This window comes from Podospora anserina, chromosome 1 (assembly GCF_000226545.1).
Source record: "Podospora anserina S mat+ genomic DNA chromosome 1, supercontig 4".
Lineage (NCBI taxonomy): Eukaryota > Fungi > Ascomycota > Sordariomycetes > Sordariales > Podosporaceae > Podospora > Podospora anserina.
Genome location: NW_001914853.1, coordinates 1,208,881 through 1,332,725, shown reverse-complemented (window position 1 = coordinate 1,332,725; position 123,845 = coordinate 1,208,881). Strand labels below are relative to the sequence as shown.

Here is a 123,845-nt window from a genome sequence, read left to right as displayed (position 1 = left end):
TGGTTCGGTGCAGCTACAGTGGACCACTAGATGTCTCGATGTAAACACAAGATGCCGTGAATACAAGCTTGAATTGCATACTGCGGAACTGTCTATCTACACCAGCCAGTTCCTCCGTATATATAGTCCTTGTGCCAAGCCGTGATCAGTCTCCCAAGGCCACTGATCACCTCGGCTCAGTCTGCTCAGTGCCCTGATCACACTGATCACCTCTGCTCAGTCTGCTCAGTGCCCTGATCACACTAATCACTCTACTCAGTCTGCTCAGTGCCCTGATCACACTGATCACTCTGCCTTCACTGTGATTGGCTCCCCTATACGTTCTCCCGATTGGCCCCTTATTCCCGTGGCCCCACAACCGTCCTGTACCAGGGTTGTGACACTATACTTAAGTGTATTTTATAAGATGGAAGAGTCCTTCCCTCCGGAATTATCTTTAAAGGTAAAGACTTTTAAAAGTAATGGTTTAAGGACTAATTAAATAAAGACTAGTATATAGCTATATTAAAAAATAACTAAATTAGTAATAACTTTACTATTGGTTAGCTTAAAGAAGTTTTTATATTAAAGATTAAACCTAAGGATCTATTAGAACCCCGTCTTTTTATTTATAATAGCTATAGCTTATATACTACTAACGACTTTATAATCCGGTACTATAGGAGTAATATTTACCTTCTTTTCCTACCCCCCCGCTGCTCTTACGTCCTTCAACCCCTTAATATTAATTACTTTTCTAGCGTAAAAAAGGCGTATAAGAGGCTTATAGCTGTGAACGACGCCCTTACTAACTATACGCCTAACGGTAAAGTCGACTTAGTCCGGCTATATAACTTTGCCCGTAAGTAGGGCTTTAAGAAAGAAAATATTACCGGCGGCTGGCGTGGGACAGGATTATGGCCCATACGTAGGCGCAAACCGCTTTTTTCAAGCCAGGTAGTAGTCCCTGTGGTGCCGTTGGATCTCTCTTCAAAAACACCTACTTTCTATACCGTGGGGGATTCCCAGGTGGCCAAGAAGGTCAGGGACCTACTTAAGAACTATACGCCGGCCGGAAAACGGCTTGCGGCAAGGACTCTCACCAGTACTATACTCACACTGAGATCTGAGGCATCCATCCACAAAGCTGATACGGCAAGGCACCAACAGAACGCCCAGAAGGCCCAGGAAGCAAGAAAAGGCGCAAGTTGAATAGAGAAGACTCGAATTCCAAGTTTGTGAGACTCTGTGAACTGGAAGAGGCCCGCATTGAAGGGAGGGTGGTGGAGGAAGAAGTGGTAGCTAAGGAGGATGTGGAGCAGCTAGAGCCAGCCCAGCCTGTGCGGCGCAGCGCACGTCATCGGGTTCAAACCAGGCGCAAGCGAGAAGCAGATGCAATGTCTGACTCTGACAGTGATTGAGCTACATTTTGGTATAACTCCCATAGAAATTGACCCAATATTAGTCTTGTTGTGGCCAGTGTGATCATTCAGGGGTAATCTCAACAAGGTTGTGTGGCTGGTGTGGTGGTGGTGGACCAGATCCACATGTGGTCCATTTCCTGGTCATCCAACCTACGAGTCTTGCAGGTCTTTCTTGTTCTCCCGGCATTCTTGGCGCCCCCAGTGTTGTCAGTGGAGGTGGCCAGAGTCTCGTGGCCACCTGTTGGGTTGACAGCTGCAAAAGTCTTTGGAGCGTTATCAATCGTGCTGTCCGTCTGCCCAGCGATGATCTCGCTTGCCAAGTCTCCCTCGAGAGACAATTCTTTGGCCTGAGTCAAGATGCCCCGGGGCTCGGTGACAGCTTCAGGTTCTGTGACATACTCGGACTCGGCGAAAAGCTCAGCTCTGTCTTTGAATGTGTGAACTCCGCTGCATTCAATAAGATTATTGAAGGCAACGTGCATGTTGATAATGATGGTGAACATCCTGGCGAGTCGAGTAGAGCTGCTAGAATACACTGGTATTGTGAGAGGGTTAGATCTCGGTGCGATGTCGTTACCAAGTGATAATTGGTATTCTGTAGCTTGATGGAAAGGAAGAAGAGAAGAGTTCGAGATCTGGGTTTGATTCCGAGAAGAGATATTTTATAAGTTTATGTCAGGGACTCAGGAGCAAGTTGGCTGACTGTCAGAATAAAGCAATGAGCTATTCACCCAACTAGACCGATAGTAATGCTATCATAGTGGATATCCAAGGTATCTGGTGAAGGTTTGAGACAGTCCCAATATGCTAATGTCAAGTGAACATGTTGGTGACTTGCTGTCGACGCATTGCTCCTGCTCAGAGTCACTTACGTAAACGACACAAGTAACTCTTCAGTATTCACTGAGAGCAATAAGGTAGGATAGTTATTTCATAATCCGGGCATCTTCGAACCCGAACCTGAACTCGGAGCAATGGCGCATTCATATTCCACTATGGGGCGTTGCTTGAATTGGAGTGGCCTGGCAGGGAGCAACTCAGAAAGACTTAGGTGTCTTGATTTTGTTGGCTGAAGAGGAAGTGTAAATATACACAAAAGACTATGGCTTTAATTCGAGAGTCATTTGTCGATTTTGCGTCAGTCGGGTGAATTCCGGTCTAGAAACTTGTGGAACACAAACCAGGGCATCAAACAGATGAGAGCTAAGGTAGATTCTGTGAGTGATACCATAGTACTGCATTTTGCTCTTCAAACTCCAGAGATGGCAGCTAAACACCATCAGTTTGCTCCCACAATGACCTCATCAATCACGCCCACCAGCTGCTTTGTGGCCGTGACGTTGGGACAATGACCAGTTTCCAAAACAAACGTCTTTACTTCCCTCCCTTCCTTCTCGATATTCGCCACCAACGACTTCTGGTATTCAAATGGCACCATGTTGTCTTTCGTGCAATAGACATAGGCAACCGGGTTTTCTTTCCAAGCAGCCGGACCTGTAACGGTATCCCTCGTACAAAGTCCATTCCAAACCGACACTAGTGAGTCGAGATACGCTTGCACCTCTTCCTCGTTTGACTCGCCGAGATCATCCCCAATAAGTGGTCCCTTCGCATCCCGGAAACTGAGCCCGCCATCCTCGTCGATATTAAATACAACAGGCATCGACTCTTTGTGCCCGAACTCTGCAATAAGCGCTGCCATGGATTGCCCCTCAGCCAGCGCAAAAGCACAGACATAGATCAGTTGAACAATGCCGCCTCCAAGTCCCTTCTTTGAGCGGGCTTCACGGCTGAGCCCATGCAGAGCGTTGGTGCCTACTTTGCCTCCATATGAGTGCATAATGATGACGACTTCGCGACCTGCCTCAACAAGGCTGGAGACGTACGACCGAAGAAGCTCTGAGTCAGTAGCTAGGCTAGAATTGGGAGGCCGTGCGCCGTTCACCGACGTCAGGCGAGGACAATGGACTTCGTAGTCGAGGGCTCGAAGGGAAGTGATGAGTTTAGTCATTGATGACGGTGTGTGCCAAGCGCCATTGACATGCACAATGGTTGGCTTTTGAGTTGAAGCCATGTTGGTGTTGAGAGCGTTGACTGAAATAGGCAGGGACTGTGTATGTCGTTTGAGGTGTCGAGGTCGGTGTCTTCATTTTTTGAAGGGGACAAGCCTCGACTTATATGAGTTTCACGGTTCTATCTGACTCGCATATACCCAGGATCATCGTTTAATGGCCAATGATGACTACTTGAGTGAGCAAGGCCCAACCGTATTTTCTCGAATAACAGTGTTGTATTGCGAGGCGTAAGGTAGGGCGTGGGAAAGGAACAATATTGTATGACAAGAGCGAGATTGAACGCCAAAGACCGAGAAGACCGGACGCATAACCCCACTGGAACTCTTTTCTACAGATGTTGACAATTCCTTGGTCAGCCCTACAGCCCTATGAGGTCTGGCGGACTGTGACATGTCAAGCCAGATTCCGGGCACTCGGACTGAGACAGAAGACTGTTTGTAAGATAGCCGCTTGGCAACATGGTTAAGAGGTGCAGAGTTGTCTTCCGCACATTAATTGGCCACGCACAATCGCGGTGTTGTCAATCGAGGAATGGCCACCCGCCACTGATTTGGATGCTCGACTACAGAGTAGGTGTGGGCAATTCCGAGTATTGGATCGCTATGCACATGTTAACCGGCGGATTGGGACGTTGTTGGGCTGTTGGCCGTTGGAGGAACCATGATGAAACCGAGTGTCGTTTGTGGTCAGCCCTGTCATGTTGCATGAATCTGTCTCCGTGTCGACAACGTGGCTCACGATGTCGCACTGTTTGATAAGATGGATAAGATAACGGCTGATGCAGGGGTCCGTGCACGGCAGGTTAGCAGTCCATGACGTGAAGTCGACGGAAAAACAAATTGTTCCGACTACCAATGTCTCGATATGCACCTCTAACGGGCGACAACCTATCGCTGACGTCGAAACATTTTCCAGAGCGAAGAGGAGAGCCCCATGGTGACACTTACACCGAGCCGTGCAGTGATACTCAGGAACCGCCAATTCGACAGCCTTCTGCGACCATTCAGGCTTTGACTCTATGCGGAAATGATCTTCATCGAAGAAAGCACCCCAGCTGTCGAGTCCCCGAGGGTGTGGGAGGAGCCGCAGTCAAGCGGGGCGGCATGGATCCCTTTCAACCCTTGGACATACACAGACACATAGCACGACCAGCGAGGCTCGATCCCAAGTTATCTCCGACACGGTTACCTCAGCCAAGCAGCTATCATCTTTTCACGGCGGACAGCGCAACCGGTCATCGCTGCTCAAGGGTCGATGTATCTCGATGTCGATGGTGGCTGACCGCATGGGATGAACGCCTGTCTCAGTTGAGATGGTGATGGAGGGACGAGCAGAAGAAAACCTTGACTGAACGGCCAACGGAACTGCTTGGCACCTTTGCACACACCCTGCCCGATGACGTAGCGTCCTGCCGGTTCCAAGGCCCTGCGCATGCGACTTTTTCGGGCCCTCCCAAAGAGGTGTCGCTTCGGAAAACTCTCCAGCCCCCTCTGAAGACTCCATCTTCCATGACCCCCGGGCCAATCCCACGCCCTCTCTTCCTACCTCTTTGCTCTACCTGGATACCGTGGATGTCGCCGAAGGGCCCCGTACGGAATCCTTGCCCTAGATGCTACACCTTTCCACGTCGTGTCCAAAACTGTCTCCGTCTCCCCCTCCCCCTCCCGCTCCTGTCATAACCTCAACTATTGCTGCGAGCCAAAAGACCGGCTGGCCACTCACATCACGAGTCTTTGCTGGAGCCGAAAAATATAACTCCCGTGCCCAGAATCAGTCTCCGTTCCACCCCCATCTTACCGTTTCATGCGCTGTGTTTGGTACCTCCCGTCTTCTGCTCCGTCTTTTGCTCCGTCATCGCTGAACCCTCCAAGCCCTAGTCCGCAAGACAAGGTGGGGGACGGGAAATGGTTGATGCGAGTCCTGTCCACCAAGCCAGCTTTGGGCTGACGGGGCCATACGCCGCCAATACGGCCTCGTCGGTGTTGGTTGGGCATAGCTATCGTCGACCCATCCCCGCTTCCGCTGCCGGCCTGCTTCCATGTGTCAGCACCCCAGAGACCAAACCAACATATTTGACCGATCACCGGGCATCCTGGATTGACCGTAGTGTCCGAGGCCGGCTTGGATCGCGGTCAGCCCTTCTTTAAAGAAGATGGGCGACCCTCCAGCGACACCGACATCAGCCACCGTCGATGCCAGCCCCTCGATAGCATCCTCATCCAGTTCCAATATCAGAAAGGAGAGAGGCGCCATCGCCGCACAGGTTCGGACCCTCATCCCCCCTATCACTGGCCAGTGTATGTTCTCTGACCTTGTCTTCAGGCATGCGATACCTGCCGCAGTCGAAAGCAACGATGCGATGAACAGCGTCCCAAATGTGGCACCTGTCAAAAGTTCAGGCTCGAATGCAACTATCGAGAGCCCGTTCCCACCAAGTAGGCTCGGCATTTCCCCTGCCCCTTTCTTCTTTGCCCTGTCCTGCTTCCTGTGTCGGTGAGCAACTAACGCGTGGTACAGGAAAGACAAGACTCTAGTGGAGATTCTCGAACGGTTGAAGGGCCTCGATGATCGGTTGCTGAACTTGGAAACGAAAGTGGACGATTTAGGCCATCGGGGAAGCGCCGGCCCTTCCGCCCTTGGCTTCCCCCATCTTCAGGCACCCGACTATGCCAGTCAGGCTGGAGCTGCGATGATTGACCCAGCGCTGACAGCAGCACCATTTAACTTGCAGCACGATTTGTCTCGAAACGCACCGGTGGGTCAGGACCAGTACAAATATGTTTCCTCTGTTCACCAGATGCTAGGCTGGCCAGCGGTACAGCAACTGTTTGCTTCGATCCAGGCGCGGTTGCCACACGTCAACTTCTCCTCGTTGGAGCGCGATGGAGTCTCGCACATGCTAGGAGTCCATCGCCCAGAGTCACAAGGGCTGCCTTCCGAAGGCACCATGCGCACTGAGCGTTCGCCTGGGCTTCTTACGACCTTGACCTGGGAAAACGTTCGGATGTGGAGCCAGGCTTACTTCGACACTATGAACCTCTTCTACCCTATTCTAGATCGCCAGTCCTTCATGCAGGAGACTTTGCCATCCCTTTACAGGAGCGGCTTCAGCAACTCGATATCCTCGACCATCGCCCTGCTGGTATTCGCTCTCGGGGAGGTATCGCTAGAAGGAAGAGAAGGGGCACCTGTGCACGTTTACAACGGACGAGCGAGTGGGGTGAAAGGAGGCTCGAAAGCGCACCCCCCTGGACTTTCTTTGTTCAACGAGGCGAGAAGCAGAATGGGGTTTGATCTCACGGAGTGCAGTCTGGAAAACGTTCAGATATTCGCCCTCGCAAGGTAGGACACCCTGCTCCATGTCGTGTGTAAGCATTCCAGCCAGTTCTTAACAATAGTTTAGTGCATATTATGGGAGCTGCTTCTATCCGATGGTGTGTCTCTCCTAAACTGCAATCTGTTGGAAGGCAAATTGCTAATCGGCGCACAGGACTTTTGGAGAATGACTGCCTCCACCTCTTTGGCACTTCAGGCTCTCATAACCAGGTACGGTTCCCTAGTTTTGGGTCAATTGATGGAATCGCTGCTAAAGTGGGTAGCAACCCCGGAGAGCTATCCTCACCGAGGGTGGACATGATCAGGAGAGCATTTTGGCATTGCTCTATCTTGGAGACGTAAGTAGCCTGGTGTCTGTAAAGCTCAAAATGGTTCACTGACAAGAGCCCGTCTAGTTCTCTCAATCTCGAGCTGGGGTTCCCGCTCACAGGTCTTGAGAGGATGGAGAACAATGTAGGACTTCCGACTTTTAGCGGTCCTTTCTGTGAAGACGATGTCATTAGCAACCAACAGTCTCATTTCCAAGAGCATTTCGCCTCTCAGATTGTCCTGAGGCGGCTACTGGTGGGATTTCACCACGCCCTCAGCAACAGTACTTCCCTCTGCCCGATCCTTTTCCGTGGCCTTTGCTAACTTACGACAGCAGCACCAATGTCCGCCCAGTTAGGCGGTGTTCCCACCCCCTTTACTTCGGCAAACAACAGCCCTAGCCTTAGCCAGATTACGATCCAGCAGCTGGGCCTTCAACTGGAACAATGGCGCGGCATGCTCCCTCCTCACCTTCGCTGGCAAGAGGATTGCCCAGGAGCCTTCCCCAGCACTACTACCGACATGTTCGGCGGCAGCACCCACACCCCAGCCAGCACGCCCATCTCCCCGTCCATGTCTCACACCAGTCAACCATCATCACTACCAGCGGTATCGACACCAGCACCACCACTGATGTTCTCCACCGATCTCGACTCCCCTCCGGCTCAATACCCCTACGTCCTCGACATCCAAGTCGCGCTTCTCCGCTCTCGTTATTACTACGCCAAATACCTCCTCCACCGTCCCTTCCTCTACAAAGCTCTCCACTACCCCGACAGCGTGACCCAAGACGACGCCCTGGGCGCAGCCGAGTGCCTCAAGGCCTCGCTGAAATGGCCAGTGGCAATGTCCCCCACATGCAAGCACAAGCGGCTCGTGCCCTGTATGTTCTTCTTCACCCAGAACTTCTTTGGTATCTTGCTGTTATTACATCTGAGCACGACGGTGCCGCTGTTGAGGAGGATAAGAAGCACGCTTTGCGGCGAGAGGTTTGAGATGGACGCCAGGGAGACGGTGGGTTTGTATCTCGACTGGTTGAGGGACTTGAAGCCTATCGACGGGGGGACGGCGTGGCACTGGGAGGTGGTGAGGGCCATTTATGGTCTGGAGGGGGGTTAGCCGGTTAGCTAAGTAAGTACCGCGAAAAGGGGGGGGGGGGGGACCGATGACTTATTGTGGAATGGACTCCAAAGTAGAGGATGAATTGGATATTTATTACATCACCTTCACGTTGTTTGAGTGATGGGATCAAGTGACAGCTGTATAGTATAAAGACAAGTAATCAACCCCCTCCTGTCTTGACACTACCCTTTTCCTGTCCTTCACCAAACAGCTTGTTTGGATCACGCTTATAAGTGCCAAGGAGCCCCATGCGCCATTACCCAATCATCTTCCCCGGACACCCCCCGAAACCTCCCCCCACCTTGCCAGGAAAATGCTGACTAACCGCCTTGTTATTCAAACCCCTTTTCGGACCCCTTTCCGCCTCCCCTAGCCGGTTGTTGTTTTGTTGTCGGAAAACCACGTCCACTTTTTTTTTTGTTTTTTTTTTTGGCGCTTTCGGAGCAGCCACCTCCGAACTGCTCTTTTCATAAACCGACACTCGTACTCAACTCCACATCAAGCAAGAGGCCTCATGGCGCAACGGTAGCGCGTTCGACTCCAGATCGAAAGGTTATCCGTTCAAATCGGGTTGGGGTCATACAACTTGGATTCAGATCCTTTTTTGCAATCCTCAACACCCCCACCATCACCATCATGGTGATGGCTTCACGAATTATTGGAAATGCGTTGACAAATCAGGGTCTTTTTCTCTTAAGTAATAGCGTCAAAGACGTGCAGGGAGAGGCGAGGTGCTGCATATTCGGAACGGGTATGCAATGCACAAATGTCTGGGGTGCATAGGGGTTGCTGAGGAAGCGACGAGGTATTCTGCGTCTTCGAAATGTCTTCATTTTTGGTCAAAGATACTATCCAACAAATACACTTCCTTCAATTTCCCTTGTCATTAATTCAATCATCTAGCTGATCCGAAATATCCACCGCCAATCTATCCTCTACACGCCTGTCAGCCATACTCGCTACCTCTGGTATCCCCAATGAAATACCACCATCAGAAGCTAAGCACATGAGATATCACGAAACATGGGAAAGCAGGACAGTCAAGCATCAAAAATGAATGATCAATAAAACTTGTGCTTTTCTTCCTTGCTCGACACAGGACCCCATGAGACTCCTAAACTCCATTGCTCTTCAACAAGGATCATGCACGAATCCCGGTTCGACCAGTTCACCAACAAAAAAAACAGCCAACATCAAAAAGCCACGAAACCCCATGGTCACCAACGTTGCTACCTCGCCGACGACGCAGACGAAGAGCCAGGCTTCTCCTCATCACCCTTCTCGGTCATGGCCGCACTCGAAGGCGTCGAAATGCTCGCCGGTGTCATCGTGATCTCTCCACCCTTGCCAGTAACAGCCGCAGCTCTCTCCTTCTCCGATGGCTCCCGGGTGTTTCTGAAGTAATGATGCACCTCATCTGTCCACTCATCGTCACTCAAATCATCCATCCCAGTCGCATCACCACCCGCCTCCTTCTGGGCACGAGCTCTTTCCTTGCCCTCCCACTCCTCACGAATGTCCTCAATCTTCTGCCTGCGGTCCAGCTCAGGGTTGTAGTTCTTGCCTACACCTCTCAACCGCTCCCAGAGAGACAAGTGCTTGGGGTGAACGGCAATGCCATGGTAATCCTGGTCGCGACCGGCGCGGATGTAGGCCCAGCGACGCTCTTGCTCCTTAAGATCGAGGCCGGTGGTGTCAGGAAGGAAAAGCGAGGTAAGAAGCATACCCGCGAGACCGAACCATGGGACGACATAGAACTTTGTCTGAGTGTCAATGTAGTTGTACAGAACTGAAGCAAGCAAAGCACCAGCCTTGCCGATGCAAGCGCTGAAGCCGTGGGCAGAGGCGCGGATGGGCGTAGGGAAGACCTCGCCAGCCACGAGGAAAGTAACGCTGTTGGGACCGAATTGGTTGAAGAAACTCGAGAGGAAGTACATGGCCTGAAACGCCTTGATACCGGCCGGAGAGGTATAATATTCGTAGTTGAAGGCGGGGACGACGAACATGATGAAGCACATCAAGAAACCGACCTGCTGCATCATCTTGCGGCCATAGAACTTGTTGTCGATGAGGATAGAGGCGAGATAGTACCCAACAAGCGATACAATGACGTTGTACAAGTTCCAAATCCATCCAGTCATGACGGACTCAGTCGGCCCGCTCAAGACAGCGATAAACTGAGCCTGGAAAAGCTTGTTGCCGTAGAAGAAGACGTCGTTGCAGAACCATGTGCCAGCCGTGGCAAGCAAACGACCGCCAAAGATGTTACAGGCAAGGCGGAGGGAATCCACATCGTAACCTGTGACGTTGCTCTTCTTCTTGACAGCTGCGAGCTGGCGGCCCGCGTGCGGCATCTTGTAGGCACGGTGGTACACAAGCCATAGCGTACCGACAGCAGGGATGGCAAACGACACGCGCCAAAGCCATTGGGTGGTCGTTGTGCCGTAGGGCGGGTTGCCGTCGCCGTGGTGGAAAATCAGGAGGAGAATGATCAGCAAAGCCTGGTTGAAAAACTGACCCCAACCTTGCATCAAAAAGGCCATGGTGACCTTGCGTCCGCGGTGAAGACGGTCCTCTCTCGTAGATAGCTTGCCGGCGGAAACCGCGTTTTCCATCGATGAAGTAGCAGTAATAGGATATTCACCACCAACACCGAAACCTGTGATCACTCGTTAGCCAATGTCCAAACTCCCACCGGTTCTCTTCCCAAACTCACCATAGAAAAACAAACTCCAAGCATAGCAGATAACCCAGCCATTGAGATCCAGGCCCCAACTCGCCGTGATCATCAGCAAACCCACAAACATGATCGCAGCATCCTGAATCAACCCCCATCGTCTGCCAATCCAATCTCCAATAACCCCCACAGCCATCTGGCCAACCATAATACCAATAACCTCCAAATACGTCACCGAAGCAACCCAGTTGGCGCTGCACTCGGTCGCGTTCTTCCCCCAGCACTGCGGCCAGGTAGATCTGAACAGCGGCTCCAAATTCCCAATACTGAACAACACATAACCCTCCAATCCCAGCCCGGCACCAGGCAGCACCGCATTCGTCCAGTACCACGACACCGGGCTCAGCGGATCTTCCTTCATCATCCTGCCTATCGCCTTGACTTCCTCCCAGGCCTCCTTGTTCTGCACATTGTTCACAAACTTGACCCGCTCCTTGAGTGGGAGGTCGGCCCAGTACGTCCCCTCGGGGGTGTAGCAGTCGTCCGGGTGGGTGAGGTACGAGAAGATGGCATGTTGCTGGTCCATGCTGACGGATTTGGGGTAGTGTTCGTGCTCGTCGCCGGTGGAGGGGCCGTGGGGGACAGGGATCTCTCCCGCCCCGGGGGCGTGGTGACGATGGTGACGGAGGAGGTCGGCCATCTGCCGATTCTGTACGTAAAAATCCCCCCGCGCTTTGGCAAACAAACCAGATGCTCAGGTTCGAGCTGGTGATAAAAAGGAAGAGATACCGAGGATATGGGTAGTTTTAGGGGAGGGTGTAGAAGAAAAAATAAGGGAAGTGGGAAGGGGGAGAAAAGGTAAAGTTTAAAACCGAGCCAGTGTCCCGGCTAGTCCACTAGTCGTTCGTTGAGACTTGCGGGAGGAAGAGGGAAAGAAGGGGAAGAAGGGGAAAAGGTCAAAACGTTTTCAACTTCCTTTTAAGTAAAGTAATCTGTGGGTAGGTGTGGGTGTTGTGTACTTTGTAGAGGGGAAGGTGTGATGGAGCACGGGAGGCGGGAGAGGGGTCTTGATGGATAAAACGTCCACTCCCTCGGGGCCAGTAGCGACGATGGCCGATGTGAGGAGGGGTGGGGATGTGGTTTTTTTTTTTTTCCCTCTTCTCACGACAGGAAGCTTATCGCAGGACAGGGTTTGTCTTGTCACGGGAATCTACGCAGCGGGCAGTGGCACAGCGCCATGGAGTCTAAAGAGAGGGGCGTTTGGTCACTTTTTTGGCGAGTTTGGAGGCGTGGTATCGCCCTCTCAGCAATTTCTACAACTTCCTCGACTGCCGGCCACCTTGCCACTCCCCCCATATTTTGTGCTCTGCCCCATACGGAAAGTGGTCGCGTGGGCCGCTTTTCAACGAGCAGCCGGGCGGCAGCTGCCAGTTCGCTACTGATGTGAAGCTCCAAAGCTTTCAAAAAGCTTTGCTTTCAGGCCTCGGCACCAACACTTCTCTCGGCGGTGACTCAATCCATCTTTATCAGTCTTTACCGCCCGATCTGCTGCAAACTGATAGTCAAGGCCATCATCGTCCAATCTTCCCATTCAGGGGTCCGCACCCTTTGAAGAGCCTGCTTTGGTCTGCCACCGAGCTTCGCCTAAGCACCGGCCCCTACCTTCGCCTCCAAGAGTCAGAGCTTTAGACAAACTCGCATGGAATATTGCTGACTCTTGCTCGGCCTGCGCTCCTGTGGTGTTCGAGGCGGTCGAGGCAAGTCCCGTGCACGTGGACACTTCTTGACACTGGTGGGGGCTCGCGGGGTCAAGGATGGTCCTAGGACTGAACCCGTAGCTAGGACAGTCAAGCCACCCCCAAGAGCTCCCAAGACAACAACAAGCAATGTCGCCAATGCTTTGCCAATGCAATGCCAATGATGCCAATACAGCCAAGTGAGCTTGTTTGTGCTTGGCTTTCTGTGCTACTCAGGTTGTTCTCATAGGGCAGACTGTGCAATGCTGATCCGGATGTTGAGCACGCGACACAGGAATATGCTGTCCGCCAGCTCCCATGAATGCGGCCGAATGTACAGCATGTTCGGGGTCACATCCCTACCATCCGTAAACTCAACAGCGGGCACCCTCGGGGCTATTCTGATCCAATAGTTTACACACGTGGGTGGACTTCGAGAAGGTGGATAATATATGGTTGTTGGCCTGTGGGGAAGACGAAAAGGCGGAAAAACTTCAACGGAAGTCGGCACACACTTCACAGCAGAGGCCCTGTGTGATGTCATGTTGTGTTGCAGTCAAAAAATGTCTCGGCTGCTGCAAGCCACAAGGACCCCGAGCCGCATACGGAGAAGCCCGGCCGGCTAGTCACAGCTCACCTCACGCTACCCAGCCCTCAAGGAGAGCGCCCCCTATCCTCCTGTCTTAACCCTACACTAACTCGCCAGCTTCTCGTGGACAAGCCATCTCAGTGCACAGATATATCACCATCACGAGAACAGCCGCTTTGCAATCTAGTATCTTATATTATCACTCTCACCCCCCAAGCCCTGTGACCTAATCCCACAAAAGGTTACATCCTCTGCAAAAGCGTGCTTACTATCATCCCACAAATAACTCTGCAAAGCACGCTCAAAAAAACGGGGGGTATGCGACATACAACATTCAAGAAGCACACAACAAAACCCGCAAAAGCTCAACTCATCTCAAATCAATTTGTTCAAACGAACCATCTTCATCGCCAAAATATCACATTCCAAAATGTATCTGCTGTGCAATACAACGTTCAGTCCCTCCTTCCTTCTCGGGCAACACATGTACCGAAGTCAGCTTGCAAAAAAAATAAAAAATTAAAAAAAAATCACATATCTGAAACAACACTACCATCTTCCTCATCCCAACTTCACTTCTTGATGCTCGACTAATCAACTCGTACACACTATGCCAAAAAAATAACAAATGAAAGAGCAAAAGCAAAGAGTTGGTTCGTGATGCAGTCTTCAGCTTCCATCAAGCTTCCTTCCCGCCAGTAAAACGCCGCGCTGACTCAAAATGAAATATTGAGCGATGATATGTTGACAAGACAATGAAAGGAAATCTTGGGTTCGTGTATGTGTTATGTGTATGTGTGTGTTTGTGGTTGGGGCTTGTAGCGGCAATTTAAATCCCAGAAAAAGGCAAGACGTTGTCTCTATCGGTTACCCGCGCAGGGGGGCGAGGAGTCGGGTCTTCGTCAATGGACGCCATGAATGCCAAGGTCGAATTGGGACGGGGAGTCTCATCTACGTCGATATCTGCCTTGTCGACGCTTTCTCCCTCAGCAGCCGGTGGCGTCTCTACTCCCTCGTTGAGATCCTCCACCACCTTGGAAAGCGGCGTGATAGGAGTTGGGGCAATCTCCGGCCCGATACTCTCGGGGAATTCAAGCTGACCTTCATGATTCGGCGTGGCTACTTGTGTCTGAGGCTCTAGCATGCTGTCGTGGCTGTTTGCCCTCATCATCTCGATGCCAAGCTTGGACGAGGGCAGCTGTTGCTTAGCGCGCGAGTGTTTAGCAGATGGAGAGGCCGGGGTACGGCCAGTCCCCCCCGCATCCAACTCGTCGTCTTCGTCATCAGCCGAATCAACATTGCCCTCGAACCTCCGTTTTTCGAGCGACTCGCGCCTCGCCTTTAACTTCTCAAAGGAACGCTGAGGCATCGGTCCTTTCTTTTGGAGCGGCGAGTGTTCCATCTGGCTTGGTGCTGATTGCTGAGTCACCAGATGAGGGAGCGTGGGAGACCTCATCGGCTCGCCTTGGCCCGACAATATCTCCTCGGCACCTGAGATGCCAAGTCCGCCGCCCTCTTCCCAGTCACCAGTGGCTTTCCTGCTGATCAGAACCGGAATGTCGTCTGTCATGACGGACTCCGAGTCTCCATATAGACTAGATGCGATTGAGTCCTCCCGGAAGCTGCTGCTCGAACGATTGGCATATCCAGACGAATTAGAGGTGGGGCTGTCCTCAAGTCGAAAGGTTTCCTGTTGTCGGAGACTCGAAGGAACAGGATGCGGCAGCGGCAACGATGTTTGAGTTGTGTTGACCAGCTGGCCGGGCATGGGCGCTTTCCACTGACAAAGCGAACAAAGAACCTCGGTTAGCTTTGATGAGCTGATCGGTTTCTCGATGAGCGAGTCAAAGAGATAAGGCCCGTTCAGATCCTTCAAGTAGGCTGTGATCGCAACAATGGGAGTATGGGTGTTTGCATGCTTGGTCTCGCGTATCATACGGGCAACGTCCCAACCTGAAATCTGCGGCAACCTAAACTCCAGGAAAATGATGTCGAACTTGATGTCGCTCATGGCGTATCGAATGGCCTCAGGACCTGTTGATACGGCAACGGTACGGCACCGCAGCTTCTCCAGGAGTTTTTCCATCACCATGCGGGAGATGGGATGATCATCGCATATCAAAACGTCGAGGGCACGGAAAATAGGAATGCCCTCATTTGCCGCGATATATGACATGCGTCTCGAGCTTTGACGCCGTCGTTGAACTCTGAGCAGCGCATTGGCCTTGTCGCCCTCGTTGTCCGAGGATGATGGTGACATGTCAAATACTTGGCTGCGACGATTCTTATGAGCAGCCGCCAAGAAGAGATCTGCTGCCACCGGGCTACCTTCTTGCGAGCCCACCGTCAACGAACGGGAACGTCCGCCGACGGAGCTTCCGCTGTGCCTGGGAGTAGACATCAGGTGATTCGGCATTGGCTTTGACGGTGACGAGAGCGGCAGCGGAGGCAACCCTCCCCCACGACTTTTCACCGGGGACGGTGAAGCAGCAACACTAGTGGCCGCTTTCTGCAGACTAGGCGGAACGCGGGGTAGATCGAAGAAATTTCCCGGCTGCAGTGAACTTGTCGTTGTTGAGGGCTGCGATGTATTCGAGTTCGCAGAGGCCTTGCGTCTATTCTCGCCTTGGCCTGCCACAAAAGAGACCAATAGGGGCGACGAAGGCTGGGAAGCACGACTGGGAGACGAGTTGGCGTGGCTCAGACCAGAGGGCGACTGGGGCCGTTGAGTAGCTTTGGCATTGGATAGCGTCCGCTGAACCGGATTGGCAATGATGGGACTACCCTCAAGGCCTGTTCCGGTAGAAGTAATGCTGTTGTTGCTCGCTCCGCCGGGACTGATGGGTTTGTTTGAGCCCGCGAGAGCTTCTGCGCGCAGTTTCTGGATCACATCCTTGTTCGCCTTTTCGAGAACAGGCAGGTTCTTGAAAGTGAAATTCCCAAAGTCATCAGCGGCCACAGGTTCACTGAGCCTCCGGCTACTCTTGTGGTCTCTAACGTGCGGAGGAATGTGCAGAGGCATCAAACCACGCTTCATGGAGTTGACCTGGGATCTAACCCGAGACAGGGCATCGTGCGGTCGGTCAAAATTGTCGGAAAGGGGGCCACCGGGAGGGGGCGAGCTCTGATCCTCCATCTCTTCCACAAAAGACTGGAGCGTGGCGCCACGGGAGTCAAAGTACTCGGTATCCTCAGGGTCTTCCGGCTGGGGCACAAACTCGGCCTCATCCTGAAGCAACGTGTCCCAGTTCACACCATTGAACCAAGGATGATGACGGATTTCCTCGCCTCCGCTCTGGAACTTATCGTCCTTGTTAGCACCCAGGCGTTGGCTGGGATCCATACAAAGCAGCTTGTTGATGATATCTTTGGCCTCGGGTGATATCTCTGGGTCCATCTCAGGAAACGTCATTCTCCGGGCAAGAATGTTCTCAAATACCTGCTCGGCCTCACTGGCGTGGAACGGCGGGATGCCGTAGAGGAACTCGTACAAGATGCATCCAACGGACCACCAATCACTGGTTTCGTCTTGAGGTTCGCCTTTGATTGTTTCCGGAGCAAGATAATCCGGAGTGCCAACGAAGCGGCGGGTGGTATCTTCGGGGTCAAACAGAGCCCAATTTGGCGGCGCCATTGATGGCTGCGGAGGAGTGCCCCTGTGGGACTCGAGACCGTTGTGTGAAGTGACGTGGGAAAGGGAGGCAAAGTCTGGGGATGCGCCAGGCTCAACTTCACTCCCCTCGGCAGGGGAAAGAATGGCCGATGATGAGTAGCTCACTTGAGGATCAGCCAAAGATAGATTCCCAATCATCTGCGACAGTGCTTCACTACCGCCACTGTCGCTGCGCTGAGTGGACACACGACGTGGTTCCTGCGACAATGTGCCAAGGTTGAAGTAGGAGGGTGGTCCTAGGCTCACGGCGCAATCGCTAGGAGTCATTTGCGGCGTGGAACCAGGCGAGTGGCTGCGGCCTTGAAGGTCCATGGAAGTCGACCTGGATGATGCGATGGATGTCGACCGAGCGAACGGTCCTTGCTTGAGCAAGTCGGGGGCAGCATCAGTGCCGCTGTTCAGTGCCCGCTTCTGCCTACCAATCAAACCCATCCGTGAAAGACCGAAGTCGGTCAACTTCAAGTGGCCCTTCTGATCAATCAGCAGGTTATCAGGCTTGAGATCTCGGTGAACGATTCCGCGGCTGTGCAAGTGCTCAACACCGAGAACAACCTCGCCCAGATACTTCTTTGCCCATTCCTCAGATAGACCGCCCAGAATCTTGATGAGTGCCGCACAATCCCCTCCGTTGAGGTACTCCATTACGAGGTACAGGTAGTCTTTGCTCGAAAAGGTCCAGTATAGCTTGGCAACAAAGTCGCTTTCACCTTGCCACATCATGATGGCCCGTTCCGCTTTAACGTTGGTGACCTGATTCTTGGCGACCATGTCAGCTTTCTTGAGTACTTTGATGGCAAAGTACTCGCCTGTCGACTTCTTTTTGGACAAATAGACGCTACCAAACGCGCCTTTGCTGATGGGCTTGATGATCTCGAAGTCTCTGATCGACGGAGGCACGGCCTTGGCTTGAGGCGCTAGTCGTGGCGATACAGGCGGTTTGATGCTCAGGGGCAAGTCCCCGGTGGATGCCGAGACAGCAGCCGAGGATTGTCTTCTGTGGTGAACATGATGGGGAACGCTCGGCGAAGTGAACTCGCTATGTGTGAGCAACGGGGACGCCTCAGGAGACACAAGAGCGTCTGAGGAGAAGGGAAAGCTACGGGGCTTGTGAATCCGAAGGGGGGACGACGGCGGACCCATACGTGATGGCGATTCCTGCCGCCGCGGAGACACGGCTCCGGGGAGAATCAGGCTTCTGCGATGATGTTGTCGCGAACTTGCCTGCCGGCGGAGATCACTGAACTCGGACATGGGCGAGTCTGTCCGCGGCGGCGGCCTTGACGCCACGGATGCTGATCGCAAGCTTCCATCGCTGTCCGCACCCGCATCGCTCTCAAAAATCATTGATTCTCGTCGAGACTGATTCGCACCCGAAAAGTTGGCTGTGGCACCTCGGTGAGATCGCGGCGTTGGGCACTCTCGGGGACTGCTTGATCTCGTAGAGTGGACAGCAGACGAACGCCGTCTTTCAGGATCTTCATCAATATCTGCATTTTCTAATGCCAAAGCCAAACCAGAAGGGTGCTCATCAAAACTTCCCACAAAGATATCCTCCTCCCCCCGAGATGGCGCAATGACGGCAGCCTCGTCTTCATCCTCGGTCGTGTCACTGAGGGGATGTCCAGAGGCAATCCTAGCCGCACTACGCAAGGCTTTATCGATACAGTTTTGAACGATAATGGCAAACTCGACGCGAATTCGCTCGGCATACTCCAAGATTCGTCGGTGACGGAATACGGCCTCCACCTTGTCCCGAGCTACTTTTTCTGTATCACTGCAAAGCAGGGCAAGCCCCTGCTCCTGTTCCAGTGTGTTGGTTCCTGGGGTCTCCCACTGTAAAACCTGCGTGATATGTCCTTCCGACTGAGGGGACTGCGTGCGAATTTCACCGTCTGGCTGGGGCGACTCCTTGATGGCCGGCGTGCTGATTTCAATGGCTGTATCGCAAAGATCCAGTAAGAGCTCAACAATCCGGACCTGCGGCCTGCGCACGGCGAAGGACCGCGCTCGCGCATGTCCAAATCCAGACGATCGTTCTCGCGACCGACCTGCGCCAAGGATTGGCGATGATGTGCCCGGGGAAGAAGTAGCCGAGGTAGGCGCCCTAATAAGCAACCCTTTGTATTCAGCAGCCAATGGCGGCGATGGCTCTCCTACCAAGGAGCGACTTCGTCGAGTGTCTCCTAACGCGTCGAGAACCTTGACAATCGCGCTCCTGTGCTCAGTCAGATTTTCTTGCGCCATCTGAACATCCATCTCAGCTCGATGTTCCTGCAAGCAGAGGTCTGTGTGCTTCTCAAACCACCACGGGGAAATCTGACGTTCGCAAATTCGGCAAAGAACCGGAAGGGGCGGGGGATGGAGGGCTGGATCGTCAAGTCCGGATTCTGCGAGTTGGGTCAGGTAACTCGCCAACACTTCAGCGCCGGACCCGAGAGAATCAACGATAACCGGTGGTAAATCAATCTTGATCTCTCGTGGGGCTACCCAGGGTCTGATCATCCACATGCTCTGAAGAGAAAGCATTAGCGCCTGGGTCGAGAAATGGCATTCATCTGATGCAACTCACATGGCTTTCTCCCTCAGACGCACCACTATACACCATGATACCCTGGGCCTCTAGCTCAACAGTAGGGAGGGGCATTTCCTCAGCAGGCTCTCCAATCATCTCGACCGGGTAAAGCTTTGCCATGGGCCCCAGCTTGACAGCAAATCGTATAAACTGGCTGCGCCGGTCATCGTCTTTCATGTCCTGCACAACCTTGGAGAAGATAGTCGGGTCTTCGCTGACAACAAGGTCGGCAATTGGTGTTCCAATGACGGATTCTGGTGGTGTCCCAATCACATCAACCCAGGATGGGCTCACCCATCGAATCGTCCCATTGAGGTTAAGATCCAGAAGGACATTGAGAGTCTGCTCGGCAGCCTCTCGGAGCTCCTCTCTCTCCTCACGAATGTTCTCGCTGAACGATCTCTCCATGCCGCCGGCCCGGAGCGAGTTCAAGGCCGGCGGGGCCAGCATGTTGGGTGGGGTAGGCTCTTCTTCCATTGCAGTAAAGTGGCTATTCTGGCGGCTCCTTATTCATTCGACAACATTGACAATTGTAGACTGGGTGATATCCCTCGACAAGTTAATCTGAAGGGCTGGTGGTGGATGTAGATGTATACGACAGGCGAGAGGATGGACTCAAGGGTATCCCCTGGCGGTTGGGAGGTTGAGCATCGAGGGACTTTCCGTTGTAACCTGTCTCTTTTTCTGGCCGGCAAAGAACGTTGTTTGTCTGTCAAGCAGACGGTGAAATTGGTCGTCGAAGGTTTCTCGGCGTGTGGCTGGTAACTGGAGAGCAGCCAAATGCTCGCAGGTGGGGCCGGAGCAGGGCAGTAGAGGCCCAAGATGCCAAAAGCTAGAACCCAGCACAAGCCTGAGACATGCTGTTCTTGACGTGAAGGTATCGCCGCCGTGGATTGGGAGTAGGTGGTCGTTATTTCGCGCTGGCTTGGAAGTGCTCACTCTGGGGGCATGGGCAACAGCAAAGAACCACTCGCTTTGCCCGAGAAGACAGGCTGGGCTCAATGGCGGCTCTAGGGCGGGCAACTGTGGAGCAGAACGACCGCGGGACCTCGTTATCGATAGCAGCTAGAGCACGTACAGCACGCACGCCGCTCGCACGCCCTCGGTCACGGTGCGCTGTGGGCACAGGCCCAAGGGACTGTCGGGAAAACGACTCGATCGCGGGGCTGTGATTCGGCTCGACGCGACAATTCTCAGACAAGGCGGGCAGCAAGACACGAAACAGCTGCGGGAGGAGTCGCTCGGCAAGGATACGGCCTGGCTGTGCTGGCTGTGTTGTCCAGAGGTGTCGTCGTCGTTGACTCGGGCTCAGGTGGGTTTTGTTGTCCCAGCCAAAGTTTAAGTGGGGAGGTCCTTTGTTTCCTTGGCCCTTGGCAGGTTTGTCTGTGGGTGATTGGCGAGTTGATGGGTGCGCGTGGTCAGCGAAAAAAAGCAACCTTACCGACCTGTCCGGCACCGGTGCTGTCTGTGTCTGGGTCTGTCTAGGTACCAGGTGTCTGTCTGTGCCACTCGCTTCTCACTTCAATCTGTGGCTCAGGAAATTCTATCAGATTATCCCCATCCAGAATGTTTGTCCCCGGCTTTGCTTGCCATCTTCTTTCCAAGAGATAGGAAAGAAGCAGTTCCTGACGAAGCGAGTTGGACTGACTGGCTCTCTTGCTCTTCCTGCGTATGCGTGGGGTACCGTTGAAAGCGGGGAAGAAGCCGGTCTTGTCCAATCAGCAGTGCGTCAGCTGCTGCTTCCAGGATGTTCCCTGGCAGTATCAGTACCAATTATGTGCTAGCGGGTGTTCCGCGAACCAAGGTAGTGCTACAATTTGGCAGCTTCAGTCTCAAGAAACAAAACAACAATGCCAATTCAGCCCGTTGCCGTGGTCTGAAGGAGGAGCTCAAGATAGCCATAACACGGCTGTTTTTTCAGGTTGTCTCGAACCCCTTTTTGCTGTCATGCTTTCCATGCCCAGGGTCTGGCTGTCGGATTGGAGTGGTCATTCAGTTTGGCACTTGGCGGGGTAAAGTCCCCCAAACCCGAATGTGGATTTGGTCATGATCTGGATCTTCCACCACAACAGGAGCACTGACCACACGTGTGGTCAGCAATTGGGGCCACTTCAGACAGACTCGGAGTTCTGAGAAATCGTTTTCTTGTGTCTTTGAAACGTTCAACATGTCATCGCTCAGTTTTTGATTACCCTCTCCTGGGGTTTGCCGAATTGCTGTGGGCCGATCAAAAGAAACGACACGGTTGAGGAAACAGATCTACCATCACAACAAACGTCACCCCCTCCATCAAGCCATTCGTTGGCTGATTCTCTTTATCCTGCATGACTTTTAGTCGCACGAGACAACCAAATGACACAGGATCAGACCCAGTCAACGTCTATCCAGCCCATGACTTGGTTTCTTTACCATTTCCGCTGGCAATAACCATATCTCGGCCGATTGAACAAGCTCCCGTCACTTGCTCCTCTAGATTGGCTCTGCTACCCGAAGACCCCTCCTTTTTCCCCAGAACTTCATCTAGACCGCCTCGATCATCGCTCGATCCTCAGACAAACGCATCCACAGATGACTTCATAGGCGTTCCTCAAGCTGGGTCGAACTCGAAGTTAGCCCACAGACGGACCCCTCCGCGTTGCCAATGGAAGAAGTTCAGGGTGGAATGTCTTGGGACGCACAATGGCCAGTAGGGAGGGGTTGGAGAGCATCCCGATCTGGAGCCAAGAACTTATCACTGCTGATGCAGCATGCTTGATGTAGCAGCAAAGTTGAGTGCATTGTTGGGATGAAAGGTCGGTTACCGCTCCTGTGGGTGGCATTACCCTGCAGCAATGCAAGCACGCCAGGTGATAGTCTGATGCGGAGTTTCCAGCGGTGCCCGCAGCAAGCAACAAAGAGTCATCGTCGTTTTGTTGCAGCGTCCCCCTCCTGAGGCTATTGAGCTGCGTTGCCATCATACTATTGAGGCGGCTTGATGGTGTGTCTCGGTGGAACGAGTCTGCATACACAATGCAACCCAACACATGGCATACGAAGGGCCCTCTCGTCCATCCCACCACGGTCTCATCCGCTCGATGCCTTTTCAATTTGGATTGTCGCTACCCAAGCACAGCACAGACGGCTGTGTCAAACTTTGGGGACGACTCGGCTGTCTATGAGCATTGGATGGGTGACCCTCACCCGGTTCCGTCGTCACGGCTTTGCTCTGCCGGAAGCCGTTGGAGATTCGAGACTTCAGCCGACATCTTTCTTCCTATCTCTTCCTCTATTTTGGCCTCCCTGTCTCCGACGATATGACGACAGACATCTGAACAGTCGATTTTTCAAAAGGACTGCATATCCCTTAGCGCCACCAGCCCTCTTTCAATGTCGCTCAAAATGAAGTGCAGAACTTCCACAACTACTAATAATCACCACCACGTGACGGTGCAATTGACTCCTATTCCCCGTAGTTTACCCCTCTTCCCCCTCAACCCTGATCTCGATCGCCCGCTTGCGCTGGGCTCTTCCCCGTAGTTGGTCCGCGGACAACCTAAGCGGACTGGGCTTTGTCGCAACCCCAAAGGTTCCAGACCCCTTTCCCGACTAACCGTCACTCTTTGACGATCATTGCGGGATAAAAGGTGATAGGCGTTGCTGCACATACGCTTGTCAGACACTCAAACAACTTTGATTCCCCTTGTCTCTACCTGTTACACACCTGACAAGCCACAAGCGAAGACCCTGTGTAGGTAATAGCAAGACATCTGATCCCCATCGACGGCCTCCCCTCGTGATCCCCCACTCCTGTTTGCTCAACTTCAGCTATTGGAAGCTGCAGTGCCACCATACCTCGAATGCCCACCCCAAGCTCGGACGACTCTTCTTGCCTATTAGCCACCTCTACTGGGCCAAGCAAAGCTGTGGTCCCGGTGGCCTTTTTCACAGCAGAATCAGCTATCTGGTTAGCTTTGCTGTTTGGTGCTGTTGTGGGACATCAGGATGCTATAAATGTCTCAAGATTGCTGTAAACTTTGGGCTTCCCCGTTTGACGATGGCTTCAGCTTCGTGTCCTGGCAAATGAAAAGCCATGGACACACGGTAGTCAGGCTTCAGGCCACCACAAGACGGAAAGGTTTCCCGGGAGTTGCTGGATCACAACGGTCTCTAGGGGCCCTAATGCCATCCAAAAAGACATATCACATCTCCCATTGCATAGCTCACCGGACAGTTTTCCCCGCTCAAGGACGTTGGGCTCGCAGTTGGGGGCGTCATGATCAATAACGTACCGTACCACAGCATACCTTCGTTGAACCCCAAGTCACCCCATCATCACATTCACCACGTTCACATGCTCATCTCATAGCTGGTCTCAGTCCATCTTGCAAACTGGTAGCAATGGTTGTGATGATACAGCTTGTAGGCTACACCAATCAAAAGTGAACCAACACCTTCCATAATCCATGACAGTCAAGAATTCCCCACGCTCACGTTCGAGAGTCCTCATCCACCACCCTCCCCATCCCCCCAAAAATCCCGTCAGTCTTCCTCAGCACATCCACACTCGCCCACCTCAACCTCCTCGCCTCAAGCCACCTCCCCTTTTCCACCCACCTCTGCTCCAACCACTTCGCCAGCCCGGCCGCATCCCCCGGCAACTCCTCAATGGGGAACCTCCTCACATGTACATGAAATCGATACCCCACCCCCCCTTGCTCCCTAGTCAGACTCAATTTCGGGACTGCAATCGTCTCCCACATCGTCGGCGCCTTTTGAAACTCCTCCCCACACTGATACGCCAACGTCAAATCATACACCGCCTTGACATGCGGCGCCTTCCTCAAATGCTGCACCGTAGCAATAAATCCCCTCGTCCTCGGATAGAGCAGATACTCTGGTTGGGGTTTGCCATTCTGCCTGCACCAGAGCCGTGACTGGAGGTATTTCTCCGGTGTAAACCGTGACCCTTCCGAAAAAGATACCAGCCCTACAGACATATCATTAGCCCCTCATCATCATCAACTTTCCCCCCAAAGAAACCTCACAAGTCTTCCACCCTTCTTCCTTCACCCCCCTGAAAACCCTCTCCAACTCCCTCTTATCCCTCGTCCACTCCCTCGTAACAGTAGGCATACCCATCCCCCATAATCCCTAACCCAAGAACGGAACCCACTTCAACCCCGCCTTTGCAAAATATCTCGTGTGGCCTCCCATGTTTGCTTTATCAGCAGCAGCTTGGACAAGGTAAAAGTCTGACCAGGCGACGTGGTTTGATATGACGATGGCGGACTCGTTTGGCAAGGGGGTGTCGCCGGAAAAGGTGATTTCGGCGCTGTTGATCGCAGTGAAGATGTGCTGGATGAAGCGGTAGACTAGCGTGCCGGCGATGAGGGAGCAGAGGGTGTGGATTAAGGAGGAGGGGAGGAGGAGTTTGGCGAAGGGGAGCAGGAACAGGGTTAGGTTGGCGAGGCCGGTGGAGAGGAGAAAGGGGGTGACGAGGAGGAGGCCACGGAGGGGATGGGGGAAGAGGTTGGTGAGGCAGGTCATGGTGTTGGGTTGTTGGCTGTATGGATGCTAACAATGAATGATGCGAGGTTATTGTAAAGGTAAGATGGCTGTCACCAGGATTGAGACCAGCTGGCTGGATGAAGGGAGAGGGTTTGGCGATGCTCGGAGCACCTTTGTTTTCATCATGGTGAAGTGTTCGACCATGGGCGGGAAGAGCACACCTCAGGAAGGCACGGCTAAGTTGCGTGTGTTTTCCAAGGGCAGGAACTCCCAAGTGGTAGGTGGTTGACCTTCCAGGCATCCAAGGTAAAATAATGAAGTTCGTCAAGGAAGAAGTGTAGATCCACTAGGTTATTTACGACGCATCATGCACGCGCACCAAAAGGCAGCCGTCATGACTCTAGCTGGAGTCTACAAGGCCGCCGCTTCATCAATCAAAATGAGATGACGTCCGTCGAGACTCAGGAATACCCTGGCCGGTCGTTAGCTTTGAGACGGCGATATCTTGGCCGTGGGTTAGGTGACAAGCTTGGTGTTTGATCGTTGCGGGAGCGCCACCAGACATAACCCCTGTCCGACTCCACGATTGACCTCGTGTGATCTGCTCAAGGCTCCCATGCCATCTGCTCCATTCTCTACAGCAGAATTGCTTCCAAACCTTGAGTAGAAAACCTATTATATACCAACACATCAATACCAAACTCACCGTACTGCCTTCCCTTTCGAAACACCGGTGTTCTCCTTGTGCATGCTTCCAGCGATAAGACGCGATGCCAAGGAGATACGCAACCCTCATCGCCAAGCTTTCTAGTGCTTCGTGGGGGTCGCCTCTCTGGCTTCCAGAACAATAATCTTGTGATTCACATCATGTTGCTTTTCGAACACAAAAAGACGATGCCTTCTTCAGAATTGTATGGATTCGAGCTCGGCCTCGCCTACAGAAACAACCAAACTCCACATTTCATTTGGCCTGGGAATCCCTGCCTCAGCGAGGAATCCGCCAGCCTTGCCCACAGTGGGATCTTAACTCCGCCAAACTCAGGTCCTCTTCAGCTTGGAGACTGGACAGTGATACCTCCCCGCAGCTCGGTTGGAAGTCAGCTTCGGCCTCTTGTCCAAAACCATCCAATCGTCTCATCATCTACTAGGAGGAGACTTACCGAGGACTTGTCTGTGTCGCAAGTCATGTATTCTTTCTGAAGGCCTTGATCGAGGCTAATCAGGTTGATTTTTTTGGCCTCTAACATCGTTCCCTCGGCACCAGTTTCATGATTACTTAGATGCAGATAAACTGCACCCCCAAATTGACTGCCAAGCTCAGGCACGCCAGCTCGCCATTCCAAATGGACCCCCCATGAAGTAGGCGCAGCAATCATCACCAGGCGCCTCCCACCGTCGTTGACGACGGAAACAAGTTCGCAGAATTGTTTACCACCATACTTCCCGTTGCGTCGATTCCTCTGCATGACTTCCCGAGGCTTTTCCAACACAAAATACGTGCGTGTCTTGTTTTCCCAAATAGCCCCCGTCCTCCTAAAACTCGACGGCGTTCAAGTCGGCGCATGAGCTTGCCTCGGGCCCCCCCACATCTTCGTCTAGACCAGATCGCATATCTGTATTGTCAATCTTCCTACTGCCGGCGCGCTTCCGGCGCACCAAAAAGTACCAGTTCCGAAGGGCCACGAATAGCATTTCCCCGTCTTCCACACCAACAGTTACGACAGTAACAACATGTCTTCATCGTTGTCGCCAGACGACTACAATCTCGATGCGGGACCCTCGGATCAGGACACAGGCCCGCTGTCTTCACTGAACCTCGAATTTCTGAAAAATATCACCGACAAGAAGTCGACAACGAAGGCTGGGCAGCCTCCAAAGCGTCGAGGACCCAAGCCCGACAGCAAGCCTGCGCTGACCAGAAGACAAGAGCTGAACCGACAAGCGCAAAGGTAGGTGTACCTTAGAATCCATGGTTAGCAACACAGTCTCTGACCGCTGTCAAATTATAGAACACACCGAGAGCGCAAAGAACGATATATCAAGGCCCTCGAAGACGAAGTCCTTCGGCTCAAAGAGGCATTCACTCATGCCTCCCAGGATAAAGACCAGCTGGCTGAGGAAAATCGCCAGCTCAAGGCGCTCCTAAGCCAAGGGGTGGCTGTGGGTGGTCCCAGTTTGTTGGACGATTCTTTGAGCAACCCAAGTCTAGGCTACGAGTCCGGTCCCGCCAGCATCACCGGGAGCTACGCGCCAATATCGAGCAATACAAGCAACTTCACTGCGTCGCCCCTCCCAACCGGCGGAATGGGACACCAGAGCGGCCCGTCACCAAACAATGGGGGTATGAGAGGGTTCGAGAACCAACCGAATCCGAATCCGAATCCGAACCTCGATTACGAGCAACTTGGGATCGATTTTGTGTTAACGTAAGATATCCCTTTCATGTTGTAACCATGTGTGCTTGCCTGTTTAACATCGCTTTTCTGTTCCTTGTGCTGCCCCCACTTACCTTGCCATATGGCTTTGCGACCAGTGGGAGGGCGGAGGCTCAAGGATGATGGCGTGAAGATATGGTAGCGGAGAAGAACGTCAAGCTAACCACTCCGCCACACCTTCTCGGCAGAAGAAAATAGGCTCGAGAGACCTTGCATGGAACACCTACCATGGCTACTTGACCGAACTGTCGAATCGGGCGGAGTCGAACCCTGCGGACATGCTCTCATGGCATCGTGCCCACCCGAGTCGTTTGCCCAGATGGCCCCTGAGGTCCCGTTTGGACACAACGACAGTGGAGAAACCAAGACACACAATCATGGTGTCACCGATCGTGGCCGTACTGGAGAGCAGCCGCGTACATGGGATTTGGCAAAGCCCGACTTGGCAACGTTGATGGACCTCAGCCAGAAACTGAATCTTGAGGGGGAGATCACACCTGTAATGGCGTGGGGGATGGTGATGACGCACCCGGGTGTTAATATGTTGAGGATGGAAGATTTTAGAAAGCTGGCTGATGAGTTGGCTGGGAAGGTTAGGTGTTATGGGTATGTTGATTCTCGAGTACTTCTTGGTCGCTTGCCTTCGGCTAGTTACGGTGCTGTTAGAGTATGTTTGCTGACATTTACGCAGGTTTGGTTCTGTGATGGAGGAGTTCGAGGTTCGAGATGCGTTGGAGAATGTTTTCTCGACGAAATCGGAGCTTGTACTGGGATATTGACATTGGTTGGGATCTACAGAGCTTTGATGTTTATTTCTCGGGTGTTATTGAGCAACTTGGACGGCGCACTGTATTAGATGTCCCTATTGTCACTTTTGAAGGTATCTGAGTCCGTAGAAAAGTAAATAGTGCTTTGGGGACATGGTTCCAGTGTTTGTCCTTGTGGGAGTGGTTAGTATTGTCTCCTGACTTGCTATGGACAGAATAATAGGATTGCTTTACCGCTACGACGTATCGGATGACAGCCCATAGGCCTTTCACGGCATATTATAAGATCTGTGAGCTTTCAACAGAAGCTATTAGACATCAGAGGGTGTAGAAGATGCTTCTGGATGTACTTGACCTCTAGAAAACCATGTTCTAGACGTGTGTGGTACCTGCTTTTCTGTCACCGACCTTCCTGCCCCTCCGCACTGTGCTACCGCAAGCGGTTGCCCCACACCCACAACACCCCACCACGAGAATTTCACTTTTGAAAAATAGCCCTCTGTCAAACTGCTGCAACTCCGCATTCACGTCGCAACCGCCACAGCACCGGATCTCGGCTCACTCTACGATCACTACTTATTGGACATCATCCGGAGCATACCTTCAGCAGCCCAACTCTTATCCCACATCAACACAACCCAATATGGCTGTCCCACCACCAGGCGAGTCGGCCCTGGTCGACCTGATCAACTCGTTGCCCGAGCATGAGGGCACTTGGGGCCCCCCGATTACCACCGAGACCACCCTCAACGGCGTTCCCTACGCCCCATTCTCCAAGAGCGACAAGCTCGGTCGCATGGCTGACTGGACCGACAACAAGGATGGCAGAGACGGCCGTGGTGGCAGACAGCAATTCAACAGGAACTTTAGAGGTGGGTGCTGGATGGACCTGTCGCAAGGGCTCATCACTCGCATACGTGCGATTTGTATCTGCTATGCGTACTAACATCTGCTCTCTCCAGACCAACAAGTCTATGGTGCCGGTTCCGCTTCTCTGTTCACTCCTCCTGTCGCCGAGGACGAGGCTTCCTTCTCCGTTGTCTCCAACGTTCGCGACTCAACCAAGACCCGCTTCGGCCGTGGTGCCGTTTTCACCCGTGGCCGCGGTGGCCAGCGCGGTGGAAGGGGAGATTCCAGAGCCGCCGGTGGTCGTCAACAGTTCCAGCGTGCCGGTCGCGGTGGGCAATATGGCGGAGGCTATGACAACCGGGGCGGTGCCCGCGGTGGCGGCAATGCTCGCGGCGGTCGTCGCTTTGGCTGGAAGGATTACGACAAGCCTGCTCGCAACCGTGATGCTTCGATCAACATCAAGCCCAACTGGACCTTGCTTGAGGAGATTGACTACAACCGTCTTAGCAAGCTGAACCTCGAGACGGACGAGGGTGAGGATATCGACAGCTACGGTTTCGTAAATGCCTACGACCGCTCCTACGACAAGCCACCAGTCAAGAACTCGGAGCGCAAGCTTCTTGCGCTTGACCGTGCTGCCTACAACGTCACGACCTCTGTGGATCCTATCATCCAGGAGCTCGCTGACAAGGAGGAGGCCACCATCTTTGCCACTGATAGCATTCTCTCGATGCTGATGTGCGCCCCCCGTTCCGTCTACTCTTGGGATATCGTCATTGTCAGACAGGGCAACAAGGTCTTCTTTGACAAGCGCGACAACGCCGCTCTTGACATGGTCACCGTCAACGAGAACGCCGCCGATGCGCCGCTCGAGGCTTCCGAGGGATCCAAGGATTCTATCAACCAGCCCACCGCGCTCGCGGAGGAGGCTACCTATATCAACCACAACTTTGCCAACCAGGTTGTGCTTGAGCAGCACAAGGTCAGCATGGCTCACGAGAACCCCTTCTACTCCCCCGAGGAGTCCGTGCCCCCTGCGTCCAAGGCCTACAAGTACAGACGGTTCGATCTTTCCACCACCGAGGAGAGCCCCACTTATCTTATCGTCCGCACCGAGTTGGATGCGGTGCAAAAGAGCGCTCTCAACAACGAGAACCAGTTCGTCACTGTCCACGCTCTCAACGAGTTTGACAGCAAGGCTCAAGGCAGCGGTGGTGGCCTTGACTGGAGGACCAAGCTTGTGTCTCAGCGTGGTGCTGTAGTCGCCACTGAGATGAAGAACAACAGCTGCAAGCTCGCCAGATGGACTGTTCAGTCTATTCTTGCCAAGGCTGATGTCATGAAGATTGGGTATGTTTTTGTCCTGTTCTGTGTATCTGTTGGAACATGTGGTGGCTAACTTTGCTTTCACCAGTTTCGTGTCTCGCGCGAACCCCAAGACCAATGACAAGCACGTCATTATTGGCGTTGTTGGCTGGAAGCCTAAGGACTTTGCCAACCAGATGAACCTCCAGCTGTCCAACGGCTGGGGTATCGTTCGTACCATCGCCGACATGGTTCTTCAGCAGCCAGAGGGCAAGTACATCTTGGTCAAGGACCCCAACAAGAACATCCTCCGACTCTACCAGGTCCCTGCTGGGAGCTTGGATGACGAGGAGGAGGAGGTCGCCGAGCCGGTTCAGGAGGCGGAGGAGTAGAGTACCTCTAGGGAGTGTAGAGCACCGTCGGTGGCGAGAAGGAGGACAAGAAGGAGGACTATGTGATGACACCGGGTATTATACCGCTCAAGAGCAATATTACTGAAACGGAAGCGGATACGGGATACCTCTGTGGTTATGAAAAGCCAGCGTTTTTCCGGATCAGCATTCAATAAAGGGGTTAAAAAGCGGGACCATAGCGTCAAATGCAATACCAATGAACTTTTCTACCAAATGTCTGTAATTGCGTACCGGACGTCGGTCCCAAATATGAATATGCAAAAGAGTGATGTGCCGTTGGAGTTGTTGAGAGTCTCTGCCACCTCTCATCGGCTTACGACAATGTTTTGAGGCCTGTGAGCCATACCTAGAAGCCCCTATTTCTGACGCGAATAGGATGAGACTACTTCGGCACCTCGGGTCTAGAACGAGGAAAGTTTGGCCCTGGCGGGACGACTAGCTGAGCTTCCCGCCTCTTGAACCAGCTGTATCCAATAGCACAGGACAAATCAATATTCTCTTTGTTCTCATGTCTCCTTTGCCCTGACCCCCTTGGCTCGTTCTCTAAGTGCAGAGCACGTGACACCGCGCAGACCTAGCGTTTTGCTCCCCTCCCGGTGGCGGACATTTTACGCCACCCCTCCAACACTCGTCGCGTTCTCAACGTGTTGCACTTTTGCCAACTCCGATCGGCTTGCCTTCTCCCCCCTCCCCACGCCCCAGTCGACAAAATGGCTCCCGCAAGAATATCAAAAGCCAAGCCAAAGACGGCGGCGACACCGAAGCCGAAATTGAAGCAAAAAACGATCACACCGAATCAACCGCCTGGGGCGCGGATGAAGGTGCAGCCTGTGACGAAAGGGCCGAAGGTGAAGACGAAGCCGAATGCGAGCATTTTGAGTTATTTTAAGAAGACGGAGGATGAGGACTTGTTTATTGGGGGGGTTGAAGGTGGGGTTGAAGGGGGGGTTGAAGGGGGGGTAGGGGAGGGGGGAGAAGAGGACGAGGAAGATATGTACGGGGCAGATGATTACGTCAAGAGGCCCGTGGAGGAGGAGGGGGGAGGGGAGAGATATAATGAGAATGGGGGGTCGGTTAAGAAGAGGAGGTTGAGTTTCGGTTTGCAGGAGGGTGGGGAGGAATCGAGGGCGGTTTCAGTAGATGCCGAGTCGACGACAGTCAAAAAGGAGCAGAACGAGCCGAGGAAGCCACCTGCGAAGAAGAAGGTTCCAAATCCATTTTTGGACGACTCCTCTTCTGACGAGGACGGGGATGAAAACGAAACGAGCAATGATGACGACTCGACGACTCCATCAAGGGTGAGACCTACCCTTGCGTCTGCAGACCCCGCAGAAAATGTTTGCGAGTCTACTACCGGCGACAGACTTACCAACGGGACCAGGATAACAGATAGGGATGACGAAGATCAAGATCAAGAAGTAAAGGGCAAGGTGCCGCTGCTGCGACATGAGACCTCCGGAGCGAATTTGACATCGAATGAAGGACCTGCAGAAGAGGAGCCAATCGATGAGTTAGGCGAAGAGGAATTCGACGAGGATTTCACCGGCGAAGAACTCCAAGCTATGCGGGACATGGAAGAGCAAGCCATGTTGGAGGGTTATGAAGAGTTTGGTATGGACAGACGTACTGATGAAGAGATGATGGAAGCATGTCCAATATGCGGGGGCAGTTTGGCGGGTGCGTCAGAGCAGGTGGCTTCGGAGCATGTCAATGCCTGTCTGGATGGGAATCCGACGCCGCTACCGCAGCCCAAGCCACCAGCGGCACTCGAAGAGAATAAAGAGATCGATGGTGCTGAGGTGGGAAAGAGGTTTGCGAAAGCGGCTGTGCCTAGACCAGGACAGGCGAATCCTATCAGTTTCGGTGAGAAGACTTCAGCTGGCAGCTCGGGCTCAGCATTTGCTAAGCTCATGTCTGGACATGCTGAGGATACCGCTTGGGCAGCGGCTGCTGCGGCAGAGAACGCCTCGAGAGGAATGCCGGCGTATAAGCGGACTTGTCCGTTTTACAAGATTATGCCTGGGTTCTCGATTTGTGTTGATGCCTTCAGGTATGGTGCTGTGGAGGGCTGCAAGGCCTACTTTCTCAGTCACTTTCACAGTGATCACTACATTGGCCTCACGGCGAACTGGACTCACGGCCCGATTTATTGCAGCAAAGTAACGGGGTCACTCGTCAAGACACAGCTAAAGACAGCGGCTAAATATGTCGTTGAGCTTGAGTTTGACAAAACCGTTCCAGTCCCGCACACAAAGGGGGTCACAGTAACAATGATCCCCGCCAACCATTGCCCCGGTAGCTCTCTATTCTTGTTTGAGAAGGCCATGGGAGGAGGCAAGACACATCGGATCTTGCACTGTGGGGATTTCCGAGCCTGTCAAGCTCACCTTGAGCACCCTCACCTCCGCCCAGAGACAATTGACGCCGTAACAGGCAAGACAAAGCACCAGAAAATTGACGTCTGTTATCTAGACACCACCTATCTCAACCCAAAATACTCCTTCCCTCCGCAAAAAGACGTCATCGCCACCTGCGCAGAGATGTCGTCCCTCCTCAACCAAGCCCTCATCTCCAACGACGACAAAGAATGGGACTCCCTCCTCCGTCGTCGAGAAGGCGGCGCCCCATCCACCTCAGTCAGCAAGTTCTTCACCACCACCACAAATGACCCCCCGCCACCACCTTCTAAACCACCTACTCCCACTGCCCCCCTGAACGCATTCACCGCCCTCTCAGGCAACCCCCAACCCTCCCAGAGAAACCGCCTCCTCATCCTTTGCGGCACCTACTCCATAGGCAAAGAGCGCATCTGCGTCGGCATCGCCCTCGCTCTCGAATCCAAAATCTACGCCTCGCCTTACAAACTCAAAATCGTGAACCAACTCGACGACCCAGAGCTCATCTCCCTCCTTACTCCCAACCCCCAAGAGGCGCAAGTCCATCTCGCCTCGCTGTCTGACCTCAACAAGGAGAATCTCATCTCTTACCTCGAGGAAAATCGCCGGTTTGGATTCTCCCGGATTGTAGGGTTCAAGCCCTCGGGGTGGAACTACCGCCCCCCGAGTTTGAAGAGCCTAAATATCAAGGCGGATATGGCCCCGGGTAGCGTACCGATGGAACAGCTCTTGTATGGAAAGGCGTGGAGGAGTAGGTTTCGCAAGGCGGATTTGATACCCATGAGGGGAAGCACCAAAGAGGGAGTGTTATTGGGGGTGCCGTATAGCGAGCATTCTAGCTTTAGGGAGTTGGCGATTTTTGTGATGGGTTTGAAGATCGGGAGGGTGGTGCCGACAGTGAATGTGGGGGGCGAACAGAGCAGGAAACGGATGAAGGGGTGGATTGATCGGTGGATTGTGGAGAGGGGGAGGTTGAAGGGCGGACGGCTGGAGGTGAAGGAGGGTGTAGATGGGAGAGAGGAGGAGGAGGAGGAGGAGGAGGAGGAGGGGGTGGTGTATTGGTGATTGTTTTGATTGGGATATAAAGAGGTCGGGATATAGGGGGATGGGTGAAGAGTCCAGCGTAGTTTAGTCATAACATTATGTAACAGTTGAAACAAAATATGAAGACTTACGATGTAATAAAATAGTGTTAAGTAAAAAGAAGGCCAAGCCGGTGGGGGAGCAGGCTCAAAAAGCAAAAGAAGATGGGAACTGTGAGGCTCGAACTCACGACCTCAGGATAACTCTGGTGTTAAGACAGCCAGATCATACTTGTAATCGTATGAGACCTGCGCTCTTCCAACTGAGCCAAGCTCCCTGTTGATGTGTTGAAATAAGTTGGTGGATAAGCGGCTAATATGCAAGTCTTTCTTGACCCCACACATGACTCAACCTCATGCGATCGAAAGTCTTGGATTTGGCTTTGTGGTGAGGGGAAGACAATAGTAACTTCACAATTGAGAGCACGATTGTTGATGAATGGGTAAAGAAAACATGGGCGCACAGTGCTGGCTTTGTTGAAGAGGTGACAATGGGGAATGACATGCAAAGGTTGCGAAGATACACACACGCTTCAAAGTTATGGGGAATTAAACGCACTTATTTTATTCCACATTCTGCATGACCCTTTATCCTCCTCTCGGTGTCAATGTTTTTACCACCAAGATACTCTTGACCCATTTGCAATAATAATAATAGCCTGGGCAATTTCCACCTCTCCTCTTCTTCCCGCGCATAAGATCCAAACCCTCTCTGAGATGCAAGGACAACAAATACACCAGTTGTCTTTTGCGGACCTCCCCTTTCGTCATGGCTGTTAGTGCCATACTTCTTATGCCACGAGTAGCTTTGGCTTTTCTACCTCCTTCTTCGTTTCACCTCCCCGCGCCGTTTCTAGCAGTCTCCTCACTTCGCCTTCACAGCTTGGTTTGCCGCCTCTGTTTTTTTTTTTCGATCATCAGCACCCTTATCGTCAGGCAGAAGCCGGGCAAGATGTAGCATACCTCTCCTCGTAGCATCCTCCAGCAAGTCAATATCCACCGACTGAGAAGGCAGATGGACATATCTCACGACCGAGCCTCTGATAAAGACATTCTTGACAGCGCTCTACATCTCCTTTGTCAGCTGACTCTCCATTGCAAGAGATAACTGGTATGACGGGCGCCGTACCAAGTGAGGATACTTGAGCTCATCCACCACCTGGATGTTGTCGAGCTTGATGTTGAGGTATTGGTCGACGCTCTTGAGGACGCCGCGGATGCGGATGTCGTTTTTGAGCTCGACGGTCACCTCGTGGTCGATAAGGGTTTTGAAGAAACTTTTCAGGTAAATGTTAGCATTCGGGTAATCGGGTATGGGATGAGAATGGTGTGGTGGTAGGGAATGAGGGGAGGGCCTGTGTTTGTGATGCCTTATTGCTGCATTTGTCTGGGTCATGATGGTGACTCTCTTGATGGATGAGAGTTTCGATGCGGTGTTGTGATTTCCCCCCCTCCCTTCCCGCCATTCACACTTCACTTCCCTCCCCAAATTCATGAAAACACACCCCAGAACGTCGATGTCTGAAAGCCAAGAGGGGCAAATGCATACCTGAAGAAGAGCATGTTTCTTGATAGTTATGTCTCGTCGAATAATTCGCGCGATATGCAAGTCTTTCGTCGTTGAAGCTGTCGTTTAATTTCCCGGTTTGTGCCTCCTGTCGTCTCTCTTGCGTTGGGACTGATGGTGAATGAGCAGCAACAGCGAGGTGTGGCTCCCAAGCTGGCAGTTTTGCCCCACATTTCTCTTTTTCCCGGTGATGGGTGTTGTTGCTGCCTGATAGGTTAGGCGCACAATTGGCAAGAGGCAGTGGGTAGGTTGCTCACCAGCGCTCAGCCAACCCAGCACCACCATCTGACAACCGATCTAATCTAATCTTCTCGAAGCAATCCCATATCTTCTGTGGCCCTCTACCATGTGGACAAGGGTAGACCAAAAACCTCCGACCGACCACTCACCTTCCTCTCTTCCCCCTTGAAATGCATATCCATCAAATCGGCTGACCGCCCACTCCACCCCGGGGGACCCAATCCACAACACGATCAAACCCCCTTCAAATCACGACGCCATGCAGGAGGATATATCACTCTCTGATCCAATAAGGAGGCACATGCAATATATCTCTTAAATCTTATAGATCGGAGCTAGCAAAAATAAGCTTCTCTGCACAATTTGCTTGGTTCACTGTTTCTTTTACGAGAGTCAAGATCCGACCCTAGCCAGAGGATTGGCTGTTGGTACATTGTCTACAGCATCAAAGGTAAAGACGGCATAAACGCATCGCGATTCCGAACCAAAACAGGCCCGAAACTGAGCTAACTGTGCCATACTCTTAAATTCCGTTCCTCTTTCGAAAGACTCCATGTGTACGTACTCGTCAAGTTTTTTTGATCACCCCAGGCTTCTCTGGGTAACCCGACCCGCAAACCCACAAACCTCTAATCGAGGCAAAAGAAAACGAAAAGGTATCCGCTTCAAGTGATATGATGAAATCAAAACAACACAAAGTAAATCACAGACATAGAGTACGCTGAAAAGAAGGTATAAGTGTGTGTGTATGTGTTGCGAACATAAAGTAACAAAAAGGCGCGGGCGCAATGTTGCGAAGAAAAAAAAAAAAAAAAAAAAAAAAAGGGGGGTATCCCGTCGTGACCCATTTCACAAAATATTTGTGCAATCTTTCCTTTCCATTCCAGATGATTTCAGAGAATAGGAAAAAAGTGAAAACACCGGTATTCCCATTCTCCTGTCCTGCCTCTCCCCGACCCGTCCCACACCCCGTGAGTTTCCCACCGACCGAGACCGAACGCTATGCTTTGGTTTGCTGCTGTGAGGCGAAGTGTATTCGAAGAGTAAAAAGAGGAAACAGGAAGGACTAAAAGGCCCCATCGGTGTGTCGATGCAAAAGCGCTTATAAAACACCCCAATAAGAAAAATAAAATAAAAAGGAAGTATCGTTGCCCAATCTGAAGAAGGATCAAGTGTAAAACACACGACATCACCACCCCTTCCCCCCCAAGACTCCTACTCCTCGCCAAAAACAGAACCAGTCCGGTTGTTTGCTCACGCAATCCCAATATTTCGAGTAAACAAGAGTAGGTTGGCTGTCATAACATCATGACCTTTCTTTCAACATAAGAAAATACTGGGTATAGAGTGGGAAACGCATCCCGTCTTTTTTTCTCTTTCGCCCACGCCAAATAAAAACGCCACCACTCCCCTATCACTCCTCGTCTTCTTCATCTTCGGGAGTCAAGTTGGCTCTTTTCGCTTTTTTGGCCGCAGGCGCAGAGCCTCCGTCTGATTTTCTTTTCGAGGCACCCGTGGATGTCTTTGTCGCCGTGTCCTCGAACTTGGTCTCGACACCATTTGCCTTGTCCTTTTCCATCTGGGCCACTTCGTCGGCTGTCAGGAACCGCCCACCGGGTCCACGGGGCCTCCGCATGGCATGATTGTGCCTAGACTCGTGGAGGTAAGGTCTACGGCCCTTGCTGGTAAGACGCAGCGCTTCCTCTAACCTTTGCCGGGCTACTCTGCGCTTCAGGATCCGGTGGAATTGCTTAGCATTGACATACAATGGCGACTCCTCAACGGCTCCGGAAGCGATTTCGGGGGACTGTGGCGGGGGCATCTGCTGCGCCGCAGTCATCGGGGGCGGGATGGTAGAGCGTGGGCCGGCATGGTTGAGCATGGCTGGCGCATTGGGAACACCCGGGCTGTTAACCTGGCTGAGTCGTCTTTGCTGCGGCATGCTATTCATCTGCTGAGGCGAACGAGGGCCTGTCCTGCCATCCTTCTTGGGGTTAACACCAGACATCCTTGGCGACTGCTGCAGACTTGGGTCCGAGGACATGTAGGGATATGACGATCCAGAAGCAGCAGCAGTGGCGGCCATGGCAGCTGCTTGGATCCCCGGCACAGCATATTGCATGTTGTGCTGGGGCATGGCATACTGAGTTTGATACATGTTGTGGGTTTGCGTGGGCGAGGGCTGTTGATGCTGAGAAGGGAGTATCGGGGATGTTTGAACTCCGTGAGCTGGAGAGGTGATGCTGTTGCCGCCTGCAGAGCTCGGGTAACCTGTCTGAATATGTGGTTGCGAATGCGCGCTTTGTGGTTGTTGTTGATATTGTGCGTATTCCATCATCCTGTGAGTATGTGCCGACGAGAAGCCGAGACGAATCGCAACAAATCGCGATAATCAGTAGCGCAGGGACAGAAGGAACCCGATTATAGTGGGGCGGTATGAGAGCGTAGAGGTGTCGGTCGCGCTGTGAAAGGTTGGTTTACCACTCGGGTTGATGCCAAAAGTCGTTCAAGGCCGGTGATAGAGAAGCCAGGTCCTTGATCTATTTGGGCTCACTGTGTGGGTTAAAGCTCCAAAGTCACTCTGTACCTGTGGATTGGGCTGGATGTGCACCCAATCTATTGGGAGTGATGCGTTGGCACTCGATTAAAAGGTAGGGGTGCCGTGCAATTGGTCGCACCACAGCATATGCAGGCTGATGTAGTCGCGGGGCAAAACTTGGGTGGCTCAGTCCAAGGCCTCTCGGGAGATGGCGTGGGTGAGCGCAGCCACGTGAGAGCGCTTTCTGCGATGCTGTGACGGCGAGCCTGGGGAAATTCCCGACTCGCGCGGCCCAACGGTCTGAACAACAAGAGACGGGTAGCTTGTCAACGGGAGCACGACGCAGCGTTGGCGCAGGCTCTCTCAGTCTACCAAATCGAAAATGTTAGTGCTGGGGGTCTTTGCTAGAAGGCATATAAGTGAGAGGCCAGGATGATTCGACGGGAGGAGGGCGCCTGAGTGGTGGTCAAGTCTCGCTTTTTGGCGCCTTGGGCCAGTGCCAGTCTGATGCGCTGGCATGCATGACGGAATATGCACGACCCAAGGGCCCACCTTGCCAACCAACTCAGCGCGCTCCCAAAGCCCAGCAAGGGTTATCAGCGCCAGAGAGGAAGGGGTGAAGGAACGGTAGGGGAATCCCAGGCAGGAGAGATAGATGCTGCAAGCCTTTGGGTTGGGAAGCAGAGGGCTGGTGGTAAAGGGAAGGCTAACCCCCATGTCATTACCCCTCTCCAAACACCCTCCATCTCCTGAACTTCGATCTACCTCTTCTGTCCAGGGCGGTGGTGTGTTTCCAAAAGAGTTGACAAGGAAGGCAAACAGGTAACATCAATGAAGATATTGACCGGCTGTCTAAACTTAGACAGGTCTTTGACCCTACCGAGCTACGGTGATTACGTGTGTATGTGTGTGTGTGTGCCAGAATTTGAGGGGTTCCGGCGTGCCGTCCGTTGCCAGCCAGACCGGATCGATCATGAGTGACACTGGGATAAGACAGTGAAGAAAGAGGCGTGTACATACCGGTCAAATCCAACGATTTCGTTGGGTGTCGGATGAGCAAGCTACTGTGTCGGCTGTCCGAACTGGCAAATGTGTCAGTTTTCAGAGTTTCATTTTGAAGCAAAGAGAAAGAAAAGTGCGAGAGACAGGAGCAGCTCTGGGGTCACGCGAAGGTAAAGAATGAAGCACCTTGCTGCCCTGCCAGGAGAGATATCGACGGTGTGGTATGCAGCTGCGGGAAACCAAAGCGCCGTCCGACGGGAAGAAAGGGAAGCCCCGCGAACTAACACACTGAAACCGCATCGTGGTAGGTCCAAGATGAACTTACAGTTGCTTGATAGGTAGTTTCACAGGCTGCACTCCGCTTCGGCAGCAACCAAGATTGCAGCTGTCGCAGCTAGTGGTAAGAGCCGCGATGGACCTGAAGGGGAGCGTCGTTGATTGAACGCCTGGGGGATCCGGGTTAATTGGGCTCCGCAGATAGGAATTATCACGGGACTTCGCGACGGCCAATGGTGGGCGTGATCGCGACGACGACGACGGTGATAGGTCTCCTGTGGCAGATGGTGTTGATTTCAGTTCCTGGGCTCACGGGGGCGCAAGCTGATTTGCTCGTGTTAGTTGCTAGGTCCTGGGTGCCTTTTTGCGCTCGATCGATGACTGGCTGCAAAACAGAGAACTAAGAAACTGGGCTGGGAACTCTGGGTGGGGACCAGACGATCTTGCGTTCCCCAAAACAAAAAAAAAATCGATCCCGAGCGATGGCCTGTGGCAAGTGTGCGAGTGGGCTTTTGCCTCTTCTAAGCAGGGGGGACAGGGCCGGTTCCGATGACCCGCCATCCTCATCCTGTTCTCCCGGGGGGTCTGATGCGTGCAAGACTCGCTTGACTGCCTTGACGGGGGGGCTGGGCTGCGCATTGCATCACAACCTAACAGGACGATCTTCTGACAGCCAGGACCAGGGGAAGCCATTGTGCACCAGCTTGGCACTACAATGCGGGATGGGAAGGGAAAGGATGGGATTGGGCCATGAGTATGGGATATTGTGGTGGAAATGCACACTGCTTTTCCATGGTAGCGACACGAGCCGATGAAGGCCATGAAACAACCTCAGAAAGAATGACAAAACGTACTGTGGGAGGTCAGTTGCAGGGCTGAGCTGCGCCTCTTGACTCTTTGCGCGCAAGGCAATGGGCACGGGATATATGTAGAGACGTGGAGGAATCGGCAGGCTGCAAAGCGCCGGCTTTCTGGCGGGCGACCGGGCGGTCACCGGCGGGTTGGTGCTTGGTGGCCCCGGGGGCGTTTGCACCACGGGCGGTGCGCGGGGTATCCGTACGGGAAGGGAACGCGATTAGACTTTGGGAGCCAGGTTGCGGCTCTCTCTTCTTTGACAGCTTATTGGGCTGTCTCCGTATTGGCTTTTGCGGTCGAGGGTGGCCGTTGATTTGATGGAAATTTTGGGTTCGTCGGATTGGCTTGGATTGGCTTTTCCCACCCTCACTGGAACGCTTGACAAGTGGAGAGGATGATTGGGTGGTTGATTGGTTGTGCGAGGGAAAGGAAGGAGAGACGAGGGAGAGCCGAAAGATGATTTGAGGGCGCGGTCAGAGTTCTTTAACTGCAGGATTTGGTTGGATGAATCAGCTCGCAAAGTGGGGCGGCCCGCAGCCCATTTTGCTGTGGCTGGCGGGGTGCTCCTCACTTAAAAGAGGGGTCCAGCTCCGAACGGGGAAGAGGGGTGTTGAAGCAGGAAGATACCTCGTAACTTTGCGGGGCTGCCTTGCGAGCTTGGATGTTGTTGTATTGTTCCATTGTCCCGTACAAAAAAACAAAAATCAACGAAGGATTGGGCGCGACCGCCGACGCGTCGATTCCATGAGACCACCGTACTTCGACGTGTACTGTGTAGAGCCTTGCCTGGCTGGCCTTGCACGACAGCGGTTGAACCCGACGAGGTACGGACGGCGCAGTATCAAGGTCCCAAACATCAAGCAGCAATCCGGTCCGTTTCGACTTCACTCGACTCTTGCTCTGCTGCTCTCTTTGAACTGCGGATGACGTGACGCAAGCGGTGGGCGGCCCGTCAAGCGAGACACCACTGTCGGCCACAGCAGGCCAGCTGTGGACACAGAGCGATGCCGCGGAACTGTTCTTCGAATATTAATCTGCAGTACCTTATTTCCCCAGGCTGAGAGCTTCAAGAGAGGGTCCTCGGCTTCGGATACGATACACCAGCATATTCGGATAACGGGCCAGCCGGACTATCACAGGGAAAAGCACTTCTTTAATGCGTGTCCTCGTCATCGGCAGCTGGCGAGGCAGACCGGTGACGGCACCCAAAGTCGACAAATGTCTTGTGAGGTTCAAGACAGCTCGGAACTGGCCAAGCTATACCGGGCTGGGACCAGCAGGTGATGGGTGTTTTGGGCTCTGACCAGCGATCGGCATGACGGAGATTCACTCACTCGTAAGACCTAGACGCTGTGAACCTGTAAGTCAACTCTTCCAGCTTCGATTGTACACACACTGCTGTGTTGTTCGACAAGACTATATTTAGTCCAAGCAACGTCACATAAGAAATTCGGTCTTTCTCCAGGCCTTGCGGGAGCACGGAGGGGGCCTAGCTGGACAGGCTGTCAATTGTTGTCAACCATCGACTAATAAATACCCGTCAGTCCGTGCGCGAGATGCCAATGTCTTATCTCGATCCAAGCGAGAGGCTTCATGGAAAACAACAGAGGCTCCAGACTTCATGATGGCACGCTCCCACGCACTTGGGAACTGACAGCACCGGATTAGGCAAACATGCAGTCAAGATGGGAAAGCTTGGCCCGCAGCGAAAGGCGCCAGCCCAAGGAGCCGGGGATGCAGGGAGCGGCGCCAGATGGAGGCGTGACGAGGCCACTGGCGGCCAACGCATCGCGGGTTGAGAAAAAGGCAAGACGCTCGGCGCTCCAACCACCAAGCCCAAAAGTCGGTGTGGGCCAGTGATGGATATGGCTTTGTCACGGCTCCACTTTGCCTGCCGTCTTCGCATCTCGGTGCTGGAACAAACAGCCCGGCACCCACCGACATCAACGTCAAAGTTCCATGAAACGAGAATGAGCGGTCCGAAGCCAACCGGGAAGTGGTTTGTCATGACATTGAAGATCGAGCCCCTCCATCAGATCACCATCACACATCCACGGAATTCCCATGCGGGTTTTTGCAGCTTCTCATGATATTCTCTCATCAGTTTTCATCGTGGCTTCCTACACTACCCCTCCCCCCGCAGTGCCGGGTGGAACGCAACGCTGCGCCGTAGGTTCGGTATAGTTCCGCTGCGAAAAGGTTGACCGAGCCCTTCCCACCCCAGGCCTGGCAAATCACTGGGCCGTGAACGAAGAGAACATGGTTTTCTGCACTTACTCGATGGTCTTATTAATAACGTCGGCAATGAGGGTTGCTCTCACAGAATAAGAAAAGAGGCCATATATCGCAAACACGAAGGGATCGTATACTCGATGCAGGGCTCCCACACCCAATCTTCCGCATGAATCCTTAAACCGAATCCGATCAGGTGACGACACAATGTATCATCAAACGCAAGATGTGTTGTCTCTTCTGGCTGGATGTGGTGTGGGAGCCTTCTCTTGCTTGTTCTTGTTGAAAACTTGAGGAGAGCCTGCAGCTGCGCCACTTTCTCGCAGCTCTCTCTCGGCTGCTGGCGGATCTTTCTCTTGCGCGTCACGGAAGTGAGCAGACACGCTGGCTTGGCGTGGGCAAAAGAGGCGGTGCATGCGACCAGACACAGCCTCTCACAACAGAGAGTAGATGAGTCGGTTGGACAAGAATGGCTCACAAAGTTGTGTGCTGACTGGTTAGAAATCACCCGTAACGGGCGATTTTCCCTCGTGTTTCAGGAATTTCACTGGGCTTCTTCGTTTCTGAGGGACGAATTGCGGAACTTCTTGGTGAACATGAACAACAAATCACGCGAAAGCTGTCACTCCCCTCCATCTTCTTCGGTCATGTCCACCTCCCCCTCCATCTATCCCGTGCCCCCAACCACCTACCACTGTTCCGGGATACGAAGGCGCTCTCGCTCGCTTCTATCCAGCTGTACCGTGTTTCAAGAAAAAAGGAATGATGAAAGACCAGCATCATGGAAGTTCCAATCTGTAGGTCTGTCAGCATTCTCCCAAAAGTTCCTTTTCCATTTGGCGGTTGAGTGAATTTTCTCACTCTCTCTCCGAGCCCTATCGGTTTCATCCTACAGTACCAGTCACACACTCACACCAGCGGGTCATTCTCAAGTTCATAGAAGAGTTCTTGGAAGACGACCACGCCACAACCCCCCGGTCAAATTTTGTAAATGTGTAATGTCGCGCTTGACCAGATTCACAACCCCCGTGGGCAAGCCTGTTTCTCATCTCCCACAGGGCGCGTAGAAATTACCACCATGATGATGATATCGCTTCTTCTTCTCTGCCGCGATAACTCGAAACACACAGACGCTGTGATGCTGGTAATGCAATTTCGCTTTTCACATCTTGATAATGTTTTCTGCTTGCACCCCTTCAATCTGATACCGCGCCTTGGTCTTGATATGGGTCGGGTTGCGTGGCGTATCGCGAGGAGAAGTTCCTTGAGCGCAACGGAATGAGGGACCTTTGAGAACACACTCGACTGATGGACGGACCTTCAAGGTCGGGAGCAGGTTGCACAAAGGCAACGGGGTGATTACCCCGGATTTCTTACACCCCTCGGAACTACTTTCATGTCTCGCTTGCTACGTAGGCTTTAATACTTTGCTTCTTCTCGACTGCTGAAACAATACCGGAACTCTACCCGATGGGGATGGTGGTGATGCCGATGGAGGGTGGGTAACATCTTTGGAGGGCTGCGGTTTTTGTGTGTGTGTGTGTGTGTGTGTTGCGTGATATCTGATTACTTCTTTTCTTATCTTGCTCTTTTTGGCATACCACAACATATAGAATGTGGCTTGGCGGAGTCTGTATGTAATGTATGTACGACGCCGGAGCTGAGGACGAAGAGCTCGGAGGCTGGCATAGCATGGCATCACTTGACTCTTTCTGTGCAGCTGTTGCCATGGGTTTGTGTTGGCCGGCTTGTCGGTATGGCTCCGGTTCTATCCATTTCTGCCTGTCCATCAGTCGACCCGTGACTCTAGGTCTTGGGCTTCACAAGAACCTTACATCACGAATGTTGATAACCCAACGTCAAGCCTCACTCTCATCGTCAAAAGGAAAGCCTTTCCACATCCAGTAATAAGCTCCCTCCATTATGGTTCCCCGCAACGGGGGGCGTCTGAAAAGCTGCTGCTTTCCGTGTAGCGAATAGAAGTGTAGAGGATGATCGTTGGGCTCTCATTCGACAGTGAGAGCGGGGAGATATCTTGGTTTCCACGTTTTAAGGTGCCTTTTGTAACCGTAAACACGGGGAGGGACTCCGGGGGATTGGCAATGTCAGATGTTTGTTATTTGAAGAGGGGGTACTGGGGAGATTATTGGTTGGAGTGTCAGAGTGGGTTTTCAGATTGGTCCTGGCACCTCCTGACAATATCGACAGTTTGGGATTTTTTACGTCCTTGACGACGAAAAGACAAGGAAACGGGGAGGTTGGGGTCAAACATGGGAGGTATTGTGAAGAGCCAGATCTATCCTCTTACATCTTCCCGATAGAGCTTACCTGGAAGCCTTGTGGTGGTGTTGGCTTGTCGTATTGGTTGGACAGGATGAGTCCAGCAGGGCCAGCCATTGATGAGCTGTGGAAATCCATTTTGTTCCAGAACATGACTATCGTTCTTGGGCTCAGATGAGGCTGAAGGGAATTCTTGCGCGGTCCATTCCATGGTTCACAACTGTGAAGGGCAATGAAGGTTGACGGTGGCAACGACGATGTCGGCTTCATTTCGGGCTGATGATGAGATGATCCTGCTTGGCTTGTTCTTACCTGGTGTACTACTTCCGCCCAGTTCAGTTACCAAACTGCTACGGCATCACCGGGTGATATGCTCGTTCTACCTCCACTGTGACTTGAGCGTAGCTTGTGATGATCCGATGTCATGGGATGGAGAGATGATCGAGGCCCGGCGGCTGAGCTGCCACCGAGTCTAACATCGCAGCGTGCTGTCTCCTCCGCATGACGAGGCGGAGACGGCAGAGCAAGATGAACAGCTGGAATTGCAAGCCCCAAGTGGCAAGTCTGCTTCTGGCTTCGCGCCCATAATGACACAAATGGATAGGTCCTGATTGTGAGCCCCTGTTGTGGAATCGTCATTCAACGGATGTTCACCCTCCATGACATGGATGCCAACTACCTGAGTTGCTGTCCACGCAATGCCCTGTTGTGGAATTGGAGAGTTTTACCAGGCTATGAGCTTTGGTGTTGATGTGGTTTGACTGCCGATCAGAGCTCTGTGACGATTGGGCATCATTGCCTTGCTGCCCAATCAACTCACACAGCGGAAATGCATTGAGAACACAAGATGGGGCATGATAGGGTCTGTTCAAACGCCACTTCGAACTGGTTTTGTCGAGGGTAAGGCTGGCAGGCATCCTTCAAGGTCGACTGAGTGGTCCCTCAAAAGATGAGTAGGAATGGGGTGGTCGGTGGGCTTTGTCAGCGAATAGCTGCCATCACGTTATGATATACTGGGCAATGAGAGGAGGTAGAATTGCTAGACACACGAAGCTCGATCAGAATCATGTAATCATCCATAGCTCCCGTCTCTACGCATGGAGATACGGTTCTGTGGGCACGTAGCTCCTGCTTGGTAAGGGAAAGGGCTCGGGTCGGTGCTGCGCTTGATCTGGAAGGTAGAGCAAAAGAAAATCCTGCACTGCAAGAGTCAGGGCCTTCCAATGTTAATGATGAAAGAGCGACCTGTCAAAGTGCAAGCTCGAGGCTTTACCAACACCTTTTGGAAACTTGACTGAGGAACGCGCTCCTCTCTCGTGCCTGACCTTCTTTGCCTGGATTCTTCCCAAACTCAATGAGGGCAGGAACCGCTTACTATATTCACGCTCGATTTGTTTACTTGTCTTTTGGTCGGCTTGTCGGCAGTTATCGAGACTTCTCGGCCAGGAGTTGTTAAACCAGCCGCTGCTGCAAACAGGCATGTACGCTCAAGTTCACAATATTGCGCCTCCTGGGAAGCCATTTCTAACTTCAAGAGATACTGCTCGAGCAACCGAGCCGCCGCTTCAAGTTCTCCTCGATGCCAGCCCGTACCACGACATCGACTTAACCGATCTGTTCCTACAAACTCCTTGTTCCTCGCGGTGACCCAGCCGATAATATTGGATGTCACAACACCGGCCAAGTCCGACACTACCTTACGCCCCTTTGTCTTTCAGACAACAGGTCTGACCCTCGCCGAGGGTGTCGTACAACCAGCAGTGCTCCTCCTGAGTCAAGAATGGAATCAAGCAGGCATACACACAACTAGCAGGGACCAATCCTGCCCGGGACGACCGGGGTCTGAAGTGATACTGCGCCTTGTGCATGAACTACTGCCAGGTTACCTTATGGCAAGGCCTCTGGAGGCATATGTCAAAGGCACAGGACAAGCGGTCAGGGTCATTGTGATGCTGGGCTGCATCATGTTGGGTTCACCTCCGCTCAAAACAGTCATGAGCACCCATCACCATGGGTCAAATGTGAGGTTAAACCGCAGAGTTCTCGGCCGATGAGCGGACGGTGTCGCTCACCTACATAGCAAAGGGTATCAGGTGGGCCTGGTCATTCTGATGGTCCCCTTCGAGAGGAAAGTGAGGTTACAGATCCTTCGGACGCGCTCGTAACGCCAACAGGATCCAGCAACATACAGGCTTGCACAGAGAAGGAGCGAGCGCACGTAAGTGGCGTGTGTCGAGCATAGTCGTTGGCCGAAGCCATGAATGTTGGGAAACCATAGTTGTTCACAAGCGAAGAGGATCGCAACCCTAGTCTAAATTGTAACCGAGTCTCGATAACAGGTGTTTCTGTCCAAGGAGAGCGGTGTATCTTGCGTAGCTGGCTCCTGTTTCAAGAGCGTCAACTACTTGACGGGGTATATCAAGCACTTGGTGTGAGTCCCATGCTTTTTCCTGCTCACACTCAACTCAATGTTCGAAGGTCACATCAGCAAAGACGGATGGAAATGCACCGAGCGTCATGACACAGGCCTACAATGGAGACCTTCTCGGAGAAAAATACCGGCACCATCGGTATCACTGGCATGGCGTGACCACCTGGTCAGCGATGTCGAACAGGGTGGTTCACGCGGCTACCCGCATCCTCCTTGAACTTGGAAAGCTGTTGGAAAGTCAATAGCGGCTACGCTTTCGATCTAACAGGGAAACCAACAGTGTCCATTACATCCTGCCAACCGATTCTAGTTCAAGTTCGGTGTTTGGACTCGCCATGCCCCCCATCTTCTCAGTCCATGAGCGGGAGTAATGGTGTGCCCGAAGCATACCCTCAAGAAAAAGAAGGACGACGAGAGCCGCTGGCACCAGAAACCGCTTCAAGGATCCAAAGGTTGTCCAGACCCTCCATGAGGCCCAGTTGCCAAAGGGTTGCCGGAGGAGCAGGCGCGCGCTCTGTCGAGGTTATATTCGCAGGGACAAGGTAGCACCAAGACCTTTGACTGCTGATCCAATAGCTTCACTAGAGTCAAGGGCGAAGGATACGTACCAGCTCGCAGTCTCTGATACACCAACCAACAGACATATTCTAGACAGCTTTTGCGACTGTAAGCGCGTTTACAGCCGCGCGCCGCCGGTTGGCCTGGAGAAAGGCAGGTCCACAAGGTGGTCAGAGAAGGATTAAGCGCGGCTTCTATATCGAAATCTCAGAAGAGCCGCCAGTTGGCCATCGGGAAATGGTGAATCATGACGGGAAACCTCGTGGCGCGCGCTCCATCGAGCATACAGGACGTAGCATTCTCAGATGGGGGACGTAGTTCTACTAGGCGGCTATTGGAAAACAAAGGCTGATTCGCGCATACATATACGGATTTGGCTCCCGCTACATCCAAAGATGAGTCCTTGTGTTCCTGTCCAACATACTTAGCATATGCCTCCGTACCCTTCACAAACAAACGATACCACCTTTGGAGCATCGATACATCAGACCTCGGCGCCATCAGGACCATATTCCACCCCTCACAGTAGATCTGCTGATCTGGCGCTTCACTCTATCGAATAGTTGTCGTAATCGGTCCGGTACTACTTAGAGGAAGAGGCTCACGATAACTGTCGTCGGGATACCCATTGCCGTTGCTGTGGTTGACGTCGTTCTGGTAAGCGGCAAGTTCTGACCAATCACAAACGTCTGGGCTAAGAATACAACTTTAGCGCCCATCCCTGCTGCAGGTTCCAGTTGTTTTGACCAATCACACGCGGTCTTTCGAACCTCCAGGCGGTTGAGTCCCGACGCCATCACGATCTTCTTCTGGTGCTTCTTCTTTTCCCTCCGCAGACGCTCACCTGCCAAGTGGATTTTGGGGGCTCGGGCTGATCAGACGAGCTGTTTCTGTGAGTTTTACCCAGCTGTTGCTTCCAGTGCCCGTAAAGCAACAAATTAGCCCCCCAAAAGGAGTAACCGCTGACTGCCTTTGGCCCCCTTCAAGTAGATAGTTTTCCGACCCAAAGACGCATCACATATTGCCCTCTCCTGCTTTCCAGTTTCAGTTCGTGTCTGCCTAGGCACCTTTCAGCCGCACTCAGAAGGTAAGCAGAGTTTTCCTTCCTAGATATCTCTCTCTCTCTCTTTCCATCGTCGAGGCGCGGACGAGAAACACAGCACACAGAGGGCACACGGACATTCACCTGCAACCCTGTCACACCAAAGCATATCCCACATTTCAGCACATCACTGCCGCCCCGGCCCCTGTCCAACTCGTCGCTTCTCGCTTGTCAAGGGAAGCCCCACTCTGACCGGCCCCTAATTTGGCGCTGCTTTAAGCAACTATCACATTGGGCTGGTCCAACAGCAGTGCTTGTTCGCTCACCTCACCTTTTTTCCCATTCTCTGAGCTTTTGCCTTCTGTCCTGGTGCTTTACACCACGATTCTGCCGGAAGGATACACAAGACGACAACTTCCCGGATCATCACTGGCTAACACGTTGTGTCTTGTTTGTTATTCAGACCAATCCAATCAACCCTACTCTCAACACGCACCCCACCAGGCCTCATCGCGGGCCGGCCTACCTGAACAAACGAATAACAGTGGCTCTTGCTTAGCTCCCGCCGACCTGTGAGCCGGGAAGCCCAAAAGACAGCCCCCCGAGTCCCCAGACCACTGCTCTGGGATTCAAAGATACAGGGGTACAACTCCTAAACACCTGCGCGGGGGGAGCTGCTCTTAGCGCCTGCTGTTTCGAGGGCGGACCCTCATCCGTTTGACCCTCCCCCGGCTCGCCTCACCGTCTTCATATACTTAGGCATTTGCCTGCCCACCCTCCTGCACCCTTTCTGCACCTCCGATTTCCCTTCACCATTGCCGGAGTTCTCTCTCACCTTTGGTCCTCGAGGTGAGTTGACGGGTCGCCAAACACACAACATCCCACCCGGAGCCAGATCATCTACCATCGCCATCATGTCGTCCAAACCCACCCTCACGATATCGACGCCCAAGACGGCAAACTTCCCACACATCCCGCCTCCGCCTCATGAGCTTCGGTCTGCCACCTCTCTTCCCTCAGCTACTCCTCTGTCGGCCGTCTCCAGGACATCGGCTTTCCGGGACCCAATTCCTTCCTCTGCGCTCCCATCGGCCGGTTTGCCTTCCGCCGGACCCTTTAGCGCTCTTTTTTCTGCTGGTCCGTATAGCGCTGCTCCGTTTAGCGCCACCATCAAGCTTGAGCATGACCTCCAAAAGACGCCCATCACACCTCCGGTAGCATATACCGACTTTCTCAGAGGAATGGCCATGGTCTCACCAGCTCTCGCCTCACCACCACAGACAGGAAAGTCCGCTCTGAACCGAACCAGCACTGTCAGCACCGCCAGCAGCAATCTCAGCACCAGCAGCACAAGCAGCAGCGAAACAGCCGATTCTGATGACTCAGAGAAGGACAAGGGCGAACAGATCGACAGTGGCCCATCAACAGCACGCTCAGATCTCAGCTGCGGGTGTGACGAGAAAGTCAAGGTGAAAGAGGAGGAGGTGGAAAAGACAAAAACTCCCAGACCTGCTCCCATCGATATCAAGCTGTCCAACGCCCCACGAGGTTCTTCGAACTGCCCGCTTTCTGCTCCCGCCGCTGGGGCGAACGCAACAGTATTCCCAAGCATGAAGCTCCCTGCTTCTCCGGCCATTTCCACCGCAGGCCTTTACTCGCCAAGATCACCACTGAGCACTGCCTCAGTCAGGTCACCAGCGTTTGACTGGGAGGCGGCGCTCAAATCTCGACGGTTGGCGCTATCTCCTGGCTTGAAGCGCCCCGCAGAACCAGAAACGCCCACCACTGCCGCTAGCGCACCTGCTGGTGGTGCCGCGAGTACGAGCAGCCCACATAAACACGCAAAGAAGGATTCGAGATCGAGCGTACGACATATTCGTGAGGTCGTGACAAGGACAGTGACATACACACCAAGAATGGCGCCAGCGCCAAAAGGCAAGAGGAGAAAGATCGACCCAGAAGCCAGCATCACCGCCGCCAAGTCATGAAGTCCCAAGAGCGAAACTTTATGGAAACCAACCACATGATGTTACCGCCACAAGGAACCGGGACCATGTTAGAATAATACCACGGATGCTGCGCACAAGCCAGCCATTAGCACCATCGCCGCCATCTCTTTTGTTTTACACAACTACCGCACACCACAACATAACAGCGCTTTGCGGAGGCTTCATCATCTCACGAATGGACGAACACAGCTACAAAAACTTCCTTTTTTTTTTTTCTTTTACTGGCGTCAAGGAGGACAACACACTATTGGTACTACTATCTAGTCGGAGTTACTGGACAGGACAAGACTTCTTTATGATGGAAAGGGGTCACCGGGCGCAAAGAAAGGGAGACGGGGGGCGGACAATCTGGCGTTGCAGGGCGGCGTCATTTTTTTATCGATACCAATACCTGTTGGGAGAAGGAGGAAGATATATGGATTGGGAGGGGTAGGAATTTTCCGGGATTGTCCTTTGGACTGGACTGGATGGATGTAGCTTAGGCTTTAGGTCTAGCTTTTCTCGAGTATGACACACGGGTTTGTCAGAAAGAGAATTGGGAATGAAGTTAGGATTCCTAGTAAATACTTTGTACCTGCTGTTTCCATTTTCTTTTTTTCTTTCTTTCGTGTGAGAAGTGTGTTATCGATCATGGGCGGGCGTCGACAGCACTGCCTGTAGCAAAAGCTGTTTGGTCCATTTCTCCATCCGCCCCTTTTTCACAAATTAATTTTTCCCAGGAGCTTCGATACAAACAAACCCTAAAATTACACTGATTCGAGATTTTTATGCTGGTCCCTGGCGGTGTTGGTGGTGATGATCTCCAAGGCCGGCCAAATCCCACGACCAGGTGTGTATTGCGCACATGTGCATCATCTACCTACCTTTAAACTTGCGGGATCTAATCTCTCTACTAATGTCTAGGCGAAAATCTTGAACTTTCTTAGACATGCAATGCCCAGATTTCAACATGTTGGTTTGCTTGCTTGTTGAGGAGGAGGCAGACAAGCAAAAGTGACAGGCAGGTGACAAGCTGGATGCTACGTATGGTGTTATTAAGTGGTTGGTGTCATTTTGGAGCTTTTTTGAGGTTTAATGAGGGGCAGCAGCAGCAAGGCGGTTATAGTACGCAAGGTGTAGTTTCTGCTTTTGATCATCTTCATTCAAGAGTCCTTCTCCTTCGTCAAACACAAAACTATTCTTAGGACTTTTATGATCTTCTCTTGAAAATGATGAGAACAAAACTGCGGTACCAAGTGCTCGGCAGCGAGCATCCCAAGCTGCCTCCTCCCTCCCCCCCAACCCAAATTCTTAAAGCAGCAACACCCCTACCTATCCCAGAACAGCCTAGCCTTGCCCCCCTAGCGCAAAATCCCCATAAAAATCCGCCCGCATGGTCATGCCCCACGGGCCGCCGTGACTGGTCCGCTCCCCAGTAACTACCAGGGTAGCTAAGCGCTCAACTCAACAGTCAGAGTGGGGCGGCATCTTTGCCCTCCTCTCTTTCTCTCTCTCTCCAAAATTTGTTCCTCTTTCCGTGTGTGTCGTCACTGCATTTGCAGCTTATCCCCCCTGGCGCGGACGCCGTGATTGGCTGGATTTGGGGGGGAGTTAAGCGCCCGGCGGGACTGCGTCCGGACCGCATCTTTGAAGCTGGCTGTTTGAGATGGACTTTTTTTCTTTTCGCTAGGATGAAAGGGCTGGAACGCTGATGATCATCGGGATAGGGGGTTATCAAGAATGATTAGATTCTAGGTGTTCGTTTGCTGCTATGAGCTTCCTGTTCGCTGTCCCGGTGATCTGGCTCATATCGAGATATCACAGAGCTTGCTGTTGCGTAGCAAGCACCCTCCTCCCCGAAGCCCTGCTCCGTAGGTAGGCATCTTTTTCCTCCTGCAAGAGAGCGGTTGACGGCATCTCTTGCATCGGAATTCGGCTGAGGAAGCTAGCCCAGAGACAGACAATCTCCCGCAACGGCTCTGATTTTGAAAAGGACACCACCTTGGAGAAAAGCCAGGGTGAGCAGATGCGGTCTCTCGGTGTGCGCAGCGCGCGTCAGCAAAGCACTCCGGAAATTCCCAGCTACCGCATCTCATTGGCCCTTCCCCCCAAATTGACCGTGCAGAAGATGATCTGGGGAGTCTGCCCTCGAGAGAGCCCACCCAAGCGAAAGAGATTAGATTGTATCTTTTTGCGTATTTTACCTAAGGACAAAGTCCAATCTCGAGAGAATGTGACGAAGCCGTAGCCGAGTGGAAGGGCAAGAGGGATAATTCGACTGAAACGGAACCCACAATCTGAAACTGAAACGAATCCGGGGGTCTCTCACGTCGAATCAATCCCCTGAATCCTGACGCCGACGGGATCTCTGCATCTGCATGTTTCGAAGGCGGGTAGAACGTTTTGAAACGAACCGTCGTGATGAACTTCCTATATTTGGGACTCTGTGATCTTGTGTTTCCTAGGCCTCCACGTGTGCTACCATGCATCCCAACTCTAACCCGGCGATGGTCTCTCCGCCAGAACCCTTGAAGCTGTGCCGCATGGAGTGCTTGAGGTTAGTAGCCATATGATATTGCTCGGTATCTCCGTGACGAACCCAGGACCAAGGAACGCATGTTGCTATTTCCATCTTGTCACACTTCGACGGAGGAGCGTGATGTCCTCCAGTAGGGCCGAGAAACAATGTGATGTGATGTTTCCATCACAGCAATGTTCGCACCTCTCGTGCCACGGCATTGCACAGCGCAACCCTCACTCCTGCGCCTGTGAGTACGTGGATCCATAGTCGTTGTGTATCACTGAGGCGGTCGTTTGCACTCTTGACTTCGGCAAACATGACCTCTCCTTTTCGGTCAATGTTGTTGTTGATGATGCCATCTCGATTGGTTTGGGCTTCGTCTCCGGCTGTCCTCCACAGCACGAGATCTGGCACACCGCCTCCGCGTGCCCTATAGTCTTCTGACATGACTTTGCATACGGCAGCAAGGGCAGCCCTGTTGAAACAGGAGACCAACTCTACCAAGTCCTCGATTTCAAAGTCCCAGTTCAAACCTACCACGCAGGTTTGCCTCTCATGCTCCCGCTCGTAAACCTCCCGCAAAATCTTCTCGCCACCACCGTTGGCAATCTCGACAAGCCGATGGTTGATCAGACTGGCCCGGGCTGGGTAGAATGCATCCGTGTGGAGATCGAGGGGGCATGTTTGGAAAGCCGTTTGGAAAACATTGGGAACATAGACGAATAAGATGTCGAAGAACAAGTAAGCAAACAATGTTCGGAGAATTCCACCTTCACTGTGGTAGCCTTTCCAGCCCTCGTGGCGATAGTATGATAGGCACATCTCCTCAACACTGACATGAGCTGGTTCTCCATCCTCGTCAAGCTTGCCTAGTTCGTCGAGCCACGTCGTCTTGGTGCTCAGGCCGCGGCCGTTCTTGCCTTTGGGATCCGGATCATCTCGGACCAACTGGATGCCCTGAACGTTATGCTCTTCCGGTTCCCGTAGCTTTACATGACCAAAGTCATGCTGCAGACGACGTGGCACCCGTAATCTCTTTTCAAGCTTGAGAAGGCGCTTTTGGAGGTCGTAGTGATAGATCAGGTGGCAGTCTCTATCCTCCAGTCCCGTCTCGCAGGTGATGAGGGCAATCTGTTGCCAGTGCTTCTTCTGAGTTTCGGGACTGGTTGACACAGGGTCTGGATCCACTTCCCACATGTACCGTTCCTCCAGTAAGGCCTTGCGTTGATACCACGATCCGCGGCGGGCTGGATGGAAGAGATGCTGACTGAGCAATTCGGTGAGAAGTGCGTGTTCTTCCCGATATCGGTGTAGACGGCCAAGGACGTAGGCAGCTTTGTGAGCGACCCGAGTGAAGGCGTGAGCTGCGTTGAATCGACGAAGGTAACTCCCTTCGCCAAACTCGTATACATGATTTTCGCGGTGCTGTTCCTGCCTGAGAAGTTCTCTCCATCGTTCAGCTATGCCCTCAAAGATATCGAGGACCTTGAGGAACCCTGCTTCACCTGGTGGGCCATTGAACTCGAGAACCTTGTCCACCTCGAAGTCTTTGCGCATCGAGAGCTCGAATTCCAGGAGGCTCTGGCGGGAGTCGAATATGTTGGAGGATCTGCAGACGATATAGTCTGGGTAGTTCCTTCGTGCAATCTTAGCCAGGATGATCGCCGTCAGTGAGTTCTCGGTCCATTCGGTTGACCGGTAGAAGACCAGATGAACACGCTCGAAGAGTTTGAAGATGGACTCGGAGAGCCTGATGAGTGGCCCTGTGGTAGCAAGTATCTTCCTGAGAAAGTGAGAATCCCTGTTTACTTCCGTTTTTTCTTGACTGTCTTCTGGCTCCTGGTCTCTCGAGGCTATCGATTCATTAGTATTTTGTCGACTTAGACCCAAGGACAGCAAGCCGGCCTGTCGAGCACTTGTGTGACAGAGCGCCTTGACTAGATCGGTTTTGTTCTTCCCCTTAACCTTGGCATCCTTTGCAAGTGCCTTGAGTTCGTCAAGACTCAACAAAGGAGTGGCGTCTGCCATAGTTTTGATGTATTCTTGAGAGTCATCCGCAAAGGTAAAAGTGTCGCCCAATGACCACACTTCGAGACCCTCAGATCGTGTCTCTTCTGGAGAATTACTGCTGTCACCTGGCAACTCCCGGGGCTCCAAAAGGTTCTCAATAGCAAGATCAACATCGGTGATATCGTTGCTGTAAGAAGACTGCAGTCGTTCCACGCGATGCCAAGAGGCAGTCTTGCGCAGAAAGAGACGTACATACCTGTACCTTGTCAGAAAGTGGTATGGATGATGGATTGAAATTGCACGCACAAATACTGAGTCTCATAGCTCAAGCCTCGCCATTGCTCAAAGACATGCTTCTCTTTGATATCAAACAAAGGCGATTCATCCTCCAAGACGGTCTCCAATGCAAGGTTGAAGGCATCGACATAGATGGAGCTCTTTCCTGGGACCCATTGCCGCTTTTCGAACCTGGTAGTGGTATTGTCTTCATCGATCTGTGGTTGAGAGGAGCGCATGGCCTCATACTGCTCTATCGCTTCTTTATCTATCGGGACAGCCGGCAAAGAGCTCTCAATTGCTGTTTGGCGTGGTGGCATTTTGGGGGCTTCATCCTCGCTGTCCCTGATACTCTTGGTCAAGGTTGGCAAGTCAAATTCATCGTCTTCATCACCGCTCTCCTTCAGCTCGGCAACCCTTCTCCGTTTCGTTGGAGTAGTCCGTTGCGCAGCTCCCTCAGGCCTCTTGTTGGAATTTCCGGATCCAGTGGCAAGCGGTGACCGGCTCGTGTTAGACTTGGATCGCTGCACAAAACGATCCATTGCGTATAAGAGAAGAAACAGAACCAAGGCTCTGTGGTATCATGGTGGATACAAAGAGAAAGAAGGTTGCATGTCCTCACTCCAGCCGTGCCTTTTCGGTAGCCATTCCACCAAAAAATGCAAACCAGGCAGAAGGACGAAAAGCGCGACCCCCCTTGTCCAAATCATTGAGCCAAAAAGCCAAACTAACACCAAATCCCGTGACTGCGTGTCAACAAAGGTGGGGCAATTTGCGCAAAGCACGAACCGAAGCTGGAGCTTCCAGACTGAGAGCTCCTCCACCAAAATCGCAAATCGCAATCGCATCATGACAAGCTACCTTGTCGCCGAGACTTGTCACCGCCAACCCTCACTCTGTTTGTTCAAGACCTATATACACCCGCCCCACAAATCTCAACAATGGCAGATCACCAACAACCTCCTCTCCCAGAAGCCACAAATAGCCTTGTCAACCCATCAATCGACACCCCCATGACCGATGCGCCATCAGCCCCAGTACGTCTCCCTTCCCACCCCCTTACAGCAACAAATCTCTAACAATGCCTCTCCCTCGCAATCAGCAGCAGCAGCAACAGCAACAACAACAACCCCCTCCGCTTCCCCACAGCAGCACCCCAACACCCCGAACAACCACCCCAATCCCTCTCCCCCACATCCCAGGCTTCACCGCGCCAGCAACAGCCTCCAACTCGCGCGCAACCTCCGTTCACCCACCAGAACAACAAGCTACTGTCCCCCCTCCAACCAACACCACCGCTCAAACAACTACCATCCCGATGCCCTCTGAACCCCCTCTCCACGGCGCGCCAGTTAGGCAGTACATCAACTCCAAGATCACGGGTGTTTTGCTGGAGGGTATGAAGCTCGTTGCCAGGGAGCAGTAAGTCCTCTTGTCCCACTGAGTGTATGGCAGGCGAGAAGGGCGAAGTGACTGATAGTACAATGACAGACCAAAAGACCCATTGAGAGTCCTGGGGGAGTATCTCCTCCAGAGAAGCAACGAGATTGAGCAGCAGGGAGGGCAAAAGGGGGAGTAGAATTTCTTCGCGATGTCACCGACCGCGCTGTAAGAAATGCGAAAATAAGAGGCGACTGCGGGAAATGGACAAGGTTCAACTTCATGAAGAGGAAAAGGCGGCTATGGACGGGAAATATGGCGTTCGGGCGAATGGTCATTGCAATTTCGAACATAGGAGACACCGAATTGGCATTTGGACTGCAGCAATGAAAAGCAAAGCATTGCGACGTGTTATCATCAAGGTTGACTTCGGCATGGCACATGCAATTCAGAGACCACACTTGACATAATATGAACTTGGATACCCTCCTGTGCAATTCGCAGTTTGTATAAAAAGATCTAGCCGTGAAATGCAAGTTTCCTTTCCATTCCCCGTGACTCCCCGACTCCGTATGGCCGTGTGGTTTACCAAACCTGCAAAAGATACACAAGGGGTATTTGTTATTTTCCCAGCCAAGAGATCCATATCACCACCCAATACCACCTCACCGAGAGGTTCAACTGTCCTCGGCTCGGCCGTAATCACCGTCTCATCGCTTAACCGACGAGGGTGCTGGCAGTAGAGGACTCGTACTTCCAGGTGGGGGGGAGGACACCGACGGTCTTGTAGTAACGGGCCAAACGGTGGATACGGGACTCGATGAGAATAAGGCGGAACTTGCCGTCCTTGTCCTTGCGGTTGCGCTCAAGGTGCTTGCGGACAGCGACAGCCTTCTTGATCAGGGACTGAGGGGGAGAGTCAGCAAAATCTATACATATTAGGGATTGGGGGGGTTCTTACGAAGAGATCCTCAGGAAGAGCGGGGGCAAGGCCTGCAATTCCATCACTCTGTCAGCACATGACCAAACAGAGGCATAATATATTTCCATCTCTTGTAGTCTTTTATCCACCTGGCGTCAACCGAGGCCGCTGCTCGTCTCGATCGAACGGACGGGGAAGCCGAGGACGACGTCTCGAGCAGACCGGTGTCTCGTTGCGCTTTCGTCTAGAGGTATTCCTGGGAGGGGTGAGTGCTGTTCACGACATACCGTTGCTCTTGAGGATACGGAGGATCTTGTTGCCTATGGTCTCAAAGTCAGCACCATATTCTACACTCGCTTCTCCAGTATTTCCCATCGTTCAAAAACATACCAGTAACGACCTTGGTCTGGGCAACGCCGTGGGAGTCACGGAGGATGACACCGATCTGGGAGGGGGTAGCACCCTTCTTGGCGAGCTTGCAAATCTGATCAACGACCTGCTCGGGGGTGGTCTTGAGCCAGGCGGGGGGGTTGCGGGAGTAGGGGATGGCGGAGGCAGAAATGCCCTTTCCCTTGGAGTGAAGACGACCCATTTTGGCTGGTGGTTTTTGAGGTGGTGATCGACTGTTGACGGATCGTTCGTTGGGCGGATTTGGCGCTGGCTGGTCGGTCTCGAAAATCAAGCAGAGGTTTCAACAGACGTTCGTGAAATTTACCCCAGGCCGAAGGGATATTCCGGACTCTGTGGGCGGAAAAATTGGGACCGCCAAGCTTAGGGTCATACTGTGATTGGCCAGACAGCTGACGCTGGGTCACGTGAAATGAATGTCCCACCGAACTCTTGGCGGAGCTTCGGAGCTGGTGGAGACTGGAGCTTCGATGTTTAAATCTAGAAATTTTTCGCAGCTCTTTCACTTCCTCTTGTTCTGCACCACACGACAACCACTGCGGCTCGGTCTTCTCGAGAAAGCATGCGTCGTTCCTCCCAACTGCGACGTGATACTTGCGGCAGAATGTACGGGGATAAGGCATGATTTTTTGGGGTCGACACAGGGACTGGTCCTGCATGGAACTCACAACAGCAGTCGACTCGACACACTTTTCATCATGGTACGTTTTATCACTGCGCAATCTGCACCTCCCCCCAGCCTTACATGATGATCAAACACATTACAATTATATTCTGGTACCTCTTATGCTAGAGTCCTTCGGGGCTCGATGATTTAACAGGACTTCTGATTTTGGCTCTCATCATATCATGTTCTTATCACCTGTCTCTGAACATGGCTAACATGACAATAGATCTTATGACTTGGCGTTTGCGAAATAGATGATTAGAGCCTTCATGGCTGTTTAGCATAATAACATGTAATAATTCATTTGTCCACTACTTCTTGATGCCTGAATCAATGCCTGATGTCTCTCTTATGATATTCCCTCCAGATCATAGCTTGGGGGTATTTAGGATCAATCCACAATCTCATCGAACACATCCAGCTCTTGGTAGGCGGAACGGTCATCACAAATCCTGCACAGAGCATCGTATTATCGGTGTCCAAATGCAACAAGATGATTACCGTACTGTATCACCGACTCTAACCGACTCAAATGCATTGCACTCCTTCCCAGACCTCGCTAGATAATTGTACATTGCATCTCTACCGTGATTAGAGAACTGCTGAACCTTTGAGTGACCGCTTTACCCTCCCGCCAGTTGGCAATCTACAACCATACCAATCCTCCCCTTCCGTGCCTTCTTACCACGCATTAACATCGAAGTTCTCCTGTGGTCATTGTTAGCATTCATACTCGATGGGCTCAGTAAGTTGGTAGGACATGCCTCGGGGAAATATGTCGTCACCACAGTCCGGTCAGCGAACTTCCGCCCGGCCAAAGCCCGAAGAGCCTTGTTGGCAGCTTCATGGTTCTCGAACTTGATGAAGATCTTGCCCACGCCGGCTGACTGTCGGCTGCCACCGACCGGCCGAGGAATCTTGAGGGAGAGGATCTTGCCAAACTTCTCGCACTCCTCTTGTACATCATCACGAATTTCTGGTTCATGACGTTAGCAACCCACAAAGTAATGATACAAAGCAGAAGAAGCGACAAACCTTCGTAATCATCGTTATCCATGAGCTCATCCGCAGTGACCATATTTAGGAGCTGGAGGACTCTACCGGCGTCATTGTCCGAGGGAGTAGTACCAGCAAGCATAGACATGGCGTTGACACTGAGTTCACCAGCAACCTGGGTGATGCCAATGCTGGCCTTCTGAACCTTGAGCGCCTTCTCTCCAAGCATCATGTTGTTGAGACCACTGATTGCAACATCCGTGACGCTGGAATCGGCGTACTCCAAGAACGCAATGCCCTATGCTATGTTAGAGTAGAACATTCAACTGACATGTCCAGAATGCTTACCCTTGGCTCTTGTGTGCCATTATCCTTCACAAACACAAACGACTTAAGCTTGCCAAAGCTAACGAGAAGCTCCATAACCTGATCTTCGGTGAGATAAGGAGGGATGTTGGTAACACTGATCTTGTTCGGGCCATCAACAACATTGGTTGATGGCACACTGGAGTCGGGGTCATAGTTGGGGTCCTCCACGATCGCAGGGACAATGTAATCCTTCGGCCGACGGATCTTCAACCCTGTGGCCGCAGCACCGTTTCCGTTCGCCTGGTGATCATCAGCATCCATCGTGATGCCGTCGAGAGCCAGCGCCACCGTCGCATCTGTATTGTTGCGGAACTCAAGCATAGCAAACGACCGGTCTGGGGAGATGTTGCAGAGAAGGCATGGGTCCGTCTGCTCAATGACGTTCAAGCCGTTGAGCTGTAGGTTAAAGAAGTTGACGATGCTGTCGTCGGTTGCTGAGGCGGGGATATTTGACAGAATCAAGCGCTTGGCCTGGCGGGAGTTCGTGGGCTTGAGAGCAGCGCTATTGACCGCTCCACCTGGCTGGCTCATGAAGGCCTGCAACTTCGTTGGATCCATGGCCTGCTGTCTGGGGGCTCCTGGAAGCGGGAACATGCCCGAAAGCTTGGCTTGTTCGGCCGTGACATTGTCGTATCCGGGTGGTTTGATATCCCATTGTGTAAGACGTCGTCTGCGTTCGAGGATCGGCACGATATCGGTCAAGTCGGGAGTGGGTTCGCGCTTCTTGGGGGGCGGCGATGCACTGCGACGGCGTTCCCTTTCCTTCTCTCTGTCGGCGTCCCTATCGCCACCACCGCGTCTTCCACCACCCCGGCGATCGTCGATAACATCCCGATCAGGGCGCTCCCCGCGGCGCTCGCGTCTCCCATCGTCGTCGTCACGCCTGCTTCTGCCACCTCTGTCCCGGTCCCATTCCCTATCACCGCCACGGTCCCCTCCTCGGCGATCCCGTCCTCCAGTGTATCGGTCCTCGCGCTCTCTATCACGATGGCTTCGGCTGGAAGAATATGCGTCGACATCTCCGCCGCCAGCACCTTCGTCGCGACGAGATCTACCGCCGCTACGATAATCTGGTGGGGATCTGGACCGTCTCCTGCTACCTCTGCTGTCGCGGGGGTCACCACGGTCGCGTCTATCGTCGCGATCACGTCTGGAGGACTATAAATTGTAAGCACTATCGCCGAGAAGAATTGTGATGCATGTAGCCAACTCACCTGATGATCGCGAGATGAGCCGTAACGACCACTGTCTATTGCGCGTCGGTTAGCTGCGGAGCTGCCCAATTGGACAGCAGAAAAAAAACAAACCTCTGGAGGAGTAGTTATCTCCGTTCATCTCTGCTGCCAGTCCCGGTAAACCAGAATTGATGTTTGGGTGCAGGACTTTCGGTAAAAATGGTTGCCGAAAAAAGCTGTGATGCGAGTCGTCAAGTCAGTCTCAAAGGTTGTCGCGAGGCTGGAACTTTTTTGGGATGGCGAACCTGGACCATGCGGATGCTTGGCACACTCCCCAGCTACACTAAGCCGAGTGGGGCCTAGCTCCAATTGCAGTTGCCCCTGGTTCCTCAGCCAGCAACATCTCCAGGCAGGCAGTGCGAGCTTGGTATATCTCTATTCAAAGCTCACTCCTGAGGTTCTTTGAATATTCCTCACTTTTCAGTCCAAAACTCTCATTCATCCCTTCCTGTAGCTCAGCGGAGCAATCTACCATCTCACAATGGCCTCCGAATGGCGAAAATTACCCCTGAGCCTAGCCGAGCTCTGTATCGACACAACCCTTCGCTGTGGACGTATGTATCACCGCTCTCATCCATCCACTTCATCACCACCATACTCATACCCCCTTTAGAATCCTTCCGCTGGCGTAAAATAAACAATGAATGGCACTGCGTCCTCTCCAACCGCCTCATCACCCTGACCCAATCTCCAACTCATCTCTCATACAAATCCACCCTCCCCGCCATCAACCCACCCCCACATGAAACCACCCTCCCCCTCTTACAATCCTACCTCTCCCTCGGCGTTCCACTCACCCAGCTCTACACCCAATGGTCCATCACCGACCCCAACTTCGCTCGGCGCTGCTCCTCCTTCACCGGCATCCGCATTTTAAACCAAGACGCCTGGGAAACCCTCATCTCCTTCATCTGCAGCTCCAACAACAACATCTCCCGAATCACCTCCATGGTGAACAACCTCTGCCTCCACTACGGCCCTTACATCACCACTATATCAGGGGAACCCTTCCATGACTTCCCCTCACCAGAAGCCCTCTCCGGACCAGAGGTTGAATCCCACCTCCGCTCTCTCGGATTTGGCTACCGCGCCAAATACATCGCCGATACCGCGCAAATCATCTCTCAGCAACGACCAAAAGGGTGGTTGGATCAAATTCGCAACCCGGCCGTACCACCAGCGGATAACCCCAAGTTTCAACCTGGGGAGAAGCCCACTTATCGCAAGGCACATGAGGCATTGCTTGAACTAACAGGTGTTGGACCCAAAGTGTCTGATTGTGTTTGTTTGATGGGGTTGGGGTGGTGGGAATCTGTTCCAATCGATACGCACGTCTGGCAGATCGCACAGCGAGATTACAATTTCGGTGGAAAGTCCAAAAGCAAAACTTTTACAAAGGGGATGTATGAGAGTGTAGGGGATCATTTCAGGAACATCTGGGGGGAGTACGCGGGTTGGGCGCAGAGTGTTCTTTTCACTGCTAACCTCAAGTCGTTTGCTGAGCAGGCGAAGACAGGAAAGAAGGGGAAGAAAGAAGAAGAGGACAAGGAAAATGCCGACGTGGTTGTGAAGAAGGAGAAGGTGGTAAAGCAAGAAGTGGCAAGAGTGGTGAAAAATGAGGAGTTGACGGTTTCGAGCACGAGAAAAAGAAAGGCTGTCAAGGAGGAGGAGTCGCAGCAAAGGGATGAAGATGTCAAAATGGAGGATGTAATGGATGGATTGACGCTTAGCTCGCAGGTGTCGCAGGTTTCGACGACGAGTATGACGACCAGAAGGGTGAGTAAGAGGATAAAGGCGAGGGAAAGTCAATGATGAGGGGGGAGTGGTGTACGATACAACGGGATGTAGGATGGTATCTTCAGCAACTTCTCCTGCTCGTTTAACTTGGAATAGAACACGCAGGAGCGTCCGGGTGTAGTTACATAATATTTGGATGACACACAATGCGGCACACCTGGGAATACAGTTGCTGAGTGTTTTGAGGAGCTTTCAACTGGTGGCATGGCGTAATGGTATAACGGGGCGCTCTTTTTCGTTTGCTAATGATCCATCAAATCATCTCGTCAACAACCCCACCCTCCACTCCCTAAACACCCTTTCCTTCTCCGGTAACAACCAGTTACTCTCATCCAAATGCTCGACCACCTTCTCAATAGCGATCGCCGGTAGGTTGATCTCCTGCGCCTCACACGTCACCGCTTCCAACATCTTGTCCGCTTCCTCTCGCGGTATCTTCTGATACAACAGCTTGATAGCTGGTCTTCCCAACGCCCCATTACTCGATGAGTACACAATATTAGCGTTGAGCACCCACGCGTAAATCACCGTCTGTTTGACTTCTGATTCTGTCTCATTAATGGGCATGATGAGCGACTTTGACGAGGCAGATCGCGAGATGGTGGAGATGATAGTCGCGGCCAGGCACTCAGTGATGCCTGGTGCTGAACCAGATGCGGACTTGCAAGACATCTGCCACTTCAGAAGGGTGACAGCTGCTGTCCGAAAGACGTAGAAGCCGAGTTGAGAGTGGCAGGAAGAGCAAAAAACATTCAAGCTGCGGTTGTTGGTCAATGGCAGATCTTGTCTATTTAATGACCCTTGCTCAAAGGCTGAGTTTGAGTACTAGATACATGTGTGTCAGCTACTGGCCGACTGGCTATGAACGAAACGAGAATGGGAATGGCATGTCCCTCGTGGTATCCCGGGATATTCTCGACTTATGAATCACCCGGTGAAATGCAGAGGTTCGTTCACCACCAGAAAGAAACAATCCGTCCTGTTAAGGAGGTTCGTAAACAATCCAGTGGTTTCTGTTGAACAGGTTGAACGATAGTTGCTTCATCTAGGGCACTTGTATCGGTAACCACGCCATTGGGAGGCAAAGCCGGCCGGGTTACCTTCTTCATACCCACACAAACACATACTCATGCTGTCATGTCAAGAACTTACCGTGATATTCGGGCAATCGCGTTCGGTAAAGAGGATCGTTGTCAAGTCAACAAAACCGACACCTGGTTGAGCTGAGATGATGGACGAAGCCCCATAGCCTCGAGCAGCCAGGCTCTTTTCATCTGCCTTGCCAAAGTGCTCATCACGGGAATGCCCGTGCTCGTGTCCATCCTCATGATGGTGATCCGGCTTGTGACAATGCCAGAATTCCATCATCTCGGCCCAGTTCTCACTTGGCAAGTCTTTCCAGACCTTTACTGTACCCTCCTCCACAACGACGGTATTGCAATTCCTGCAAGCGACCTGGACGCCGACGTCGAAGTCTGTCGCTGACCAGGCGGGGGTATCAGAAGAGAGATGCGGTTGGGGAACCGTGCCACCAAGTGGCAATCGCCATGACAGAGCCGTGGTCCCGTTTTGCCTCTGATCGATGGGAAGGAGTGTACTGCCAAGAGGTATCTTGGCAGGCAAACTGATTTTGTGAACCTCGCCATGATGTGTCAACTCGATGGTGCTTCCGTCAGCAGCCACAGCAACTCTGGTGGAGGCATCACTGGGCGATGTGAGAGAAGCGACCAGTGAAATTTGGCGGATATTGGCTAGCAGCTCTGCGTAAAGCGAGCAGCGACTGGAAGATGACATCGTAGGTACGAAGAGAACGAAACGAAAACGAAAAGAAGAAAAAGAATTCAAGTCGAACAAATCTCCATCGCTTTAGTTGTAACACAATGGGCCACAGCACCCAGCACTTGTAAAGAAATCAAGTCGCGGCTGATGAATTGGAGCTCCAATGCCCCAGTGAAGTAAAGTGAGGTTGTGAGCCTAGACCAGCTTATGTAACAGCGATCTGCTGCCAAGATCTTAGCGCGGCTCGCTCTTGGCCTGCGGCTGCGGTTGCCGCCAAAATTTCAACAAGGCAAAGTGCTTGCTCCATCCACGATCCAGTCTCACCCGCACGTCCACGTCCACGTCCTGACCCACGTTCAACGTCCATCCAACAACGACCACCATCGCGATACTCCCTCCCCATCGCCCCAAGAACGAACGAGCCATCCACTACCGATCGCGTCGTCACTTACTTCCTCACTTCAACAACAACCTACCCGAATGGGATGAGCACAGTGCCGTGTGGGCAGCAGTACCATGTCGGACGCGGAATTTGATCAGATTCGCAAGCTCCAGGCCGAGCGAAACGCGGCTGCCGCTGCGAAAAAAGGTTCAAAGACCTTCGACCCGGCCAATCAGCGTGCTGACTCGTCAACCAAGGCCAGCCTTAATGAGGCCTGGGATACCGACCTCTACGATCGAAGTGCCAACGGCGCCGACAAGTTTGCAGGCTATCACACCTCCCTCCCCGCTCAAGATGGCGACGACGATGAGGACATGGCCGACGCCGATAGCTCGCGCCGCCTCGTCGGACAGTACACTGCTACCCGTGCCCAGATAGATGAGTTTGCGCGTGGAAATGGAGTGGAAGAAGACGACATTCTCGCCGGTCGTGGCGAGAAAAGCAACCGCATCACAGATCGCGAGACCGATTACCAGAAGCGTCGATTTGATCGCGTTCTGACCCCTACCCGCGCCGACCCCTTCGCCGCCAATCGCCAGGCTGCCGCTGCTGAGGATGGAATGAGCTATCGCGAGATTATGGAGAGTCGCGAGATTGAGCGTGAGGAGGAGCGCGTGCGCCGAGCTATTGAACAGAAGATGAAGGACGGTCCCACTGAAGAACATAAGCCTACACTCCAGATTGAGGAGGCCGGAAACAAGGAGAACGGTGATGCCGGTTCGACCGAGGCAGCAGCCGCTGGCCGCAAGCGCAAAAAGAGATGGGATGTTGCTACTACAGACGCCGAGGCTGCCCCAGCAGCCGCAGAGCCCAAGAAGCGCTCGCGCTGGGATCAGGCACCTTCTGTGCCCGTTCTTGGCGCTGATGGAACTGTAGTAGAAGCAAAGAAGAAGTCAAGATGGGATCAAGCGCCGTCTGCCACCCCCGTTGGAAACATTGGTCTCGCCACTCCGATGCACCCTACACAAACTGCTGTTCTGCCCCCCACTGCGTTCGGCCCCGATGCCGGCCGGTACATGCCACTCAGCGATGAGGAGCTCGACGCTATGCTTCCTGGTCCTGACGAGGGATACAAGATTCTTGAGCCTCCCCCGGGATATGCCCCTACACGGGCGCCCACGCACAAGCTGGCAGTGCCACCAACACCACAGACAGGCTTCATGATGCAGGATCCTGAGAGCACACGTCTCTCTGGGCAAGCAGTTCCAAGGGAAATCCCCGGTGTTGGTGATCTTCAGTTTTTCAAGCCTGAGGACATGGCGTACTTTGGCAAGCTCACAGACGGGTCCAATGAAGACGATCTGACTGTCGAAGAGCTGAAGGAGAGGAAGATCATGCGCCTGTTGTTGAAGGTCAAGAACGGTACTCCCCCGATGAGGAAGACTGCACTCAGGCAGCTTACAGATAATGCTCGAAACTTCGGTGCCGGACCCCTCTTCAACCAGATTCTCCCGCTACTCATGGAGAAGACCCTTGAGGATCAGGAACGCCATCTTCTTGTCAAGGTTATTGACCGTATCCTTTACAAGCTGGATGATATGGTTCGGCCCTATGTCCACAAGATCTTGGTCGTCATTGAGCCATTGCTCATTGACCAGGACTATTATGCACGAGTCGAAGGTCGCGAGATTATTTCTAACCTCAGCAAAGCCGCTGGTCTCGCGACCATGATCAGTGTCATGCGGCCTGATATCGATCACGTAGATGAATACGTACGAAACACAACTGCCAGAGCGTTTGCTGTGGTGGCCTCGGCCTTGGGTATTCCGGCCCTGCTGCCATTCTTGGGAGCCGTGTGCCGCAGCAAGAAGTCGTGGCAGGCGCGCCATACCGGTGTGAAGATTGTCCAGCAGATTCCCATCTTGATGGGCTGTGCAGTGTTGCCACACCTGAAGCAGCTCGTAGACTGCATTGGGCCCAACCTCAACGATGAGCAGACCAAGGTACGGACAGTCACCAGTTTGGCCATTGCTGCTCTTGCCGAAGCCTCCAACCCATATGGTATTGAGAGCTTCGATGATATCCTCAATCCCCTGTGGACGGGAGCTCGCAAGCAACGAGGCAAGGGCCTGGCGGGGTTCCTCAAGGCCGTCGGCTACATCATCCCCCTCATGGACGAGGACTACGCAAACTACTACACAAGTCAGATTATGGAGATTCTCTTGCGAGAGTTTGCCTCGCCAGATGAGGAGATGAAGAAGGTCGTGCTCAAGGTCATCTCTCAGTGCGCCGCGACGGATGGTGTCACAGCTGGTTATCTCAAGGAACATGTGTTGGACGACTTCTTTAAGAGCTTCTGGGTACGGCGCATGGCTTTGGATAAGCGCAACTACCGTCAAGTGGTTGAGACCACGGTCGATATCGGCCAAAAGGTCGGTGTCAGTGAGATTCTCGAGAGAATCGTGGTCAACCTCAAGGACGAAAGCGAAGCCTACCGGAAAATGACTGTTGAGACAGTGGAGAAGATAGTGGCCTCTCTGGGTGCGGCAGACATTGGCGAGCGGTTGGAAGAGAGACTTGTCGATGGTATCCTGCACGCCTTCCAAGAGCAAAGCGTTGAAGACATTATCATGCTCAACGGTTTTGGCTCCGTGGTCAATGCTCTGGGCACTCGCTGCAAGCCATACCTCCCCCAGATCGTCAGCACAATTCTCTGGCGTCTCAACAACAAGTCTGCCACAGTTCGCCAGCAAGCTGCTGATCTTGTTTCCAGAATTGCCATGGTGATGAAGCAATGCGGCGAAGACGCTTTGATGGGCAAGCTCGGTGTTGTTCTTTACGAATACCTCGGTGAAGAATATCCTGAAGTTCTCGGCTCCATCCTTGGTGCTCTGAGGTCCATTGTGACTGTGGTGGGCATCAGCCAAATGCAGCCACCCATCAAGGACCTTTTGCCACGCCTCACACCCATCCTGCGCAACCGACATGAGAAAGTCCAGGAAAATACCATTGACCTGGTCGGCCGTATCGCCGACCGCGGACCGGAAAGTGTCAACGCTCGCGAGTGGATGAGAATCTGCTTTGAGCTGTTAGATATGCTCAAAGCCCACAAAAAGGGCATCCGTCGCGCGGCCAACAACACGTTCGGCTTCATCGCCAAAGCCATCGGCCCCCAGGATGTGTTGGCCACCCTTCTTAACAACCTCAGAGTGCAGGAGCGTCAGTCACGTGTCAATACCGCCGTTGCCATTGGTATCGTTGCCGAGACTTGCGCTCCTTTCACTGTCCTCCCCGCCTTGATGAACGAGTACCGGGTGCCGGAACTCAACGTCCAGAACGGTGTTCTCAAGTCGCTCTCTTTCCTCTTTGAGTATATCGGCGAAATGGCCAAGGACTACGTCTACGCTGTTACACCCCTCTTGGAGGATGCCCTCATCGACCGTGACCAAGTCCATCGGCAAACTGCCGCTTCAGTCGTCAAGCATATTGCGCTGGGCGTGGTAGGGTTGGGGTGTGAAGATGCCATGGTTCACTTGCTGAACTTGCTGTATCCTAATCTGTTTGAGACGAGCCCGCACGTCATTGACAGGATTGTCGAAGCGATTGAAGCGGTGAGGATGGCGGTGGGGCCGGGGTTGGTGCTGAATTATGTTTGGGCTGGGCTTTTCCATCCAGCGAGGAAGGTGAGGACGCCGTATTGGAGGTTGTATAATGATGCGTATGTGCAGGCTGCGGATGCGATGGTGCCGTATTATCCTAATTTGGCGGAGGAGGGGGTTGATAGGGGGGAGTTGGCGATTGTTTTGTAAAGGGATGACGGGGTGGTAGTGGTGTTGGGGTTGGTAGTTGAAGGTGGTGGTTGGCTTTGCTTTCTTGACATGTGATATTTAGAGGATGGGAGTAGGGAAACAAAAGCAAGCGAGTGGAAGAAATGGAAAGAAGTAAATATTATGATGATGGGGGTTTCTGTTGGCTATGGTGGGTGTTGAAGGCGTATTTACAGATGTAATGATACAAGTTTTGTGTTCATGTGTTGGGATTGAAGTCATGGTCGTTTACAGTCTCGTGACTGCCTGATGTTGTGTCCATCAAGGTGACTACTATCAAACTTCTGCTCTTCAACTGTCCTAGGTGAATGGCCATATGCTGCTATGGGCCGCTATCCATTCAGGGGTTGAGTCCTCTCCGATTGTCATCAATAAACAAACAAGCCACGGGATAGAGCACAACACAGCAGGCCAACTTGCTGATTAAACTAGACATCTACCACTACCGACAGTCAGGCTTCATTGGCTTTCTCCGACTGCACCATCTCAGAATTGCTCACTTCCACCAAGCCGGACCCTTTACCTGAGCCCATTTGCCTGACCAGCAAACAGTCCACCACGGAGCATAAGCACCCAGGCACATATCATTTGCAGTCACACAGCATACGTTCCACCATTTCTTCTTCGAAAATTCCCATCATCTATCCCACTTAACCTCCTTCCCCCACTGTCTCTTCAAGAGCAGTCCCCTCCCCAATTCTAACACCGCCACTTCCCATTTTGCGGTCTTCCAACAGTAAGGTATTATGACAATACACAGCCAGCCCGTCCGTCCACCTCGGACTCGGTGAATTTCCGCCGACCACACTCACATCCCGCTCCCTTTCAACTCCAACTCCCGAGCTTGCCGGCAGCTCCGGTAGTTGTAGGTGTGACAGCAGAAGCATACGATCATCCACAAGCAACAGCGATCAATAGGCAGACATTACGGGAGGGGCTTACGGGTAGGGCTGACGCCACCTATCTACTGGACCGAACACCAATCAAAAACATAAAACATACGACGATCGGGCTCTTTGGACTCGCTCCAAACAAGGTACCCACTAAGACCGAGCGACGGAGATGGGGAAAACGGGGGCTCTGTGATACAGCACTTTACCACTACAGACATCAGGTATACTGTGTTAGGACAAGTGGTAGTTACTGCTAGGTACACTTCGGTACAGTCCGGATGTTGTGCAATGTTCCCATTCCAGGGCGCTGTTGTTTGTAGGACGAGATATAGGCGGGCCGGAGTGTTTTTGTTTTGTTGGATTACTTCTACGAACTCGGGAACGGGCTTCGGGGCTACACAACAGACGAGGGAGAAAAGTGGCTGTTTTGGGACGGTGTGACGCGTCTTTTTTTTTCTTTTTTTTTTTTTGGAATGTATTTACCCAGGGGATTTGTTCATGTTATTTTTGGTCACCGACGTCAACAGCTTGTTGATGGGAAGAGATCATGGGGAGGTGTGTTGTGTTGTGTTGTGTTGTGGGCTTGGCATTCAGGGGCAAATACACACAGTGGTCAAGACAGCTTCATCGCTCAGGACAGCTCTCGCTAGAGTTGGCGGGAAAGACTGTTAGTCATGCTCTCAATCTTCAGCTCTTCTTGTTTCTACAACATGTTCTTGTTGTTTTCCTCACCTTTGCGGTGTCAGCACCACCACGTGGCCCTGTATCACAACCTCTCTCCCCTTTTATGCATCACCCCGTCCGTCCAAGCCCACAACCGCCCGGTCCGACGTGATGTTGCCATCCGGAACTGTACCTGTCCGGTCTCAGGGGTTGAGCCCCAATCCCTCAACCATAATCTAACATCAATACCGTTAAACAGTCACACAAAACCAACCGTCATGATTTCCAGCCCCTATTTCTGACAAGCCCTATCTGCTCCCTTCCTCGCTCCCTCACTCCCTACTGGGTCTCTTTGTGTGGCCCGTTCCCAAGTCCCTGGCCACTGGATTCTTGACTTCGGGAATTTCGGGCGAGTGTCTCCCGGGGCCTGTTTGCGTATGATACCACTGTTCTCCCGCTCACATCAGGCAGGCAAGTAAGACCGCCACAACCTCCCCAAAAGAAGAAAGCAAGAAAAAAGAAAAGAACAGACGAACGGCCTCAACGGCCGACGGGTATATTTCCCGAAGCTCAGCAGCCATCAAATGTAGCCTGTAACTGCCTCTTCGGGCGCGGTGGCTTGCTCTCTGTAAGTGTCCATAACCATGTAGCTGCATTCCACCTGCAGAAAAACAGCCTTGATCGATCAGAGTTTTCACCTCAAAAACCCTCCATTGATAGCATCCAAGTGCAGCATGCACCTCACGGCCCGGCCCTCGACCTCTTTACTCCTTGTCCCCTTCTCGAAGCTGTGGATGTGTATTCATCCCCTTTATCCACACAGCCACCATCCCCAAGACCCTACCATTGCATGTCTCAAGTTGACAACGCACGCCATCGCTACAACCGTTACCTTCACCCACATTCTTCAACAAACACAGCCCGGGATACCACTCACAGGCGAGGCTAGATCCTGTAGGTATGTAGGCCCGAAGGGAAAGTATGCCAATTGCACATTCCCTACCCGGCACAGCCGACAGGACATGACTTGCCCTTGACGCCGCCGCCAATGAAAGAAATGAAAGGGGGTCATCAACAACCATGGTACCCCCCTCCATCTGTCCCCCACATAGGCAAGGTGCTCCCTTATCCTCACCCAAGGACCGAAAGCTTCGGTCTTCGGTCCTTCAGTGATTATTCCCTTCGACAGTTCCCTCACACCAGACATTGGTCCGGTAAGTCGGTTGGTAAATGCAGTCGGTGCTCTCTCTACCGAGCATGGCCTCCCGCCCCCCTTTCTGACCCATCATCTGCGACCCTCGGAGGATATGCTTATGCCCGTTTTCCCTTCCCCGAGGCCCCGAAAGCAAGCTTCGGTTTGTACATGTCAGCGAAAAGTGATAGCCCCGTCCAAAAACCCCCAACGGCAGTAGATCGCCTCCGCGAACAACGCCGGAGTATACTCCGGCCTTCGCCTCCTTGTCCCCAGTCTCTCTACCCTGACTCGCTTGAATCCTCTGCCTGTTCTCTCAGCGTCCCCCAACTCCGTACCTCAATATCGCCCTCCCCGAACAAAAAATGTCACGAGTCCCCACGTGCCATTGACAGCGGATACCCAGCAAACCCCCCCCCCCCCCAAGATGGTGTGGGTAGCTCGCGCGGTCCACCAAATAGGCAAAAGATCGATCATCTCTGTGTTTCAGCTTTGATCAACAGAAAGCAGTAAGATCGATGATCTTTTCCTCCTTTTGTTCCCCCTACCCTCTCATCCTTTCTGGCCCCCAATCGCACACTCTTCATATACTAGCACTACTACACTAGTGTAGATAAACTTTCATTAACCACGATGCAAGATAAGATTGGATAGACAAGCCCTTTGCAATGTCAAGTCCCTTCTCTCAAGCTCTTGATGATTGTTGGTAAATGACACCATGTTGCACTTCACCATCGCTCGATGATGATCGGCTCTCACTTTCATGCTACCGACGAGGCTACCGACGAGACTACCGCCTGCAGCAGCGAGCAATGGCATAAAGGGGGCAGCATTGAAGCTGACAACCGGACAAGGGGACCATCTTCTTCCCTTCCTCAACATCCATCCATCTGTTGATCTGCTCCCTGTCTGCCCACCCAGTCCGGTTGGTTCAGCACTGCTGTATAAAAATCCCAAACAGGAAGGTATCCCAAGCCCAGTCCGTCCACGTCCACAGCCTACGCAGTCGCGACAGAAAAGGGGGGGGAAAGGGGCGGTCTGGATTTGTGTAAATGTACAGCAGTGCAATGCGTAGGTAGTGTAGTGTAGCCTCGCATCTCAGCCAGCCAGCCAGCCAGCGGCGTTAGGCGTTAGGTGTAGACACAGCAGACTGCTGAACGGGAACCATGATGAGGGGGTTGTATTCGGCCATTTGGGCTCAGGAGGGAAGGACGGGACAAGTTTGTTCGCCACTTCCTACCCTGAGGCGCTGAGGCTGGATGAGGAACTACACAGTTTTTGTGAACACGTGCGTGACACCGACCTCCATTAGGTAGATAACCCTCGACACCGCCCATCTGCCGCCCCAGAATGGAGCTGAGTTTGGTAAGGTGTGGTGGTGCCGGTGGTGTGCATGTTGTGTGTGAATGGGGCATAACGGGAGACCGGGTGTGTTTGACGTGGGTGAGGCCCGTCGAATGAGAGGTGCAGGCAACGAAAAGTGCGAATCTTGTACCTGTCTACTGTTCGGTTGTACAAGTCGTGGGTGAAAAAGGCAAAACGAGGTAAGCGGACTGTGTAGAGTGTAGGTACCGAGGTACCTCTCGGACTCAGCAGTGTAGTCAGTTACCATCGTGGTAGCATCATGAAATGTAAACGCGGGATTCAGAACTGTCAACACGAGATAAATAATATCCGGTGTGCTAAAGTCCAGGAATAAAGTCATGTCGGTTCTGCACGATATGAAATTCAGGGTCTCTCATGCACAGATCCGCTGAGCTGACATTGATTGACAAGACGAAAGATGGGATTTTGAGCCAGCAGCTATGGCAATTTGAAAAACCGGTTCTCGAGGTGGCGGCGGAAAAGAGGCTGAAAATACACTGTGTAGACGACGAGGGAGAGAAAAAAAAAATCACGACAGTGTCGTTAGCAAAGCCCAATATGCTCAGTTGGACGAATCCCCTTCCAGTACTCAGCCGTAGGGATAAGAGGCACAGTCATGTCGTGGCAGCGTACCCCGGGAAATGCAACAAAATGGCACGCAGGCCTGTCCTTGCCGGGTGTTTAACAGCATGTGCGGTAAATTGCAATGATGCTGGCCTTGGTTCTGGTGAGATCATCAGCTGTTTCAGATTCTGCCTGGGTCACTCTGGGCGCTGCGCCTCGGTGGATCAGAAAGCAACGGTGTGATGGAACCGTGGTGTTTGTTGGGCTCTTTTGACGTAAAAAGACCATGTAGAAAAAAGTATGTGTTGCTGGCTTTTTTGGTGCTTTAGCCGTGAGCGGGCGCTGCGATGCGACTGCGTTCTTTTCGATAACTCTCCCGTGGATGTTGTTGCTGTGGTCAAGCATGCACAGACAACTTGGCGTGCAGAATCTCTCAGGAACAACGTTACCAGAAGCTGTTGCTGAGGTGAAAGGTGTCCCCGTGGAGAGCATCCAAGTGTCATCTGAATTCTTCAAAACTCTCAGAGCCAAGGACCCTGGATGTGAATAGCGGGGCCGGCCAAACTCGCAGGGACATGGCCTCCGGAATGAGGGGGATACTGGGATACAGGCACACTAAGACAGTCTCTCCCTGCTAGCGAGGGAATTTTCGATTTGGAACTGTTCCCACGGGTCCATCAAACTCCAAGCGCATTTGCTTATCTGAAGCGGTAACAGTGGTTAAAGTCAAACTGTTGACAACGACAGGACGAACCGAACTGCCCGACATGACTCGAGAAAGCGTTTCGTGGAGTCTTTGTCATCCCTCAAAAACGGTGCAGTCCACCGTTGGTTAGTTGACGGCCCAAGTGGGGCCGCCCCCCATTAGTGGACCAAAAGTAAGCATTAATGACGTCATAATATACCGGCATTGAATCAACGTCAAGTCTTCCCTGTGATTTTTGCCCAGTGCTGTTTGGGAGTGGTTTTTTTGCTGTTTACAGTATTCTCGCGGCGTAAGGTGGCGCCATCATGTCATGTTGGCCGAGGACCTTATTGCATCCAGGTTTTTTCTTTCTTTTCTTTTTTTTCAGCTGCAAGGTCATGACGAAGAGGGTACATATTTTGGTTGGATGAGGGGGAACAGGTGGGAGTCGGCGAACACATCTGCCTCTCCACAGTGACGGGGACCCTCTTTTCACGCAACTGCATTAGACTGCATTGAATTTGGTTGCTGGCTCGCCAGCTCAAACAGACCGTCTTGTCCCGGTGGGCATGGGTAGGTGGTGTTATGCAATGTGATTCTGTGATTCCGGATTTGATAATGAGCCTAGTGGGCCTTCCTTCGTGTTGTCCAAAAGTTGAGGTAGCTGAAAAAAGGCTAACGGCACAGTGGGAGGCATCTGGTGCCTGTGCCGCTCGAGATCAAGCACTCATTGGACACGCCTCGGCAGCTTTTCCAGCTTTTTTTTTTTTGTGAACAAAATGGAGGAGGACCCTGAAGATCCGTCGTTGTTAGCGGGGCCGTTCTGATTGGCGGGGAATAATGCCGCGGGGAAAACTGTCGCCATCTTGCAGCCCACCATCAACATAGGTAGAAAGGCGGGCATAGCTCTTTGCTGCGTGCCCTTCGGCGAATAATGCTACTGGAAACCGGGTCGCAGCCTGAGGAGGCAATAGATCAATCAGAGATAATAGTCCAATGGCTCAACTCATGAAAATGTGAGTGCGGAATCCTTCCCAAGCCTCAATTGGGTCGCCAGGGCCAAGCCTTGCACGCCGACGTCATTTGTGGGGCCACTCCACAAATTGACCACACACAAGCATCCATTCGACACCACGTCGTGACGTTTGACGATGATATCAACCACAGCTTTGCCAACACAACATTTTGGTCCAAGCAGGAAATCATGCTGTACCTACCTCTCTCATAATCCCTTTATTGATGTCAGTCTCCAGCCTCCTACAAAAGCTGAATGCCGAAAGAAGGCGCAGTTTTGACAGTAGCCGTTACCGTTCGGCCCTCTACGCCATCTGACACCAAAAGCCCACATCCCAATGTCTCACCCTGTGTTGCGTTCCTCCGAGTTCCAGGTTCCCATCTGCCCGACCTCGCCATGTGTCTGGGTCTCGTCTGTTTTTCTTTCCGTGTGTTCCCACTGCCGAAACAACGTTGATGGTTGTGGGGGCCGGGCGGCTTGAGGAACTCTGCATTCGCAGGCAGGTCTTCCCGACTGCGTCATTTTGTCGAATAGGAACCCATCCTGTTCCCAGTTTTTCTTCTTATGCTTCATCATCTTGCAGCCCCATCGTGTCCCCCTTCATTGTCCTGGTTTGAATTGTATGTACATAGATGAGAAGAGCGATCAGGAGGTGTCCATTGTGGCTGTGAAGGGAAGGGACCCGGTTGGGAAAAGCGATGGCGAACGGTAGGGACTTGCAATATCATCACCATCAACAACCCCACCCTCATCCCCGTTCCAGACATAGTGTGCTAGATGAAGGCCGTGTTCACATGTCCTCGGTGGTAGACGAGTAAGATGGTCTCCATCTATATGTTAGACGAGAGCGCGCGTAGAGGGTGTCATGTTCAGATTTTCTTGGTTCTCTGGTGGTTATACCCCCGCTTTCTAGCCCCGGATCAGCACTGCTTCAGCAAATTCAAGCTTCCACAGGGCGATGGCCGTGTGATTGGAACTTACCATTGAGGGCAATGATCAGAGCCATCTCCTCAGCAGCCCTGGGCTTGGAGCCGAAGAGACTGATTTGCAGATTTGAAACATAGCGTAGCCCTCAAGGTTCCTCGACAAGGTTGGCTATCTTCCTCTTTGGTCAAGAGAGGAAAGTTTTGTCGCCGAAGTATCCTATTCGCCTCCTCCTTGTTGTCCCACCCCCTTTTGAGGTGTTCGTCCCAAGGTAAGGCGTCAATATAGGGCTCCACGTCTTTGCCTTGTGGCCTTGTTGGGGTTCTTGGGCATCAGTCCCAGTTGGCGAAGGCTGTGGAAGGGCCGACCGGGTTGGCGCCACGCCGGGGGGAGGGCGATGATCTCCTTCCGGTTCCGGGCTTCCTTCTTCCCTCCGTGGTCCACCTTGCCGCCGTCTCGCCTCGAGGTGTCCCGAGGGGCGGGCGGTCTGGGATGACACGTGTATGTGCTGATGTCTGGTTGATTGTTCAGTGCGTGTCGTCGACGGGACAGAAACGAGGTGTATGTACCAAGAAAACACCGCTTGTTGTTGGAAGGTGCGCAGGACAAGGCGGCGAGTAACTAATCTGAAGCGGTACAAGATAGAGTGGATCGTCGGTACTGCAGTGCGAACGTTTGTCGTGACGGCAGGCGTGATGACCAGGCAGCATGTCTCTTGTCGATCGCGCGCCCCAAGTCAACCAACCAAGGTGGCTCCAAGGAAGACACTTGCTTCCTCATCCTGCTCGCGTACATCTATCTCTCTTTGGTGTGTCATTGGTGTGGAAACTTTGTTCGTGCGAGTGCACGCAGAGAACCATGCTGACATGCTTTTTGCATGGTTGCGTGTATCGGGTGCGGGGCGTCGCAGTCGTTCCGGGTCAGACAGAATCTGCGGTGCTTGTCGGGTAGGCTTGTCGATTGGGGAGACAATTGTCCTGAAACTGCGTCTAGATGAAGTGTGGGTAATGGGACTTGCGAAATGGTGCCGAGGGAATGATGATCCTGTCAATGGTTAATTGGAAGCATTTAAACTGAGTGCGGAGAATAAAGCTATTTTTTTTTTTCAGGGCCATTGTGTTCGGGTTACGTTGGCAGATTAGGGACTATTGGAATAAGAACACATGGAATATGGGGTCGAAGCTTCGGGAGGATGAATGGCAAGGTTGGTTGATGGTTCATCGATTTTTTGTTGCCACGTCGTACAGCGAACTGGTTCGAGCGAGGCAGGGTCTAGAGAGACCACGTGGTGTGCTAATAGTACATGATTATGTTTAGGTAGGTGTGTAGGTATGTAATGTGTGAAATGTGCTCCCCTCTCCCCGCCTTTCCACAGACCGTCCACCCAAAATACAACAAGGCCAGGGAGAGGAGGAGTGATGGTGATGCCGCCCCTGCTCTGCTTTCGTTCCTCATCGCTAGAAAATATCTACCATGTCGTGCCAGGGTACATCTCGTGTATGTTGTGTCCCAAACTCTGGAGACCTAACCTCCGAAAACCCCCGCCGTCCGCTCCAAATCCGTTTTGTGACAATGAAAATCCGTATAGTGTGACACGCAAGCGACAGTACAGAAGGGCAAATGCAGCTTGCTGCATGCCTTGAACAAAAAAAAAACACAACCGGTAACGCCGATGCCATGAGGGTATCGTCCAAGGGAGACATCTCCTGCCTCATTTCCTGTTGGAAGATGCCGCTCTTCGCTCTTTCGACCAATGACAGATTAAGAAAAAAAGGATTAAAAGCGATAGATGTTGACTCGTCCGTAGATGAAGAAGTATGGCGTTCGATGTGGTGGATGTGATCCCCTGAATGCTCATATGTGTATGGTGTGGTATGTGTGTTGTGTGTAAGTGACGATAAATTACAAGGTTGTAGTTCTATTGTTGAATGATTGTGGCGAGGTCGTGATGACGGACATGATGAGAATAGGGGATCGGACAGTGAGGTGATTCATATTTATTCGTCTGATTGGTGATCCTCGGAACCAGTTTCTGATGGTGTCTGGGGCTCTCCTTGGTTCTTGTGAACCTTTCTATGCCGACGAAGATTGGAGACGACGGAGAAGTTGCGACCGCATCCTTCAACCTCACATTGGAATGCTGCGGGAAAAGCTGTTAGAGCGGATAGACAACTATGTGGAAAGAACGACAAGACTCACGCTTCTCTCCTGTGTGGCTGTACATGTGCGTTTGCAACGAACTTGGTCTCGTGAATCGCTTGTCACAGACCTTGCACTTGTGCTTCTTTTGTGTGCTGGAGGAGACCTTGGAGCTGAATGATCCCATCATCGACTGTGGCGCTGGTGGCTGGCTCGACATGAGACCCTGGGGCCTTGGGAGCGTGCGCCCGGACAGCGACTCGATGTCGGAACCAGTCGTCGAGTAGTCGCTTACCGACCCGTCCACAGAACCACCATAGTAAGGGCTGAAGCCGGTCGAGGACACGCTCGAGGTCGCTGAGTGGGTGGATGGAAACCCATAAGACTCGGTCGACCCTCGTTGCCGAGCACGAACATCGTAGATGTTGCGGGGTGTGTCCTGGCTGAGAGACATCATGCCATGGCTTGCCTCGAGGGCATCTTGAAAGCTTCTCCGGTCGTCCGGTTGAAGTCCCCTGAAATCATAGTCAGATTCTGAAGTATGCTGGTACTGGCCTTCTGGGCCGCCAGACGAGTGGAGGCTCATGAGGCTGGAAGCGACTGACTGCTGAGAGTACCTCCTGGAGCTGTCTTCGGGCGCGAGCGCAGCATATGTCCCCCTGATAGGCGCTGGCGCGTAGCCAAGCTGATCATAAGCTGTTGGTGATGTGGCGTAGGATGCCGTGACAGGAGACGCCGATGTTGTGTAGGCCGAGGTGTCGTAAGGGGCAGCCGATGTGGTTGGGTGTTGTAACCGGTTGATGCTGAGGAGATCTTGGGACATGGGCATCATATCGTGTTGTCTGCTGTAGACATCTCCGGCTGATGACGCTGAGACGGGAAGGGGGGCATATGGCGCCATCGACGTGCTGCCGCTGGGCCTGTTGGAATGTTGGTGTTTTGAGAGGCCGTTGAGGTTGAGGTGAGGTAGGCTGGTGCCGTCCTGGCTGCTCACGTAGAGGCTCTGACTCCCACCCTGAGGTCCGGGGCCAGCAGGGGCCGACGTCGAAACCCAAGGGTTGGTGAAGTGCGGGTGGCTCGAGTAGGAAGACATGTGGTCGAAGTTTAAGGATCCGAAGCGGTGTTGGTTGTGTGTGTCTATGGTCATAGTCATGATGAGATGGGACGGCGTGTTGGTGTAAGTAATCCCCTTTCCGAAGCGTTGTTGGAAGTGAGATGCTAGTGGTGCTGATCAGGTGTGTGATTCCTTTAAGCTGGGTCGGACTCGAGAAGAAGATCGGACCACGGGCAGTCGAGAAGGACGGATCAGCGTCCTTAAGTGTCTTTGAAGGTGTCTGGGTGGGTATGGGGTTCGGGGGAGGGGAGGGGGGGGGGGGGGGTCTGAGTGTGACAAGAGATGAGCACAGATGGCATGCGCAAGCAAGCAGCCCTGCGCCTGCGAGGATGGAGTTCCCAGACTGCACGCTAAGCCAATCGCTTCACAAGTCGTCTGAACGTTATTGCCCTCTCTGGTCAGCGGGACAGGTGGAGACGCAGCAACAAGTGACGACTTTCCGGCAGAAGGGATCTGCGCACGAAATATCCCTATGGTCCCCCAAGGGCCCTGCCAGGGCGGGTTCAATTGGGATGAAACGAGTGGGATGGATGCCGCAAGAGGGTCTCCTCTGAACGGCCGTGGTCCTGGTTAGGCGTGGGGAGCAGGTGCTTGGTTTGAATCGGGCAAAACGAGCACTTGGGCGGGCAGGATCAGCAGCCGGTGGTGGTGTTCGAAGCTGGTACCTGAGGGCGTGGGATAATGGGCAAAATCACGCCTGAGCTAGAAAGGCTAGGTGAGCGTGGGCTGCGAGACAGTCCAGAAGCGGGCCGTGACGGTGACGATCCGGTCTAATAACGGTCAAATTTTTGAAGGGTAGAATTGCGTGAAGATGTGGCGGCGGTGATGGCTGCACGATAATGCTTAATGCTCTCTCTCCAACAGACCGTCTGTCAGTGCCGGCACCGGTCTTATAGAAGGGCAGGGTATGGGACAGAGGAGTCAAGACGAAAGAAGGGTATGCCAAGCACAAAACAAGCAACCCCTCCCACACTTATCCACAGGGGGAAAGCAATGAAGTCAATGGACAGGCCGGACGGCAGCTCGCTGTGCGTGTGTGGTGCAGCGGAGGGTGAGCCGGTGGAGGTTGCAAGGAATACGGAATCGAGGATGACCTGGCAGCAGGGGTCCAGAGGCAAAAAAGAATGGGACCGTCTCTGCCACGACTGGGGCTGCGGTGAAACGGGGGACGGGGGCTGCCGGGGGACGGGGGGTTGGAGAAATGTTGTCTCTCTTGCTCCCCCTGCTGCTGGCGGGGACGCAAGATATTAGACTCCAGAATTACTTCTTTCAAGGTGTCCGTCTGTCCCGGCTTGGTCAAGCAGGGCTGCTTTGTTGCCAGGAATGACTTTTGGCGCTGCGAGGAAGGCCACGATGAAAAGCTGCGAATGAGGCGGGAAGCGGCATGGCATCAATGGCTTTCAAGGTGAAGGATGACGTTCAGGTTTCGGGGACGGGTTCGGTCGGTGAACAGTTGGTTCAAGCTCACCCTTCAGCGAGCGGCCTGTTCAAGATGCAAAGTACAGTTGCTTTCAGGTACAGGTAGTGCTGCCCTGGCGTTCCGGCTAACAAACGCCACCGATGTTTTCTGTGCTTTTTGTGGAGGACGACTTGCGATGGGGGGCCTTCGTTATGCAGGGACTGTTAAAAGCCCAATCCAAGTATACTCCATTCTGACCTGCTAATTTGCTCGGTCAAATCGATTTCCTCTGCTCGCTAGTCACCTGTAAGCTACGCTATTCGAATTCATACGCTCTCTGTTGACGCCCATATCAGCACCCATCACAAACAATGGCCAAACAGGTGACGGTAGGTACTCAGAGAGGGGCAAATCATGCTTTTGTTGTATGTATTGTGACGGGATGGGCTGTATGCCAGGGTGTGAATGAGGTGTGTGGCACCTTGCTTGACCAGGCACGGAGTTGGTGGGATCGAATTCTGCGGAATTGCATGCCAGCCAGCAAAGCACAATTGGGGGCTCCACCCACTCACCGCTGACGCTGGACAGACTGTGTATTAGCCAAAAGAGGCAATACCTGCAGATTCCAGTTGTTCGCAGTTAACTAGGCAGACTAGGACTGTCCTAGCACTGCCTAGCCAACCCCACGCACTGTGGATTCAGGAACCAAACGTTCAATCTACATCGAGATCCTGCAGTAGTAGTAGCAGTAATATGTGGTGTAGAAAAAGCGAGGCACTGAGGGTATCATGGTTTAGGTCAGGTCGTAGCTGAAGTCGAGCGAGAAGATTTCAGCGCACCTCTTCAGCGGTATAACCGCAAACTACCCCTCGTACCCCTCAAGTCGGTGACATTGAAGTGGAATTGATGACGCTGGGGAACCATTCCGCCATTTCAGTGGTGGTGTGGTGGTGTGGCGGCGGAAGGTGCGGAGCCAGCAAGGAGGTTAAAGTGGGGCACCAAACTGCCGCCGTCTTGTGCCTTTGCCTTTCTCTTTCATCGAAGGATCGCGGGTCATTTTTAGGCCCAGTGACGTCTCTTGTCCAACCCTCGCCTGTCTTTATGATCAATCTCTTCGGAATGGGGTAATGGAAGATATCAAGACCCTGTGTTTCAGTGCTAAACACAGCGATTTTAGGGGTCGCTATCGCATCCTGGGGGGGCGTGACATCACTGAGCCCCGCCGTTTTCCAGTTGCTCAAGGGATGAGGCTCGCACTGGGTCAGAGGTTACATGCTTCTGCTTTGTATGACGCTGTTCATCTAACTGATGACAGCGCGGAGAAACGGTCCCAGAGACGGATGGCGTATCCCTACACCACCCTAAACTCTACACGACACCGAGCGAGATACCTGGGCCACTACCCTGGTCCATTCATTATCCTTAACCTCCTACCCTTTCCTCAACTGACGTGCCGACCATGATATCAAAGCCATTGTTCTTGCCAAAACGGAACAAGTAAACAATAACAGCCAGGCAACATAGAGCATCTCATCGAATTCCGAGATATCAACACTCCGCCTTTGACACAGCCAGGACTTCGTCACCAGCAACTGTACACTGGACTCTTCCTAGAACTATCACCGCACCAGTCGACATGCTTGGCTCGCGCTTGTAGCGGTAGATGAGCTGTTGCTGCCCTCTTCTCTTTCCTTGCTTTGAGGATGATGGCTTCCACTCTCCGCCAGTTGGGCTGCGTTCCCGGCGACCATCTTAGGATACAACCCCACCACCAGCACTGGACATCGGCCACTCACCGCAAAGAGGACCGGGAATAAACCCCCCCAAGCAAGAAGCCACCATCCATCACTGCTCCTACTAAGCGGGGTTAGCAGGGGGGGTAAAGCTCAACAGGCTGCTCTTTCTCTTCTCCCCTGCAAGTCAGCGGCAGCCGCAGCCAATGGCGGCACATCGGATGGGGCTTGAAGCCTTCATGCTCCCCCATGAACAGTCAGCAGGCCCTAATCCCCTCACACCCGTTCTGACACCGCAAGTTGGGCATCGGGAGAGAGGTTCGGGATGGCGAAATCGAGAGTCTGGAGAGACGGTCAGCTGCTGTAGGTTTCAGCCTTGGAGAGTGGCATTTTCCTCTCACCACAGCGCGACAATTCTACCGGAGGCTGCAGAAGGTTTTGACGGGACGACGCTGGATATATTACAATCCTACTTGAGACGACCTTCAGCCTCCTCTGTCCGCCGACCTCTACATATCCACATAGCAAACATTCTGGACCAGCTGAGCTGGCCCGATGCAACACCGGCTGGGTTTGCATCTCAAAAATTTGTGCGTGTGCTGCTCTTTGCCATTCTGGGCTGCCCGGAGCCTCTGTCGAGTGCTTTGGTCGGTCCACCCGCACAGAACCATGGTTTATGCCAGGCTCGAGAGACACCACGCACCTGTTGGATCTATCAACCCAACCACAGCAGCAGCAAGGTTCATTTTGATTAGAAAAACTCATTGTCCTAACCAGTCTCTTGGCGTCGATCGACTCAAGTGGCTTGCATAGAAGGATTGGCAGGCCTGTGTACCTTTATCGCTCGAGAAAGTTGGTTCCCCCACGATACCACGATACCGTTCTGCTAACCGAGGGTTAAGGGCTAAACATGCAGCTCTGAGTTACCCACGAGTTGGCCCTGCCGTTTCCATCAAGCATTTGTGCTGTTTCTGGTACAGTTGAGGCGATCATATTCGCTTCCAGGTGCTCACATATGAACATTCAACTTACCCTGTACATGTAAAGTGAGCGATCGCTTAAACTAAACCGTTCTGGGCCACACGAAACACAACTTCCCCGGAAACCCCTGTTGTATAAGTGGTTAGGTCGGCGATGTCAACTATGAAAGTTGTGGTGGTGAGAACATCAAATTTCTGGTTGACAGTTGCGTCAAATTAGCAGGCTGCAGACGGAGATGTCTCGGAGCTTTCCAGGACGACTCAACCCAACAATACGAGAACAAGATGCTCACATGACTTTTGCAAAAGCCTACACTGAAGAGTCGAAGTCTGTTCGGCTTCACATGGCGGATGATAGTCAGGAACCCAGATGCGGATCAGGAACGAAAGGTCGCCACAATATGCAACGGTTTTGATCGTCGGTCGAACGGTACATGAAGATGCACATCCAGCCTCTACATCGACAGTGTTTCCCTATGCTGAAGATCATCGCCATCACGTGGCATGGCTGGCATCTCTTTGTAGCCCTGCTTCCCTGGCGTCTGAGATTACCTATGCCTGGGTACGAGAGATGACAAGGTTGCAGTTGTCGTCAAGAGCCGACAACGGGAGGGAGACCCGAGTCGTGGTTGACTTGACTTGACTTGTTGTTTGACGCTGACTACGGGTGCCGTCGGGGACAAGAGGGTCACATTCGGGGACTTCGACTCCACGATTTTAGTTATTCTCCCCGCGGAGAAGGGAGAAACGCACAACGGTGCAAGCAGGGTGAAAAGGTCCGCATACGAGAAACTCATAAAAATGAGTGCCGAAACAAAATTGGCAGGAGCTTGCGTGGAGGTTTGGGAGAGCAAGTGACTTCTGACGGGAAGACACACGGACCAGGATCTACAAGCAAGGGGCCGTTACAGATTTGACAGGGGCTTCCTCAAAACGGACACCAGCTACCACACCCGTAGATAAACCCGACTCGGATGCTGAACCGCAGCCCAAGGGTGGTGGTCGGCACTGATAGCCTCGCCGTCGAGAGTGCAGCTGGCTGAGTGAAATTACAGCGAGGAAGAGCCGTCTGGCACACAAACAAACAAAGCATCACGAGGTTCGGTGCGCTTGTTCCAGTCTTGGCATCCTCCTTCACTCCAATGAGACTCGAAGCCACACAGCACAACTACCGCTATTCAAAGCCATTATCTCCACCGTGAGCTGGACCCGCTAGTCCAGGTCTGTACACCGGAGCTTTTCAGATGGCGCACAATGATCCGCCGCCGTTGAAGCCCGAGCGAGACATGGGGAAATCATCGATGCTGAGATGCGATACAACACGAACAAGATTATGGCATTTATGCTTTACGGCTTCAAGGTTTTAATCTTTTGAGGCAATGCTGTCAAGCAACACACACACAGGATCGACAAAATCTTTATCGTGCTGTTGCTGACCTGCCCCTCGGCGACACCACTTCGACAACTTTGGGCTTTTAGTTAACCTTGGCGGTGCCGCTTTGATGATTATTCCCCCATCATGTACTCCGCATAACGGCGCTCTGGAACGGGCCGCGGACATCAATTGCGCTTGCGGGGTTGCACAAGCACTCACCCGTGATGATTTAGACGCTTGATGGGTGGATATTTATCGAGGCCGTAATACGGGGCGGAGGGCATTTGTTGAGGTTAGGTAAAAGGACAGCGGAGGACAGGCGCGGCTCCGAACCGCGCTCGGCTTGAGACTTCGGGTATGTTCAACAGTGTCGTTGGCAACTGGACGGACGGCACCTCCGGCTAGCTCCGCAAACGGGATCTCGCAAGGGCTTCTTGGCATCTTGAAGTGGTCGCCGTTCATCCAACCTCTTGCCGAACGCCTCCAAAACGCCATCCTGCATCAAGCCGCCCCAAATCGGCCCTTCGACGTCAATACAGACATCTGTTCAACAAAGCCAAGCCAGCCTTGACGTCGGTGCACGCGTCGAGGACGTCAAGATATCCAAGATATCGATTTGGGGAATCTTGGAAGAACCTTCGGGTTTCCCTAAATGGACGAATCGTGGGACTTGGGATTTGATGCGCCCCTTTGGCCCCCCTGAAGGTGAGAAAAGTCACCTTTCCTTTTTCAACCACCACCACCAGCAGCCAAGACCCGGCACTGGGTGCGACGCCAGAAAATGCCGTCGCATCGTGATCGACACGCCCCGCGCATCTGTCAAGATCTGTCGTGCAGCAAGATGGCTCTTGATGGATCTGGCGCACATCATCTCAGTTCCCAAACAGACTCTCATTTCCCATCAACGCTACATTGCTGCCGGCGTCACCGTAATGGAACTTCGTTTCGTACTCTTCTTTCTTTTTATTCTGTGTTTTATCTCCGCTATTCGCACTTGTGTCCTTTCCCCATTTCCTTGGGCGAAGCAAAAAGGGAAAAAAATAACACCCCCTTTTATTGTGCATGGGGCTGGATGCGCGGAGTGTTCCGCGGTACTGGATGCAGGGCTAATGTTTGGTTCTGAACCTCAACCAAAGAAAGAGCTTCCTTTGAGACATTCTTGTCGAAAAAGTCACGAACCGGGCCGAGTTGAAAAACAGAAAAAGAAAGTCAAGGCTGCGGCAGGGCGTCCGAGGCTTGGACGGTTTCTTTTTCTCTCAACCATCTCTCGGTATCTTACCTTTTCCACGAATCGTTCTTGCGGCAGGCAAGAACCACACACAGGAGAACAGCCATCTGTTTGGCTGGGCGTCGTCTACAATGTTTACTTTGGCCCCTGTTTTGGGCTTCCTGCAGGCGACCAGACGCCACCACTGCAGGCCCCTAGACTTGATATCTCGAGCCCTACCTTATGAAATGGGACCTCAATTTTATTTTCTTGTTTCAGCGTTTATTCCCGGAAAATAAGCTGCGAATTGTACATTTCGAAACGACGTTGGGGATGCTTGCATTCTGTGGGGGGGGGGGAGACATGGCAGTTGTGAAGGAGGTCAGCCGGACTGCCGTATCGCCAGGCGGCGGTCGCGGGCGGCAATCGTCTAAGTTCTGTGGACAGGGGCCGTGACACCTCCTTCTGGCAAGTGATCAACAACGCCTCACAGCACGACCGCCCCGGCCATCTCTTTCCAACCCCAGATGCTCGGAAGATGGCAGCAATGATGAGCATCACCGGCCGCTTGGCAAGAGCCACAAATTACCGAGACTTTTGAGAGCCGCATGGGCAAGTTCGTGAATAGCGGCTTCTCCCGTTTTGATACCGAGAGCTTCTTTGGTTGGCGATGAAGAGTTGACAGCAAGGTAAAGGCTGCTATCCACGACAGTTCAAAAGACAAGGCAAAGCTGGCTAAGTGGGTCAATAGCACAATAAACTGCGACAATCATAACTGTATTCGCCTTTTCGCCTTGGCCAAGTGATTGTAGACCGCCCGACGACGACAACATTCCAACTGTCGGGTGACCTGACCAGTGGCTCCAAAAGATTTCGTCAATGATATTGCACATCATTATCCACTCAGGGTCTCTTTGCATAGCTCAACATGCCAGCCATTTCTCTGACTGTGGAGGAGTGTTGCGTTGTTGTCTTGCGTAGCTAAACCTGCCCGCCGGGTCCCGCGCAGGAATACAGCATGGCATGTACACACTACATGCCAGTCAGCTCACTCGCTACCTACTCGCGTGCACGACATCGACCGCCAACCTCTCTCCACCACATCATTCCAGCTGGTCGGCGTCCTCGCCAGGACGAGAGAGGAAGGTGGTTAAAGGAAGATGCCGCCGGGACACCTCCGGAAACCAATCAACCACGCCTTTCGGGGTCCATCGCCTACTAATATTTCATCACCATGGCTGGGCTTGCTGGACGGGTGGGCAGAGCAGCAACTTGCGGTGAACCGGATCATGCTGCTTTGTGGAACTGTCGACGGCGGGGATGAGATGGGATGGGATGTGATGAATGGTCGCGATGGAGGTGGGATGCCATCCGACCTCCTCACCATTCCTCCCTCTCCTCGCTCGGGCGCGGGTAGCGGGCGAGAAACGTACGACTCTGAGACTTTCGACCGGTCACACGTCTTGCCTACATGCAAGTATACTTTCGTTATCACTGTGTGCTGACACCAAAGTCAGTTCTTTCGTATTCCGCGGTCGTGAGGATGGTGATGATACCTGGGCGGTGATGGTGGAGGATGTCGGGAGGAAGCTTACTGCTCCCTCGTCAGCAGTATGGCCCGCTCGCAGCGGCCGTACTCTCGCTGGCATGGCCAGAGGCACTGAACCAAGCAGCCTGCTGGCATGACCCTTCCCCGCCTCTTTTCGGGGTGCCCTTCACACCAGATAGACCTTACATCCCACCGTTCCCTTGCCCAGCCCATCCAACCCGTCGTCCCCCAACGAGCCAGCCAGTAGCACACCAGGGTCACAGTACATGAAGCATCTTTCCTTTCTCACTGACTCTCCCCGTCCAACCAACGATAACACCAACTGCCGTGTGACTGTTGTGTCGTCTTCGTCTTAGCCTGCCCCCCCCACTCCCCTTCCGTAGACACCCTACCCACGCACAGCAGCAGGAATATGCAGCCCTTCGTGCTCGGCAAGAGTCAGTCCACCATCACCAGCCCCGACCCCCCTTTTTAGGCTGTGTCTGCTGTGCCTGGTACCCTTCCGTTATGCCAGTTACTCCCAAGCTTGCATACCATAGCCCCCCCTCCCCATCTCACACACCCCAGCAAGGAGGACCATAATAACCTCAACGGCCTAATAACGGTTATTGTCTTGGATCTAATGTAGAGTGGGTGTGGGTTGACAAATTAGTTCTGAGTTGAGCGAGCTCCAAATGTGAACCCCTACAGCATCATACATCCCCTGACTCGGATCGAGGGGGGATTGGGGGGATGTAGTTTATTTTAAGTTTAGCTACTCCTGCTGCATCGTGTATATATACACGCCCCCCCCCCTCACCCCCCCCTTTTTTTTTTTTAAGGTGGTTTTGCCGGAATCTGGGAAAGGGGGGAAAGGGGAACTGGGAACTGGGAGGTGAAAAACTGGGAAACAGCAACTGGGGCCAATGAACAAAGACTTGGACTTGGAAAAGGGTCGTATCCACACCATCGTCATCATAATTATCGTCAGTGATTATGCCCCAACCCTCAAGCAACCAAGATAGTAAAGGTAGGTAATGTGTTGAAGTGGGGAGGAAGATCACCAAATTCAGGAGCAAAGAATGAGTAAGACCAAGCCTCTATCCCTCATGTGAGGCTTAGCTCTAGGATTTAGTTTGAGACATCGAGGCATATCACGACATCCAGAAGGAAACAAGGCAGGGCTGGCGTGGTGGCGAAGAGGATGATTGCGCGGTGATGATGTGTGTGTTGTGTGACAAGGACGAACCCGGAGTTTTCTTTGCCTGCTCGAAGGTGTGTCTACCTGCCTTTCCTGGATTTGGGGTGTATCTTTTGGGAATGAAAATCTTGCGCAGGGCTTGAATGGGGTGGGTTAGTGTGGGATGGTGTCTGCACAGCTTACTGCGTCTTGTCTGAGGTGGGAAAATGGTGATGGTGAAGGTTGGTTACCTATGGGGGCAGTAAAAGATTAGGTAACATCTTTTTGGATACCAGCTTCTATTTGCAGAGGACCGCAACTACCAAACACCTTGATACCCGGGAATAGAGCAGGTATCTGTCGGCAGTATCTGTATTGGAAGCAGAGCATGAAAGGTGAACAGGCGGTGTTGATTTGAGATTACCTCACTAAACTTCCATCTACCAGTAAAGACCGGACCTATTGGGTGTGACCCTCTTGTAGCAACGACTGGGCAAACATCCAATCGACAATACCTTTTTTTGTTGGTCTAGACCTGCTTATACTGAGTCCCCTTTGACTGACTCTTTTTGCCTGACCTCTTCTGGTTGGAACCAGTCTAGATTGATCCTTATTGATTGATAGCTTACTTCAGTTGAACGGGCCCCTTCTTAGCAGACCTCTTTTTGGGAGGACCCCTTTTCACACGACCCCTTTTGGCGGGACCTCTTTGGACTGACCTCTTTGTGGGAAACCAGCTTTAACAGAACCCCTTTGCGATTTTCATCCACGCCTAATAAAGAAAATGACATAATGACCTCTCCTCACTCCATGATGGCTCTTGCCTCCTGTTACAGTGGCTTCTGCCTTCTTGTCACGACAGCTCTTGCCTTCTGTCTCAATAGTCCTTTCCCCAAGTGCCCAGATAGACTTCGAACTGGTAGGAGCAATCATTTCTGCCCCAGTTGCCTGGTCACTGACAGATGCCCACCTCACAGTATCGCATCCCGCCAGCGATTCTCTTCACATACAGTATCTTTCTGATGTATCATGTAAAGAGAGAGCAGAGTGAAGAGTAACTCAAATAACTCCACCCCTCCCAGATACTCAACACCAGGTATTGCTATGTTAGGTCAACGATAGAGGAGAGTAAAAGTACCCGAGAGGTAATATGAGCTGCAAAGAAGAATCTCTCCCCACTTGAATCTGCTTTTCTAGGATAATGGAAACTGAGTTCACGCGTATCATGATGTCTATTTGCTCTCGGGAAGAGAGGCGGTAAACCTCTTCTCTTTAACAGATTTACACAAGTGTCCATCAGCACATTCACAAATTACCACATTCACACATTACCACTTTAACCCACCATCCTGGATAGAGCTACCCAAGATACAATTATCGCTCCATGTTTAAATCAAGACATCAGGTTCTGTGTGAGCATGATGGGAGAATCCCAGCATCTTCCACCAAGTTCAACCTCCCCCAATGGCAACTCCACAACTCGGCAAACAAAGTCAGCTATCTCTCGATAAAAGCCTACCTAGCTATTGCCTTCAAAGACTGTATTGAAATATTTCACCCATCCTCAACACCTTGTTGAACTGCAGTTTGCCCCATCACAATTACTTGATTAAAGACCAGCACTAGAAACTGAACCAACTGAGCAAGACAACAGAGCAAAGCTCTTGGAGCAGCTAACAATGCATACATCAAACCCCTTCCCCAATATATCTCTCACAACTGCCAGCTACCTTACCCAACACATCAAGGGAACCCCTAAACATCATCACTCAAAAAAGCCAACCCCACCCCACATTCATTACCAAAATGAGAGTGGAATTGCCCAATAACAGGATTGAACTGTTGACCTTCGCATTGACTTGATATTGACTCTGAGAGAGCAATATTAGTACGACGCTCTAACCAGCTGAGCTAATCGGGCTTTGTGGGTGTTGTTGATGTGGAGTTTGGTGAGTGATTTTGTGTTTCATGACTCGGTCAGTGACCAACCTTCTTTCAGGGCTGAAAAAACATTTTTGTGATACATTTCAATGAAAAGAACAAGCTGTCCAGAATTGCCTAGCACTTGAGTCATGGCACAAGGTGGAAACGATGGAACCGATGCTGTGTAGGTCGGTTGAGGTGGTGACGTGCGCGACAAAGACTTGACCAAATGGTAGACATCGGCGAGATCCCGAGTAAATGCTGAAATGCACACACAAGACCACAAGCACTGATCAAAGGCATCAAGCAGGTAAGATACACCATCTTCTATTCTCTCCTACTCCTCCCAGAGCTAACCCCTTTCACCTCCACACACCCCAAAAAGCTATCTACAAAGCCCCAAATAATATAATAACACATAAGTTCTCCCCCCCCCTTTCCCCTCAAAATTTATCCTGTCCCTCCTATCTCTCTCCCACTTCCCCTTTTCATCTCGCTCCTTTTTCTGGCGTCGGGAAAATGGTACAGAGAGGGTAGGGTATGTGGGTAGTATAGTTACAAGGTTAAACATTAAGAATCGAAAGAAAAAAAGCCGTTGTTAACCTTCATCCACCCTCCCCATCGACAAACAGCTATCGTCAAGACATTTGCTTCGTCAAGAGAACGGACGTAAAGTACTGTAAGATGTAAAGAATCGAAAGTCAAAAAGAAATCTGGACGTAAACGCCAAATGATGGGTAAGAAACGAAATAAAAGCCCACTTTGCTTTGCCCCCCTCCTACCATTATCTTCCCCCTTCTCCTCCTTCCCATGATGGTGTACCCCCTCTCATAGACGGCCTTGGTATGATGTGATGCTCATCAATACGAAAATTCCAAACGCCAAATGCTGAATCCCCGTCTTTAAAACAAAAAGAAAATAAAAAAGAAACCAGTGGTATCAGGACCCTTTGCATTGCACCCCCTTTTTTGTAAACGCTGTAACGCCATCAAACCCAAACCCAGATATGCGCGGCATGAAACTCTCTTCTCTCTTTTTAAACCTTCTCTAAACCTGAGGAGCCCCTGACCGGCCCTTGCTCAAGTTCTCCAACAGCTCATGAGGCGGTATCCTTTGAATGCCGCTCCCACGGTCATACATGGATGTTGGAGCAGGAACATACCCCTCGCGCTTCTTGCGTAGCCTATCAAGAAGCAAGCCAGCCACAACAATTAACAGCATCAACGCCAGGGAGATGCCCAAGCCGATGAGCACGACAAAGACAAGCGGCAGTGGTGAACCGCCCTTGTCAAAGAAGTTGCTGTGCTCAGTGAAGATGCGGGAAATGGTACCAGCAATGTTGCCGCGGTTGCTGGTGAGGGCATATGGCCGGAAATCTTGACCGTCGAAAAGGACGGCGGATGCTGTGCCGAAGCCGGGAAGGACGATAGAACCAGTAAGCATCAGAGCCTCGCTGGAATCGATCAGGTCAGTGTTGTCGTGAGAAGAGGTGAGAGAAAATATTTGGAGACCACGGATATCTGTGCCAGCCTCGAGAGACTCGTCGGCGAAGCGCCAGGTGGTGCCATCCGACTTGGCCAGGTAGACTGTGCCATTGGTATTGATGCCAGTAGCCCAGATGTGAGTGCCCTCATTGTTGCCCTTGGTGAGGGCCGAGACTGGGCCAGGAAGGTTGCTGGCGCCGGGATAGTTGTCCCAGGTTTGGGTTTCGGTGTTGTAGGTGGCAAGGAAAGTCGAGACGGTGTTGTTGACTGTGAGGTTGCCGCCAGCAAGCAAGATGTTGTCGGAAATCCACATCAGCGAGTGAACAGCACCGGCCATGTTCTGTCCAGGCTGAATCCACTGAGACGAAGCGGTGCTATAGAAGCAGACACCGTTGCAGCCCAAAGAGCCAGCCGATCTGAAGGATCCTCCGACGTACACATCGCCAGTGGTACCACGCACGGCAATAGCAGAAACTGTGCCATTATCGCCAGACAAGGCTTGGGGTTGGGTGTTGAAGGACTTGCTGGCGAGGTTGTAGGTGACAAGCCCGCTGACATTGACACCGTTCACGTTGCCCCTCACTTTGCCACCAGCAAATAGAGTATCTCCGTGCACAGCCAAGGCGACAAATGTCGAGTTCTGGGCGATTTCTTGCCCGAAGCCAGAGACCTTATCACCATCAGCGCCATCAATAATGGCGAGATTGTGGATTTCGGAACCGTCGCTATCTGTAGCAGTAAAGTGCCCGCCCAGAATGGTGAGGTTTCTGCTGTTGCTAGAGTCGAAAACGCCAGTGACGATGCCCGACAGACCCTTATCCGCCAGGGCATCATCTCGCTTCGACAGAGCACTGGTGCTGGAGGCAGTTGGAGTAGGGCGGATCTTGACAGGGAAGCGGCTGAGATCCTCGCCCAGGATCGCGGCTCCCGAGGCGCCAAGAGCCCTGGAGACAAGCGAGCCGGCATAGAGGGAGGTTTCGCTGTCAACGTTGAGAATCGAGGCTGACAACATTCCTTCAATCAACTCAACCGGCAGGTCCAAGTTCTGCAACCAATTCCCTTGAGAGGGAACCCAGATGCCAAACCCCTCCACCTCAACAGCCGGACTGTTGCCAAAAGCCCGCAGCTGATCGAAATCTCCATTGACGGCAACCACAAGTTCAGGTGTCGAGCTGGTGATGTTCATGGTCATACCAACCACGTGCTGGACAATTCCGTTGACGCCAGCGCCCAGGGGACGCCAGGTGCGGCTCGAGGTATCGTAAACCGCAACATTGCTTAGCCCAGCTGAGGAGCCGCTGACAGTGCCGTTAAAACCGCCACCCACAAAGAGGTTGGTCCCGTTAAGAAACAACGACTCGACCTCGCCATTCAGAGTGCCACCGAGCTGTCTGGGGTTGGCGTCGTTGCCCTGCAGTGCAACGATGTTTCGAACATTGCCGGCGCTAAAGTTGCCAGCAATATAGGTGGTGTCACCTGACGTCGCAAGAGCGTTAACGACGGAGCCGGTCCTGAAACTAGCTCCCAAGCGGTTGAAAGCAGAGCTCATGAAATCGCTCGCATTGACTGCTCTGCCAGGCGTGTACTCGTACAGCCCATTCAGACCACCTGTGCTATTAATCAAGGTGAAGCTAATGCGCTGTGCGACAAACGTCATCTCGTCCAAGGACTGTCCGGCAAGAGGGGTCATGGTGACACGGGGGCGGAAGCTACCTGAGCTAGCATCGACGGCGCCGAAGTAAATCTGGTCGTACTTGTCATAGTTGTTGGTCTGGTAGAGATCCAGGTCGATTGGCTCACTCTTGGTGCGATCAGCTGTCATCTGTCCGGTAAGCTTGACACGGCCACGGGTAGAGCACGTGTTGTCCTGCAAACAACCAGGGGTGTAAAGGTTGAGCGAGTAGTGGCCGGATTCCCGAATATCCGGAGTGAACACCACAGACGCCGAAGTATTAGTAATAGGTCCAGAAAGGCGGGCAGTAAGATATTCAGAGGTGCTTTGTTGAGAAGGCGTAGCTGTCCAAGGTCCAGTGATAGTCGCTTCCGATGGGAATTCGCCGCCTGCGCATGCTGGCTCGTTGAAATCGTTGATGGCATACGAGTAGATATCGTCCGCGAACAGTTCAATCCCGTTCAAACCCCCACCACTGCCGTAGAACCTCGAAATGTCGATGCGGAACTCGTTCATGCCAATGACGTTGACAAAGTGGAAATCTTGAAATTTGAGATCCGGGTGGTTGCTGAGTGGGCATTCGCTCGTGCAGCTCTTATTTGTCTGGGTGGCTGGGTCGATATAGGTGAAGTTCATAATCCCGTTGATGGGCAGAGCCGTGAACCGCCATGTCTGTGTTCCCCTGCCATCCTGGCGAGTGTTGTAAAGGCGTAATTTGGTGGGCTGGAATCCGAATCCGAACTTGGCGGACCAGAAGCCCGGGGTGCCGTCCTGGAGCAACCAGGTGCTTCCTGCGCCGTCAGCTCCGCCAGTCTTGCAAATGATATTTCTCGGATCACTGAAACCCTGGGTAGAAGTCGAAGAACCGCTGCTAATGCTTGCTGTCGACAGGTTGATGACTTGGCCATCTGGCGTGCTTGGAGCACTCGCATTTCCCAGACCCGTGAAACTGCCGCCGAAGATGATGTTCCCGTTGGACGCCTTGCTTATCGACGCTACCGGTCCATTAAACCCCGCAAATGGGAGATTCGTCCATGTTTGTGATTCTCCTTGCCAAGCAATCGCATTGGTTGAGTTCGCACCCACAAAGCTTCCACCGACATACACAATATTTGCTTGCTGATCGCACAGCACTGCATTGACCTGGCCAGAGAGCCCCGGTAAGGGCGTAATCTCGGCTGTCGCTGGGTCGAAAAGTGCCATGCCAGGCGACTGCTGAACCTCGGAGTCAACCGCTCCAATGCTCGTGAAATTCCCGCCAACCATCACAACAGTACGTCCGCCGACCTCGAAGGCGCACATTGTTCGGATCGTCGCGTCGGTGTTGGCGACTGGGGCGAAGGCGCCGTTGGGCATCCTCGCGAGGAGCTGTTCGCTGCCATTGGTGCTGTATGGCCTCTCATTCTGCCCCTCGAATTCGTAGAGCGAAATCCCCGAGAAGTCACCGGCCAGAGCTACTCGGCCGAGTTTGGAGAAGTCGAGGTTTGCCGCAGGAGCTGGGGTGAATGTGATGGCGCTCGACAATGACGACAAGGCGAGAAGTAAAAAGGCCGAAGTCGTGGTCATTCGTCGTGGCGCGGCATGGTGCCGCCGTGATGGTAACCGCATCTCGTATCGATTTGGTGATTTGAGTATTAATTAAGGAAGAAAAGTAAGAATGTGCTTGGAGACCGGCGAGCAGGCGATGTGCTCGAGGTCAATCGGTGGGCAGTCCAAGCTGTCAAGGATGAGGGGCCATATCAAGGTGCTGTTGCGGGTATATGGGTCGATCGGTGACGTTGTGAAATCGGGTGCGCGTCGAAATTAAATGAGGTTGTCGCACGAGGGCCCGGCCGAGAGCGCGAGAGGAATTGTGGAGGTTGAAATTGGCGGCAAACGGAGTCGTCGCAGAATAAGTCAAAGGTAACTTGCGGGAATGAGCGTGACAAAGGGCGGAAACTAGAGAATTAAAAAGGCCACGGGGTAAGCCAAATTGACGACGTCAAAAGTCGCGACGAAAGGATGTGAGTGGGAGCTTGGGGTGGGAGGTGTTGGGGCGCCAGCCTGTTTTCTGAACCAAACTTGGTCCCCGCCTACCGTTGCCAACGAGGTTGCGTTGCTTTGCTTCGGGTGGAGGATTCAAATTTCGCTGTACCTGAGCTGCTGCGCTACTACTGGCCAGCGCAATCCCGCTAGACCCCAACAGGCAAGGTCCAGGTACCCAAGAGGTTCCAGAAAAGATAAGTGCAGCTTGTGAGTGGATGAGATCGCAAGTGATCAAGCAGCCTGCTTGTTCTCACAAGAGATAACATTCACAGCTTGAGATGTCTCCAGAGACTTGTCCGCCTCTTTTCCCCAGCGAAAAACAAGCTCAGGCTGGCCAGCCCCGTGGATATCCGGAGGTCGCTCTTGAGAAACCGGACCCGCACGGCTCGATATTGCTCCTGCAGGGTCACTGAGGGTCAAGGTGAAGGTCCCGGGTAGAGAGAGGTCTGAACGCTGCACTGATGCAAAAACGCTAGGTACCTCGCCTTCCGTGTTTTGAGGGTCTTGGAGGTGTGCTTGAAGATGGTGATGGCGGGGAAATGCAAAAACTGAACAGATGCACGAACCTTCGGATTTTCTAGCAACGCAACACTCAGAGTTTTGCTAGGACTTTGCTGATCGCTTTCCGACTCGATGATTTGGATTTCGGACCGTCCAAAGAAAGGGTGGGGGGGACTGCCACAGTGGATAGCAGATGTCAGATGTCAGTCCGTCCGCCCAACAACAAAAGTACGCGTTGGCGAAAAAGAAGCCTCCGAGTCATACACTCTTTTGCCTTTGAGAAGGGACGTGTTGCTATTCAGAGATGATTGTCGGAGGTGGACCGTGGGTTGGGTGGTTTCAACGCCTCCAAATAGAGCGTAGCAGTCGTCGATTATCGGTAACTGCGGATCGCGATTGAGTGTGACGACAATTTGGCCAGGTATAAACGAACGGTAGGGCCGTGGGTTGCAAAGTCCTGGGTTGCGAGTGCTCTTGTCAGAGACTTGTGTCTTGTGGTGGTGATCAGGGGTTGCACCCTTACTGTGTGAGGTTTCGATTGGGGCAGAATGAGCGGCAACGCAAACACAGAGCGCAGAAAAAACACGTCGAAAGAATGTGAGGTGAGGAGTCGCTTGAGCAGTTGAAGTTTCGGGTGCCGACCGGCTGCATGTAACAAGAAAAGAACGAATGGAAGCCGGAAGTTTGCCGCAGAGAAAAAGAGTGTCGCTGTCGTCCTCACTAGGTGTCCCCCCGATTTGTTTTGTTTGTTCAACCCCTCTACGTCCTGGGAGACAAAAGGAAGATTTTCACATTCCAACGGGATGGGTGAGGGGAAACCGCTGCTTGTCCTCTGCCGTCGACTGGAGCCATTCCACGCTGCCGGACTCAGGGGGTTCCCGGGGTTCGTTCGATGCTCCCACATGGCACCGTTGATCTCATTGGCCGACATGCATCAAGATGCGGCTTGGCAGGGGTTGGTTGACTCAACCACTTCTTTGTCCCTCAGCTACAACTGAGCATCATCGCGATGTGGTTTTGGAGTCTTTTTTGATGGCCTTTGTTCGAAATGGCATGAGTTGGTATTGATTTGCATCTTGAAAGATCCACTGTGCTGCAGAGCTCGATGTCATCTCATCTGGAAAGCTTCACCTCAACTCTTGCGCACACGCCGGCAGCTAGTGCGCGACTTGTGTTTCCGAAAGCTTCTGGGTTGTTTCGGCGGTGAGCTCAACCGCCGCAACCCAGCAGCTGTCGTAGACCACCGGAGTGGTTCTGCCGTCAACCTGGTAGTCGAAAGCGGGAAGTGTTTCTATACCTCAGAAATATAAGCATACCATTATTACTATACCCCTCTATCAGATCTGTACTCTGTCGTCCGGAACCACTCATCATCGCCTTGACAGATCTCCGGTGCTGATCACACGTGCGTTGCCTGTCAAGCACGATCTGATACCCGGGATGCGGACGCGCATTGGGAGGCTTATGCAAAACAATGTCAAGCTCTGGTCCTGTCGATTCGTTTCTACTACAACCACAAACCTACCATTTGTGGGCGGGGAGCATCAGTGCTATAAACAGCACTAAAACAAACATTACCAGTTGTCATGAGATTCTGGCCATAAAACCATGGATGGCATAGTATAGCCCGGCATAAGACAACCTCTTGACTACATGTCCAGCTTTGCTCTTCGTTGTGGTCGAGGTAGCAACCGTTTCTTCGCGAGAATCAAACAACCACAATCCACTCTGATGAGTGACGGCAAGAGGTTCACGGGGATCGCTGTGCGGAACAGCTCTGTTCGAAACAGAACCAACATATCTTCGTTATGGGTATCAAAACGTTCCATCATGCCTTCCGCTATATTCACGAATCCAACTTGCGTTGCGGCTCCTCCGCTAGCTTCACTCGCCTCTTGTATGCCATCGGGCTCTCAATCGCCCGGGCTTTTTTGCTCGGATGGAAAAACCCGCCTCCCTTCTCAAGGGACCACATCCCCTTCCCTTTCTGTCTTGCCACCTCCTCGGCAACTTTGTATTCGATCTCCTTGGACGGCCCGCCAAACTCAGCGCCCGTCTTGGCCTCGTACGTAGTTGCGAATCCCTGCTTGAGCAGCTCCATCGAGACGTCTTTTCGTTGAAAGAATGGCGGCCGTCGGACATAAACGGTGGCCACGATTCTGTCATATTGGTCGCGTCTCCAAACATAGGCGCGGACTCGGCGGTTGAGGATGTGGCTGTCCAGAAACTTTTGTGCTTCGGCAGCAAAGGGCTGAGCGGTTCGGCCAAAGTGACCGCCTTCGGGGGCGTCGACGCCGGCGATGCGGATGGGGATCTGTGACGCACAGAATGAGCCAAATATTCAGACCCCGTTCTGAAAGGAAGTAAGTACCGTCTGCCCCTTCAATTCCTTCTTCAGCTTCGGCACCGTCCTCAGCCAGCCCCAGCCAGCCAAACGCCCACCTGGTGTATGATACAAGTGGAACCCATCACCGTCCCCAACACTAGTTACCTTGCCAAACAAGCTCCGTCGGTGAAAGTATCGCGGGGAAACATGGGCGCTGTTGGGGATGCGCCGGAGGTAGGTCTTGTAGAAGCTCCAAAATCCCATAGTCGCGCCAGCGGCGATGATAGGTGCGATCCAGTTGCCGCCTTCGCTGAGGTGATCGCGTATAGGTTTGGTCCACGAGGATAGTTTTGATTTAATGTCGTCTTTGTCGCCTGACGGCGCCGAAGAGGACCCTGGACTCCATGGCATGGTCAGTCCGGTCGAATTGGTGATCTTCCCCGCGTTATAACAGTGGTGGCGGGTTGGAGGTTGCAGCGGACTCGGGGTTGATGGAGCTTAAGCTGGGTGCCGAGCTTTGTCAGGTGGAGCGGCAGATCAGCGCCGGTTTGGCGGGATGTGCACGGGCCACATTATTTACTGTTTTCCTGTTTGGAATTTGGCGATAGCTTCACTTCTTAAAAGATTATTTCATTAGACATTGAAAATGTCGATATATTGCCAACCTTCCCCTGTCCATGGGCTTGAGCCAAATTTTCCCTTGTACGCCGTAAATCCAAAAAGTTACCATAGGAAATATAGGAATCCAGGTTTCTCGAGCACGAAAACCCGCTCCACCGAACGCCAGCAATGCAAAACCGCTTCGCGCACACCATGATCAATGTTGCGCCACCTCCCAAAGCCTTATTCTCTTCTTACCGAGCTATCAAACCCAGTTCCCAACAATGTCTGCCGCCGTCGTCGAATAGAAACCAACATGGGCAAAAGCGGCTCCCTCCTCCCTGTCATCAACTTCCTATTGTAATCATGCTCATACCCACAACTACCCGTCTCGCGCCACCTCTCTCTCCACTCTCTCCTCAGATTTCCTGGTATTGTCGACGCAATCTCCATCCCGTCAACAAATAGCTCACTCTTTCTCATCTGGTCCCTTCTCTTCATGATTGCCTGCCGTTCATTTAGCCTCCTGTCCTCTCGAAAAAAAAACCCGCAGCCTTTCTCAACTCTCACACCCCAACAGCAGCGACAGCAGGAGAAAACACCAAGGCGCACCGCTGGGGGTCAAACACAAAGCTTACCTCTTCCATCCTTTCGTGCTCACTCTCACCATCATCATCATCATCACCGTCATCACTTCCCAGCAGAGGCTCTTTCACCAACCCATGATCCCTCTCACCATCCAGTGACAGTGAAGTATCACCCGTACCTGTAGTCTCACTCGATCCCCCAGGCGAAGACGTCAACTCCAACCCCGTCGTCCCGGCTGAATTCCTCGTCGAGTCAGAATTTTTACTTCTCACAGTCAAACCCCAATCATCTTCCTCGTCAAAACTGTTGTTCTCCTCATCACCAATTTCCTGCCCCAGCTCCGCACCCGTCGTTATCCTCTCCAAGTTCACCCTCAAGCTTTTGATAACCTCTTTCACCTCCCCGATCATCGACTCCTTCTTCCTTCGTTTGTACACACAACTTCTGCAATCCTCCCCAACCTTGACGGTGTGAAACCCATGAGACCACATTTGGTTACACCCCTCCTCCGGCAGCAGATTTTGCTTGTCAAAACCACCTCCAGTCTCATTCATAGTCTCATTCTCGTTATCATTATCAGACTCGGGCATCCCACCCCTTAGAAACCTCCTCTCGACCTCGCAAGGAATCGTCGCTTCGGGCGTCGTAAGCCAGGCGTAGTGGCTGCAGGCGAAGAGGATGCGTTTGTGGAAGCACATTATCGTTTGTTGTGGTGATGTGTGGGGGTGACATGAAGTCCACAAAAACGTGAGAAGGTGTGATGACGGACGGCGTGTGTGTGTGTGTGTGTGTGTGTGTGTGTGTGTGTGTGTGTGGCCGTTGGATTTGCCCCAGATATGGGAGTTTGGTTGAGGCTGTGGGCTAGTTGAAGGTTGTTTCTGCGCTGGCGTCGTGGGCAGGTATTAAGGTGCAGCAGTATGAGGTATCAACATGTGGCTTTTGGTGGAATATTCTGGATGGATGATGTGTCAATCCAAGGGAGGCATTGAAGCTCTTGTTGTTTCGCCTGTTCTGACTGTTGGACGATGTGATAAGTGATAGGGTCCCTTTGTCGGTTATCGGCGTTAGGAGCGAGCAAACGCCCACAATTAAGCCCGTAAGGAGATGGCGAGGTGAGATTCTTTGGTTGTTGTGGGACTTTTTGTGGAGGCATTGAAAGGGTTTTTCTTGTCATGGAAGCAGCAGGGAGATATTATGGAAGTTGGATGGCTCACATTCCAGTTGCCTTCAACACCAAGTGTGGTGTGAGACATTGACACATTTTCAACATTCAGTTCCCGCATTTCATCACGGCCGAATATTTTATCTATTGACACCTTCACCTTCAACATCACCACCTCACCTCCGCAGCCCCTCAACCACACCACTCCTCATGAGCTCCTCGAAATCCCTCGCCCACACCATCCCCTGTTTCTTCCCATCTTTTTCTCTCCTATACTCCCCCCCCACATGCGGCACCCCATACCCAATCCTCCTCAACGTAACCAACAACTTCCCCTCCTCTTCATCAGCAACCACAACCCCCAAATCCGCCTCCACCAAACAAGCCAAATCCGTGGTCGAGTCCCCAAAATACACCACCCGTTTCCTCTCCCCTCCTTCCTTTGACAACAACTCCATCCCCCTCAATTTATCCCCCGCCGTCATCATCACCTCCCTCCCCAGCTCCTTCGGCCCTTCAATCGTCCCCTCTGGGTATCTAATCCCATTCGCCACCACCTTAACCCCATCCAACCCGCCGCACTGCTCACTTATAACCCCCATGATAAAATCCCGACTCCAATTCACACTCACAACCCCAATCTCCCAGCCATTCTCTCGACACCGTCCCACAAACTCCTTGAACCCCCTCCTCAAAACCACCCTCTCCTCTTCTCCCTCCCCTCCCCGCCCATTCTCCACGATCCTCTGCCCAAACACCCGAAAGTCCTCCTCTCTAAGGTTTGCAAAAAGTGATCCCCGACTAACCCTCCCAATCGACACCCCCTCTGGCCCCCTCAAACTCTCAAGATACTCCAACTCCTGCCCCAGCGTGGTCCTCCCTTTGGCCTCGGGCACATAATTCTTGGTGTGCTCCGCATGATCAGCCACATACCCCTCCACAATCTCCTCCCACAGCTTCTCATGCCCCTCCGTCACTTCCCCCGGGTGGTGAGATGTCGGCAATGAAGCCAGGGTGTTGATCGTGTCAGCAGTCGTGATGGTGCCGTCAAAGTCGAGGATGATTATGCCTGCCATTTTCTCCAGACAAAATGCGGGGTATATGGTTGCGGTGAAAGTTTCTTGGGTATTGTGAAGAGAAAAAGATGCAGAACGAAACAAAAAAACAAAGTGTTTTAGGTAGTCAGTAGTGAGACGTTGTATGTGCAGCAAATGCGAGATGACGGCAGAATCAAACCTGGCCTGCATGTAAAGCGGGAAACGGGTTGATCAATTTATAGACACACTCAAAAAACCTTTGACCCCACTTGGACTACATGGTTACTTTTCATAACACACGCTTGGTGTTATCCATGCCAGATATCTCTATTCTGTGTGTCTGCCTTGTTCAAAGGCATGCAGCTGTTCGCTGCCAAACCCAACAAACGCCCAAGTGTCACCGTCCCCCGCCCTTTCAGCATTAATGTACAACGCAGACAAAAAACAGACCCACTCCTTCTCCTCACCTCAGGGGTATCACTCGTTTTCATTTTTCTCTACCCATACTTGCGTGCCTAAGGACGGCGCCTTGCGTCCTTGAGGCGGCAGCGACGGCGAGATTTTGCTGCCGTTGAAGATCGAAAACTCTTTCTCCAGTTCCCATCTCCCAGGGCTGTTTATACAAATCCTCCGTGTCGTCTTGACCGTTGATGTCTTTCCTAAATCACATCCTCCATCTTGATGTCCTCGTCCTCTTCGTCACTAATGTTGTTATCGGGTGGTGGAGCTGCCGCACCGTCCTCCGGCTGCGCTGTCTTGAGCATGCTCTTGTACTCTGCCTTTAACTCCCAGTGGTTGGCAAAAGACCCAGAACGATGAAGCACAGCAATCTTCTCGAGGGTCTCCCGCAAATAAACCTCTGGCTGTGGGATGACGGCGCGGATAGCCTTGATAGACCAGAATCTGTGGCGGCCGAAGCATTCGGCGATGGCATCAAGGAGCTGGTTCTCGGGCCAGCGCGCGGTCTTGTTCTCCATCTTCTTGGCCTTGGTGGGTTTCTCGGTAACTTTCTGTGAGGTTGTTAGCGATGCGGCAAGTTAAAGGGCGCCATCGAAGAAAACATACGAGATATCCAGCCCACTCCTTGTCTCCAGACAAGCCTCGAGGGTTGGTACCAGCCTCGTACACCTTGACTTCCTTCTTCGTTTCTTGCGTCTTCTTCGTGCGAGAGAACAGAAATCTTTCGGTCTCGGGGTTGGCGGCGGGCGTGCAAAGTACTTCGTGCTTGATTCTGCCAGCAATTCTGGTTTTCTCTGCAAACAAAGGTTAGCAAACAAAACCCTACAAGGAAAGAGCGGGGCTGCTCACTTGGAATCGCCTTCCGCGTATATGGGCCGCTTCTTCTCCCTCGGTCCGACGACTCTCCTGACTGCTTTTGCTGTTGCTGACGCAAAAGATGAGCCGGGATACCGGCAGCCAACGCCTTTGCCCTCTCCTTGTTCTTGGCCGCGTAGCTGCCTAGATCCTGCTCGGTGAAGACGAAGGTGTTGTGAACATCGGGGTTGTGGACATCGAGATTGTACTCCTTGGGAAGTTCTTGATGTGGCTGAATGTTAGAGTGAAGGAGCATCTGGAGTTGCTGTTACCACAAGATGTCAGTAAAAGTGCGAGAGACAGCGCAGTAGAGGGACACCAACCATTTTGCCGTCCTTGTCCTGGAACTGTCGAATCTTGCCAATTTCGATCTCGTCATCGTCATCCAATTTCGACCAAGCTTCCCATAGATAACTGGGGAGACGCGCCAGGTACATCCTATCGTACGTGTCGGCAGAGTCTTTAAACTTGTCGTAGAACTCGAGATCGGCCGACTCGTCAAGCAGGTCCTCCATGAACGGCGAGCCGTTGGCCGCGTCGGGCTCAGCCTTGACTGGCTTCTGCTCCTCGGTCTTGATAAATCCAGCCATGGCTTCTTATGATGTAGTTGGAATAATCGTGTTTGCTGCCTGCGGTGAGATGTCGCAAGAATTGATGGTCTCGAATGTCGAGACAAAGAAGATGCTTGAATTCAAGGACCTGCCTGGCCAGCCACTGAGGTAAGCACGCGCTGCTGTAGTGGTAGTGGTAGGGATGAAAGTGGGGCGTTTCTAGCGGCTTTTGTCTGCTGGGAATCCCTGGACAAATGCGGATCCGAGATCAACGGATCGGGTTGCTCCAAGCCTTGTTATCCTCAACTCTCCAACAACAGCCTTTTTCACATCGCAGTAAAGCTCCCACGTAACAAAGTTTACTACGGCTACTCTTTGAAACTTCCAGGGCTTATCATCATATTTCGTGCTCTTATCAGTCTCGCGCTCGGTTGATGACGCAAGGGCAGCGGCAGTTGCCACTAAACCCCGAGAACCCGTTGGTCGCTCTTAGCGCCATTTGGCTGGGCCACAATTCCCCGCTTGCCCTGTGCACCGATTTCTTTCCCTCTTCATCCCACTTGAATTCGCATTCTCGACCATCACCGCAACTTTGCTTTTGCGTACAACTTTCGACTCTTGCTGGTACTGGCCGCGGATATCACAGCCTTGAAATATACGCTACACGTGATACCACCGACAACATGTCAACCTCCACCGAGGACCGCGAGGTCATGGAGAGGATCGCTCGCCTGGCCAGTCGCGTTAATCGACACAAGAATCAGCAGGCCGGCCTCATCCCTCCCCCGCCCTTCCGAGCCCAGCACCGTATGTCCATCGACTCGAAGAGTGCCCGCCGCACCGATATTGATGTTCCCAAAGATACAGGGTACTACCGAGGATCCCACCGCGGACATCCGTACCGTGGTTACCATGGTGCCCCGAGGCCTGTCCATCGTAACAGGACTCTGGTTTTGAATGGCGCCTCTCCGTCAAGCAGATCTGTCGACGATCACGGAGCTTCATCAGATACCTCTACCAGTTCTTGGGTCCACAAGAATGACCGCCATCTTCAGATCATCAACTCCTCGGTCTACCAGCAGGAAGCACCGTCACGTCGCCAGGCAATGGAACAAACTCGGCAACAGCAACTCGCCGCGAAAAACAGACAAGAGCGCGCCAAGTTGATCAGTCATCTCAACCGATTGGCAAACAATGGAGGCTATGAGACAGCTAACCATCAGAAAACCGCCGGCAAATATGTTATCACCGTTGACGGCATCCAATTCACCGTGACGAAACAAGGCAGCAAGCTTGTCAAGGTTCCCGGTGCGTCAAGCTCGCGTTCAACTGGAGACGGAGAAGTCACTTATCCCAGCGCAGGCGATGGAAACTCGGCAAAGGCAACCCCCAGGATGGCCGTGGTTGGCGGTGTCAAGTTTTACAGAAGCAAGAACGGCAACCTGTATCGGCATGGCGTTGTCAAAGCCCAGCGGTATGTCTTCCCGAGCCGTCAAGTGTGACCGCTGACTTACAGCATATCCAGACAATCTGGCACCGTGAAGAAAGTCAACGTGCCTTGCAAACAGTTTTCGATGATGGGTAACTCTATATTCTTCGACCGACGCCGTGGACCAAGTCACCCTGATTGGTGTTCGGTAAGCCCAGCGAAACGATCTAACATGCTTGTAGGCTCCTGCGCCAAAGGCCCCCAGTGCCGGTATACCCACGACCCCCACAAGGTTGCCATCTGCAAAGACTTTTTGCTGGGCGGCTGCCCCAACGGCGATGACTGCGATCTCTCCCATGACCCCACCCCCGAGCGCACCCCAGCCTGTTTGCACTATGCTCGAGATAGCTGCACCAAGTCTGATTGCAAGTATGCTCACGTGAAAGTGTCTACAGCTGCCCCCGTATGTCGCTCCTTTGGCTTCTACGGCTACTGCGAAGGAGGTGCAGAATGCCCCGAGCGGCATGTGTTTGAGTGCCCCGATTTTAGCAACACAGGCACGTGTAAGATCCGGGGTTGTAAGCTCCCCCACCGAGAGAGGGCAAGCGTCCTTCGCAAAGCGTCGAGCTTTAAGAGCGAAGACGTAGAGATGGAGGATGTTTCAAGCGACGATGATGGGGAGTCTATCGATGACTACGATGTGGACTCGGACGAGGTTGACGAGTTCATTGGCGAGGATGAGACTGGTGGTCTCGATTTCACTGAGCAAAAGGACTTCATCGAACTATGATGACGATGCGTGCCTTGCGCTGCTCTGACTGATACGTTAGACCCGCCATCTCTTTTCTTTGCAATTTGTTCTTAGCAGGCATCGATACCCTTTTGTTTCTTTTGTTCTGTTCAGGAGAGCCTGGAGTTACCCGTCAACGACCTCGAGTCGTGACGATGTTGGATTATAGAGCAAGAAAAAGCAAAAGTACATAGCTAGAGAGGAATTGAAGAATATTTGTACCAGCCTTGTCTCCAACTACATGTGGCAAGCTTGCTTATTCCCGGCTGTCTGTTGCCGGCACGATATTGACTGCCGAGTTTTGATGGATCGAGGGCCCCTCACCTCCTCATTACTCCGCACGACTATGAAGGTGGTGGTGACATATCACCTGTCACGCACTGTTCGGCACAATGATGAGGAAGCATTTTGGGCCGTTGGTATCCCAAGCATATAGGACCACCCACAAGTTCCATTGGTTGCCACACCATGTTGGTTATGGGGACGCATCAATAGTTTGATCGTGTTTTATGTGAGGGTCACCGGTTGTGTAACCTGTGTACCGAACCTAACTGTCGGATATGCTTCTGCGTGTTGGGTGTTGGTGGTGGATATATGTAGGGATATATGAGGACACCCACTCAAAGGATGGAAGTCTAGTTTATATAGATGGTGTCTTGTGCGTTGTTGATTGTATTGTTGCTTTCGTCGATGATCTCTACTCAAGGTACCTTAGTTTGTTTTGAAACCTTCTATATCATACAATGACACTCTCTGCGGAGCCTAACGGGTTGAATGGACATGCCGTCAATGGCAATGGCGTCAATGGTCATGAGCCTAGGCCTTTCGTTTTGAAGGATACACCTGTTGAAAATCTCCGTCCGCTTCGAGTTATCGTTGTTGGCGCTGGATTCTCCGGGATACTGGCTGCGATTAGGATCCCCGAGCGACTGAGAAATGTGGAATTGGTGGTGTATGAGAAGGCGGATGGTGTTGGGGGAGTGTGGTAAGTCCTCCATATACCTGATCTCAAGTTCTGTTGTCCAACAAGTCCAGGCATGCGAATAGATATCCCGGGGTGGCCTGTGATGTTCCTTGTAAGTCAGTTGCTCTCGTACCACCAAGAATGGCAGCCAACAAAAGACAGCATACTCCTATCAGTACACCTTCGCCCCAAACCCCAACTGGAGCGCGCTTTATGCCCCTGGTGGCGAGATACGGGAGTATCTTGAAGATGTAGCTACCCGCTTTGGGGCAATGAGATTCATCAAACTCAGTCATCGAGTGGAAGGTGGTGAATGGGATAACGTGGCCAAAAAATGGTTTGTGTTTTTGCCCCCTTTTCCACATTAGCACGTTAACACATTGCCCTTTCGCCGCATCAGCAGATTGACAAAATGCCCTCCCCTTCCGGTTCGATCACCTTACTAACGTTTGGCAAAGGAACGTCAAAGTCCACAATATAACAACCGGCGAGACCTTCACCGACAGCGCCAACATCCTCGTCACAGCCCGCGGCCAGCTCAGCGAACCCTCCTGGCCCTCCATCCCCGGCCTGGACACCTTCACCGGCAAAATAATGCATTCTGGGGCCTGGGACACGAGCTACGACTTTAGCAACAAACGCATCGGAGTCATAGGCAACGGCTCCTCCGCTATTCAAATCATCCCCCAGCTCCAAAAGATCCCGGGTACCCAGCTGAAATGCTTCATGCGCTCGCCAACGTGGATTTCTCCGGAATTCGGTGACCAAGGCATGGCAGAACTCGGCTTCGACCCCAAGGTCACAAAATGTATATCCATCGATCCCTCCCCCCTTTTGGGCCAGATCTGATATGTTTCCAGTCTCTGAAGAGCAAAAATCCACCCTCCGCTCCGACCCTCAACTCTTCCTCAAATTCCGCAAAGTCTTTGAAGACCTAGGCAACACAATCCAGTCAACTACCCTCCTCTCCCACCCCGACCAGATCTCTTCCCAAGCCTTCTTCCACTCGTCCATGACAGCCAAACTCTCCTCCCGCCCCGATTTACTCCGGCTCATAATCCCCACCTTCGCCCCCGGCTGCCGTCGCGTAACCCCCGGCCCCGGATTTCTGGATTCCCTCCTCGAGCCAAACGTAACCGTGATCCCCTCCCCCATAACATCCATCACCCCCACTGGCATCGTCACCTCTCCCTCTTCCCACCATGAATTCGACGCCATAATCTGCGCCACCGGCTTCAACGTCGGCACCGCACCCCCCTTCCCCCTCTTAGGGCGCAACTCCCTCACCCTATCCCAACACTGGTTCCACCACCCCGAAACCTACCTCTCAATCACAACCCACAACTTCCCCAACCTCTTCTTCCTCTTCGGCCCCAACTCCGCCATCGGCTTCGGCTCCCTCACCAAAATCCTCGAAGCCCTAGTCGACTACCTAACCTCTTACATCCGCAAGCTCCAAAAAGAAGACTACGCCTCCATCGAGCCCAAACCCGAACGCGTCGCCGATTTCGAGTCCTACACCCAGGCGTACTTCAAGAACACGGTCTACATGGACAAGTGCCATTCCTGGTACAAGAGGGGGGATAGGATCGTCGGTCTCTGGCCGGGGAGCACGCTCCATGCTTTGGAGACGCTCAGGAGTCCGAGGTGGGAGGACTATGACTATGAGGGGTTGGAAGATGGGAATAATAGACTGGGGTGGTTGGGGAATGGGTGGAGTGTGACCCAGACTGTAACGGAGGAGGGGAAGAGAGGGGGTGATCCGAGTTGGTATTTGAATGAGGATGAGACTGAGATCCCCAAAGAGGGGAGGCCGGAGGAGAACGAGAGGTTGGGGAGGAGGCCTTGGAGCTATTAGGGGTGGTTCATACCTACTGTCTTGTCACCTAGTTTTTGATACAATGCCCTCGCTCCTTCCCGTCTTGCTTCTAGGTTACTTCCTCTTTCCTCTTTGATGCTTTCCTTTCTGCTCGAGCCCCTTCCCTGTCCACTCCTGGGCTCATCCCTTTGACAGATTCCCACATTTGCACATTATCACATTATCACATTCCCCTCTTTTCACCTTTCACAACCATTTCAGCAAACCAAAGTTATATATCCATTCTTTCTACATCTAAATCTATATAATTCCCCCATCTCCATCAACATCATACAGATTGGCAATATCATACACCCTCTACTCCCACCTACAAACCAACTCCTCCCTCACTTCCCCTCCTCCCTCTCCCCTGACACAAACAGCCGGCGCGACCCCCTCACAAGTCAGCGCCCCAACCACCATCCCTGGCCTCTCCATTCCCTCATACCCATTCACACTCCCCGCCAAAAAGTCACACCGTCTCCCATACGCCACAACCCCCTTATAGCTCGTCTCCAATCCCGATGTCCCATTCCCACTCATCACCCAATCCGGCTCCACACCGCCCATCCCAACAACCGTCCCGTTAACATCCCCGCTAAACCCACTAACCACAAACCCTCCCTTCGCATCCCTCTCCGAATAAATCTCATACACGGCATCAACATGCTCGGGATCCTCCGTCACCGTCTCCGTCGACGATGGTGGTGAAGCAACTCTGTTGGCGCCACTGTCGGGCTCATCAACTGGGTTTGGCTCCAGGCCCCCTCCGCCACCGGTATACTGCCACTGGCAAGTCCCACTCGCACAACAAGCTGGCGAGTTCTTGGAGCACCCATCCCCGTTCTTGGGACAGTCACACTTGGGACAGGAGGCATTGTGGCAGCACGCAGGAGACTGTTCATCGCAACCAGTGTCGCCGCATCGGCAGGGGTTGCCACGGTCAAGCTTGCACTTGTCGTCACATTCCGGGGAAGGGGTAGGTGTGCCACCCCCGCCACGGGTGGTGGTCGGTTTGTTAGGACCCGGGATGTGGGTGACAGGGACGGGGTTGCCGGCGTTGGGATCTTTGGGGTCCATATAATCGGGCGGGATACCGGATGGCTTTGGTCGGCAGAAGAACCCGGTACAGAGCTTGCCGCCGCAGTTGTTGGACTGGCAGGTTGGGGAGGGTGTGGGTTTGGGCTGGTAGTCAATGGACTTTTCTGCGCCGGAGCCGCCGGGGGTAAAAGGACAGCTACCACCGCTGCCGGCTTGTCTTTTGCTGTTGGGTGGAGGTGCCGGATTGTTGCAGTTTACCGACTCACCAGGGTTCTCAGGGAGGGTGCTGAGCCGGTCAGGAATGTCTGGACAGGCCTTGGTGGTGTCCCAAGTTTGGCGAGTGTCATAATCAACGAGACAGTTCTTGTCTTTGACTTGGCCGTTCCAGATTACCGGCTTACTCTGAGCCAAGATGGGAAAGTTCTTTGCCCTCTGAGCGTTCCAAAAGCCATATCTTCGGTGGAAAAGCCGAATCAGTTTCTTGACATTGGCTGGCTCCTCGAGCTGCGTCTGCCACTTAGACGGAAGAGAGCGCCAGTAGGCCGCCAAACCCGCAACCTGAGGCGCTGCTGCTGAGGTGCCAGACGCCATATTTCTGGAATACTTGTCGCCTGCGGCGTTGGGGTCGCTGGTGCATGGGACGTTTTCGCCCGGGGCGAAGGTGGTCATGTAATTGGATGTCTGGCCCCTGGTGTATTCGATACCGATGTTTTGAGTGGCACCGACCACAATGAGGTTCTTTATCTCTCCGTAAGGGTTTCTTTTCTTGTCTGAACTGGCGAAGCGAGCTGGAAACCGGCTGATTTCCCTGCCCTCATCGTGTGCGTGGTTACCCGATGAAGCCACAAGCACAACACCCATTTTGTCCAGTTCGGTCAAGACCCAGTGGGTAGATTGGAGGGTGGCCGGAATGGCCCTCCCCGGAGGGTACGACCACGACATGTTGATGACTGCCTTCTTTGCGTTTCCCCTGAGATGAATATCTCGAAACGCGGCCATCAGATGGGCAATGCCGCGCTCGCGTACAAAGTTCGGGTTGAAATAGGGGTCATCGGTAGACCATAGCTTCGTCTCGAACCAAACACCTCGACACTTCTTGCAGATACCCAGCTTCGCTCCGATGGCATATGCAGCGACACAGGTGCCATGAAAGGCATCTGCCTTGTCGTTTTCGACGTCGTATTTGCCTCCTGGAAGCACGATATCGAGTTCACCCTGAAATCCCTCGGATGCCTTGAACTCGGGATGATCGGTCCACACCCTCGCCTCGCCCGTCACGTAGATGGTGTGTTCCGTGCTTCCTCCTTGGTCATCCCACTGATACAGATAGGGATTGGCAAGATTGCTGTAGTCGTATGAATCTGTACCCGCTTCTCGCCAGTTCCAGCCTTTGGGGAGCGACACGATAGATGACGCCCAAAAATTCGTGGCCGTAGTCGTGCGGGCTCTTTTGAACAGAGGAGACGCGAGCGACGTCCAACCGTCATCATCGTGAGTAATACCCTCGGAATGAGCGGGTAGCGCCATCTCACCGTTGATATTCCCTGACCTGTCTGGCCCATTGCCAGCATTGTTCCAGTCTTGGTAATAGTAGGCGTCGTTCACAAAGGGTGAACTCTTCAACCTCTTCATGGTCTCCTCGTCTAACAGAGGCACCCACCAGTAACCGACAATGTTCAACTCCGGGACGCCGATCGTCTCGTATTTTCCGGCATACGCGCTGAGCAAGGACGGAATATCGCCCGCGCTCTTGGGATCCTTGGGATACACAATGGCATTCTTGCCGCAGCTATTGCCGTTGCCGTTCTGTCGTGGGTTCAAAAGACTGGGATCATCGCCGTCTCGGGCTTTTACTCTCGGCTTTGGCGTGCACGACTCTATCGCAGTCGACACAGTCCTCGTGTTCTGGTCCGTCACATCGCAGCCCCTGACCGTCTCGCACTGTCGCGAGGTGGCGGTTGCTGTTGTCCGGGTTGAGTCTTCTGCAATCTTGGTCACAGAGAAGATGGTTGTTGTAGTGCAGAGCGATGCCGACTTGGTGGTGCAGCTCGTAGGTTCGTTGGAGTATGTAAGTTTCCTGTCACGGCCAATGGTGATTTCTGGCCATGGCGGCAGTGTGCCTTCAACCTTGAAGGGAAACTTTATGAAGGGCGGCGGAGGCCCTCTGTTTTGCCATGTTAGTTCTCAGATCTCGTCTAGAGATTCGATATGAAGAAGCAACTTACGGAGGATAGATACCAGGCGGCAACGTCCACTTCCACCCCCCAATCTTGATATTATCCCAGCGAATGCAGAAAAAGAAAAACCAAAGCTTGCAAGATGTGAAAGTACCGTCATCCTCGGGCTCTGACTCTTCGACTTCTCTCTCCACGGGCGTGATCTCTCCAGGCGGCCACGTAGTCCACACTGGGAGAGGCTCGTCACTGGTTGTTGATTCCGAAGGGCCAGGTGTTGGCTCCGGGAATCGAGGAAAGTCCCAAACTGATGATACAGTGCAGTCAACTGTAAACACACCCGCAGACGGTCCCAGAAACGTCACCACCTTTGTTGTTGGGCACGAGAACCCAAACTTGAACTCTGTCGGAGTAGGACAGTCTACCGTGAGAGTCATGCGAGGTGTGTTGAAGGATATCTCGCTTGACGGAGGACACTGGTATGTCTGTGGGTGTACAATGGCCGGAAATGTCAAGGTCGTGACCGTAGCCGCGGAGGCCGTTACTATCGTCGACCACGGGGTGTGGAAAGCCTGGCCGACGCCGCCACTCGGGATAGGGCTAGGATTACCCCATGGTCCATCATACTCCCAGTCCTCTGGCGGACCGCGGTTGACATCAGGCCAGGGCGGAAGGAATACTTGACGGGTGGTGGTGCCGCCATTGCCATCAGGGAGAGGAACTCCAATGGGCGGGATCTCAACTCTGGGGGTCGCTATGAAGCCGCCTCCGCCCTGCCCTCGCGTGACGTTGACATTGGAGTAAGGCAGGCCACTATTTTTCGGGATGGTAATGGGCGGTACAGTGATAGTAATGGTGGTTGTAGTGGTATAAAAAGTCGTGATAACCTGTCCCCCGGGGCCGGTTGAAGAGCCCTGGCGACCGTATTCCAGCGATGTGGTGTATTCAGACGGAGATATGGTGGTGTCTTGGCCCAGGGTGCTCGTGGGTAATACGAGAACGCAAGGCGGCGAGCAGGCAGCCGTTGGTCTGTCCCAGATCTCCGGACCGACATATACAACACTGATATTGTCAGAGCCGTCCAAGGGAAGCCAAACACTGACCTCGGTGGTGAAACCGCTATCTCTTGTTAGCCTGCTGATATTTCCTTCTTGTTGGGTAGCCGACGAATTTGACTTACCGTTGGTTAGATTCATTCCTAAAGATATTCGTGTCGCTAGGTGAGTGGCATCAGTATGAAGCTCGACCGCAACATCAGGTCCAACAGACTCACTCAATACCCGAGGCAATATTGACCGTCCCTACAGTGAAGAGGTTGAAGATGGCCACATTTTTCGATCCTTTGACTTCCAGAATCTTGTCCTGGCAGTCAAACGTCTCGAGACAGTCCTGATAGTAGTCCTGGAAGAAGCTGTACAACCCAGACCCGTGAATAGTGATGTTCTCCGAGTCAATGATGCGCAGACCCCAGCCAGCTTTACAGCTGTCCGTGGTGCATTCCAAAAACGACGGGTCTGCCGCCATGGGCCTCGCGCCATCGAATGGGTAAGGTGCCACAGGGTTGGGCTGATAGTAAGGCGTCTCCGATTGAATATGGCCGAGGTAGACGTTCTTCGCCTTGTTCAACTGGTACTGATACATGACGCAGTGTTCTGATCCAGTGCCATAGAACCATGTCGGCTCTTGGGACTCAATCAAGGTACATCTCGCGGCATAAAGACTGATCTGGTTGATGAGCTTGTCAGGAGAGTCATAGACAACCATGTCATTGTCACTGCACGTCGGTTAGTCTTGAAGTGTCCATCCGAAAATAGATCAGTACTCACTGGTCTGCTACCCAAACCCAGACGTTCTCAAAGTACCCCGAGGCCTGTGCAGTCACATGGAGGAGCATAGACGCGCATATGCATTGATCGTTGAAACCACCCTTGGGACAGTTGTCGATGTCAAGGTCAGTCCCTATGCCGCCTCCCACACGCACATGCGAATCCCACATGCCAGCTATCAGCATACCAAGTTTAGATTAGTACGGACATCGCCAGGTAGAAAAGGAGGAATCCTCACCAGCTCCTTGCTCATCCCCAGCAACATTCCATTCCACCAAAATTGCACCCGCCGTCGCCCCCTTGACCGTGAACAGCATGTCCGTAATCTCCATCGTTCCCAAGTCTCCCCTGTTTCCAACCCTAACCATCACCCGCGGGGCGTTCATATCAGCAAAGTAAAACCCGCTCCCTTGTATCTGCGACCAACTGGAACCAACCACTCTGCTGCCCGTGGGGATAAACACTGTCCCGCCCACCTGGTAAATACCTGCCGGGAAATAGGCAATCTGGCTGTTGGCCTTGGCTTTGAGCAAGAAGGCGTTGATAGCGAGGGTCTGATCGCCGGTGCCATCGTTCTTGATGCCTTCTTTGGTAGCAACAAGGAAGTTTTCGGGGCTAAAGTCGGCGTATTGAGGGCGAGACTTGGTGAACAGCTTCTTGTCGTCTCCCAACAACCCGGCGGCTTTAGAAGGGGCTTTCACGGGTCCGGTCTCGGATGACCCCTTGTCCCCATTGTAGCGACGGCCGTGGGCCCAGAGGTCAATGGTTGCGGTGTCAGATGTGCCGGAGAGAAGGGAGGGACCGTTGTCCACTTGAACGACTTGGGCGACGTTGGAGATCTTGACATTATCGAGAACGATGTTGGGGGATTGTTCGTGGGAGTTTGTCAGGATGCCGATTGGAGTGTTGGTAATGGAGGAATCGATTACCGAGATGGAGCCAATGCCTTGTCCTGTGGCTCCTCCACGGCCGCTGATGTTGAAGGCAATGGCGCTGTCTTTGACTTCAATCTGAGGTGGGCAATGTTAGTTGGAGAATGTCTGGAATGAGCCTTGAGAAAGGAGGGAGCCTTACCCCTTGCCAGTTAAACCCCCAATCCCAAATCATCTGAACGGCTGTCAGGCAGCCGTTAAACTTCAGGTTGCGTGCCGTGTATTGCTGAGACCCAGCACGCCAACCAATAGCTCCTCCATTGAAGGTCTAAAAAAGTGGTGTCAGCTTTGTCACCCCGAAATCATTGCAAACGAAACATACCAGATCAGCAACAAAACCACCAGACCCGTTCTCGGTAAAGATTCCCACGGCAGTTGTCGTTTCATCATCCGTGGCTTTGGGCATGTTGAAGACCAAGTTCTCCAACGAAGTTGCCTGCGACACCTGCCAATGAATACCAGTGGGAACCAGGGGCTGGTCATTGTCGGCCGTGGAGATGGGCATCTCCGTCAGGTCAAAGATGAAGTTCCGGATCTGACGGAAGAATTGGTTTTGGTTGATGTACCAGTTTTGGCCGCCCCTATATGGCGGTCAGTTCATGTGCTGGGAGCGAAGAGTCAAAGATATCAACATACCCTCCGGGAATATACGGATCAGCATCGAAGAGGGCAATTCCTTTGAACGACCTGCATCCCTTGATGGTTGGTGGATCGTGCGGATCACCAATGAACTGTGAGTAGTATAGCTGGACAACGGGGCTGCAGATTTTGTACGTGCCCGGCTGTGTTGTGTCAGTCTCCCATCTTCTGATATCAGTGGTGAAGTCGAGGTACTCACGGGAAAGTAGATGATGGCTCCCTGAGTGAAAGTGTTGCCACACTCCAGCCCACAGCGGTTGCCATCCTCTACGGCGGCATTTATGGCCTCTGAAGCATCGCTCTCACCAGTGTTGTCAGCACCGTAATCAGCAACAACATCACGGTAGAACTTGTAGTTGCTTCCGCCAGCATGCGGTTGTATTCCCAAGGGACCAAGTGTGGTAAGCCAGTAATCGGAAGCCCGCTTGTGAAGTGGGGCCGAGCCACGGCTCAACAGAGTCCGGGTGTTGTTGAGATATAGGGTGCTATTTGAACCTAGAGTGCCATTGAGGTGATTTTGAGGGCGGTCCCCGGCTCCGGGTGTTAGTCCTTTACCATAACCACCTCGAATGACTTTGTTGGCTCGGAGGTTGGACATGTATTTGGCAAAGCTCTCGCTGTATCTCCAGACTGGGCCATTTTGTTTGCCCTTGTCTGGTGCTACTCCATAATAGTTCTTTTGGTTGTCAACCATATAAGGAAAGTTGGCCTGAAGTGGTTAGTCAGAGGCTTCAAAACTGTCAAGAATGGTAGCCCTCACCTGGGGTCCGTATTCAGGTACATGTGGAAAGCGTTCTGGATCCGCATAGGTCCATTCTGCTTTCAGACATCTGAAGTAAAGAAACAGAGAAAAGAGCGTGCAGAGCAGCATCTTCACCGTTGTAAAGGAGTGACAGGTGAAGAGAGTTGCGGTGACCAAGAAGACTCCACAACATCATCGTATAGGGACAAGAGCTCCTTATAAGTGGCACGCAATGGGATATCTTGACGCTCAACTCTTCCCAGGCCAAATAATGGTTAGCACCATCACGACCTCACAAGAAACTGCCTTGGGCTATCATGATCCTGCCACAAGGTCTTCGGCCGGTGTATACTGATTCGGTATACATCTTTCGTGGCTAGATGAGATGGCTTGCCTTGAACGTATTCTGGCCCAATGGCGCCCTAGATTCAGTTGAGTCTATCACCCAATGGCTTCTCAGACCATCACCAACTTCAAAAAAGTCCATCTAACCGTCATTATCAGTTGTTGTGGCAAATTGCTGCTTCATGCCCTGGGCTACCAACGGCCTGGCCACCTGACCGTAGTCATATACCCGGTAGGTGAATAGATCTTCCAAGCAATCTACAATGCTTGATTCAACTACAATTTCTGAAGTTCGGACGAAACTATGGGCCTCTTTTTGTTGGCCTCACATACTGGCCGTCTGCGCCATGTTCCTGCGTCAAGACGACCGCAGCTGTCCATGCATGGATGACCTCCAGAAAGACTAAAGAACCCACCTAGTATGGAAACCAATTTGATAGGATTTTATTCGGGGCTGAAATCTTGAACTTAACCATGTCCCAACAGCTCGTAAATAACTAGAATGAATGACCAACGCTTGAAAATAGAGTCTCTTTTAGGTGGAAGATCCGAGTGGCAACAGGCACCCAGGAGGTCATGGCAAATTGACGATGGCCTCGTTGATGGCTCGAACCGATTAGAGAACACTCAAGGCAGAAATTACCCTCCCTTATTACAATGTACTTGTGCTGGGTTACCTTATATGGTGATTTGACTGGTGAATGAGTGGGTATAAGATGACCGTGAAGAAGCGCCATTGAAGCACTCGAATCATCCTATCCACCTCATCACCTTCCAAACACTCGCTATTGTGCTTAGTACTGTCTCCTCAATCACGACAATGTTCACTGTCACCACTCTTCTTAAGTTGAGCCTGGCTCTTCTCACTGCCAGCGGCACCATGGTAGCCTCCCTCCCACCCAGCAACAAGCCAACTCTTCATCGGCGTGTCTGCTACGAAGGTGAAACCACCAACCTCTACTGCTACACCGAGGAAAACGGCGGCATCCCTCAAGAGGTGTCAGAAGACGATATCAAATATGTCGCCTCCTACCTCCGCTCGTATGGTCGGCAGGTCCGCGCTGGCCGGCTCTTGACAATGGGCCCGGCTGAGCTCGGCACTTGTGACGAATGGACGCTTTACCAACGTGGCTCCGTCATGGTCACGGCCAAGCACCTCAACGATACGGCCAATTCGGCCGTCCTTTTCGAAGATGTCGCCACCACGATCGACGGCGGCGTGGGAGCGACGGATGCTCAAAAGGCGAAAGCCATTATTGGGTGCTTGTCTGACGGTGGCTCGCTGGGTGTCAGGGTTAACAGAACCAACCCCATGTATAATTCGACTGCCTATGTCAGCAATCGTTACACGCCCACCGGAATCGTCATCAAGGTTGTGTCGAGCGGCCAGTGAGGAAGGAGGCTGTATTGCCAGTGTATCAGTGGTGGTGACGAAGAGGATGAACGGACGAGGAAAATCAGGGCTTTTTTGTGTATTTCTGCCTTTCGACTCATTCGACTCAGGCGCTGCTGCTTTTTTGTACCTTACCTTGCTTGATAAAATTCCATGTTTGTTTCGCGCCTTCCTTGTGCAGTTTGTTTGCCAACAACCAACGACTGCTCATGTGACGCCCACTTCAATACCCCACGATTTCATCAGCCCGAAATAGTGTGTCTGCACTATTTACCTTGCAAGTGTTTATGAAACTGCTGCGTTATCGACCATGTCATCCAACTTCACACCGTACTGGGTGAAAGCCAACAGCCAGACGCCAGCAGCACCAGATGCGTTGGTCGTCTACATCGTCGCAAAACTCGGCCTCAACGGCACAGGCCAACACTATCCTCTGGCAGTCGTCAAACGCGAAGGCGGCCTAGTAGATTTGGATGCCGTTCAAGGCAGAGATGTCCTTTCAGCCATTCTGGGTGCTGTCACTGTCTTTTCTGACCCATCGAACCACATCGGTATCCAGTCTGAACTCTCGCTCGCCGCCCAGTTCTACCAAGATCCCAGAAATGGGCTGCATCGAACAGAGCTCTCCAACACACCAACATGGATGAGGCAGTCCATTTCTCCGCAGTGGGAATGCGGTGTGCGCGAGTTCCCGTTTATCTCGACATGTCTTGTGCTCGGCGTGGCTTTTGACAGGGAACGCGGAGTAGGCTTGTCTGTCCTGCCTGCACCACTGGGTACTATGTTTAGCAACACAAACATGGAGTATGCGATGGCTGTGGTGGACATCACTGAGTTGAACGCAATCCGGTATGGGATCATTGCCTTTCGGTCAACCGTAATGATTCACGTATCAGAACGCCCTCGAGAAGTGGATGAATACAACGACTGGGGAGACAGTGACCCTTCAGGGCCGCGCGAGCTTCGTCTAGAAGAAAATAGGACACGCGAACCCCTTTCCGCCGCTGGGTATCTGACTAAATTTGAGTACGAGGCTTGCGATGACCTGGTGAAGAAGCTCGACGAAGTTGAACTTATTGATCCGACAGTCTTGGACCTGATATGGCCGCTGACCACCGCTGTCTTGCCTGCCCTTTCCCTATTTCCGGCCGAGAAAGACGCTGAGTTGACCGCTCTCATCGACGCTTTGCTTGAAAGTCAAAACCTTGATATAATATCCGAGACTCTTCTTACCCAACTTACCGGAACAGCGCACACCAAGTTTATACTTCGCCAACACCTACAGAAGCGCTCCCAAGACATAGGCCACTTACCCAAAACAGGCCAACTACTCGGACTTGCCTTTACCAACGAACTACATCTCGATCTAGTATCTTTTAACAAGCTCTCCTCCCTCTCTGTCATCGCTGCTCTCGAAACCACCCCGGCGCCACCTGTATCCCTCAGTCTCAACGTTGACACCCTTCACGACAGCTCAACCACCATCATCGACGCCCTCCTCACAAGACCAACCCTCAAATCTCTCTACCTTCTCCAATCACCCACCCGCACTTCCGACACCCCCAACAGGACCTTCCTTTCCGCCCTCGCCACCCACCCAGGCAAACCCCTAGCCCATTTTAAGAAATTACACATTTCCGGCCTTTACTCCTCCCCTTTCATCGGCGAACCTTTCCTCCCTGTTGTATCTCGCCCATGGCTTCATTCACCCTATCCTCTCCAATATCTTTTCCTCCGCCAACGAACCCAACACCATCCCCGCCAACCCCCCATTTCCCAAGTCCACTTCCTCAACCCACTCCTCCTCACCCCTGAAAAGTTTGCGGCTGGGTTGTTGATGTATCTCCGCTCTTTGCTCACCTCCACCGATATACAACACCATAGTCGCACTTCCCTATGGGGCTTCGCCTGCTGTCCTCCCACCCTAACCGTCGACCAGAAAACAAGGGTGGAGGTTGACCCTCTCCCTTTCTATACTCCTGACCCACCAAAAGTGAGGGAACTACCAGAGGAGAGTTGGAACGTGATCGTGGAGAGAGGGATACATGTTGATGTCGGGAATAAAGGGCCGGAAGGGGAGGGGATGAGTTGGATGCCGGATTTGAAGGCTGCTTGGGTGAGGTATGCGCTTGTTAGGGTGGTCAAACCTGGGGGGGTAAAGCTTGATCAGGATTGGGAAATAAAGGAGAGAGATGTGGAGATTGTTGATTTGGAGGGGTTTTTGTACCGGGTGGATCTAGGATTTTCTAAGGCGGATGGAGATACTGTTTGGAGGAGGATGACGGAGTTTGAACGGGAGATGGAGGAGTGGCCGGGGCAGGGGGGGTTGGGTAAGGGGATGCCGAAGGTGGGAGTTATAGGGGAGAAGGAGGCGAGGGGGTTGTTGGCGGACTGTTTGACGGATGCGAGAAGCACATGAAGGATACCTGAGGGGAGCTAATGGGTTTAGGGGGGAGTCTTCATTTCTCTGGCGGCAAGTTGCACCTAGGCTACTCAGCATCAAAACAACACCAGCTACAAGTCAACCACAGACCATCCTTCAGCATCTGCGAATGTCACTGTTATCAAACCGCAAAGCGCCCTCCCATCCCCACCAGTAGTACTCATAAGCAGGCATATAGTCATACACGCAGTTGATCCCGCTATAAGGGTTTGTATCCGCAACGAGGTTCCTCTGATTGGAGTACTCAGAACGTGTGTTTGAAGCAATGTTGCACCACGCAAAGTCGCGTCCGTTGCACCTCCCAACATAGCACTGTCCGCCACGAGCGGTAAGGCGAGGGCCGCCAAACAGTCTGTTGAAGGCTGCGTGATCGGCTCTGAGAGCGTCATGGCCTGGACCATCGAAGAAGAATTGGCACGTCCAGTCGCCTCTGACGGCTTGCCGTTTGGTGAGAAATTCGAGTGCGTTGATGCCCTCGGCGGTTCTGTTTGTTGCCGGAGCGGACATGGTGCCAGGGGTAATGGCCGCGAGGAAGGTTATGATCGGAGTGATCTTCTGGGGTGTTGAAGTGGTTTGTTAGCGTTCTACATAGAGGGCCATTAGAGGTTGCTCTTACCATGATGGGCAGCTTTTTGAGTAGTGCTGTAATATCGAGACTCCGCTCTGAAAAGAGTATCAGAGCTAGCTGGATGATAATATATGTAAATTAAGGAGGTGTTCTTTTCCATGGAGTTTGCCTCATTATAAATACCCCAGATAGGTACCTACCTAGGTGGACTGGGCTGTATCTTTTCTCTAAATTTACCTACAATTTTGGCGATTCTGTTTCTGGGAGTAGATACCTATTTGCCACCACTCGGTTCTTGTTTGGGAAGGTCCCATCGTCATCGTGGTATTTGCCGTTCCCTCCCAGGTGACTACTAGGGAACTGAACGAAGTTTGGGACTAGGGAATAAATCATCACGAGCCAGTGTTATTCTACCAACCTGCGGGTAAATTCCCATTGACTAGCTCTTTACGATATCGAGTTTCTCTATTTTGATGTGCCTGCTTTACACCTTGCCATGCGGGCTGTGCCGTACAGAGATCCAATGGTAGCCTACAATCAACAAATCTACCTGTCTGCTGAGCCCTCTCTTCAGCTATTTGGCTTAAAGAGATGAACTTTGCTTCGATTCAGTTGAGATTCCTGAGCTAACAGTTTGATTTAATATGTGCTGCATGTAAAGTCCAGTACTGAGTTAATGCCCATCTGCTATTTATCTGCGGAAATCATGATGTTATGGAGGTCAAACAGTCACACAGTCAAATGAATCAAGTATTCATACACGTTTTGTTGTACGGCAGCGAGGATTTGTAATAGTTGATGATATTATTAAGTACTCAAACAAACAACTCCGGAGAGCAAAATCCTTTCCTTATCCTTTCCCAGATGCGTTGGCCCAGGGCCAAGGCCCTGGAGCAACCTGGCTGCCCAATCCCGCAGGAGTATTACCTCCCACACGTTTACTACCAATGCATACCTAATGAAAGACCTTTCTATTGTGGACTGAATGTTGAGTAAAGTACGATTGCCCCTGAGATTCCCCCCTGGCCGGGTATGGGATTGGTCTGTGTCCTACAGATGACTGCTTTGATGCCACCAGGAGTTCACCAAAACGTAAGAGCAGGTGTCCAACGAAAACAAAACGCTGATTTCTTTGAGAATATAGAAAAAGAAGTTATTAAAAGATGCAAAACATACAACACCGGGGATTCCCCAGTGGTCACCCACCTGAGTACTAGTCCGGCTGTGCGCAGCTTATCTAGGGGAGAGCGGACGGGATCCCGAGCTTTCTGCGCCATATGGTCGTATGTGCTTAGTTTGGTTAGTATTCGGCTATATGAAGAAAGCATTCTGAAAGACAAAGTCCTCGGGGGGTCACTTGACTGACTCTTTAAATCTGCTTTTGGTAGTCCGTAATACATGTGAATTTCACCTTGAATGCATGAATGAACCTTCAACCATTCCCTTGAACTCATATTGAACTGCTGTCTAAAGGGTACCGTACCCGCAACACTGCGTGTTAGGTAGACTATATACATCAGAGTTGCCTTTCTATTAGTTGTCCTCAACCTTTAATTCCTCCAAAGACTTCTCGACCAACCTCTCAATCTGTCTCCACCTCTTCAACACCATCTCCCCCGACGGCCCACAGCCCTCCAACTCCCCAATCGCCTCCATACACCTTTTCAGATACTTCTCCAACACCCTTACCATAATCCGATCCACCATTTTTTGCACCTCCTCCCCCCCATCCTCTCCCTCATCAACCCACCTCTCCC

The 123,845-nt window shown here is 52.6% G+C and overlaps 31 protein-coding genes across 31 annotated transcripts in view, besides 4 other annotated features; 12 read left to right on the top strand and 19 right to left on the bottom strand.

The window, feature by feature from the left end:
• Positions 1-2,682: 2,682 nt before the first annotated feature.
• Positions 2,683-3,477, bottom strand: PODANS_1_17940 (uncharacterized protein; the record flags this gene model as incomplete). Its single annotated transcript, XM_001907213.1, has 1 exon — positions 2,683-3,477. One exon carries the CDS (start codon positions 3,475-3,477, stop codon positions 2,683-2,685), a length of 795 nt encoding a protein of 264 aa, XP_001907248.1.
• A 2,153-nt stretch (positions 3,478-5,630) lies between these two features.
• Positions 5,631-8,242, top strand: PODANS_1_17930 (uncharacterized protein; the record flags this gene model as incomplete). The annotated part of the gene is made up of 8 exons (XM_001907212.1): positions 5,631-5,741; positions 5,801-5,913; positions 5,996-6,820; positions 6,882-6,912; positions 6,969-7,024; positions 7,078-7,152; positions 7,210-7,406; positions 7,458-8,242. The coding sequence occupies 8 exons, from the start codon at positions 5,631-5,633 to the stop codon at positions 8,240-8,242; spliced, it is 2,193 nt and encodes a 730-aa protein (XP_001907247.1).
• Positions 8,243-8,753: 511 nt separating this feature from the next.
• Positions 8,754-8,825, top strand: a tRNA (tRNA-Trp).
• A 649-nt stretch (positions 8,826-9,474) lies between these two features.
• Positions 9,475-11,622, bottom strand: PODANS_1_17920 (uncharacterized protein; the record flags this gene model as incomplete). Its single annotated transcript, XM_001907211.1, has 2 exons — positions 9,475-10,904; positions 10,962-11,622. 2 exons carry the CDS (start codon positions 11,620-11,622, stop codon positions 9,475-9,477), a joined length of 2,091 nt encoding a protein of 696 aa, XP_001907246.1.
• Positions 11,623-14,076: 2,454 nt separating this feature from the next.
• Positions 14,077-19,969, bottom strand: PODANS_1_17910 (uncharacterized protein; the record flags this gene model as incomplete). The annotated part of the gene is made up of 2 exons (XM_001907210.1): positions 14,077-19,431; positions 19,490-19,969. 2 exons carry the CDS (start codon positions 19,967-19,969, stop codon positions 14,077-14,079), a joined length of 5,835 nt encoding a protein of 1,944 aa, XP_001907245.1.
• Positions 19,970-26,710: 6,741 nt separating this feature from the next.
• Positions 26,711-28,193, top strand: PODANS_1_17900 (uncharacterized protein; the record flags this gene model as incomplete). Its single annotated transcript, XM_001907209.1, has 4 exons — positions 26,711-26,928; positions 26,989-27,405; positions 27,613-28,020; positions 28,106-28,193. The coding sequence occupies 4 exons, from the start codon at positions 26,711-26,713 to the stop codon at positions 28,191-28,193; spliced, it is 1,131 nt and encodes a 376-aa protein (XP_001907244.1).
• Positions 28,194-28,824: 631 nt separating this feature from the next.
• On the top strand, positions 28,825-30,727 carry PODANS_1_17890 (uncharacterized protein; the record flags this gene model as incomplete). Its single annotated transcript, XM_001907208.1, has 3 exons — positions 28,825-29,053; positions 29,144-30,380; positions 30,445-30,727. The coding sequence occupies 3 exons, from the start codon at positions 28,825-28,827 to the stop codon at positions 30,725-30,727; spliced, it is 1,749 nt and encodes a 582-aa protein (XP_001907243.1).
• A 731-nt stretch (positions 30,728-31,458) lies between these two features.
• PODANS_1_17880 (uncharacterized protein) lies at positions 31,459-34,209 on the top strand (the record flags this gene model as incomplete). Its single annotated transcript, XM_001907207.1, has 1 exon — positions 31,459-34,209. One exon carries the CDS (start codon positions 31,459-31,461, stop codon positions 34,207-34,209), a length of 2,751 nt encoding a protein of 916 aa, XP_001907242.1.
• Positions 34,210-34,392: 183 nt separating this feature from the next.
• Positions 34,393-34,504, bottom strand: a tRNA (tRNA-Met).
• Positions 34,505-35,091: 587 nt separating this feature from the next.
• On the bottom strand, positions 35,092-35,789 carry PODANS_1_17870 (uncharacterized protein; the record flags this gene model as incomplete). Its single annotated transcript, XM_001907206.1, has 4 exons — positions 35,092-35,123; positions 35,190-35,292; positions 35,356-35,503; positions 35,776-35,789. The coding sequence occupies 4 exons, from the start codon at positions 35,787-35,789 to the stop codon at positions 35,092-35,094; spliced, it is 297 nt and encodes a 98-aa protein (XP_001907241.1).
• Positions 35,790-37,447: 1,658 nt separating this feature from the next.
• PODANS_1_17860 (uncharacterized protein) lies at positions 37,448-38,371 on the bottom strand (the record flags this gene model as incomplete). Its single annotated transcript, XM_001907205.1, has 1 exon — positions 37,448-38,371. The coding sequence occupies one exon, from the start codon at positions 38,369-38,371 to the stop codon at positions 37,448-37,450; it is 924 nt and encodes a 307-aa protein (XP_001907240.1).
• A 278-nt stretch (positions 38,372-38,649) lies between these two features.
• On the bottom strand, positions 38,650-38,898 carry PODANS_1_17850 (uncharacterized protein; the record flags this gene model as incomplete). The annotated part of the gene is made up of 1 exon (XM_001907204.1): positions 38,650-38,898. A coding segment is annotated over one exon (249 nt), but the record flags the coding sequence as incomplete, so codon positions are not given.
• An 11,264-nt stretch (positions 38,899-50,162) lies between these two features.
• Positions 50,163-51,236, top strand: PODANS_1_17840 (uncharacterized protein; the record flags this gene model as incomplete). Its single annotated transcript, XM_001907203.1, has 1 exon — positions 50,163-51,236. One exon carries the CDS (start codon positions 50,163-50,165, stop codon positions 51,234-51,236), a length of 1,074 nt encoding a protein of 357 aa, XP_001907238.1.
• Positions 51,237-53,940: 2,704 nt separating this feature from the next.
• Positions 53,941-56,585, bottom strand: PODANS_1_17830 (uncharacterized protein; the record flags this gene model as incomplete). The annotated part of the gene is made up of 2 exons (XM_001907202.1): positions 53,941-56,023; positions 56,074-56,585. The coding sequence occupies 2 exons, from the start codon at positions 56,583-56,585 to the stop codon at positions 53,941-53,943; spliced, it is 2,595 nt and encodes an 864-aa protein (XP_001907237.1).
• A 399-nt stretch (positions 56,586-56,984) lies between these two features.
• On the top strand, positions 56,985-57,622 carry PODANS_1_17825 (uncharacterized protein; the record flags this gene model as incomplete). The annotated part of the gene is made up of 3 exons (XM_001907201.1): positions 56,985-57,080; positions 57,146-57,465; positions 57,535-57,622. The coding sequence occupies 3 exons, from the start codon at positions 56,985-56,987 to the stop codon at positions 57,620-57,622; spliced, it is 504 nt and encodes a 167-aa protein (XP_001907236.1).
• Positions 57,623-58,140: 518 nt separating this feature from the next.
• Positions 58,141-58,937, bottom strand: PODANS_1_17820 (uncharacterized protein; the record flags this gene model as incomplete). Its single annotated transcript, XM_001907200.1, has 4 exons — positions 58,141-58,329; positions 58,385-58,416; positions 58,633-58,665; positions 58,736-58,937. 4 exons carry the CDS (start codon positions 58,935-58,937, stop codon positions 58,141-58,143), a joined length of 456 nt encoding a protein of 151 aa, XP_001907235.1.
• Positions 58,938-60,101: 1,164 nt separating this feature from the next.
• On the bottom strand, positions 60,102-62,120 carry PODANS_1_17810 (uncharacterized protein; the record flags this gene model as incomplete). The annotated part of the gene is made up of 6 exons (XM_001907199.1): positions 60,102-60,128; positions 60,185-60,396; positions 60,456-60,714; positions 60,765-61,943; positions 62,000-62,052; positions 62,093-62,120. 6 exons carry the CDS (start codon positions 62,118-62,120, stop codon positions 60,102-60,104), a joined length of 1,758 nt encoding a protein of 585 aa, XP_001907234.1.
• A 392-nt stretch (positions 62,121-62,512) lies between these two features.
• On the top strand, positions 62,513-63,832 carry PODANS_1_17800 (uncharacterized protein; the record flags this gene model as incomplete). The annotated part of the gene is made up of 1 exon (XM_001907198.1): positions 62,513-63,832. The coding sequence occupies one exon, from the start codon at positions 62,513-62,515 to the stop codon at positions 63,830-63,832; it is 1,320 nt and encodes a 439-aa protein (XP_001907233.1).
• A 243-nt stretch (positions 63,833-64,075) lies between these two features.
• Positions 64,076-64,489, bottom strand: PODANS_1_17790 (uncharacterized protein; the record flags this gene model as incomplete). The annotated part of the gene is made up of 1 exon (XM_001907197.1): positions 64,076-64,489. One exon carries the CDS (start codon positions 64,487-64,489, stop codon positions 64,076-64,078), a length of 414 nt encoding a protein of 137 aa, XP_001907232.1.
• A 468-nt stretch (positions 64,490-64,957) lies between these two features.
• On the bottom strand, positions 64,958-65,611 carry PODANS_1_17780 (uncharacterized protein; the record flags this gene model as incomplete). Its single annotated transcript, XM_001907196.1, has 1 exon — positions 64,958-65,611. The coding sequence occupies one exon, from the start codon at positions 65,609-65,611 to the stop codon at positions 64,958-64,960; it is 654 nt and encodes a 217-aa protein (XP_001907231.1).
• Positions 65,612-66,112: 501 nt separating this feature from the next.
• Positions 66,113-69,787, top strand: PODANS_1_17770 (uncharacterized protein; the record flags this gene model as incomplete). The annotated part of the gene is made up of 1 exon (XM_001907195.1): positions 66,113-69,787. The coding sequence occupies one exon, from the start codon at positions 66,113-66,115 to the stop codon at positions 69,785-69,787; it is 3,675 nt and encodes a 1,224-aa protein (XP_001907230.1).
• Positions 69,788-79,103: 9,316 nt separating this feature from the next.
• PODANS_1_17760 (uncharacterized protein) lies at positions 79,104-80,398 on the bottom strand (the record flags this gene model as incomplete). The annotated part of the gene is made up of 3 exons (XM_001907194.1): positions 79,104-79,246; positions 79,306-79,760; positions 79,851-80,398. The coding sequence occupies 3 exons, from the start codon at positions 80,396-80,398 to the stop codon at positions 79,104-79,106; spliced, it is 1,146 nt and encodes a 381-aa protein (XP_001907229.1).
• An 11,182-nt stretch (positions 80,399-91,580) lies between these two features.
• Positions 91,581-91,682, bottom strand: a tRNA (tRNA-Ile).
• Positions 91,683-92,731: 1,049 nt separating this feature from the next.
• On the bottom strand, positions 92,732-96,448 carry PODANS_1_17750 (uncharacterized protein; the record flags this gene model as incomplete). The annotated part of the gene is made up of 1 exon (XM_001907193.1): positions 92,732-96,448. One exon carries the CDS (start codon positions 96,446-96,448, stop codon positions 92,732-92,734), a length of 3,717 nt encoding a protein of 1,238 aa, XP_001907228.1.
• A 2,764-nt stretch (positions 96,449-99,212) lies between these two features.
• On the bottom strand, positions 99,213-100,103 carry PODANS_1_17740 (uncharacterized protein; the record flags this gene model as incomplete). Its single annotated transcript, XM_001907192.1, has 2 exons — positions 99,213-99,680; positions 99,738-100,103. 2 exons carry the CDS (start codon positions 100,101-100,103, stop codon positions 99,213-99,215), a joined length of 834 nt encoding a protein of 277 aa, XP_001907227.1.
• Positions 100,104-102,218: 2,115 nt separating this feature from the next.
• Positions 102,219-103,289, bottom strand: PODANS_1_17730 (uncharacterized protein; the record flags this gene model as incomplete). Its single annotated transcript, XM_001907191.1, has 1 exon — positions 102,219-103,289. One exon carries the CDS (start codon positions 103,287-103,289, stop codon positions 102,219-102,221), a length of 1,071 nt encoding a protein of 356 aa, XP_001907226.1.
• A 449-nt stretch (positions 103,290-103,738) lies between these two features.
• PODANS_1_17720 (uncharacterized protein) lies at positions 103,739-104,983 on the bottom strand (the record flags this gene model as incomplete). The annotated part of the gene is made up of 4 exons (XM_001907190.1): positions 103,739-104,089; positions 104,145-104,332; positions 104,388-104,658; positions 104,717-104,983. 4 exons carry the CDS (start codon positions 104,981-104,983, stop codon positions 103,739-103,741), a joined length of 1,077 nt encoding a protein of 358 aa, XP_001907225.1.
• A 644-nt stretch (positions 104,984-105,627) lies between these two features.
• On the top strand, positions 105,628-107,163 carry PODANS_1_17710 (uncharacterized protein; the record flags this gene model as incomplete). Its single annotated transcript, XM_001907189.1, has 5 exons — positions 105,628-105,751; positions 105,806-106,252; positions 106,307-106,418; positions 106,470-106,525; positions 106,616-107,163. The coding sequence occupies 5 exons, from the start codon at positions 105,628-105,630 to the stop codon at positions 107,161-107,163; spliced, it is 1,287 nt and encodes a 428-aa protein (XP_001907224.1).
• Positions 107,164-107,906: 743 nt separating this feature from the next.
• On the top strand, positions 107,907-109,985 carry PODANS_1_17700 (uncharacterized protein; the record flags this gene model as incomplete). Its single annotated transcript, XM_001907188.1, has 5 exons — positions 107,907-108,148; positions 108,199-108,239; positions 108,290-108,464; positions 108,586-108,925; positions 108,999-109,985. 5 exons carry the CDS (start codon positions 107,907-107,909, stop codon positions 109,983-109,985), a joined length of 1,785 nt encoding a protein of 594 aa, XP_001907223.1.
• A 318-nt stretch (positions 109,986-110,303) lies between these two features.
• PODANS_1_17690 (uncharacterized protein) lies at positions 110,304-117,291 on the bottom strand (the record flags this gene model as incomplete). Its single annotated transcript, XM_001907187.1, has 9 exons — positions 110,304-113,190; positions 113,252-114,416; positions 114,481-114,964; positions 115,029-115,201; positions 115,265-116,036; positions 116,101-116,226; positions 116,281-116,539; positions 116,595-116,740; positions 116,797-117,291. The coding sequence occupies 9 exons, from the start codon at positions 117,289-117,291 to the stop codon at positions 110,304-110,306; spliced, it is 6,507 nt and encodes a 2,168-aa protein (XP_001907222.1).
• A 1,213-nt stretch (positions 117,292-118,504) lies between these two features.
• On the top strand, positions 118,505-119,077 carry PODANS_1_17685 (uncharacterized protein; the record flags this gene model as incomplete). Its single annotated transcript, XM_001907186.1, has 1 exon — positions 118,505-119,077. The coding sequence occupies one exon, from the start codon at positions 118,505-118,507 to the stop codon at positions 119,075-119,077; it is 573 nt and encodes a 190-aa protein (XP_001907221.1).
• Positions 119,078-119,387: 310 nt separating this feature from the next.
• On the top strand, positions 119,388-121,496 carry PODANS_1_17680 (uncharacterized protein; the record flags this gene model as incomplete). Its single annotated transcript, XM_001907185.1, has 1 exon — positions 119,388-121,496. The coding sequence occupies one exon, from the start codon at positions 119,388-119,390 to the stop codon at positions 121,494-121,496; it is 2,109 nt and encodes a 702-aa protein (XP_001907220.1).
• A 120-nt stretch (positions 121,497-121,616) lies between these two features.
• Positions 121,617-122,027, bottom strand: PODANS_1_17675 (uncharacterized protein; the record flags this gene model as incomplete). The annotated part of the gene is made up of 1 exon (XM_001907184.1): positions 121,617-122,027. One exon carries the CDS (start codon positions 122,025-122,027, stop codon positions 121,617-121,619), a length of 411 nt encoding a protein of 136 aa, XP_001907219.1.
• Positions 122,028-123,247: 1,220 nt separating this feature from the next.
• Positions 123,248-123,376: a sequence feature (rRNA 5S pseudogene).
• Positions 123,377-123,621: 245 nt separating this feature from the next.
• PODANS_1_17670 (uncharacterized protein) overlaps positions 123,622-123,845 on the bottom strand; it is a gene marked incomplete at both ends in the record, with an annotated part of 1,417 nt that continues 1,193 nt past the window's right edge. Inside the window, one exon of the mRNA XM_001907183.1 lies at positions 123,622-123,845. This exon is cut by the window's right edge and continues 847 nt beyond it. Coding sequence (XP_001907218.1) covers positions 123,622-123,845 — 224 coding nt within the window.